General features: G+C 48.8%; 7 protein-coding genes across 11 annotated transcripts in view; 1 reads left to right on the top strand and 6 right to left on the bottom strand.

Moving 5' to 3' along the window:
* LOC118092204 (zinc finger protein 282) overlaps positions 1–5235 on the bottom strand; it is a 28665-nt gene extending 23430 nt beyond the window's left edge. For 2 of the 3 annotated variants that reach the window (XM_035130026.2, XM_035130028.2), the window contains exons 1-3: positions 5140–5234; positions 2031–2435; positions 667–793 (exon numbers count right to left, since the gene is read on the bottom strand). In XM_035130026.2, the coding sequence (XP_034985917.1) occupies positions 667–793; positions 2031–2435; positions 5140–5163 (556 nt within the window). In that variant the 5' untranslated portion in view covers positions 5164–5234. Of the gene's footprint in view, positions 1–666; positions 794–2030; positions 2436–5139 lie in introns of all 3 variants that reach the window. The other variant, XM_035130027.2, reaches the window with a different exon arrangement.
* A 2041-nt stretch (positions 5236–7276) lies between these two features.
* On the bottom strand, positions 7277–19513 carry LOC118092244 (zinc finger protein 398). The gene is made up of 8 exons (XM_060281071.1): positions 18024–19513; positions 17470–17864; positions 15363–15489; positions 14371–14478; positions 13477–13599; positions 11576–11677; positions 10634–10803; positions 7277–9926 (listed from the first exon to the last, which is right to left on the bottom strand). The coding sequence occupies exons 2-8, from the start codon at positions 17854–17856 to the stop codon at positions 9114–9116; spliced, it is 1830 nt and encodes a 609-aa protein (XP_060137054.1). The 5' UTR covers positions 17857–17864; positions 18024–19513; the 3' UTR covers positions 7277–9113.
* A 4683-nt stretch (positions 19514–24196) lies between these two features.
* Positions 24197–46272, bottom strand: LOC118091726 (zinc finger protein 777). 3 transcript variants are annotated; one of them, XM_060281045.1, is made up of 8 exons: positions 46227–46272; positions 43953–44058; positions 42339–42728; positions 37376–37502; positions 36145–36258; positions 35280–35396; positions 34193–34306; positions 24197–26372 (listed from the first exon to the last, which is right to left on the bottom strand). In XM_060281045.1, the coding sequence occupies exons 3-8, from the start codon at positions 42711–42713 to the stop codon at positions 25360–25362; spliced, it is 1860 nt and encodes a 619-aa protein (XP_060137028.1). In that variant the 5' UTR covers positions 42714–42728; positions 43953–44058; positions 46227–46272; the 3' UTR covers positions 24197–25359. The 3 variants fall into 3 exon arrangements, with proteins under 3 accessions (XP_060137028.1, XP_060137029.1, XP_034984875.2); XM_060281046.1 differs by lacking the exon at positions 46227–46272 and adding an exon at positions 45950–45978; XM_035128984.2 differs by lacking the exon at positions 24197–26372 and adding an exon at positions 29724–31296.
* A 1984-nt stretch (positions 46273–48256) lies between these two features.
* Positions 48257–69107, bottom strand: LOC132592874 (zinc finger protein 777-like). The gene is made up of 6 exons (XM_060281044.1): positions 68858–69107; positions 61637–62029; positions 58682–58808; positions 55603–55716; positions 53677–53931; positions 48257–49718 (listed from the first exon to the last, which is right to left on the bottom strand). The coding sequence occupies exons 1-6, from the start codon at positions 68882–68884 to the stop codon at positions 48568–48570; spliced, it is 2067 nt and encodes a 688-aa protein (XP_060137027.1). The 5' UTR covers positions 68885–69107; the 3' UTR covers positions 48257–48567.
* Positions 69108–75106: 5999 nt separating this feature from the next.
* LOC118091727 (zinc finger protein 777) lies at positions 75107–106550 on the bottom strand. Its single transcript, XM_035128985.2, has 14 exons — positions 106416–106550; positions 100693–101091; positions 99014–99140; positions 97329–97433; positions 95799–95912; positions 93822–94737; positions 92444–92495; positions 91864–91990; positions 86299–86606; positions 84842–85234; positions 82887–83013; positions 81350–81445; positions 79689–79802; positions 75107–77052 (listed from the first exon to the last, which is right to left on the bottom strand). The coding sequence occupies exons 1-14, from the start codon at positions 106437–106439 to the stop codon at positions 76121–76123; spliced, it is 3834 nt and encodes a 1277-aa protein (XP_034984876.2). The 5' UTR covers positions 106440–106550; the 3' UTR covers positions 75107–76120.
* A 3049-nt stretch (positions 106551–109599) lies between these two features.
* LOC118092191 (tigger transposable element-derived protein 3-like) lies at positions 109600–113362 on the top strand. The gene is made up of 2 exons (XM_035130007.2): positions 109600–109689; positions 111006–113362. The coding sequence occupies exons 1-2, from the start codon at positions 109650–109652 to the stop codon at positions 112973–112975; spliced, it is 2010 nt and encodes a 669-aa protein (XP_034985898.1). The 5' UTR covers positions 109600–109649; the 3' UTR covers positions 112976–113362.
* Positions 113363–113683: 321 nt separating this feature from the next.
* LOC118092060 (gastrula zinc finger protein XlCGF57.1-like) lies at positions 113684–137351 on the bottom strand. The gene is made up of 4 exons (XM_035129791.2): positions 137175–137351; positions 128301–128421; positions 122193–122306; positions 113684–120039 (listed from the first exon to the last, which is right to left on the bottom strand). The coding sequence occupies exons 1-4, from the start codon at positions 137196–137198 to the stop codon at positions 118709–118711; spliced, it is 1590 nt and encodes a 529-aa protein (XP_034985682.2). The 5' UTR covers positions 137199–137351; the 3' UTR covers positions 113684–118708.
* Between the last annotated feature and the right edge of the window lie 2718 nt (positions 137352–140069).

The raw sequence follows: 140069 nt of genomic DNA, 5'->3' as shown, positions 1-140069 counted from the left end.
TCATACTGGCTGGAGCCAATAGGAATTCCAGTCCGAAACATCAGAAGGGTAGCAGGTTGGGGAAGGAAGCTACACACTTTCTAATAGGCTTCGCTGCGATCCAAATCCCTTATCTGTCATGCTGGGGGAAGGGAGGGGAGTGTTGGATGGGGCAGATGTCTCCGCCCCCACCCCCCACCAATGACTCCACTGGCTTCCTCCTTGCTTCATTTGCCAAGAGTGCATACGACCCACCAAAAACTGGGCATCCCAGGGGTGGGAGAAGCTGGATACCAGTGCCACACTGCTGTGACTTGATGCCATGGAGCCCAGCTGCTCTGCCACTTCTCCCCAGCTGTGGATTTCCTGAACCAAGCAAAGGGTTGGACAGCATGGCCTATAAAACTCTCTTTGGAGCTATGAACCCATGGTAATGGCTCAGAAACTAACAAAGGGGTCCAGTGGCAGGTTCTCTGCCTGAGCAGGGGCTTGAACACACTCTTCCATGACAACAAATGCCCTTATTTTCTTTTTTAAATATACACACGTTGCAGATCATCAGAGAGAGGCCTCTCTTATTCACTAAACCACATTAGCTCTCAAGATACTGATAATGATCACCCAAACAAGTAAGAACTTTGAGCCTACATCCCATTATATATCAACTCAGGGTTTCTTAAATCTCACCCAGAGAGACCAACATCTCATAGTTGCTTTTCATGACTGTCTTGTATAACTCTTTCTGCAACTCATCCAGGTCTCCCCATTCCTTCTCGTTGAAATGGACTGAGAGGTCATCGAAGGTCACTGGAACCTGGAACAACAGAAGTTAAAGCTCAGCACCCTCTTGACTCCCAACCCAGCCGGCCTAACTGGTAGGCAAGAAATGTTACTTGATGGTGTTGGAACAATCACTTTCTACATAAAAAGAGGCTGTCCTTTGGTGCACACATGACACTAAGCCAAACATGAATGAGCAGGTGTATCAGTGCACAGAGCAAAAATCACAGCCACTTCCTCTGCTACTGGGAACTAAGTCAGGGTTTGGCTTGATATTACATATGAACCTGAGCTTGTGATTAGTTGTAGCTTAGGTTTGTTCTTGGCCTACCACTTGTGATCTGTCTGTGGGTGCAAACCACAAGCCCATGTTTGCATGTAACATGAAGCCAAAACATGGAGGAATGAAGCAGCATTTCTGTGAACCAGCACACTTACTTGTTCACACTGAGCTTAGCTTTAAGTGCTAACAGGACTATTGTTTTGTCTGAAGCAGACAAAAGCATCTTGTTTTCAAGGCCGCACATTTTGGCCACTGAGATAAAATAAGTTTGTTTCCAAAAGTTCTCAGCATCCTGCAGCCCCACTGAAAACAGTGTGAACTGCCAAGGAGAGCTAAAACATCTGCAAAACATGTCTTATTCAGGAATACAGATGTGGGGAACACTGGGATAGCAACTTTCTGTTTGGTGCTGTGACCCAAGGAAAATGAAGAACCTCTAGCACTCTCACAGAAAGCTCAAGGAGGCAGCCAGGAAGAATTTGGGGGGAGGGGGGCATTAGTAGTGAATCAGAGCCATGCATTCAGTACAAAAAAAACCCCGGCATGCTTACTTTCATTGAGTTTCTGGTCCTCATTGCTGGGGGAAAAGGTGAGGAAGCCATCTGCAAAAAGTCTGAAATGAGCTATGGAGGAGAATTCTGGATAGACTTCAAATAACTACAAGGTTGTTTCATAGTTGGGTTTTAAAATATTTTTCATGGCTCCAAGTTCTTCCTGGCAGCCCAAATAAACTGTTTGCATCTATAGCACTTGAGTAATTTGCATAATTCCATGCAGTAAACATGAATGTTTGCTAGCTCTGGTAGCAGAATGTTTTGTACTTACTTGCATCAAAGCCTTCATTATAAACCTTCAGGTGCCAACCAAGCCTTTGGCTGATTGCCTTTTGTGTATTTTATATTGCCATATTATGTTGTGAACTGCCCTGAGATCAATGGATGAAGGGCGGCATACAAATTTAATAAATGATATTAATAATACTCCTAACCTTGGGCGTTTCTCCCTTCACACCAGGGGGGAATCTCAGGATCCAGAAGTTCCGATTCTTCAGCAGATTCTCCACATTCTCCAGTCTTTTCTGGAGCTGCCTGTACCCCTCAGTTAAGGTCCCCAGTGCAGCCCACTTGCTCTCCAGCTGGTTCTCCATTTCTGTTGAGGTCTTTTGACTGGCCCCCAGCTTCTTCTCTGTTGACCCCACCCTGCCCTCCAAGCGCAGCAAGCGCATGGTGTGGTTGTCCACTGTTTTGTCGATGGCCTGGATGGCAGCCACCGCCGCCCACATGGAAGCCTCTGACGTTTGCACCTGCATCTCCCGCGTGGTGGCCTGCTTGAGGTTCACAAGGGACTGGAAAGCCAGGAGAGACCTTGGCTCTGCATCACACTCCATAGCCTGCTTTGCGGAGACAGAAACCCAAAGTCAGCGGCCATCTTGCGTTTCAGATGACACCTGCTGCATTCAGAAAAACCCTTCCCACCATAGCTGCCAAGTTATCCCTTTTTTAAAGGGATTTTCCCTTATGCTGAATAGGCTTCCTCGCGAGAAAAGGGAAAACTTGGCAGCTATGCTTCCCACCTCCTAACCCCATTCTCTCCTTCTGAAATGTCAGTGGCAGCAACCTATTTCGGTCAGACAGTAGCTTGGGCAAAATGGGTGCAAAAATACTGCCATTTAAGTGGTAATTTTGCAAATACTAAACCAGGCACCCCCAAACTGTGGCCCTCCAGCTGTTTTGGCCTACAACTCCCATGATCCCTAGCTAACAGGACCAGTGGTCAGGGATGATGGGAATTGTAGTCCAAAACATCTGGAGGGCCGAAGTTTGGGGATGCCTGTACTAAACAAGCCCAGTGAAGGGTTGGGAATCGATACATACAACTGGCAGCCTGATGAAGAATCAAGCTGGGCGACTGCTCCGCCCCCACCTTTATTATGGACTTTAGCCAATATGAGACAAGAGACAAAATGCAATTTAATTATCGTGGCTACTGCGTGAGTCACAAGTGAAGCTTCTCCCTTTGTGACCTTTAACTGCATTTGTCTTTGTCCTCACTTCTTATGTGGTGATCAGCAGCAACTGAAGCAATGCAAGAAAGGAACTCTGCCAGAGTCTTTTTCCATGGTTGTTACTGGATGTGGGGAGGGAGAGTTAAAGGAGTGCTGGGAAAGGGCCATAGCTCAGTGGCAGAGAATCTGTTTTGGATGCAAAAGATCCCTGGCAACTCCAGTTAAGGCTAGAGGAGAAACCTGTCCAAAATCTTGGAGAGCCAATGCCAGTCATTGTAAACAATACTGAGCTAGATGGACATACGATCTGACTCCATATAAGGCACCTCCAGGTATTCTTTGTCTGTGCATCAGCTCACACAGGAGCAAGTGCTTCTGCCCTTGATCAGTTCAAATTGCATCACCCATTGAGAAATACTTGCTCATCTCAGTGTGCTTTCGATAGCACCAGAACAATACACTTTTTTCATTCAGGACATGCATATTTTAACAAGCTGGCTTGCATTTTGAGAGATTCACTGAAATATCAAAAGTAGTGTCTTTAGATTGAATTATGGTGCTGGAGGAGACTCTTGAGAGTCCCATGGACTGCAAGAAGATCAAACCTATCCATTCTGAAGGAAATCAGCCCTGAGTGCTCACTGGAAGGACAGATCGTGAAGCTGAGGCTCCAATACTTTGGCCACCTCATGAGAAGAAGAGAAGACTCCCTGGAAAAGACCCCGATGTTGGGAAAGATTGAGGGCACTAGGAGAAGGGGACGACAGAGGACGAGATGGTTGGACAGTGTTCTCGAAGCTACCAACATGAGTTTGACCCAACTGCGGGAGGCAGTGCAAGACAGGAGTGCCTGGCGTGCTCTGGTCCATGGGGTCACGAAGAGTCGGACACGACTAAACGACTAAACAACAACAACAACAACAAAGTGTCTTTAGACAGTGTTCCAAGTCCATTGCTTCCAGGACCCCTACAGGAAAGTTCCTCCCTGGCCAACATCTGTATCTGACCCATTTGCTGCCCATCAGCAAATTGCACTTGGTGAGTGAAACTGTAGCAGGGATGTGCTTTTTACCCTGTGGTACCAGATGGACTTTTGCAATCAGGTGGCATAAAAATATTGAGCGGCTGGAGGGAATAATTTATCCTGCCACATGACGCCTACCCTATACCCTTCAGCATTTGATAATAGGAATGCCAGGGACTGGCCCTGAAAAACAGGGACATGTGGAGGCTCTGGTGCTACCCACCCCACCTCATAAAAACAAACAAACAAATAGCATCCTAGACCTGCGATTTTCCTTTCCTTTTCCTTAATCTGGGACTATTAAGGAATTCCCAATCTGTCCCCCCACCTTTGCCTCCTGCTTGCGGGTGCTGAGAGCTCACTGACTAGGCATTGAAATGCCCTTTTATGTGTGGGGTTTTGGGGAGGGGTGCTATTGTTTATATTTTGATTATATATTTTGTGCTTTTCTATTTTCTATTTTTTGATATTCTGACGTTTACAAGACATCTGAAGGCAGCCCTGTTTAGAGAAGTTTTTAATGACTGATGTTTTAATGTATTTTTAATCTTTTGTTGGAAGCTGCCCAGAGTGGGTTTCCCCAGCCACATGGATGGGGTATTTTTATTATTTTTATTATTATTATTATTATTATTATTATTATTATTATTATTGTATTCTGCGAACCGCCCTGAAACTTCCGGGTATCTGAATATTTTTTTTTTTTAAAAAAAGATAGAAATGTAAAATTCAATAAAAATATTTATTTAAAAAAAAGCGACCTCCGGGTATAGGGTGCTACATAAATTCAATAAACAAATGCGGAGGGTCCTTCCTCGTTTTCACGGGGGCTTCCCTCGTTTCCCTGAGGCGAAAAGGGAGGCCTTGAGGGACTTGGAGGGGGGTGGAAATGAACAAAGCGGGAGGGGCGACCCTCCCCTCTGAGATTTCTGAGGTAAGACCAGGAGAATCTGTGGGGGGCGGGTCAGTCTTTCTCCTTCCCCCTGCTTCCCCCAAGGCCTCGCGTCAGGTGTGTCGCTCCTCCCGCCGCCGCCCCCCCTCCCCACCGTCCGCTCCACCGAGCCTCACCTGGACAGGCGCCCCCCCAGCCATGGCTCCGAAGAGAGACAGACAAGGCGAGCGGCGCTCGGAGGCAGCGGCGGTGGGGAGGAAGCGGCGGAGGCCGAACTGCGCACGCGCACTGCAGCCGCAGCGCCTACCCAGCGGGAAGCCGAGGAGACGGAGTGCGCGCCGGCTACGCATCGCGAGACCGGCAGGCGGCAGCTTCCGCTTCTCCTCAGCGCAGCGCCGCCAGCGCAGCGCCTTCCCTTCTCAGTTTCCGGATGGCGATTTTTTTGCGCGGGAAACCGCCGGATTCCGAGCTACTACAACTCCCGTCATGCCCTGCCGCCGGCCGCGCCGTAGAAGGGATGATGGGAGTTGAAGTGCCGAGCGGCCCCGGGGCGGGCGGCCCCCTGAGAGCGTGGCTGGCTATGGGGGCCATAGCTGCCAAGTTTTCCCTTTTCTCGCGAGGAAGCCTATTCAGCATAAGGGAAAATCCCTTAAAAAAATGGATAACTTGGCAGCTATTATGAGGGCGCTCTTTCTTTCTCCGCCCCACAGAGGTTTTCCCCTGAACTCCGGGCTCGAACTCTTCCGTTCTTATTTATTTAATAAAAATTGCATACAGCTTGTTGTTGAGTCACTTCAGCAGTCATTTTTACTTTTAATTAATTTATTTTTAATTATTTTTAATTTTAATTAAAATTGAGGTGCCCTTCCAGCTGTTGCCGTTGGCTACGGAGTCCCTGTGATGTCACTATCCAATATCTGGCTGCGGCTTGTCAACATCTGCCAAATAGGCTTCCAAAAGTGAATGGCAACCAGTTTGCATCCACAAATATCCATCAGCTTCAAGCTTGCGGCATCCACCTCTGTTCAAATGCCAGCGCCGTCGGCTGCGTTAGAGAGTGGATGATGGGAGTTGAAGTTCCGTGCGGACCCCCTGACGGCGTGGCTGGCTAATGGACGCGCTTTCTTTCTCCGCCCCACAGAAGTTTCCACTGAGGGGAAATTGCCAGCAAAAACTATACCTTGTCATGAATACGCTAGCTCCCAGCTTAGGAATGCAGCCGGCAGCAGACCGCAGTTTGCAACCGACGGGATCAGATTTCTCTCAGAAGGCAGATGCAGACTCCCCCAGATTGTGACTGTTGAAAGGATTGTTTGCCTCTGTGATATTATCTGACTCCTTGTTCTAATTTGGTTCGTGCAATTTTGATTGCATTGTACTACCGTATTTGTGACTCCATCATATATTTTCTGTTTAAGAATTATAAAAAAATATACATGCTACTAATATTATTATTAGCAGCGTGTTGCCTGTCATTGTTTAGTTTGTGTAATTTATAAGCCTGTGGACTCCACTTTTTTGGGTTCCCCAGCAGTCACCACCATGACCAACTAAATGTATCTTAAATATCACAATGGTGTGGCTATTGGGGGGGGATTCCCTACTACAGCTATACAGAACAATGGACCCCCCCACATATCCCAGTGAGTTAAAGTTACTCGAGTTTGTCCCAGGATTTTGCAGTTACTCTTTTATGTATGTTCAACAACAACAACAACAATAATAATAATATTTATACCCGCCCATCTGGCTGGGTTTCTCCAGCCATTCTGGGCAGCTTCCAACAGAATATTAAAAACACGATAAAACATCAAACATTAACAACGTCCCTAAACAGGGCTGCCTTCTAACAAGGCACTCCAAAATGAAAAGGTTACGCACTAGGTTGTTTTTTAAATTTTTATTTTCATACCGGTAACTCCAGCAATGCTTTAAACTCGTGTGTCAGCTCCACAGCAAAGAGGTTACAGGAGATTCCTGCAGTGGAAATTAATCCCAAACCGGGGACAGGGGAACAGCGCCTTTAAGTCCACCCAGAATGTGGCAGAGAAGCTACCTTCCAGTGCCAAAGCAGATGTCGAGATGGCCCCCCAAAGGACTCTCAACCAACATCAACCAGCCCCACCGAGGGTATGGCTTGCTATATGAACTTTACGCTTCTCAGATGGGGAAGGAGCCACCAACGCAGCTTTAAGGGCGGCAAAAGCAATGGTCCCAGAGTCAGTCCTGACCACGGGCCATGGGGACTGGGCTGATAGGAGTTGAAGGTCAACCTGCGGAGGAAGGAACCCGCAGGAAAGCCTTTCATCTGATTATGGTGTAAGGAGCAGGATTCACAACTTCAAGGGGACAGCGGAAGACGCCACAGCCACAAACGGAGCTTAAGGAAGCGAGCCATGTTCCTATTTATAAAAGGCATAAGGAAATCTTCCAGAGGTTGAACGTCCCGTAATATGATCACGGACCGGGGGGCGCAAGGACAACAAGACTACACAAAGAGCACAGCAGCCAACCTGTTTCACCCAAACTGCGGCAAAACATCTCCTTGAACCCCTGCTTTGGAAAGGCAAGAGCGACTGTGGCAAGGGCAGGACCAGAACCTCTGAAGTCCGGGATGGAGAGCGGGATGAAGACCTAAGGAGGGACCCAGAAAACTGGAAAGCGGGCAGGTTAAAGCTGGCACACATCACAGATCCACAGGGGATCACCTTTGCCAGGGTGGCTGCCCCTTTAAGAAGACCCCGATCCACCTCTGTGGGGCAGGGGGCAGTGGCAACCACCTAGTGAGGAGCTCTAGGGCCTCCAGTAGCCCAGAAGCAGCAGGCATGGAGGAAACGGGCTTGCTGGGGGGGGGGGGGAGAACAGAGGAGGCAAAGCGAGCCATCCGTTCTTGGCAGCTGTGGAAGGAAGTGGCATTGCCAAGAGGTTTCCTTGGGGATGATTTGAGGGGGTCATACACACACCCCAAGTGTACTGGGTTCATGCCTGGACCCCATAGGCCACTGGGCATTCAACGTGCCACTCTAGGGGGCTTCAGCAGCTGTCTTCGAGGAGAGGCCCCAGAGCTGGCCGCTGCAAAAGTCACTGAAAAGGCCTTCCCCTCGTTTGGGTATTTTGCGGGGATTTGTGCCTGCGGCCCTGGGGGGGAAGAGAGCGGAGGCTGCGCCAAGGGCCAAACCTTCCACAGAGCTGGATCTGCTGTTATCAACAGGGGTTCACGTCTCAGCGCTGTTGCCTTCCCTACTCATCCCTGGGCGTTCAGCACGTGCCGCCCCCCTGCAAGACGGGCAGAAATCTAGGCAGGCACCGCTCTGCCGGGGGAGTGTCCCTCAGGCGAGCAGAGCCCGAGAGAAAAGAGAAAAGTTTGCAAAAAGGAAAAGGAACCGGGGCTTATTGAGGCCGCAGAAATGGAGGAGGACTGCAGGGGGAAAGTTAACAAGGCCCTCTCCACCCCCCCCTGCCCAACTGCTTCCACTGATGGTGTGTGGCGGGCGAGGGCCACAGCTTTGCCACACCGCAAAATCCTAGCTGGGCCCATCTTGGCCAGGGAGAGAGACACCCCTCCTTCACAACGAGAGGCTTGGCCATCCCAGGAATGCTGCTCCACTTTCTGAGCCACTAGAAGGACTGAGCGGTGCAGCAGACCTGCAGTTTAGGCCCTGGGGAATACGTCCTGGAGGTTTGCACACAAGGGCAGGAAAACGCACAGACGGGAGCCCGAGTGACTACCCCCACCTTACCGGGCTCCGCAAGGCCTCGCGAAGGCTGTTGGAGGCTCCCAGGGGGGGCGGAAGACTTAAACCCCAGCACAGGAAAGCGGGGCAAGGAAACCCAGCAGGGGAAAAGCTTTTTCGGCCCGCTGCCACCTTGCTTGCCAGGCTCGGGGAAAGCCACGCCAAATCTTGAGCGTCCCTTTCTGCTTGCTTCTCTCCCCCCCCCAAGCTTGGCTCTCCGTTTAATGGTCTGTCTTCCTGCCACCTGCACAAAGCCGCAAGCAAAGTTGCGCGGGTCTCGGGGGAGAATGCCCCGTTTTCTCCCAAGAGAGGGATCCCCGACTGCCTTGCTGAGCTCAAAGGACCTGCCAGGAGAATGCTCTCTGTGCCTGTTTGAGGGCTGCCCCCTCAATGATGGCGGGTCGAATTCTCCCGCCTCAGGCCCTCAAGTCCCCTGGGACTCGCCCGGCGGTGTTGCACCTCTTGCAGTGGAACAGGCGGGCCCCGCTGGGCATCAAGGTCCCTTTGTAGGACAGCCACGACCCGCAGGTGTGGCAGCGCCGGCTCTGCATGCGGCTGTGGTTCTCCAGGTGCTCCAGCAGCAGCCCCTGGTGCACGAAGGTCCGGTCGCACTGCGGGCAGCGGAAAGGCCAGTCGTCCGAGTGCATGCGCCGGTGGGCGGCCAGGGCGGCCGGGTCAGTGAAGTAGACGCTGCACTCCAGGCAGGGGGCGGGCGGGCCGGGCGCGGGGGACTGCTGGTTCTGGTCAAAGGCAGCCGGGCCGGACTTGCTGCAGACGGAGCAGGGCAGGGCCCAGTCGGCCGAGTGGACGCGCTCGTGGACGGCCAGCGACTTCTGGCTGGAGAAGCACAGGTTGCACTGGGCGCACGGGAACTGGGCGCCGGGGGCATGCGTCAGAAGGTGCTGTGAGAGCTGGCCCTGGAATGCAAAGCTCCGGTTGCATCCCGTGCACTGGAACTTCCGCTTGCGGCTGTAGGGGTGGTCGGCGGAGGCCGTCCGTGGCGAGCCGTCCGCAGCACACATGTCGCACTGGAAGAGGTTGCCTTCTGCCGCTTTTCGCTTGGGGTCCTCTGTTGCGTTGGGTGGGGCGGCTGACTTCTGGTCGGTTTCCTCCTCCTCCTCTGCGGTCCTGCACGGCGTCCGGCGTCCAGCTGGGGCGAAAAGCAAACCACCTTTATGAAAAGGGGGCTGGGCAGGGGCAAGGAAGTGTCTCCTGAGGCTCACAGGAAGCTGTTAGATCATTGGGTCCATCCTGTCTACACTGGCAGGCAGCAGTTGTCTGGGGTTTCAGACAAGGAGACATTCCCAGCCCTACCTAGAGAGGTCACTGGGGGCTGACCCTGGGACCTCCTGCATGCCAAGTAGAGGCTCTACTGCTGAGCTCCCCTAAAAATAAAGCAAGATTCTAGTCCTCATTGTTCTAAATCAAGGGCTGATTTAACAAGGAGTCAGAGTGTTGCTCCATGTAGCTCTGTATTGTCTACAGTACACTGACTGGCAGCAGCTCTCCAGGGTCCCCCCCCCCACCTTGCCGAGAGATGCCATTGGGCATTGAGCCAGGAACTTCCTTGAATGTTTTCGTTTCTTAATAATAATCTTACTCTTTTTGCAAACTGCTTTGAGGTTTTAACACTTGAAAAGTTGAAATCACAACAGGACTAAAAACAGATTAAAACAAGCACTTGGGAAGGCTTTCCTAAGCAAGAATGTCTTTAGCAGGTGCCAAAAAGGGTACACAGCAAAGGCTGACATCAACAGGCAGGGAGTTCCAGAGTTTAGGTGCCGCCACACTGAAAGATTGAGGGTCTAGCAGGATGTGGGTCTGCCTGAAGAATGCTACGGACTGTTAGTAAACCGCAACATCTCCCCAACAGCACTATTCTATGCCGAAAACTAAAAGGCCATCCTCCTCTCTGCGAGGGGTTGGACTAGATGACCCTCAGAACCCTCCTGACTCTACGGATTCTATGATTCTTCCCAAGCCAGCCCTCACCTGCCGGAACCAAGACCTGCTGAACCTCGATGGGCTGTTCCTCCTCCTCCTCCTCTTCTTCTTCCTCTTCTTCTTCTTCCTCCTCCTGTTTAATCCAGGCAGGAACAAGTGGCCCTGTGGATGAGAGAGGAGACAAAAGTTGGTCATCATTCCCCAGCAATCTTTTCCGCCCCCTGCTGCCCCCCCCCAAGAATCCAACCGTCATTTTACCGACGGGAAAAGGCCAACATGCAGAAAAAGTCCAACAACAGCAGAGGTTGCGGACGAATGTCATCCCACACTGAGCTGCTTTTCTGTTTATCAAATTACTTTAAAACAGGGGTAGGCAACCTAAGGCCCGTGGGCCGGATGCGGCCCGATTGCCTTCTTAATCCGACCCTCGGACGGTCCGGGAATCAGCGTGTTTTTACATAAGTAGAATGTGTCCTTTTATTTAAAATGCACCTCTGCGTTATTTGTGGGGCACAGGAATTCATTCATTCCCCCCCCCCATATAGTCTGGCCCCCACACAAGGTCTGAGGGACGGTGGACCGGCCCCCTGCTGAAAAAGTTTGCCGACCGTTGCAGAAGACCATTTAAAAGCAGAGCCCAATTAACCGTGGTGGAAAGGAGGTGTTCATAACTGCCTGCCTAGGGCTGGCGAAGTACAGTAGGCGTTTAAAAGTCGGGCGCAGAAGGCGCCTGCTGAATCTCTAGTGGCGGGGAGTTCCGCAGGACCAGGCCGACAATGCTCAAGGCTCCATTTCTCAGGGTTGTCAAACGAGCCTCGCCAACCCGAAGAACAGCCAAGGGCGTTGCTGCGGGTGGTCTGTTCTTGGTGCTCATCCCAGGGCCCAGACCCAGGAAGGGCTCCTGCTTCTCTGCCCAAGGGGCCCCAACATTCACCGTTGCCGGGGCTCGCGGGAGACGGAGGCTCTTCCTTGATGTGGATTTCCTCCTGCTCTTCCTTAATCTGCGGCCCCGTCTCGTCTTGAACAATCTGGAGTTCTTTGGGAAACAAAAGGAAATTATACCCCAAATGCTTTTCTCTGTGAATCAAAACTAAACTAAGCCCCCCCCCTTTTTTGGTATGGAATTTGGGGGAGCCTCTGACCCAAAGTGCTGCTCAGAACCAGGGTGGATAAAAAATCAAAGATTTTAAAAAAATCGGATTTTTTAAATTCAAATTGGATTTTTAAAATAAAATGCTTTTGGAGGAAAGATCTTTCTAAAGGTAGTTTTCTACTTAAGTTACATTATAGTACAAAGGCTATTCATCAGGAAATAAGGATTTGTCCTAAGTTTTTCATGTATGCTAAAACTCAATCTAAGGTGGGTTTTTGAAAAGAAATTGTTTAACTACATCGGTTAAGAAACATGGATACATATGCTATAATGTTGTTGTTTTAGTTGAATAAATTGTTTAAATTGTTATTAAGGAAATGATTGTTTTTCTCCTTCCAATAAAGTACAGCAGAAAAATAACTTCAAATGTAAACAGTTAACAGTTAAACCTCACAATAATTTCATAATTATTGGTCTATGTATTTCTAATAGTATAACCAAATCAGTAATTTTTGATATAACTGTAAAAACTACTCTGAAAAGTTGTTATTCCAAAAATGAAACCTTCATCTGGTTGTAAATATTAAGAATACACCAGCAAGAATGAATCTTTCTGTAAAAAAAAAAAAGAGATTTAAATCAAGTCTCACTGACTAGCCAGACTTTTAGGAGACATCTGAAGGCAGCCCTGTTTAGGGAAGCTTTTAATGTTTAATAGATCATTGTATTTTGGTATCTTGTTGGAAGCCGCCCAGAGTGGCTGGGGAAACCCAGCCAAATGGGCGGGGTATAAATATATTATTATTATTATTATTATTATTATTATTATTAAGATTTAAATTGTGATTTAAATCAATTTGATTTAAATCAAATCCACCCTGCTAAGAACCTTTGAAGAGCCTGCTGGATGAGGCCAGCGGCTCATCTTGTCTGGCACCCTGTTCTCACTGTGGCCAGCCAATTGCCTTTGAGAATCCCACAAGCAGGATTCGAACACAAGAGCAACTCTCCCCTCCTGGTGGGAGTTGTAGTTCAACCACATCTGAGGGCACCAGGTTGGTGAAGGCAGAATTGATCACTCGCTTGGTAGATATGGTCACAGGTAAAGGTAAAGGGACCCATGACCATCAGGTCCAGTCGTGACCGACTCTGGGGTTGCGCGCTCATCTCGCATTATTGGCAGAGGGAGCCGGCATATGGCTTCCAGGTCATGTGGCCAGCATGACAAAGCCGCTTCTGGCGAACCAGAGCAGCACATGGAAACGCCGTTTACCTTCCCGCTGTAGCGGTTCCTATTTATCTACTTGCACTTGGACGTGCTTTCGAACTGCTATGTTGGCAGGGGCAGGGACCGAGCAATGGGAGCTCATCCCATCGCGGGGTTTCGAACCGCCAACCTTCTGATCGGCAAGCCCTAGGCTCTGTGGCTTAACCCACAGCACCACCCGCATCCCTTATGGTCACCTGTATCCCTGCACAATTCCTCACTAAACACCTGGTTAGGCTCATCTAAACACAAATGTTTTTAGTTGGCGCTGGAAGGAGCACAGTGAAGGCGCTTGCCTGATATCAATAGGCAGGGAGTTCCAAAGTGTTGGTGCCTCGCAGGTAAATAACACCAGCATTAAAACGTCGACACCCTCAGTTGAAATATGCAGCGGAACTAACCCATGAGAAAAGAACAACAGAGCCATTCAAATAAGGGGCTCGGGGTGTGAGATCAAGGGATCAAGAGGACTCACCCAAGTCGGGGTCGATGGCGAGGTTCATTTCTTGACTCTCTTCTGGGTCGTCAAAGGGCCTCGCCTCTTCCTTGACCTCTTCTCCATCCCAGGAAGAAGCATCTGTTGCAGCGATCGGGGATCCTGAGCCCAGGGAAAAGGAGGCCAGCCATGACCTGTTGCCCCTCACTTAGCACATCTCCCATGCCAAAGAGCATCCCTACACAGGCACTCGCTGTAGCGTCAGGAGGGCAAGACGACCAGAACCGCCACTCAGAGCGGCTGGAACTTGTGTATGTGCTTGCTTTTTTCCTCCTCCAGACCGTTCCCTTTTCCTCGTGTGCTACGTCCCAATTCTGAGATTCCTTAATGGCAGGACAGTGGTACCTCGGTTTAAGAACAGCCCTGTTTACGAACTATTCGGTTTACCAACGTTGCAAAACCGGGAGTAGTGTCCTGGTTTGCGAACTTTACCTCGGTCCAAGAACGTAATCCGAACGGTGGAAGGGCACTGGCGGCGGGAGGCCCCCTTAAGGGAAAGCGCGCCTCGGTTTAAGAACCGTTTCGATTTAAGAACGGACTTCCAGAACAGATTAAGTTTGTAAACCGAGGTACCACTGTACATAAAAAAATACGATGAGTCTTCCGTACTGGATCAGACCCATCTAGGCAAACAACACCCAGGTTGGTGGCCATGACTGCCCCCTGCGGCAGGGAGTTCCACAGTTGCGTGAAGAAGGACTTCCAGTCTTTAGCTTTGGGGAATGCCCCTAGCTGGATATCTCTTTTGTCTTGCCCATGTGTTTTCATCCCCAAACAGTAACATTGCCGTCAGGAAAGTGGAGAGGGCCACTTAAAGGAGAAGGGGCTTGATCCCTCATCCCCACCCCACCCCACCCCACCCCACAAACCTACCTGGATCCACTGGCAGCTCCTCCGCCTCCGAGTCTCCCAGGTCCTCCACACGGGGCTCCTCCCCTCGCTCAATCTGGGACAGGATCCTGGGCTTGGAAATGGCATAGTCTGGCCATGGGAAAAGGAGAGGCAGTCAATCTCATTCAGAACAGGGTGGTGGGGCTTGCACAAGGAGCAGAAATACCAGGGGGGAGGATCGGGGGGCGGGAAGAGGATCGGGGGGGTGGGGCGGAATGCACATTAATTGGAATATAGAAGCAGCATGCCCCAAAGCAGGTGTGGCACAGATTTGATTAGTTTTATTATATTCCTATGCCACTTTTATAGGACGTGGGTGGCGCTGTGGTCTAAACCACAGAGCCTAGGGCTTGCCGATCAGAAGGTCAGCGGTTCGAATCCCTGCGACGGGGTGAGCTCCCGTTGCTTGGTCCCAGCTCCTGCCAACCTAGCAGTTCGAAAGCACGTCAAAATGCAAGTAGATAAATAGGAACCGCTACAGCGGGAAGGTAAACGGCGTTTCCATGTGCTGCTCTGGTTCTCCAGAAGTGGCTTTGTCATGCTGGCCACATGACCTGGAAGTTGTACGCCGGCTCCCTCGGCCAATGACGCGAGATGAGCGCCGCAACCCCAGAGTCGTCTGCGACTGGACCTAATGGTCAGGGGTCCCTTTACCTTTACGCCACTTTTAATCCAAACATGTACTTCCTTTTAAATGTTGCTTTCCTTTGTTCTTGTTCTTACTGCGCACTTTGCAGTTCCGTTCTGCATTTTCATGCCGTGAACCGAGACCTTGCGATGAAGGACGGTACGCAAATTTGATAATCATTGGAAAAATAGAATGGCCTTCAAAGCGGCTTACAAGCAACAGGAAGCGATAACACAAACGCACATAACACAACAGCACAAAGACGCCGTAAATCGTTTGGGAAATTTAAGAGGGGAAGAGAGGCGCCGTCCGTTCAGAAATCCCGCCTGGGTGCCAAAGCTCTTACCCAGCGACACCAGCATCTCGTAGTTGCTCCGCATGACCCCTTTGTACAGCTCCTTCTGCCCCTCGTCCAGGTTGGCCCACTCCTGAGCGTCAAAATGGACAGAGATGTCGCCGAAGGTCACCGGCACCTGGGGTGGAAAGCATCCCAAAGGTCAGAGCGCCCGTCTCCATCCGTCGCGTCCAGAGATCTTTCCCCCTCCACCCACTTTGGATGCTCAGTGAACTGTTATCTTCCACCCTTGAACAGGGGCATAGGAAGGGGGGTGCAGCCCGCCCCAGGTGTCATCCCTGAGGGGGTGACAAAATAGCACCCCGCCGGGGGGGGGGGGATTACCGCAGGGCTGGCCTGCAGCGTGCCTAAGCCAAGCGACTCTCCTGAAACGGCAGCGTGGGGCTTGCATCCGCCAGACAGACTCCGTGGGTCACTTGCCCCGGAGCGGCTTGCTATGCCCCTGCCCTCGAAGAGCTCTTCATTCAAGGAAACAAACCGCAGCTCAGGACCAGGGGGTCTCAGCAACTCTTCCAAAGAGGTCTTGCCCCAAGGAAGCAGCTGCGAAAACTGAAGCCTTTCCATCGCTCTCTAAGGCTCCTTGCCCAGTTCTTTCCCCCCCGCAACCTAAAGGTCGGTTGTCTTGGCGCTCTTTGCTCCACCCTCTTCATACCTCTTCTGGTTCTGGAAGACAGGAGAGAGGCAAGCTGGTCGCAGCAGCAGCAGGGGGAGACTCCCTGCCTTCTCCCACAGGCTGCCAACACACAGCTTCCGAGTTCGGACTGCCACAGCCTCTTCCTGCTCACCAAGCTCCCAACACTTCCTCCTCCTCCTCCCAGTCTGCTCCCTCCTTTCCCTCTGGCCACCGGCTCTGAGCTTTCATCCCCTGGGGGCTCCCTTGGGGGTTCCCTGCATCCAGCCAGTGCATGACAGGTCAGGACTCTGCCCCATTTCAAACAGCAGCGCTAGAATACCAAAAGCTAAAAACAAAGAAGGGATCATTGTTAAAAAGTAAATTAAAGTCCGATGGAACGTTTGAAAATCCATCGCAACACAGATGGTAAATAAGGCGTGGCATTATGAAAGCCCTTTTCTTCCAAAGCAGAACGTTCCCAAAGGCCTGTCGGAATAAAGCTGCCTTCACTTGCAGGCGGGAAGGAGAACAAGGGGGGACTCCAGAGGTCCTCTAGTCCAACCACCTGCAAGGCACGAATCACAGCTAAAGAAATCCTGGCAGATGGGCAGCCAACCTCTGTTTAAAAAATCTTATGTTGTGTTGGAGGGGATGCCAGGAAACTGGGAATTATGTTCACGTGTGGTGGGGGTGTACAATTTTTCTGGCAAAGGGTGTTAAAGGAGAAAACAGAAATCACTAGGTTAAAGCTGACTGAAAGTCCAGAGGCGGCATTATTATCAATTTACGATGGGGTGGAAGGTTCACAGGCTGTGAAGGACTTGCTCACAAATTTATTGACAGCTGTATGAGCTATTAAAGCTAGAAAGTGGAAGGGGCAAGCAGAATATAAAATGGAAGATTGGTATAAAGAGGTGTGGGATACAGCTATTAACGATAAATTAAGATGCGCCATTAAGGCAAGACGGGGAATGTGTACGGTAGGAGAAATTATTTTGAAGAGATACGGAGGGTGTTTGTAGAATTTATACTGTTAAAACAGAAAGGGGTCAAACCATCGCAAGAGATGTTGAAATTTTGGGACGTTGGATAGTTACAACGGAATGGTCTCGGCGGTGGGTGCACATTTTTATTCTTATTGATTTATGATTATTAATTTGTCCAAAAATAAATAAAAATAAACCTCCCGTGAAGGGCAGTCCATCACCTCCTGATGGAGTCCATTCCTCTTCCCGTCAGAAAGTTCTTCTTGACGTTTATTTTGGAATCTCTAGGCCCAACCTACCTCACAGGGCTGTTGTGAGGATAAGAGGGGGTTTTGTCACGTAAGCCTCCTTGAACTCCGTGGAGGAAAGTTGGGATGCGAAAGTAATGAAGAAGAAGAAGAATCGCAGCGAAAGAGTCTCTGTATAAAAGCCTCCAAGGAAGGAGCGTTCAACACATATATTCTTGTAGTGCAAATTAACCTGGCTGGGACAATGTTACCTGAGGGATTTCTCCTTTAGCGCCCGGAGGAAGCCTCAGGATCCAGAAGTTCCGGTTCTTCAGCAGGTTCTCCAAGTTGTCCAGTCTCCTCTGGAGTAGGCTGTTCTCCTGGATCAGGGTCCCGAGCGCAGACAGCTTGCTCTCCAGCTCCTGCCCCATCTCCGCCACCACCCTCTCGCAGCCAACCCACTTCTGCTCCGCAGCCACCATCCTCCTCTCCAGGCCCTGAAGTCGGGCGCCATGAGAAGGAAGCGCCGTGTCCTCCACGGCAGACCACGAAGACGCCTCCGGGACGAGCTCCTTCCTATCCCCGTTAAACGTGGCCTTACAGGGCGCCGCAGGGCGCGACGGCAGCCGGCGGCAGGATTCTGAAACCTCAAACTCCATGGCTTGCTCTGCAAGGGTGGAGGAAATGGAATCAGAAAACTGTAGAGTTGGAAGGGACCGCAAAGGTCATCCAGCCCAACCCCGTGTGATTTCAGCGCTGGACAAGAATTGAGCCTCCAACATTATCGGAGAGGCATTATAAGGAATGCCTTTCGGAGGTCGCTTACCGGAAGCTGTGAAATTTCACCGCTGGGGACAGGGTCCTGCGTAAGAGTCGCTTGCCAGGTTTCGATCCCCCTTATCAGAACCAAAACGCCAAAGCTGGAGAGACGTGTGCCGCGTTGGAGATGCCCTTCGCCCTAGGAAAGGGGGCTTTGGGGGAAAGCTTGCAAGCTGCCAAGAGGGAAGAAAGCCAAAAGCTTAGGTGGCACCCTCCCTTAACAAAGGTGTACCCCAAACAAAGGTGTCTTGTCTCTCCCTCCCCCTTTCAAGCCAGGGCAGGGCAAGGCTCTTGCTGCACCCCCAGAAGCATCTTTCGAAAGCAGCAGAGCCCTCAGCGCCTTCGCTGCACCCCCCAAAATAAACAGCAGGAATCTTCCCTGCCTCTCTTCTGCTTTATCCTAAGGCAGGGGGTCAGCAAACTTTTCCAGCAGGGGGCCGGTCCACTGTCCCTCAGACCTTGTGGGGGGCCGGACTATATTGGGGGGGGGGGAATGAACGGATTCCTATGCCCCACAAATAACCCAGAGACGCATTTTAAATAAAAGCACGCATTCTACGCATGTAAAAACACGCTGATTCCCAGACTGTCCACGGGCTGGATTTAGAAGGCGATTGGGCAGGATCCGGCCCCCCAGGTCTCAGGTTGCCTATCCATGTCCTAGGCATCCGCAAGGGACCCCCAAAGTGCTTTGCTGCACCCCAAGGCACACTGAAATGCAACTGCCTAGCCCTTCTGCACCCCAAGGCACCCTGAAAAGCAGATGATCAGCCCTTCTGCACCCCAAGGCACCCAGAAAAGCAGATGATCAGCCCTTCTGCACCCCAAGGCACCCTGAAAAGCAGATGATCAGCCCTTCTGCACCCCAAGGCACCCTGAAAAGCAGATGATCAGCCCTTCTGCACCCCAAGGCACCCTGAAAAGCAGATGATCAGCCCTTCTGCACCCCAAGGCACCCTGAAAAGCAGATGATCAGCCCTTCTGCACCCCAAGGCACCCTGAAAAGCAGATGATCAGCCCTTCTGCACCCCAAGGCACCCTGAAAAGCAGATGATCAGCCCTTCTGCACCCCAAGGCACCCTGAAAAGCAAATGATCAGCCCTTCTGCACCCCAAGGCACCCTGAAAAGCAGATGATCAGCCCTTCTGCACCCCAAGGCACCCTGAAAAGCAGATGAACAGCCCTTCTGCACCCCAAAAAGCAAATGATCAGCCCTTCTGCACCCCAAGGCACCCTAAAATGCAACTGGCCGGCCTCTCTGCGCTCACCCCGCATCCCTTTGCAATACCCTCAGCCCGCCCCCAGTCGCTTCTCTCCCGCTTTTGTCACCCGCGTAGAGCCCCACACTTGCCTTGAGTCCGTGGGGCCGGAACTGCGCATGCTCGCGAGGACCAGGCCTGGGCGAGGAAGCCCAGTGAGCGACTCCGCACCGCCACCTGCGGGCCAGGAGGAGAAGCGCAGGGAGCCGGCCGCCGGAGGTCTACGCAAGCTTCCCGCTTCAGCGGATTGGCGAACAGGGTGGAAGTATTTGCATAGACACGCCCCCTTCCATGTACCCCCCCCCCGCGGAGATCCCTGCTCTATCGGGAGCTGTCGAACTACAACTCCCATCATTCCTTTCCATGGGCCGCGTTTGCTGGGGCTGAACGTTGCTTATCTACGGTTGCATTTATTTGTTGCATTTAGTAGCCTGCGTGGTTTGTGGCATTTAATGACATACGTGGTTCTTTCCCCCCCCTCGCTCCTCATTTGATCGCACAACAACCCCGCGAGGTAGGTTAGGCTGACGAGGCGGGGATTGGCCCGGGATCATCCAGCGAGCTTCAATGGTCAGAAAGTCCTCGATCCCTTATGCATTAGACAGGGAAACACTTTTGCCCAAAACACACCTCTCCCACTAATTATTGCGTAACTGCGGCTTAAGACTCAGGCTTAACCCTCTCATGGTACGGTAGAGATGGAAGGGGTCCCAAGGGTCATCTAGTCCAACCCCCTGCACTCACAGATAAAGATCCCCTGACATATGGCCATTCAACCTCTCCTTAACAGCCTCCACCGCTGTTTTCGAGGGCCCACCACTTTCTGAGTTGGTCTGTTAAAGGGCTCTTGCCGTCAGAACGATCTTCCTCAAGCTGGGTCAGAATCTCCTTTCCTGGTACTGTATTTGATTCGGCTGGTTTGCGTCCTGCCCTGTGGAGCAGCAGAAAGCAAGCTTGCCTCCATCTTCCATAAAACATCCCTAAAGACTCCTGCAGATGTCTATCACGTCACCTGTCAGCCCTCATCTCCACTGGAGTCAAGAGATGTGTAACTCCATTCACACATATTTCATTCAGTTGGTTAGTGTGGTGCTGATAGCGCCAAGGTTGCTGGTCGGATCCGTGTATGGGGCAGCTGCATATTCCTGCATTGCAGGGAATTGGATTAGATGATCCTCAGGGTCCCTTCCAACTCTACGATTCTGTGATTTTTTCCTCCCTTGATCTGTAAGTTCCTTGGGGCAGAGACTGGACTTTTTTTTTTTTTGCTTCCGTAAAAGCACTATTGTAACAGACCGATGATGCAAAGCACAAGTCAATGTGTGCATGAGGCCGTAGTTGCAGGTCCCAGTCGACCGGAACCAATTGTTGCAAACACATTTCTGCTCCTGCATGCAGAGAGACGGCCAAGTTCAGTAAGGGGACTGCAGCCAACGAACGCTTCTGCCGTAATAAGTGTGCTTGTCCTCAAGGTACCAGAAGACCCAGTTGCATTTGAGCATGAAGATGAGCCCTGTGGCTGGATGGCACCCCAAAGGCCTGTCGAGCTCTGGCAGCAGCCCACCAGGAAGGCCTGTCAGAGCAGGGCTACTACCGTAGTAGAGCTGCCCCGCTAAAAGCCCTTGTCAGAATCAAACAGCATAGAAGAGAGATCCACTAGGTAAGTTGAGCAGGCTGCTCTCTGCTAGCAAATCCGGCTCCTCATAAATGCTGCTGCCTGAAGAGGGATGTGGGCTGTCACTCATCCAGATGGACAGGACCACTTCCTGCCCTCTCCACCTGCCTCCACATCTGCACCTGTGTTCCTGAGAAGCGTCCGGGTTATAGTTTCGTTGAATGAAACAAGTCAAGGTGGTGTGACTTTCTATGGCTTTGCCTTAAAGCAGTAGGGGGAGACCAGGCAGGCAGGCACTGGCCTTTCTTGTGCTTACTCTGGCAGCCGACTGCCCGGCACCAAAGGGGAGCCCTTTCACCATGCAGGTACGGCGGCGCCCGCTGCTGCCTCCCAAGGTGACTAAGGTGCTGGCCTCACATTCACCTTTGGCCATAAGGCTGGGGGCACCCTCTTCCCAGGCTCCTGTGGGTCAGGGCGAGGCGGCACCTCTGTTTAGGGCAGGGGAGGCAGCTCAGAGACCAGGGGCGGCAGCAGAGGCTGCCCGGAGGACTCCAAAGGAGAGGGGAGAGGAGGCAGGAGGCTGAGGGAACACTGCACAAGGGAGGGTGTCTGAAAAAGGGTGAGATGCTGCCAGCTCCACAGGCAAGGGGTGACCTAACTGCTCCTGAGCCCCACAGGAGTGCCGCAGAAAGGTAGTTGGTCAAGGGAGCCGTAAGGTACTACACTTGGGCAAAAAAATTGAAAGGCACAAATACAGGATGGGAGACACCTGGCTTGAAAGCAGTAAATGTGAAAAGGATCTAGGAGTCTTGGTAGACCACAAACTTGACATGAGTCAACAGTGTGATGCAGCAGCTCAAAAAGCCAAAGCAATTCTGGGCTGCATCAATAGGAGTATAGCATCTAGATCAAGGGAAGTAATAGTACCACTGTATTCTGCTCTGGTCAGACCTCACCTGGAGTACTGTGTCCAGTTCTGGGCACCACAGTTCAAGAAGGATACTGACAAGCTGGAACGTGTCCAGAGGAGGGCAACCAAAATGGTCAAAGGCCTGGATACGATGCCTTATGAGGAACGGCTTAGGGAGCTGGGTATGTTTAGCCTGGAGAAGAGAAGGTTAAGGGGTGATATGATAGCCATGTTCAAATATATAAAAGGATGTCATATGGAGGAGGGAGAAAGGTTGTTTTCTGCTGCTCCAGAGAAGCGGACGCAGAGCAATGGATTCAAACTACAAGAAAGAAGATTCCACCTAAACATTAGGAAGAACTTCCTGACAGTAAGAGCTGTTCGACAGTGGAATTTGCTGCCAAGGAGTGTGGTGGAGTCTCCTTCTTTGGAGGTCTTTAAGCAGAGGCTTGACAGGCATATGTCAAGAATGCTTTGATGGTGTTTCCTGCTTGGCAGGGGGTTGGACTGGATGGCCCTTGTGGTCTCTTCCAACTCTATGATTCTATGGTTCTAGATATGTGGAATACGCAGCTTTGTTTCCACTCCCTATGACCCAAAAAGGTTGAAAACTTCTGCCTTAAAGTACTGTCTGCACACTTTCTAGGACTTGGTAAAATAGGATCATAGAATTGTAACGTTGGAAGGGACCCCGAGGACCATCTAGTTCAACCCCCTGCAATGCAGAAATGTTTGCCCAACATGGGGCTCGAACCCACAACCCTGACATTGAGAGTCTCCTGCTCTACAGACAGGCATTCAGTTAAGGTTTATTCAGAGTTAGACCCATTGAAATCAATGAGCATGACTAAGTTAGGTCCACTAATTTCAGTGGTTCCACTCGGAGCAGAACTCAGTTGAATGCCACCCTCATTAATTGGGGTGTCCTTGGCGGTGGTGCAAACTTCCCCACTGCCAGAGCCCATAACAGTGTGAGCGGAAGACAGTATGGCTGGTGATACTGCAAGACAGCCCCTCCACCCCTTTGGGAAAACTCGACGAGTTTTCAGTCTCATGCTGAGGATGATACAAACACTGCAGGGTGTACAGATCGCAGAAGTGCAAAACATAGAATTGGGCTCAGAATTCTCCTCCTTCTTTAAAAGAGTCTTGTCCCTGTGGCTGCAAATATATCCTTGGAACTTTGTGATCTAGCAAAATCTAAAAAAAACGGAGCGCTAGTGAAATAAGATTGCCAGTGGTTATTGCCAGGTTATCACAGGGATGATGATAATGATGATATTTATACCCCACCCATCCTGCTGGGTTTCTCCAGCCACTCTGGGCGGCTCCCAACAGATTAAAAACAGAATAAAACATCAAATATTAAAAACTTCCCTAAACAGGGCTGCCGTCAGATGTCTTCTAGAAGTCAGATAGTTGTTTATTTCCTTAACATATGGAGGGAGGGCGTTCCACAGGGCAGGCACCACTACCAAGAAGGCCCTCTGCCTGGTTACCTGTAACCTCGCTTCTCGCAGGGAGGGAACCGCCAGAAGGCCCTCAACGCTGGACCTCAGTATCCAGGCTGGATGATGGGGGTGGAGACGCTCCTTCAGGTATACTGGACCGAGGCCGTTTAGGGCTTTCAAGGTCAGCACCAACACTTTGAATTGTGCTCGGAAACGTACTGGGAGCCAACGAAGGTCTTTCAAGACCGGTGTTATATGGTCTCGGCGGCCACTCCTAATCCCCAGTCTAGCGGCCGCATTCTGGATAGAGGTTCAAGGTTCCAAGCTGGAGAGATCTGCCTGCCCTAAGCGGCTGCGCTCGGCACATGAAGGGCGCATGGACGCAAAACTTGTAACTCCAGTGTCCTTGGCGACACCAATGGGCCCCTTTGTTTGGATCCCAAGGGCAAAAGTGAAAGGCCAAAATAATAAAAGGGGCTATTTGGGGGCCACTCAGTCCCTGATTTTTACCACCCACAACTCCACACCCCCATCAAACCCAATCAACGCATATTCAGTGCCTTGCACGGTGCAAAGCCTGGTGATGGAAAGTTTTGAGAGGAGGGAGGTGCATGCTCAGGTACTGGGTTTGAAACAGCACGGACTGTGCACACAAATCTTTTCGCCAACCTGGTACCCTCTAGCTGCTATGGACTACAACTACCAAGCTGGGGCCGATGTGAATTGTAGTTCCATGCGCCTGGAAAGTGCCATAGGTTGGCCAAGGCTGTCTCTACCTATACAGAATGGAATTATTTCAGGGCTTCCTTGCAAGAGCGGGGGAGCGGGGGGCTGTTAAAAGACCAGAAGAGCAGGAGAAGTTCTTTCTCACATGGGCTCCTAATACATTTAAAACAAGAAAATGTGGAACAGAGGAGGAGAGAGAAAAATCACATGGCGCTCCCGTTTGCATTTCCAGTATCTTTCACCCCAGGTAAGCCTTTACAGCAGGATTACAAAAATCAGGAAATATATATATATATATATATATATATATATATATCCAAAAGCACAACACAGAATGTCCAGCCCCTAAAGGACAAAAGTTTGGGTTTTTAAAGAAACAAAAATCTATCAATGCAGGAAAAGTATTTCAGAAAAGAACGGAAGTTCCACAGTCCCAACTGCCACGCGTTGTAGGAGGTGTCATTAAAGTCCCATTGGGTGAGGTTTTAGGCAAGGTGGGGTCCTATCCTTTCCAGACTACCAAAATGCTTGGTTCCAACTCTGCAGCAAGGCATCAAGGGAGAACAGCTGAACAAGAGCCCCGTGGCCCAGCCTGCATGGCGAACCTCTTGCACATCTGGAAAAGAGACGAAGGAGCTTCGCTTCGCTGGGCTTGTGTGTGGCTTCAGAGGTCACCTGGCCATTCCAGCTGCGGTTAAGAGTTTGAAACCCCCCCAACAATCTTTTAAACGCAGTGAGACACAAACCGAGTCCTGTTCTCCACTGTTCCAGGCTTACGTAACCAGGCTGACTTATTCACCATTTTAATATTTTACAGCAAATTTCCCCCAGATCTTAATCCCCCCTCCCTCTTTTGGACACGACCACCTGCCAGGGCCTAGTTTGGGTTTGCCAAACTTGGATCTCCAGCTGCTTTTTTGGACTGGTTCCCACCATCCCTGACCACTGGGGCCCTGCTAGCTAGGGATGATGGGAGTTGTAGTCCAAAAGCAGCTATTGCCTCGGAAACAAAAAGAAAAGATGGCATTAGCAGCCACCTTTAAGACTTCTTAATACTTACATTCATTCGTAACTTCCTTCTCCCCTTCTAAGCACATGTTAGCACCACAATGACCAAAGTCCTCATCAGGGAAACTCCACCCTGATGTGATTTACCATTTACATTGAAGACGCAGAGGAGCTGCTGTCCTGCAAAGCCCCCCTTGCTATGCCAGCTCAGGCCCTGCAACGCACCCTCCGCTGCCAAGGCTTGCAGGGGAGCCGAGGTCCAGCGAGGGATCTCTTGAGCAAGCTGGCGGCATCGAGGGCGCTTCTCCCCACGCCCCTTCTGAAGGCGGGAGAGCGGAAGATCGGCCTTGTGAACGGCGCAGGAGGTAGGTACATCAGTGTTTCGAGAGGAGGGCGGGGGAGGCAGCCGAGCCTCCTGCCGCAGCCTCCGCCGCTGCCGCCACCTGCGCCGGGGCGCAGCAGTGGAGCAGCAGCCGCTGCTGGGAGGAGAAGGCCTTGGGGCACTGGCTGCAGCGGTAGGGCTTCTCCCCGGTGTGGGTGCGGATGTGCTTCTGCAGGTGGTGCTTCTGCATGAAGCCCTTCAGGCAGACGTGGCACTGGTGCGGCCTCTCGCGGGTGTGGGTGCGCTGGTGCTTGGCCAGGTGGTGGCGCCGGATGAAGCTCTTGCCGCAGGCCGCGCAGCGGAAGGGGCGCTCGCCGGTGTGCGTGCGGTAGTGGTTGGTCAGCTTGCTCTTGTCCGTGAAGCTCTTCTCGCACGAGGGGCACTGGTAGGGCCGAGCGCCCGTGTGGCTCATCTGGTGGCGCAGGAGGTGGTCGGAGCGCCCGAAGCGGCGCGGGCAGAAGCGGCACGCCAGCCGGTCCTGCCCGCCCAGCTCGCCTCCTGCCTCCAGGTGGCTGCTCTGGTGGATCAGAAGGTTCACCTGTAACCGGAAGCGCTGCTGGCACCAGGGGCACACCCAGGCCTTCTCCCCGGGTGGGGCAGGGAGAGGAGGAAGGGACTTGGTGCTCCCTGCCTCTCCTTGGCAGCCCAGCCCAGGCCTCGGGAGGCTCCCATTGCCCGAGGGCGACAGCGGGAGGCATCCCGGAGAGGGGGCGAGGCTGCAGCGGCTGCGCCGGTGGTCCTCCAAGACTCCTGGGAACCCGTAGCTCTTCCCGCAGTCTGGACACGGGTGAGACTTGGCTTCGCCGCTGTGTTTCGGCCACTCGGCCAGGGCAAGTCCAACGGGGCTGAACCCCTTGGGCTCCCCCGGGAGGCTCCCCAGCCACACAGCTGGGCGAGGGGGGCTCTTCTCCCCGAAGGCGCTCTCCCCAGACGTCTCGGGCACCCACGGCTCAAGGACTCGGGGATCTCGCTTGGCTTCAATCGACGCCTTGTCCGTCGGAAGGTCTGCAAGGGAAGGGGAGTGTGGAAGACAAAAATGGAAGACGTTGAAAATCTGGAATGCCTACCAAACAAAGATGTGCTTTCCTCCCAAGCCCACGTTCCCGGGGTGTTCGCATTCCTGTCTCAGCGATGTCTGCACTGGATTGGCCCGTACACAGAATGGAAGATGGCAGGATTCCCAAGGATGTTCTCTACGGGGGGCTGCCTTTTGGCACCAGGCCCACTAGCAGACTAAAGATGTCCGTATACATGGCATGAAGGCTGGAAACATCAACCCTGCTACGTGGGAATCCCTTGCAAACGACCCCAGTGTTTGGAGACAAGATGGTCAGTTTGTGCATCCAGAGCAGTGACCAGAGGAGGAATGACCACTGGGAGGAGCACAGAGACAAAAAAACGCCCTGACGCATCCGCAGCAGCACAACTGGACGCCTTCACCTGCCCCAGCTGCAACAAAACATGTCTCTCCCGCATCGGTCTCTGCAGCCACGGCAGGTGATGCTACCTTCCAACAGCTTTCACCCCCAAAAAGAGCAGTCCTCCATTGTCTCCCGAGACAGATGGATGCCAGCCACCCCCACCGGCTCCGATCCACATGCAGCAGCCTTTCCCACAGCCTGGTAACCCCAACCCCCCCCCCAATGTTTTGGACTCAAACGCCCCTCTGATGCAGTATCCTATACCCTTGAGGGCTGGGCCTGGTGGGAGTTGGGAGTCCAAAACATCAGGACAGCTGCATACAGAGGGCCTGCAAGGCACGCAGTGTCCAGAAGGGAGCACCACTTGGAGACTAGTCTTCAGAAGCATGCCTCTCTCTGGCTATTAAGAACATAGGGAGAGTCCTGCAGGATCCGGCCAGTGGTCCATCTAGTCCAGCATCCTCTTCTCACAGGGGCCAACCAGATGCCCATTATGGGAAACCCGCAAGCAGGATCTGAGCACACGAGCAGCCCTCTCTCCCCTCCTGTGGTTTCCAACTACTAGCATTCACAAGCATTGCTGCCTCTGAATGTGGAGGCAGAGCAGAGCCATCCGATAGCCCTCTCCTCCTCCATGAATTTGTCCAATCCTCTTTTAAAGCCATCTAGGTCGGTGGCCCTCACTGCCTCCTGTGGCAGGGAGTTCCATAGATTTAACTGTACTGCCTGAAGAAGTACTTCCTTTTATCTGTCCAGATCATTGCAAGGTATGTCCTGATACTAAGAGATATTTTTTTATACAGTGACCGCAAAAACTGCTGTTAAAATGCATCATCATTTTATTATTTATACCCCGCCCATCTGGCTGGGTTTCCCCAGCCACTCTAAGCGGCTTCCAGAAAAAAAAAGCCAAACATAAAAAAACTTCCCGATACAGGGCTGCCTGTATGCATGACTAATGCCCGAGTTCTTAGCAATTTATTCTGCTATATACATACAACAAGCAGGGATTTGAGAACCTATAGCCTTGCCCCACCCCAGCCCTACCTAAAACCTGACATTTTGCCCCGGTGAAATCTGTGCCTGGCTAGCAGAGAGACTAGGGTTGGATGGGGTGAAATCTGTGCCTGGCTAGCAGAGAGAGACTAGGGTTGGAATGGGGGAAGCGTGCAAATGTTTCGGAATCAAGAGCCTCGCTAACCACTCAAATTACATCGCGGCAACAATTTGCAGGCTTCATTCAGACTGCAAAATGTGAGGCTCCAGAAAGCCTGTTGACACTGGTGAAGTTTTTCAATGCCATTCCCTCTGGGATACGGGGAAGAAACATGCTTCCCCCCACTCTTCCTTCTCTTTCTTAAAAGTTTGAAGCAGGATATTGAAACCTCTGGTGGCCGTGCAGACACTTTCCTTTCACTCCCCAAGCCTGACACACACGCATGTGAAAAGGATCGAGGGGGTCTTAGGAGACCGCAAGATTCTCATGTGTCAGCAGCGTGATGCAGGAGCAAAAACAGCTAATGTTATTAGTCTAAGATGCATCAACAGAAGAAGTCAAGTGTCTCAGCCAAGGGAAGTGAGAATAGTTGCTCTGCTGTGCCTGAATCGGACCAAACCTAAAGTCCTGTGTCCTGTTCTGGGTACGACAATTTATGGATATTGATAAGCTGCATGTGCAGAGGAGGGTGACCTAGAGGAAACCAAGCCTCATGAATTAGGGGTGTTCAGCCTGGATAAGAGAAGACTTGCAAGGTGACACCTTCAAGTATCTGAAGGGCTGCTCAAATGGAAGGTGTAGCAAGCTCGTTTTCTATCGCTCCAGAGGGCAGGACCTGAATCAACAGATTCAAATGACAAGGAAGGATATTCCGACTCAACATTAGGAATAACTTTTCTGGTGGTAAGAGCCGTTTGACAATAGAATGGACTCCTTCAGAAGGTGGTAGGCTCTTGAAACAAGAGGGTGGATGGCCATCCGTCAGATTCTTTAGCTGCGAATCCTGCACTGCAGGGGGTTGGCCAAGATGACCCTCCTTTGTGCGAGGCTGAACCCACTGAAATCCCCCATTAACAAAAACCCAGTGTCAAAATCTAGCCAGGACGGTTCCTTGCCCGGAGGAGTTCATGGTCTGGTTTTCAAAGAGGAGCATTTCCCAATGCAAGTTATCAGAAATAGCTGGAGAAATCCATGGAAATGCTGAGCTGAGGAAAGGGCTGTCTGGGAGACAAGAGTGTCGTTAAGCCTTTCCCTTTGCCTTACCTTTAGACTGGAGAGGGCCTCGCCACATTTAATTACAAAGAAAGATGTGTTTGACTCTGCACAGTCTGGATCGATATTGGTTATTAGCAATAGTAATTTCCCTTCTGTCTCAAATTACAGCAGCCACTCTGGAGACAAGCCCCTTAATGTTTCAGACTGAAGTAGACCCTCTGGATGTGAGCATAATCTGCACCGCAAAATATTTTCCAAGTCTGTTTTGATGCCATGTGAGTGACTTGCATACAAGACTTGCATACATAGGTACGTGTCTTGGAAGACAACTTTCTGCTTGGAAACTGCTTTAAAGGTTTTCAAGAAAGTTTGCAAAATAAAAAAATTAAAAGCTGAAATCATTAGGTGCAATTCCCAGCGCCTTAGGGGGCAGCTGGGTATATCCTCCCTGGCTCTGGTCCCACAGGCCTGAACATGTGTAGGGGGAGCCTGCTCCAGGGTGGGGCTTCCTTCTCCCAGGGTCTAGAAGATGGTGCGAGAACCCCAATGTGGGTGGATGGTGGCAGGAGAAGCGAGGGTCTCACAGCACAGATAACAGGGCCAGGGAATACACACTCGCTCATTGCTGCTATCGCCCCACAATGTCATGAAACACACGTAGTGCCCAGAAGTTTCCGTTTCCCCCAGGGGGAAAAAAAACATTCACTAACCAGAACGCTAAGCTAATTTCTTTTTCCACATTTCTAGTTTATTTGTAAGTTTCCACAGACCAAAAGAAAGAAAGAAAGAAAGAAAGAAAGAAAGAAAGAAAGAAAGAAAGAAAGAAAGAAAAAGAAAAATCCAGGGGGAAAAAAGGTATACAAAAGTGTTCAGTTTTGAGAAATCGGTGTTTACAGAAAAGGTGAAAGGGTGCGCCGTCTCTGGGCCAACAGTCGTCTGTCTTGAGTTATTTTGAAGTGAAAATGTCCCTCTGGCAACTGGGGAGTGGGGGCACGGTGGGGAGGAGATAGTGGGAAAGGGGCAGCTACAGTATGGTACACTCTGAACGAGACAGAAAAGACAATCCCAGAAGCATTTTTTGTTACTACCAACGCCACTGTTTTTTTCTTCAGCAACTCTGAACAATCTCTAGTCACCCTTAAAAATTAAAATAAAATAAAAAGGTCCTATCGAGTACCCGAGAGTCTACAGGATCCTAAACTCCAGGCAAGGAGAGAGGTCGCAGAGAAGCTCCCTCGCAGCCCTGGGGGCCCAATTTCTGAGGTAACAGTCTATTTCTCCACCCCCCCTCCCTGCCCTTCTTCCCACCCCTCCCTGGGGGAGGGAGGGAAGCCCTGCAGAGCCGTAGCCCCGGTGACGGTGGGAGGGGGCTGCTAGATGAAGATGGCGTCCAGCAGGGCCTCCCGGACGGCCGTCCCCATCAGCCGGTTCTGTTCCCGCAGGTGGATCTTCTGGTGCTGCAGCAAATGCTGCTTCTGGGTGAAGCTCTTCTCGCACTCCCCGCACCGGTAGGGCCTCTCCCCGGTGTGGATGCGCTGGTGCCGCACCAGATCCGAGGGGTGGCTGAAGTTCTTGCCGCAGTACAGGCAGGCCAGGGAGCTGCCGCTGCCGCCGCCCCGCCCCGAGTGCAGCCGCTGGTGGGTGACCAGGCTCTTCTTCTGCGAGAAACTCTCTGGGCAGCGGTTGCACTTGTAGGGCCTCTCCCGCCCGTGGCCCTTCGGGTGCTGCCGGTAGGACGACTTGAGGTTGAAGGTCTTCACGCACTTGGCGCTGCCGTAGGGCTTCTCCCCGGACGGACCCCTGGGGAGGGCTTTCAGGTTGTGGCTCTGCTTGAAGGTCTCCTCGCAGGCCACCGACGTGTAGGCGCCGCCCCCGGTGTGGATGCGCTGGTGGAGGGTGAACTGCTGCTTGTAGGTGAAGCTCTTCTCGCACTGCGGCCGGTAGCCTCCGCCCGCCGCATGGCTCTGCTGGTGGATCAGCAAGCTCTTGTGCAGCCGGAAGCTTTTCCCGCACTCGGGGCACACAAACAGTTTCTCCCCTGGCCTCTCGCGCTGGAACCCCGCCATGGGGCTGTGGCCGCTGCCACCGCTAAAGCTGCCCTCTCCGGGAAGGGCCTCGTCTGCCTGGCTCTCCGGGTGCCTCCGCTGGTGCATCAGGGCGCTGTAGCGGCTCCCGAGGGGGGCAGCCCCTGGGTGGGGGCCGTGGAGGACGGCGTCTTCGGTGCACTGCAGCCCCAAGCTCTCGCACAGCGCTTTCTGGGCCTGCAGGACCTCTGCTTTGAAGGCCAGCCCGTCATCTGGTGGGTTGAAAGAAAACAGCGTTGGTGCAATGCTTCTTCTCCAAAGCAGCAAACACGCGCAACATCCGTTTCTAGAAACTGAGCCAGAAACCTAAAACACTCTGCCCAGCTACCTTCTGCCTGTTGAGAGGGAGGATGCTTAAAGGACCGTGTAACCCTTCTGGTTCCGCTGAAGGTCAGGGGCAGGACCCAGAGTGGCTCTGCAGGAACCTGCTTTGCTCAGCCGTCAGCGCACTCCTGCCTGACCACTGCACAAGGCGGCCGTGGCCAGCGTGGCCTCTCTGCCCTGCACTACTCCACGGAGACAGAGAGTCCCTTTTCCATCAGGCAACATGTACAAAGAGCAACATGATTGGTGCAGCCTGATTGGGCATTTGCGCAGGATATTAAAAGTCTTATTGGCACTTATTTTAAACTAAGAACCCGGGTCTGTAAGCTGACAAGCCCCATTATGCCTTGCTCTACATTCTACCCAAAAACCTTAGAATCACAGAACTGTAGAGTTGGAAGGGACCCCAAAGAGTCATCTAGTCCAACCCCCTGCGGTGTCCATTAGCTGTTCTCCATTGCTCACGTCAACCCTGCCTGGGAAGTCCTCTCTGCTCTGGAGAGCCACAGGAGGCCTGCTCTCACCCGTCCACACTTTCAGCTCCAAGTCCCTGGACTCCTTTGTCTAGCAGGCTACAGACTATAGGGCTTGAGCTTATAAAATGTGCTTCTATAGTGTGTGCTGAAAAGGATCTTTTTGACCCTTGCTCAGTTTACACACTGCAGATTCCCACCCACCCCTGAAATTACTATATTCTTAAGTCAAAGGACAAGCAAGCACTTGCCTTCTCCTGCCCCCCCCCCAAATACCCTACAAGAAAGCCACGTTCTGGGTACATTTATACAAGCGACTGACAGTTTGAAAGAGCAAAGGAAAGCATGGAAACGTGATCAGCGCTCGCCCCCACCTAGGAGCAAATGGCCACCAGGTGAGAGCAGGAGACAAGTCAGAAAGGGGGACAGGCAGTAGCTGTGTTCTTACATGAAGGGCTCGTGCTCATTCTCTCTCTTTCTCTCCCTCTTTCAGCGTCTCCTCTCAGCCTCGCCAGCCAGCCAGCTCTGCTCATCCTTCCAGCAGCCCATTTCTTTGTCCAGGTGGGCTCTAAACCAGCCTCTCCCCCTCTCCACGTTCAGAGCCTCAGTGCCCCTCCAAGTCTCCTTGCCATTCTCGGGTGAGGGGGGCAGAGGGGCACTCAATGCCAGCCCCAGAATGACCCAGGGCTGGCAACGCGCGTGCTTGGATTGCCTCCACTACACAAAAATGGCTCCTGAAAGCAGGTCTTGGCTCTCCTTCGTCCTTTGCTAGTCAAAGAGGACAAGCACATTTGCCCTCCTCAAGGCTGCTGGATCAGTAGACTGAAGGCAGCACACAGGTGGCCAAGATGAGACCATCCGAACCCTTCTGAGATGTTGTTGCATTGTGTTTTTCTTTTAATGGTACCGGCGCATTCTGGTTCTTTGTACTTTTATTGCTCTGTCATGAATGAAAGCTACCATGAGGGCCCAGAATACCACGATTACGCAGGGATTACGCTTTAACAGGAGCAGACCATTTGCTTGCACACCATACAAGAAGTGGTGGAGGGTAGGAGACCACACTGGTGATGTGGAGAGGGGCAACATCACAGCTAGCAGGGGCGTTGGCTAAATATCACTGTGGATATTGCAAGTGTGATTCGTTGCATAAAAGAGAAGGGGTGGGGAGGAAGCACTCAGAATATTTTAGCCAGCAATACAGAAGACACAAGTTCATCCTGAACATTACAACAGAATTCACAGAAAGGGGACTTGCTGGGTGGGTGGGTGGGTGGGGAAACAGAAGGAGGAAGGCTTTGTACTGGTGGGGCTGAAGAAGCAGAGAAACGTATAGAGTTTTCCTGTACTACCCTCTTCCCTGGCCCTTAGCGTGGTGTGTCTTACATTGTGGAATCATAGCAGTTGGAAGGGACGCCAAGGGTCAGCTAGCCCAACCCCTTGCAACACAGGAATCACAGCTAAGGAATCCCTGGCAGGTGGCCACACAAACTCTGTCTAAAAACCTCCAAAGAAGGAAAGTCCACCACCTTCCAAGGGTGTCTGTCTCACTGCCGAGCAGCTCTTAGCATCAGAAGGTTTGGTTGGAATCTCCTTTGAACCCCCTGGTTTGCGTCCTCCCCTCCAGAGCAGCAAAAAAACCTAGGCTACTACACCTTCAGCCTTATGTTAAGGTCAAGGGTAATTTGACTCAGGGGCTAGGAAGCTCCCCTTGCCTGGGAGGTGGCCCTGAAGCAGCAGCAAGAACAAACACTTTCTGTGAGGCCACAGATTCAGCCCCTGGCATCTCTCGCCCAAGGGCCACGGGAAGCTGCCCAACAGGACAGAGTTCTACCAAGAAGGCAGCTCCTCACATAGAGGTGGGGAGAATAACACGAAGCAGTAGGTGTAGCTCAGTTACATTTTTATCCTGCTGTACACAAAGAGATCCCCTTTTACGCCATAAAACATCATCACAAACAGAGCCCTGAAGCAGAAGGCCCTTTCCCCCACTGTGGGCCAAAGGTACCCGAACACCCCATAAAACACAGCCCCTTCCAGATACAAGAACGGAGCATTAGAGGCGCTTGGCTTGCTCCAAGGTTCTGACTACAACACCATGCATTGCATATGCGGATTCGCTCGACTGTGGCCATTTCGACACAGGGCCCACAGCCGCGGCACTCAATGGGCAGGGGAGAACAATGTTCTGCTTGGACATGTTCCTCAGGCCCAAGCGTAGCAGCTGGAAGGGTTGGCAGCCTGATCTCCTCCCAACCCAAAGCACCTCTGCAACATCTCCGCCCCCAAGTGCGCCAGGTGCAACACTCACCAGCGCGAGGCTTGAGGCGCAGCTCTCCTTCCTCCGTCCCCTCTGGGCCCTCGAGGTTCACCTCCTGCTCCCGCTTCCCTGGAGAGCCAAAGGAGGATCCGGCAGCCCCATAGTCTGTGCCAACGAAAAGAGCAGTTAGGAGGGAGCTCAGCTTTGGGCAGCTTAATTCTCTCTCCCCTCCCCCGACTCGCTTTAGGGCAGCAACATGGGCATCACCTGGCTCTCAGCTGCAGGACTTCAGAAAGCACCTTGGCAGGGTGCACAGATCGTGCCAGGGGGTTGGCACTGCAATCCTGTGTGGTGGCATCAACAGGGTTCCTTGGCAGACCACAGGAAGGCCTTTTTACCCCTCTGTTTTTTATTGTTACTCATTTACGAATCACCTTCTATATGCCTGTCAAGGCAATTTACAGGCGTGTAATAAAATAAGCTAAATATAGTTTTAAAAGCAATACAATGCCCCCTTAAAAAAAGAAGATCTGTTGAAAAACTATCCAAAATGAGCATCTAGGGCTTTTCATCCAGCTGGAAAACTCTGTCGCCTCTTTATTCTGCAGAACCGCATTGAAAGTCAATGTAGTAATGAACCTAAGAGGAGGCCTGCTGGGTTAAAAGGGCCAACTTCCCATCCAGTCCAGCATCCTGTTCTCACAGCAGCCAACCAGACTCCCACCATGGGAAGCTAGCAAGCAGGCGCCAAGCACAAGAGCCCCACTCTGCCCTCCTGTCGTCCACAGCAGCTGGTATCCAGAAGCATTGCTGCCTCCGACTGTGGGGGCAGAGCACAACCATTGGGGTTAGTAGTTCCTCCCCACGATGTTTCAGACCAGCTATTCAAACCGTATTTTAAATTCCAGCTAAATATAGCATTCATGTTTGAGGGGTGGGTGGGTGGGTGGGGAGGGGAAGTTTTCTTAGATCCTGCTGCAAGAGCTGCATCCCTCTAGGCAACTGGTTTTACTTTTCAACATTTTTTTCCATTGTAAAAACTGTGAGGAGAATTCAGTCAATATTCTTTTCCAGGCTGATTTTCTGGAACCCTGAAATACTCTGGACAAAAACTGCCTAGCCTACAGGTTCCACTCACCAACGCTGTGGTCGCTCGGGGCTGCCCTTCCTTCTGCTTTCTCCTGGTCTCCAATGACATGTGGATTTTCTCTCCCTTCCATCTGGCAGGCCAGGCCAGGCCTAAAAACCAAGGCTTCTGTTTGGGGAGACATGAACGAGAGGGCATTTGTTCCGTGAGCCGCTTTGCACCCTGCAACTACTTGCTAAGCCTGTTTCAATTTAACTCGATCACAAACCCTAAGGAGCACAAAGGCAGCCTTTCCTTCCGCTCTGCTGTAACAGGAAGAATGCCAGATGCACAAGGCTTCCCTGTACTGGGCCACCAAGGTGAACCTCAGACATGGGAGTCCTGGAAGACCCTCTTGAAGAGATGGGAAAATCTCCTGCACATTTTGAAGTTAGTGAGCGCGAGGGGAGAATCCCAATTGGAGACGGAAGGGTCGGTTATGACAGCCTCGTACATCCTATAATAATAATAATAATAATAATAATAATAATAATAATAATAATAATAATAATAATTTATTATTTATACCCTGCCCATCTGGCTGGGTTTCCCCGGCCACTCTGGGCGGCTTCCAACAGAAATATTAAAATACACTAATTTCTTAAAGACTAAAAGCTTCCCTAAACAGGGCTGCCTTCAGATGTCCTCTAAAAGCCTGGTAGTTGTTTTTCTCTTTGACATCTGTTGGGAGGGCGTTCCACAGGGTGGGTGCCACTACCGAGAAGGCCCTCTGCCTGGTTCCCTGTAACTTGGCTTCTCGCAGCGAGGGAACCGCCAGAAGGCCCTTGGCACTGGACCTCAGTGTCCGGGCAGACCGATGGAGGTGGAGACGCTCCTATTCATCCACCCAACCCCTTCTGGGATTCCAGCTGCTTACCTGGGCTGGGCTCCGAAGAAATCTCTTTCTCCTTAGCGACCTCCTCTTCCTCTGCACAGGGACGTTCACCTTGCTCAATCCGGGACAGAAGGTCAGGCTTAGCAATTGCATAGTCTGTTGGAGAAAAGAGAAAACACAGCACTCCCTTCAGCCCACTTTCTGTACTGAACAGGATTAAGGGAGATGCTGGCAGCACTACCGTACCCACTGAAAATTCACCGCAGGGAACACTCTAGATTACAGGTGCATCGTAGAAGTTACATGAGCAGGTCCAGAGGTGCAGCAGTGCACAAAGGGAGGGCAAAGTGGGGAGGTGAGGAGAGACGGGGAATGTATCCCTGAACAGGCAGAAATCATGGAAGGAGTGGGGTTCAGCTACTTCCCCACAGTCACCCTCGCTTTGTATTGGCTGTTTCCCAGGTCCTGGACACTGCAGAGCATTCCAGCACACTCTCCACACCATCACACAGCTTATCACTTCCAGAAAATCAAGCAGTAATCCCCAGACATGGTTAACAGCAACTGTGTGTTTACACCAGCCCACCGTTTGGCAGAAAGCTTAAGCAACGTGGATCAGAGCCCCAGAAGAATGCCCAAGCTTAAGCTAGGCTACCTTGAAAAAAGATGCTCTGTGGCACCCTAGAGACACTGGGAAGATAAGAAGAACCTACTGCGTCAGGCCAACGGCCCATCTAGGCCAACATCCTGTTCTTACACTGGCCAATCAGATGCCTGTTGGAAACCCGCAAGCAGGACCTGAATACAAAAGCACTTTCCCCTTCTGCAGTTTTCAGCAACAGGGATTAATACTAATTTTATTATTTACACCCCATGAGGGAGTAGATGGCAAACATTTAGATAATATGTGTGCTAGATATTTTAAAAAACCACTTGAGCCAGCCTCATGACTTGCATCAGCAGCTAAAGGTAAAGGACCCCTGACAGTTAAGTCCAGTCGCGAACGACTCTCGGGTTGCGGCGCTCATCTTGCTTTACAGGCCCAGGCAGTCGGCGTTTGTCCACAGACAGTTTTTCCAGGTCATGTGGCCAGCATGACTAAGCCGCTTCTGGCAAAACCAGAGCAGCGCAAGGAAACGCTGTTTACCTTCCCATCGGAGCAGTACCCATTTATCTACTTGCACTTTTGGGCGTGCTTTTGAACTGCTAGGTTGGCAGGAGGCATCAGCAGCTAGTGAGCTGCTAATAAAAAGACCAAAAACCAGTTCTTTACCCAGTGAGACCAATGACTCGTAGTTGCTCTTCATCATGTTCTTGTAGAGGTCCTTCTGCCATTCATCCAGGTTCCCCCATTCCTGCTCTGAGAAGTAGACGGAGTTGTCCTCAAAGGTCACCGGCACCTGGAATCACAGCAGTCACATACTTAGACCTTCTAGGATGAGTGCCTGGCACTTACCTGGATCCCTCTAAACCCATCACCTTCCGCAGGGCCAGAATATTACTGCTCTGGTCAAGAAAAGCTGAAAGGGTGCACACAGCCTATCAGCAAGCAGACTCACCAGATATTCCTATGCTCCCCAACCAACACTTTGAGATTTGAAGAAAAAAACAGTATAAAGCGAACTCTTATTCTTTATTTAACATACGTATAGAGTTCCCATGAAATGTCTCAGAGTGATTTCACAATACAATAACACCATATAAAAGCAATTTCAAATCCAATCCAGATACGGACAGATAAAGTTTAGCTTTAAAGACGCAATCTAGCAACTTCCAGATTCAATGCAATAGCTCCATTTCCACCGCCTGCCTGTTACTCTGTAAAGCTCTGAGCACAAAGGTGGCACTTCAATATATAATAATTTAGGTACTGCAGGGCCTTTTACCATCTGGCCCAAAGGTGGTGACAGAACTGATGGTAGCTCGCTTTGACTTGTTTGCAAAGCATTTTGAGAATACAGTGGTACCTCGGGTTACGAACACGATCCGTTCCAGGTCGCAGTTCGTAACCCGAAAAGGGCCCGAACCGACGTTTTGCGCATGCACAAAGGCGCACGGCGCTTCTGCGCACGCAGGCGCAGCGAAAATACTTCCGGGTTTGCGAAGTTCGTAACCCGGGTTGTTCGTAACCCGGGTTGTTCGTAACCCGAGGTGTTCGCAACCCGAGGTACGACTGTAAAATCACTTGCATCTGCTGGGACCTGGACTCCACTGTTAAAGCAGATGAATCTCAAGAGTTATCTAGAGCACTGTCTAGTCCTGTTATGTTGGATGAGTTTCAGTTAATAAGGCTCAGGGATGTGGGCAAGGTGCTCGGATCAGTCAGGGCAACCACTTGCACTCTGGATCCTCGCCCCTCTTGGCTGATGAAGACTAGTAGGGAGGGGACAGTTGGCTGGGCCAGGGAGGTGATTAATGCCAGAGGGGGTGGACCCTGCCTGCTCGAAGGAGGCACTGGCAAAACCACTCCTCATTTATGCTGCTGACACAAAGCTCTCTACTCCTTTCCATCTTCAAGTGTGGCAGTCTTGCCTCGGTAATTAAATAGATGAGAGCCTATAAACTGAAGCTCAATCCAGATTAAGACTGAAGCACTGTTGATAGGCAGTTCCCTGGACTGGATGGATGGGAGGGTACCTGCTCTTAATGGGTTACACACCCTCTGGAGGAGCAGGTATGCAGCTTGGGGTTACTTCTGGATTCGCTGCTGTTGCTTGAGGCTCAGGTTGCCTCCGTGGCAGGGAGCACCTTCCATCAGCTGCACCCCAATCTGAACAGGTATAGCCTAACTTGCCTATGCTCTGGTAGCCTCTAGGATAGACTACTGCAACACGTTCTATGCGGAACTGCCTCTGAAGACGGTTCAGAAACTTCAGCTGGTATGAAATTCAGCGGCCAGGTTGTTCGCCGGGGACAAGACTGTGTGAACATATATAACACCAATCCTGATCCAACTGCACTGGCTACCAATTAGTTTCTGGGCCCAATTCAAAAGTGCTGGTTGACCTATAAAGTCTTAAGAAGCTGAGGACCACATTACCGCAAGTTCTGCCTCTCCCCATATGAACCGACCCAGACCTGCAAGAGGTCTGGACGGTGGCAATTCGAGGAAGGGCCTTATCTGCAGTGGCTCCATTCCTCTTCTCCAAGGCCTTTTAAACTGCATGTCGAGGGGGGGGGTGTACTGTTTTTGTTTGTTACTATGGTATGCATTTTTGTGTTTTTACATTGTAAACTGCCCTGTGATCCTAAGATGAAGGGAAGAAACAACAACAGGAGCCCCCCTCCCCAAATACAAGCCAAGGGGGAGCAGAGTCTGAAAGTGGGTTTCACAGCTGGGTCTATCTCTCGTCATCACCCTCTGCCCTATGTAGTACACATGGAACCTAGCTATCCTGAGTAGAACCTAAATTACCAGACTGTACTTTTCAGACAAAGTTTCTAGTCCTCATGGTTGTGGACATACACTTGGTGATAATCAAGTAGCATTGGCAAAAGGCTCAGGTCTCCACAGGGCAGGTATGTCATGACCTACCGGCTGGCCCCGCATTGCTCCTTGACAAACATTTCAAAGTTCTACAAAAAACCAAATTCAAAGCACAACCTAGAAGCAAATTTTGCACCATTGATACCGAGAGCAACTGGGAAGAAACCTACCAAAAGCAGATCCCCCCAAATTCAAAGCCTGATCCACCAGGCCTTCAAGAAGGAAACGGAACATTTCCAGTAACAGCATCTATCTCAGGTCGGGCAATGATCCTATCTAATGAAGTATCATTGTTTCAGGTAGCAAACCATGGCCTGTACTGTAGTGGATTATAAGAGGAACGGCTGACCAGTAACATGAGGTATCCAATGAGGGCAACTTCATTCCTGCATTCTGCCCAGAGCCACTGAAAGTTGTGCCCCCAGTGCAATTGAAGCAATAGAGCTTAAAGCCTTTGCTACTTGCTTTGAGAGATCTGGCTGGTTAGTCTTAATCAGTCTGTTAAGTCTTAATCAATGTGAAAGTCACTTTGGGGGCAGCTCAACTTCATCAGTGCCTCCAAACCCATCATTTCCCTCGAAAGGAAACTGCACTGTACTGACACCTTTCCCATGCATAGGTATTTTTTTCTTTTTTTAAACCATTGGTTTATATTTTAAAAAAAATCAATATGTTGTTTTCCCAGTATAAATGTAGGTGGAAAGCAATCTTGAGTTTCCTGAGTATAAAAGGAGTATCTTTTATCTATCTCACTAGACCAGTCCATAGAGTCCCAAGTGTGGATGGTGGACTCTGAAGACCACCTTGCCTATTAGCTCATGGAATAAAACTACCTATACCACTGAACTGCAAAGTCGCCCTCAGATTCAGGCAACCTTGAAGCTCAGATTTGTTTAGTGGGTTTCTCTGACAAAGCATTTTGCCAAATGTAACAATACTATTCTTCTGCTGAACCTCCATTTTTTACTTTTCCAATATTTTGCAATATATTAGCTGTCTTGCAGCCACAAATAAAAAGGCAGCATATCTTTAAATGGTACCATCTCATTCTTTCCATCAAAGGTTGTTAAGAATGCCCATGAAAGTCGTTTGTCAACTACTTCACCACGTTCCAAGAATACTTCAAACTCTTTAATTTTCTTTCAACCCCCATCACATATGGATACACATACCTAATCCTGAACAATCTTTCCTCCAACATTTGCATTGACGCTTCTGGGGTGCAAGGTACCAAAAATATTATGCATTTTTAGACATTCTCATATATCTTTGCAGTCTTAAATGGCTTTTTATTCCAAAAGGGCTTTCCATTTTTTGCTGAGATATCCCTGCACCCAGATCTGTCTCCCAGATCCCCAAAACTGGTTTCCACTTATATTCACCTTTTCAAGTATTGTATATACAGTGGTACCTCGGTTTATGAACACAATTGGTTCCGGAAGTCTGTTCATAAACTGAAGCGTTCATAAACTGAAGCGAACTTTCCCATTGAAAGTAATGGAAAGTGGATTAATCCGTTCCAAACAGTCCGCGGAGTACTTAAACTGAAGCGTTCATAAACTGAAGCAAACTTTCCCATTGAAAGTAATGGAAAATGAATTAATCCGTTCCAGATGGGTCCGCGGCGTTCATAAACCGAAAATTCATAAACCGAGGTGTTCATAAACCGAGGTTCCACTGTATTGCTGTATATATTGCAGCAATATTGCTTCATGAAGATTGAGGATAAGATATTCATAAAGGTCATCTGGCATTATAGCACCTTACCCTAGAAGTTTAGGTGGGAAGGGGGCATGTCCAGAGGCAGGCATCGGCCTTTTATCCTCTTTGGTGAGCTACTGCAATTACTTAAGCACTCTCCACGCTATTGAACAGATCTCACAACGGTTCTCTGGGGTACCTGAGAATCCCAATAGGCACAGCTGGACCACACTACTCTATTTGTCCATGGAAGTTAGGGGGAAAGGACAATAAGAAAATATGTGTCCATAATTTCCAGAGCTTGGGGGACCCACTAGCTGAACAGAAAACAAGTTTCTCCATTAGTTTAGAAGAGTAAATAAAGCATTTCTCAACTATTCCAATAATGTCAGTCCAACAGCATCTAAGCACGCAAGATGTGCTAAGGAAACACTCAAACTGTGTTGTGTCTTCCCCCCCCCAAAAAAAAGCCCTCCACAAATCTGCCCACCTAACACTCAACAGTAATGGAGTTTTGCCAGAAGTTATCTAGAATAAGGTAAATTAAAAACAAGAACTCAAAACGGCAATCTAAAAAATAATGCAAGGATCGAAGCCGCAATGCAGTGAGAATCAAGGCCTAGCAAACGTCAATGCTCTGTTGTCACACAATGGCAAGCTTTAAAAATAAATAGAGACGCCTTACTAACCTCCCTGTGGCGGGCATAACTATAATCTTGTGCAAATTTTGACACTGTTCACTTCTCTCTGGTGAGAATTCCTCCATCCTTTCACAGCCTTCAAGCACAGTTCACCATCTCCACCAAAGTCAAGTATAGTTCTTATCGTAACCGAGTTTTCAAGACTTTGGGCTCATGAACTGGTTGTTTGTGGCACACCGACAGCCCGAAAGAGTTAACCTTTCTACTTAACAAAAGTTTTGCTGGATGATGATCTGGAAGGCAGCCCTTAATAACAACACATCTCCATGTCTGAGGAGCTTTTCACAATGCTGCATAATGCTGTAAAAAGGGGGGGAACAGAGAGAGTGTCCCCAAAGTATCCTTACCTTGGGGGTTTCCCCTTTGGAGCCTGGAGGGAGCCTCAGGATCCAGAAGTTCTGATTCTTCAGCAGGTTCTCCATGTTCTCTAGCCTCCTCTGCAGCAGCCCGTACTCCTGGATCAGCGTCCCCAGAGCAGTCAACTTGCACTCCATCTGGTTGCCAAAGTCCACCACGGCATTCTCACAGTCCACGTATTTCTTTTCGTTGGTCACCATCCGCCGCTCCAGGTTCAGCAGCCGTGTGGCGTGAGAATCCACCTTCCTCTCCACGGCTTGGATTGCAGCCACCACCGTCCACAGAGAGAGCTCAGCCATGTTCTGCTTGGCATCTCGGACAAAATTCTGTTCGGGCTGCGAAGGCACAGGCTGCCGGGGCTCCATGTTGAAACACTGAAGCTGGTTACAAAAGGAGAGAACAACGATCAATATACTCCATCTATTTTGGCTTGCTGTCTGCTCCGCCCCAAAAGCACAAGCAAGTTAGGAATGCAGGAAGCTGCATTATACAGAGAGAGCCCATACAGGTCCATCTAGCTCAGGATCACCTTCAACGACCAGCAGAGTTTCAGGCAGCAGTCTCTCCTTGCCCTACCTGCAGATGCTGAGGGTTGAACTGCAACCTTCTGCATGAAAATCAGATGCTTGGTCACTGAGCTACAAGTTCCTGTGGGATACTAAAATCTTATATCAGTATTACAGGTTTTACATTTGAGTTTGTGCTTATAAGTCACCTCAAGCCTCAAAAGTGCATCTTAGTGCTGAATTAATGCAGGCTTCGCCAAACTGGATGCTGACTGGGGCAGATAGGAGTTGTAGTCCAACACATATGGAGAGCACCAGGTTGGCAAATGCTTCATTTGTGGAATCCTTAGCACTGGTTCTCACGTACACACTCACCGGCCTGTACATAACTAACTACATTTTACACCAGGATGCTTTTAGTGCCCACTAGGAATTTAGTTTTCTTTACATTCTAATTTTTTTATTTATGTGCCGCTTTATCACAGCGGTTTACAACAGTAAAAAAAAAGGAATAAAACTATACAGTGGTGCCTCGCTAGACGAATTTAATTCGTTCCACGGGTCTTTTCTTATAACGAAAAAATTCGTCTAGCGAATCCCATAGGAATGCATTGGATTTTTTTGGATTTTTTTTTGCCCATAGGAACGCATTAATTGAATTTCAATACATTCCTATGGGAAACCGCGATTCGCTAGACGAATTTTTCGTAAAACGCATTCGTCTAGCGAGGCAACCTCCGCTCGAAAAATCCTTTCTTTAAGCGGAAATTTCGTTAAGCAGGACATTCGTTAAGCGAGGCACCACTGTATAAGCATAAAATATTGGAAAGTTAAAAACGGAAAAGTTAAAAACAAAGATCAATAGCCCATTGTGGGGGATGTACTCCTATTTGTCTGCATAGGCCTGGTGAAACAGAAAAGTTTCCAGCAGGCTTTAAAAACTTGGCCCAGAAGGCGCCTGCTTTTTTTAAAGCCATCTGATCTAATTCTCACCTCCTAGACTAGCACACTGATGTAAATGCTGCTATCTTCTGGATTTGCACTTCTGCCGATTTTGCAGAGAAGCAACCCTGTGCAAAGACAGCAAAACTAATTTACCTGGGATACTTGGTAAAAGAGATAATTTCAGTAGGTGCAGATTTCTTCCTTATTCCATGACAGCTGCACCTGCCGCAACTCACTCTTCTATGCAACTTGGCTGCATCTGTGGAAGAAAAGAGACACCAAGGTCCGCTCCATCATTTCAACTCAAGTCATTGGCCATCTCTCGCCCCCATGCACATCCCTGCAGTGGCTATTCCATATGTGACTGTAGAAAATTGTAACATTAACTGTAACATTACCTAAGGATTTGTAACTGCATTACCGTAATTTTTCCCTCCTCCCCCAAATCCCATTTTAAATAGTATTTTGTTTATTAGGATGAATGTATTTGCTGTGAACTTTTTTTGGGGGGGGGACCATTAAGCATATTGGCAGAAAAGTGTTATATAAATTACCGTAATTATTTTAAAGAATTCTAAGCCACTCTTCATCCAAATGGATGGATCGCAAACTAATTCACTTAAGTCAACAAGCAAGCAAATAAATAACTACAAAATCCATGTCTTGCTTTCCATCTGGTCAACCTGGTGCCCTTGATACATTATGAACTAAAACTCTAATCAGCCCCAACCAGAATGATCATATGTACTCTAAAATACTTCAGAGGGCACCAAGATGAGGAAGGCTGTCCTGGGAGAAGACAAATTGTTCAAAGGGGATTCCATCTTGCTAGTTAGACTTAAGGGTGGCTCCTGGTCCAGAAAAAACTCTATATTAGTGACAGTATTCAAATTAAGAGGCTATTTATTCCCAGCCTTGAGATCCTGCCTCTGCATAAGAACTCTGCACTAAGTTGCAGCCTGCCTCAAAAAGGGATGCAAGCTGCAACTCCTCAGGCCTGCACATCTGGGCAGCGTGCAATTCCGCAAGAACAGCCCCAAGAGATGAGTCTCCCATCAAAGCAGAACACTGAGGACATAACCACCCTTTTCTTGTGTCCTTCAGAACCTCCATTATACAAAAAATAAGCACACCCTTCTGGACCTGGAAGCTGCATGGAGAGAGAATCCCTCCTCCACTGCACCTCCCCCCCCCACAAAAAAAGCACACGGACCAAGAGCCTCCCTCCCCCCCTACCATGCAGAAACAAGCAGTCTTTCTAAGTGCAGGCCAGCAGCATTTCTCTCTCTCTCTCTCTCTCTCTCACACACACACACACAGTTTCCCCTCCCAGGGATGATCCTAACCAACCTCCCCCCCCTCCCTTGCCACACAGAAGCAAGCAGTCATCCTACACACACACACAAAGAGAGAGGGGGGGAGGCAGGGGGGAGGAGAGAGAGGGAGGGGGAGAGAGAGAGAGGGAGAGAGGGAGAGAGAGGGAGGGGGAGAGAGGGAGAGGGGAGAGAGAGGGAGGGGGGAGAGAGGGAGAGGGGAGAGAGAGGGAGGGGGGAGAGAGGGAGAGAGAAAACCCTCCAAGGCCAACAACACTAAGCTCTCTCTCTCTCTCTCTCTCTTTCTCATGCACACACACCCCCACCCCCTTCCTTGGCTCCCAACCTTCCTCTCCCTGCAGAAACAGTCATTTTGTTGTAAGCTATATTCTGGCTTACAACCATCTTGCTCACTTACATTGACTTACACACTCAGAAGCCAGTCCCTCTTAGGCCAACAGCACTGAGCTCCCTTTCTCTCTCTCCCTCCCTCCCTCTCTCATGCACCCCCACCCCCTCCCTGGCTCCCAACCTCCCTCCTCCAGTCATCTTGCACACACACTCACACTCTCTCTCCAAGGCCTCCAACGTCGCTCCCTCTCCCCTTGGATGCTCCCCTCCCCCCTCCGAGGAGCCCCGCCCCAGCTGACAAAAAAAAACCAAGGCGGCGCTTCCATATCTTCCCTCAGGGAAAAAGAAAAACACCAGCAGCCTCCCCCCACCCCATATTCACACCCAGCAGCACCCCCCATCTTTCGAGGGGGCCCCTCCCCAGAAGGCCCATTCGGGGGGTGCCTTTCCCTTTCTTCCCTGAGGGGGCGACGAGACCAGCCTCACCTCAGGCGATGGCGGCGGTGCCCCCTCCCTCAACGACCCCCCCTCCGCCGGGGCCTTTTGTCTCCCCTCTCCCTCCCCAGGAGGAAAGGGGGCGGGGCAGCCGAGAGCGGCCCAATCAGGCTCCGTCTGATTGCAAGGGGGGAGGGGAGGGCAAGACGAGGCGGCCTTCTGAGGGGACGCGCGGCGGGGCTGGGGGGGGGATCTGTCGGGGCGGGGGGGCGCCGTTGGAATGAGGGGGTGAGGAAGAGACGGGGAGAGAGGAGGAGGAGGTACCCACCAGAGCCGTCTCACTAACACGGCTGCCGCGCATGCGCGGTTCTGTGTTTTAAAAAAAGTGGGGAAACAGCAGCACGCATGCGCGCGGCGGCCCGGAGGAAGCGGAGTCGGCGCGAGGAGGGCGGGGAAGAGGAGATACGCGGTTTCCTGTGCGCTGGAGGCGCCGCAGCGCCACCTGCGGAGGGAGGAGTTCGTGGCAAGGGGGGCCAATTCGTTTCCTGCTCTCCCGCTGGTTGCTGCTCCCTGGGGCGGGTGGGGTGGGAGGAAGGCCCTCCCCGCTGCTCTATAAAAAGAGGCCAGCTGGATCAGGCCAGCGGCCCATCTAATGCAGCACCCCCGTTCTCACGCTGGCCAAATATCCCCAGGAACCAAAAGCTCTAAATCAGTGTTTCCCAACCTTGGGTCTCCAGCTGTTCTTGGACTACAATTCCCACCATCCCAGACTACTGGTCTTGCTAGCTAGGGATGATGGGAGTTGCAGTCCAAAAAGCAGCTGGAGCCCCAAGGTTGGGGGAAACTGCTCTAACTACACTGCCTCTGGAACTGGAGGTCCCATAAAAGCCTACGAAGAGATAGAGACAGCATCATGACAACAGCCTGTCCAGGCCAGCCCCCTGTTCTCACAGTGGCCAACCAGGTGCCCCGAAGGGAAACCAGCAAGCAGGATCCAAGCACAAGAGCCCACCCTCCCTCCTGTGGCTTCCAGCAACTGAGATTCAGGAGCATTGTTGCCTCCGACTGTGGAGGGAGAGCAGAGCCATCGTAGGTAGTAGTTATCAAGAGCCCTCTCCTCCTCCATGAGTTTTCCCTGTCTGCTTTTAAAGCCATCCAAGTTGGGGGCCTCACTGCCTCCTGTGGGAAGGAGTTCCGCAGCGTAACTATGCACTGTGATGTAAGACCTCCTTCCCAAAATGAGACTCCTGTAGCAGCAGAGGTTCTGGGCAGCTTTTTTGAGTCCACGCTAGTCCCAGTGACCCTGCCCCACGGGCAGCCTCTGGCCTTGCACTGGGTGGCTTTGAAATGGGTCTTCCCTGCCACATCTAGGTCGGTGGCCATTGCTGCCTCCTGTGTCACCCCCACTTGTGATTCCTGGCAGTGACATGCTGCCTCCGACCGCAGAGGCGCAACATAAATCATTGCTAAACCCTGGCAAAGAGAATCTATACATCCTCCTTGTCTCCCATCAACACTCCAGAGGACTAAGGAACTAGAGTTAAGGAAGTATGAAGCCGCCACGAAGCTCCTCACTCCTTTATTTCACCCTCAGGCTCCAGGGAGGAATTGGTTGGCATCCTTTTCAGTATCTGGAACCTCATAGCATCATCCTAGCAGTATATGGTATCTTATAACACCCCAGTTTCTAGCCCTCTTGATCACAAGTTTTAAAATGCCCCTCAATAAAGGCATATGGCCTACAGCAATGGGGCAGAATACGCAGTTTGCATTGCAAAAGCCCCAGGTTCAGTAAGAAGGGGACTTGGGGAGAAAGGTCTGGAAGGAGCCCTGAGAGTTCCTGCAGTCAAAGCAGGAAATACCAGGCTAGAAGGACCCACCATTTGACTCCAGGTAAGGATGCTTCATATGTACCAGGGGGAAGAAAACCAATGGAGGCTTCCTGAAATAACCACAAGCGGTTTCTTCACCCAGCATGTTTCCCCCCTCTCCTGAGTAATTACAAATCCAAACTTTTCTCCCATGGGGGAAACAAATAATATGTCAAATTCTGCCCAGTGTCCAAGAAGACCCAAACTTTGCAACAACAGTGCAAAGTACACACAAGGATGCCGCCCCTCTCCTCCAAATTGCACAACGCATCTTAAGGCAAATGTGGCAAAGCTGGGGGTCCTCCTGTCCCTGCTGAACGGGCACCTTTGGAGCTTTCTCTCCCCAGGTCTAAACATGCTCATACACACACTCAGGACTAGCTCCTCGAGTACCTTCTGTTCATCCGGGCTTTCCCCAGGATACAGAGTTCCCAGACACTCGTGAAACAAACCCAAAACCTGAAGGCATTTGCTTACCAAAGAAAAATCAGACTCCACATTTATTATTAAAAAAAGAGCAGAACAGGGCAGGGAAGGCAGAAGCAAGGCGGAGAGAGTCCAGGGGTGGCAAGTGGCACGGTGCCAACACAGGTATGGTTAGTTTGGTTCTGAGACCCGTTATTTACTTGAAGGACGAGACCATGAGTCTGTGCTCCCAGGGCACGGGGCAGGAGAGGGTGGAGGGGTGCGCTGGGAGGATTCCCCACCCCACCCCCAGCTCCCCACCCCGTCAGTTCCCCGATCCCCGGGTGCCAGGGCTTTAGTGCGATGGGAGAGAGCAAGGGGGCGAAGCAGCCCTCATTCCCCCATGTGTGTCCGCAAGTGGTACTTGAGGGACTGCTTGTAGCGGAAGCACTTGGCGCACTCCGTGCAGGGGTAGGGCCTCTCGCCGGTGTGCGCCCGCTGGTGCTCCAGGAGGTGGTGCTTCTGGGTGAAGTTCTTCCCGCACTCGGTGCAGTGGTAGGGCCGCTCGCCAGTGTGGATGCGCTGGTGCTCCAGCAGGTGGTGCTTGCGGATGAAGCCCTTGCCGCACTCGCCGCAGGCGTGGGGCCGCTCCCGCGTGTGCACCCGGTAGTGGTTGGTCAGCTTGGACTTCTCGCTGAAGGTCTTGTCGCACTGGCTGCACTTGTAGGGCCGCTCGCCCGTGTGAGTCCGCTGGTGCCGCAGGAGGTGCGAGGGGCGGCTGAAGGCCTTGCCGCACTGCGGGCAGATGAAGGACAGCTCGTTCTTGCCGGCGTGGACCCGCTGGTGCATGGCCAGCGAGATCTGCAGCCGGAAGCTCTTGCGGCACTCGCCGCACGAGTACGGCCGCTCGCCCACGTGCGTGATCTGGTGCTTGCTCAGGCTCGACTTGTGGCTGAAGCTGCTCTCGCACTCGCCGCACTTGTAGGGCTTCCCCGGGGGCGGCGGGGGCCTGGGCTGTGGCTTGAGGCTGCGCTTGTCGGGGTAGGCCTGGCCCCGTCGGGGCGGGGGGGCCACCCCTCGCCGCGCGGTGTGCAGCCGCTGGTGCAGCAGGAACTGCTGCTTGATGCGGAAGCTGAGGTCGCAGGCGTGGCACTCGTAGGGGCCTTCCTTGAGGTGGTTGCGCTGGTGGATTATGTAGTTGATGCGCAGCATGAAGCTCTTGCCGCACTCTGGGCAGATGTACGGCCTCTCTCGCGTCCGGTTCCTCTGCTGGAGGGTGACCGGCCGCGACTCGACGCCACTGTCCCTTTCGCACAGAGGGGCGCAGATGCCCACCGTGGCCCTTGAGGGCTTCACGACCCGCTTCTCTTCCCGCCTCACTTCCACGTTGCAATTCAGCGAGCACGGGGGCTCCGCTCTCGAGGAGAACAGTCCACGCGGCTCCAAGTTAACAGGGTCTTCTTCTTCCTCCTCCTCCTCCTCTTCCTCCTCCTCTTCTTCTTCTTCCTCCTCTTCCTCCTCCATTTTGATCACAATTCCGCCATCTTGGAAGGAAACAAAAGGAAAGGTTAGGGCGTCACTCGATCGGCGGGAGAAACATTTCTTCTTCTTTTTTTGAGAATATTTTTATTAATTGTTTTATAACATAAAAAACACAAAATATCAAAAACACAAAAATACAAAAATACATCAATACAGACAAAACAAAACAAAAACATTTCATCTTCAATCCATTTTTTTAAAAACATTGTCTTTTTGGCTTCCCCAATTCCCCACTAACTGATTTTCTTTTTAGTCACATCTGTAGCAGTTTCTATTTCATCTTTTTTACTTTCATCATATACTCCCTTTAATTCTTCTTATACTCATCTTTCTACTATATACCAATTTTTCCACATTTTAAACTCCTCTTTTCTCCCTATTGCCTTAACTTCTGTATTTCCCTAGATATTCAAACTTTCTAGTTTCAGAAATAATTAAATATATCTTAAATTTCCTCCAATCTTTTTCAACTCTATCACTTGTTTGATCTCGGAGTCTTCCTGTCAATTCTGCCAATTCCATAAAGTCCAGCATTTTCATTTGCCATTCCTGTAAAGAGGGCAGTTCCTCTTTTTTCCAATATTTTGCAATTAAAATCCTCGCAGCTGTGGTGGCATACATAAACAAATTAACATCGTTTTGGGGGATTTCTTCCCCCACTATTCCAAGTAAAAAGGCCTCCGGTTTTTTTCAAAAATGTATTTTTGTATATCTTTTTCATTTCATTATAAATCATTTCCCAGAAGCCTTTTACCTTAGGGCATGTCCACCACATATGATAGAATGAGCCAACTTCCTCTTTACATTTCCAGCATTTGTTATCACTTTTGTGGTACATTTTCGCTAACTTAACCGGCGTCAAGTACCATCTGTACATCATTTTCATTAGATTCTCTTTCAACACAGTACATGCCGTAAACTTCATGCCCTTCTTCCACAATTTTTCCCAATCCGACATCATTACATTATGACCCAAATCCTTGGCCCAATCGATCATAACCGATTTTGTTTGCTCATCTTTCAAATGCCATTCTAACAATAAATTATACATTCTGGACAAGTTCTTGCTATCTGTCTCTATTAACTCTGTTTCTAATTTCGATTTTTCTGATTGGAATCCTATTTTTTTATCTATCTTGGATGCTTCATTTATCTGCACATACTGAAACCAGTCACTTAACCTATCCTTCAATTGTTCATATGGCCTTAACTTAAATTGGTTTTTCACCTCCATCAAGATGTCTTTGTATTTCAGCCTATTCTCATCCATATTTGTCCTTTTAGGTTTCTTCGCCTCAAGCGGCGAAATCCACCTAGGAGTTTTCCTTTCCAACAAATCTTTGTATCTAATCCATACATTGAACAATGATTTCCTGATTATATGGTTTTTGAAACCTTTATGTAACTTTACCTTATCATACCATAAATATGCATGCCACCCAAATGCATTATCATGACCTTCCAGATCTAGCACATCGTCATTGTCTAACAGAAACCATTCCTTCAGCCAGCAAAAAGCTGCAGCTTCAAAGTAAATCTTTAAGTCTGGCAGTGAGAATCCTCCCCTTTCTTTTATATCTGTCAAAAGTTTATATTTGATTCTGGGTTTCTTCCCCTGCCAGACAAATTTAGACAATGTCTTTTGCCACTCTTGAAAACATTTCAACTTATCGACTATCGGAAGGGCCTGAAATAAAAACAACATTCTTGGCAATACATTCATTTTAACCGTTGCTATTCTGCCCATTAAGGACAGTTTCAACCTTGACCATATCTCCAAATCTCTTTTAATTTCATTCCATAACTTCTCATAATTATCTTTGTAGAGATTCAGATTTTTTGCAGTCATATTTACTCCCAGGTATTTCACCTTTTTCACACATTTCAGTCCTGTGCAGTCCTCTACTCTTTGTCTCTCTTGCATCGTCAAATTCTTTTCTAATACTTTAGTTTTCCCTTTATTTAACTTAAAACCTGCCACTTTACCAAACTCTTGAATTATCTGCAATACTCTTACAGCACTGTGTTCAGGGTTCTGCAGAGTTAGTACTAAGTCATCTGCAAAGGCTTTTAGCTTATATTGTTTTGTGCCTACTGTGATTCCTTTAACGCCTTCATCACTCCTTATCATATTCAGTAAGACCTCCAAGACAGAAATAAATAGTAGGGGGGAAAGTGGGCACCCTTGTCTTGTTCCTTTCTCAATTCTTATCTCTTCTGAAACCACATTATTTACAATAATTTTCGCTCTTTGCTCAGAATAAATACCATTAATCCCATTAACAAAGTTTTGACCAACCTCCATTTTTGCAAGGTTTCGTTTCATAAAAGTCCAAGAAATATTATCAAAAGCTTTTTCGGCATCCACAAAAATTAACATTGCTTTGGTGTTTATTTTCATTTCCAGTCTCTCCAAAATGTCTATTATGTTTCTTATATTGTCCTTCATATGCCTCCCAGGCAGAAATCCTGCCTGGTCCTTATGTATCAAATCCTTCAACACCCTTTTCAGTCTCGATGCCAAAATGCTAGCATATATCTTATAGTCCACATTCAATAGTGAGATTGGTCTGTAATTCTTAACCTGAGTCCTATCCACATCTGGTTTTGGTATCAGAGAGATAAAAGCGTCTTTCCATGTCTCTGGTGCCTTGCCCCCCCCTAAAATCTCATTTGCTACCTCCATTAATGGTTGTATCAACCAATTTTTTAGTGTTTTATAGTAATTGGAGGTCAGTCCATCAGGTCCTGGGGCCTTGTCATTTTTCAACTCTTGAATTGCTATTTCAACCTCTTGTCTTGTAATCAACTCATTCAGTAGGTTCTTTTGTTGAACTGGAGTTTTCTGTAATCCATTTTCCTTTATAAATTTCTCTATACCGTCTTTATCTTCTTTTTTCCTTTTATAAAGCTGTTTATAATATTTTGTGAAGCATTTCCTTATCTCTGCAGGGTTCTCAATAGATTTTCCTTCGTCCATAATCTTTATAATTGTATTCTCTTTTTGCCTTTTCTTCAATTGCCAGGCCAACAATTTCCCACATTTATTAGCCGATGGCGGGAGAAACATTTCAGGGTTAAAGTTTCCCCAGGATTTCCTAGAAATGGCCTGCCAGTTTGTTGACAGTCATGAGTCGCTGCAACCCTCACAATGCTAAGAGTTGGAATTTCTTTTCTTTCTTTCTTTTTAAAAAATGGCACCTTTTGCAATCCACATAGACTACCTTGATCAGAGTGGTTATATGGCTTTGGGGAATGGCTGAATTTGCTCTATCAGCAGGGCTGGTGGTGAGGAGAAGAGAAAAGAAAAGAGGTGACCACTCCCCCCCCCCACTCTGGGTACACCACTGATCAAGGGGGAGGGGGGGAAAAGAATTTTGCACTGCAAGATTGTGAGGTGCTGCTCTCTCCCGTCTCAGAGCTATCCTCGTAGTTTGTAAGCTGGTCTGTGACCATAAGAATCAATTCAATTCAATACCCTCGTAGTCATGCACCAACAGGTGGATGGCAAGAGCCAGAATATAAACCAGGAAACCTTTACGCAAACCCTAGCTCAGCCCAAGACTCCCTTGATGGCTCCATGGCCCACTTCACTCAGGGAATTAAAGGGTGCCAGGGCTGCTCTACTGCCAACAGCACAAATGGAAATATCTAAATGCTTGAAATCAGGTAAGGGTCTGACACCTGACTCATGGTATGCGCAGGTATGCGTTAGAAAAACTGACCTATCAATTGCATGCTTCCAGAGGGAAACTGGACCCACTGCTGCTCCGTGCAACCTGGCCGCCAACTCGAAGACCCCCACAATCACATTACTAGAGCGAAATAGTTCATTGGTGATGCTATTTCTCTTAAGGCTCCTTTGGAACACTGGAGCTGTTTGCAGTATTGATCAAGTTGTATTGGGCTAAGCTCATTGATTTCTCGAAAATTGAATAAACCTGTTCTGCAAGCTCTTACCTGTGCATGTGCCGTGCTGGACAGTGACTCTCTTGATTTCCCCAAAGCCCATGTCGTAGTCGCCCACTTCCCCATGGTTGTTCCCTGCAAAGTTCCCCAGAGGTGTGACTGCGCTGTAAGGACTTCTACAGGGGGCTTCTTGATCCAGGCCCTGGAAATCCCCCTCTGAGCTCCCGGACATCTGGTGCTGCTCCAGGTCTTCCGGACAGTCGTCGGAATGGGGCTCCTCTGTTTTGATCACCACCCTGATGCCAGCTGCGGGGGGAAGGATTCAGAAAGGAAGAGGGTTTTTTATTTTATTTTTACAAAAATTGTAAAATCGCAGGAGGATCAGCGAAAGCCTGCAGCAGCAACATTGCAGCGAAGGGGACTGACTCCAGACTAGGTAGCTTATTTATCTCCTGCTTGGACTACTGCAATGCGCTCTATGTGGGGCTACCCTTGAAGGTGACCCAGAAACTACAACTAATCCAGAATCTGGCAGCTAGACTGGTGACTGGGAGCGGCCGCCGAGACCACATAACACTGGTTTTGGTCTTGATTGACCTACGTTGGCTCCCAGTACGTTTCCGAGCACAATTCAAAATGTTGGTGCTGACCTTGAAAGCCCTAAACGTCCTTGGTCCAGTATACCTGAAGGAGTGTCTCCACCCCCATCGTTGTGCCCGGACACTGAGGTCCAGCGCTGAGGGCCTTCTGGCAGTTCCCTCACTACGAGAAGCCAAGTTACAGGGAACCAGACAGAGGGCCTTCTCGGTAGTGGCACCCGCCCTGTGGAACACCCTCCCACCAGATGTCAAAGAGAACAACACCTACCAGACTTTTAGAGGACATCTGAAGGCAGCCCCGTTTAGGGAAGCTTTTAATGTTTAACATATTATTGTATTTTAATGTTCTGGTGGAAGCAGCCCAGAGTGGCTGGGGAAACCCAGCCAGATGGGCGGGGTATAAATAACATCATCTTATTATTATTATTATTATTATTATTATTATTATTATTATTATTATTATATTTATCACTTTTATATCCCACCCTTTTGTCCTAGAAGCTCAAGGTGGCATACACGGTTCTCCCCGCTCCTCAAATAATCCCCACAAGACATGAGAAAACTTGCTATAAAATGGAAAACGAAGGAGGTCCCAACTAAAGAAGAATGGCAACTTAAGTTGATGGAATACAGACAGCTTGCACATTTAACTTATAGAATAAGAGAACAACAAGAATGCACGCTTAAAGAAGACTGGAAAATGTTTAATGAATATATGGGTGAAAATTGTGTTTATTTAAAAACGCTGGTAGCATTAAGATAAATTTACAGAGTAAATGAATTTTGATGTATGTAACAATGGATTACCGAATGGTAACTTTAGTTCATGTAAAATATGCAGGGATGTATGGTATGCAAAATACCACGGAAAGAAGAGAAGGAAAGTCATTGATTTAAGGTTGTTTAAATGAATATTTTGAAATGTAAATTACATATATATGTGAAATAACCTGGCTACAGCGGTACATGCATTGGCAACCTCAAGCCTGGACTGCTGCAATGCCCTTTACATGGGGCTGCCCTTAAAGCTGCAACTGGTGCAAAGTGCAGGAGCTAGGTTGCTCTTAGCATACGAAACCTGCAAGCAGGATTTGAGCACAACAGCACCTCTCCCCTCCTGTGGTTTTCCAGCAACTGGGATTCAGAAGTATCTCTGCCTCCAATTCTGGAGGCACAGCACAGCCATCATGGCTACGATTTACATAAAACTGGTTTTGTGACAGTGGGGTTTGTATGTAAAAAAAGAGAGAAATAAATACTGAAGCAGGACTCAACAGTTCTGTCTGAACTTAAAGCAATGCCTTTTGTTGCAGGAACTCCCCCCCCCCCATCCCATGAGACAGGCCTGCAGCACAAATCGTACAGCCCCGTTGCTCACCTGCAGTAGGATCAGGAAGACTGCCTTGCTCTTCAGAGTCCTGCTCATCTCCAAGACACGAGTCGGTACCAGGCTCTGCCTGGGCCAAAACGCCCGGCTTAGAAATTGCATAGTCTGTTGCAGACAAAGAACAAGAGGGTCACAGGTTTAGGAGACGGTTGGGAGGCAGTTAGTCAGCATTTTAAATGACTGTTTTACATGGTTTTACATAAACCGCTTGCAGATTTCTGTTGATTAAGCGGCATATAAATGCTGACAAATAAATAAACATATACTGATTGCGTTGTGATTTTCAGTTGCTGTGAGCTGCCCCGAGTGATGCATGGGCACTAGAAGGGCAGGATAGAAATTCTGCACATGAACAAGCAAACAAATATAAATATAAGACCAAAGGAGAAGAAAGAGGTGAACGCCTTTCATGAACAGGTCCAAAACACACAGCATCAAAGTGTTGCATGAATAGGCAGCCAATAGAAAGGCATAGATTCAGGTAGGTAGCCGTGTTGGTCTGCTGTAGTCGAAATAAATAAATAAATAAAAACCTAGAAAAAGATTATTTAAAAAACTCTTCCCAAAAGAATTCCTTTAAAATAATCAAGTCCTTTAAAAAAATTATTTTCCTAAAAAAAAGTCTTTAAAAGAATCCTTCCCAAAAAAATGAAAAAATTGTCCAGTAGCACCTTAGAGACCAACTAAGTTTGTTCTGGGTATAAGCTTTCGTGTGCATGCAGACATCTTCAGATACTCTGAAACAGAAGTCACCAGACCCTTATATATAGTGAGAGGGTGGGGAGGGGTATTTCTCAGAAGGGTAGTGGGAATGAGTGATTGGCTAATAGGTATGGTAAACCTGTTGACGACAGTTAATGAAAGGCATGAATCTTATATTTCATTCCCCAACATTTAATTTGATGCAAAGCCACAGTTTCTGCCTGTAAATCATACTCTTTACGCGAAGGGAGGGGGGTGGAGGAAGGGACACATTTTATTTTATAATAGCTTTAAGAAACCAAGTCAGGAAACATTCTTCTGAGGAACAATTGAGGGAGTTGGGCATGCTTAGTCTGGAGGAGAGGAAACTGAGAGGTGACATGATAGCCATCTCCTCCAGTCACCTGAAGGGCTGCCCCATGGAAGATGGAACAAGCTTGTTTTCTGTCTCTACAAAGGGAAGGACCTGAACCAATGGATTCAAGTTACAAGAAAGCAGATTCCAACTAAACACGAGGAATAACTTCTGATAGTAAGAGCTGCTTGACAGTGGAACGGACTTGCTCGGGAGGTTGTGGACACTCTTTCATTGACGGTTTTTAAGCAGAGGTCAGATGGTAATCTGTCTGGGATATTTTAGCTGTGATTCCTGCACTGCAGGGGGCTGAACTAGAGGACTCCCAGGTCCCTTCCAACTCTACAATTCGCTGGTTTTCTAAGGGAGAAGGTTTTGATCTTACTGATTTCATATTTTTTGGGGGGGAGAGAAACACGATGTTGAATGGAAAGTATTCTGCCCCCTCCTGATTATATGGGTGTATGTTTTTAAAGATTGGGTATTTCAAACGCTGAGTATTCTGGGAGATTCTACCTCATTTCAGGGTCTAGGGGAACATCCACACTCGTGATATCTGAGCTACCAGGAGTGTTGTCTTCATACCTCCAAGCCAGAGGCAACCTCTGTTGGTCCCTAATGCAATAGGCATCACCATCACAGGCCCATTCTGCCTGGCCAACCTCCTGCAACCAGCAGCAAAGTGTGGCCTTTCGCCTAAAACAAGCTTTGTGCACCGCAGGAGCAACAGAAGCTGCCATAACAGTCAGGCACTGAAGGCAGAGAGGAAGACCAACAGGATTAAGCTGTGAACATTGTCAGCACAGTCCCCTGAACTATCCCCTGAACTGGCAGCTTTTATATAGGGGGGGAGCACAGGGAGCCAGTGTGGTGTAGTGGTTAAGAGCGGTAGACTCGTAATCTGGGGAACCGGGTTCGCGACTCTGCTCCTCCACATGCAGCTGCTGGGTGACCTTGGGCTAGTCACACTTCTCTGAAGTCTCTCAGCCTCACTCACCTCACAGAGTGTTTGTTGTGGGGGAGGAAGGGAAAGGAGAATGTTAGCTGCTTTGAGACTCCTTCGGGGAGTGATAAAGTGGGATATCAAATCCAAACTCTTCTCTACGTTTCATAGAATCACAAAATCATAGAATTTTAGAGTTGGAAGGCACCCCAAGGGTCATCTAGCCCAACCCACTGCAACACAGGAATCACAGCTAAAGCATCCATGACAGATGACCATTCACCTCTGCTGAACAACCTCTAAGGAAGGAGAGTCCACCACCTACCAAGGAAGACCATTCCACTGTCAAACAGCTCTTCCTCTTGGGGGAATTCACGGCATGTTCCAAAACGCAGGATGCTTTTGATAAGGATCCTTCTTTACTCTTTAGATCAAGGTGTGTATCTCACACGAGTTGCTTCCTGCTTATAACCTCGCTGTCTGAGGCACAACTGCTATACCCTCTCACTTTCAGTCCATGTAATAAACCCGATTTATTCCTCTTGTGAGGGAATGGGCATAAGGTTAAGAGTAAACACATACAGTATTTGTAATGAACACGCATTATAACTCTGGCCAAAGATCTGAAACCTCTTGGCAATGTGTGTAGAAAGACACATGAATGCTGGGTTCAGACAGGAACTTGTAACAACATCGATCGTGATTCCAGGCTGCTTATCTACATGACAAGATCCACCATGCAAATTCCAATTTGGAAGGTGGGGGTGCCCATTCCCCAATCAATCAATCAATCAATCAATCAATCAAAGAATCAGCTGAACAGACAATGGTCCAGAATGCCGGACGTAATGAGAGTGGAAACGGCTTCCAGCAGATTAAGCAAATGATCTGGCTCAAGTAGGGGCAAATGATCTGGCTCAAGAGTGCCCCGTGATTATCTGGCCCCAGGGACAAATGCTGCACAGTCTATGGATATGGCCTGGTACTCAAATTCAGCCCACCCTCGGAAGGATGCATGGAGTTCCCTTTCCAGGCCAGCTGGAGTCCACAACTGCCTTGTGCAACATTACCCAGAGAGATCAGGGATTCGTGGTTCCCCTTCATTAAGTTCTTGTACAGCTCCTTCTGCCACTCCTCCAGCTTCTCCCACTCCTTTTCGTTGAAATAGACGGACACGTCGTCAAACGTCACGGGCACCTGCAACCACAAGAGCTGTCAGTATTCTCCAAGCTTCTCATCTGACCAACATTTCACACCTGCTTTTGTAAGAGCTAGGATCCCAGCTGGAAATCTCTGGCCCAAAATCAATCATTGTGAGTTCTCATATTAAAAATATTATGGAAAATTGCACCAATCTTTTCCCCTTAACATCTGGTTCACAAAGGCCTTGCGTATCATAAGGTAAAGGTAAAGGGACCCCTGACCATTAGGTCCAGTCGTGACCGACTCTGGGGTTGCGCGCTCATCTCGCATTATTGGCCGAGGGAGCCGGCGTATAGCTTCCAGGTCATGTGGCCAGCATGACAAAGCCGCTTCTGGCAAACCAGAGCAGCACATGGAAACACCGTTTACCTTCCCGCTGTAGCGGTTCCTATTTATCTACTTGCATTTTGATGTGCTTTCGAACTGCTAGGTTGGCAGGAGCTGGGACCGAGCAACGGGAGCTCACCCCATCACAGGGATTCGAACCGCCGACCTTCTGATCAGCAAGCTCTAGGCTCAGTGGTTTAACCACATAGTTTCAGATAAATCGACCCATTTGATATGTGTTTTGCAAGGCGCTGCTAAGCCAATGGACTATGTCAGGCATAGGCAACCTTCAGCCCTCCAGATGTTTTCGCCTACAACTCCCATGATCCCTAGCTAACAGGACCAGTGGTCAGGGATGATGGGAACTGTAGTCCAAAACATCTGGAGGGCTGAAGGTTGCCTATGCCTGGACTATATGGTGTAGGTGTGTTAAAAAACAAATGCATGGATTGTAGGTTCCCTCCTAATTTGCTTCTATTTGGCACTGATCACATGCGAATAGTAGCTCTCTTTGCTTCTACGAAAATAATGCTCCCGTTCTTTTGACTGATCTTGGATTGGACATTTTTATTTTCTGGACTAACATCTAAACATGCATGCATATCTTCACCATGACTGTGTGGTGAACTAACTACTAGATCACCATGGTTGTCCTCCTAAGCATCAAATGAGTGAGCACCCCCCCAACTCTCCCGGTCCCTCACCTCCTAGTCCTTATTCAAAACACCCCCAACAGCTCAATCCTATGCAATAAGTTCCCATGAACTCAGTATCACTTATTCCCAAGGAATGCACAAGATGTTGTGAACTGCAATTCCCATCAGCCCCAGCCACATAGGCAATAGCCAGGAATGATGGGAGTTGTAGTCCATCAACACCCCTGCCTTAGAAGAACTCTCCTCCCTCTGTCAGCTTTGCCACCAAACAAAAGACATAGATTGAGCGGAACCGATTTCACCATGGCTAATTATTTCAAACTGCAGAAAATGGATGTCTGAATTGTGCAGAAATCTAGACTCCATCTCTATGTAAATTATAGCTTCTTCTGGACAGCTGTCTTGCTTCATCTTCTTTAAATAAAAAAGAAGAAATTTAGATTCCCTCTTGTGAGCCCTCTATTTCTGCAAACCTTTCCTCTCAACGTGAGCTAAATGAATGCAACCAAGATGAAACAAAATAAAGGCTCAGGAGTTTTTTTTTAATCTTTCGAACTCAACACTGACTTGCCCTGCCCAGGGCCATCAGACAGGACCTTGTTTTCCCAAGTCCCAGTTTTCCCTAGATCAGATCAAAGGTCCATCTACTCAAAGATCCTGTTTTCCAACCATGGTCAACCAAAGAAAGCCTGAAGGCAATAACTTGATTCTGCTGTTGCTCCCCACTAACTGGCACTCAGTGATAGACTGCTTCTGCACATGGAGGTTCCATAAAGCTTGCTTGACCATACAGTCCTGCACATGCCTACTCAGAAGTTGGCTTCAATGAGTCCATATGATTTGCAGCCTCACAGAATTGTCATCCACCATGCATTTGTTTAATTTCCTTTTAAAGCTTCGCAATGATAACAATAATAATTTATTATTTATACCCCACCCATCTGGCTGGGTTTCCTCAGCCACTCTGGACAGCTTCCAACAGAATGTTAAATACACGATAAAACATCAAACATCAAAAACTTCCGCAAAGAGGGCTGCCTTCAGATGTCTTCTAAAAGTCAGATAGTTGTTTATTTGCTTGACATCTGATGGGAGGGCGGGCACCACTACCGAGAAGGCCCTCTGCCTAGTTCCCTGTAACTTTGCTTCTCGCAGTGAGGGAACCGCCAGAAGGCCCTAGGAGCTGGACCTCAGTTTCTGGGCAGAACGATGGGGGTGGAGACGCTCCTTTAGGCATACAGGGCCAAGGCTGTTTAGGGCTCTAGAGGTCAGCACCAACCCTTTGAATTGTGCTGGGAAATGTAAAGGTAAAGGTAAAGGGACCCCTGACCATTAGGTCCAGTCGTGACCGGCTCTGGGGTTGCGCGCTCATCTCGCATTATTGGCCAAGGGAGCCAGCGTATAGCTTCCAGGTCATGTGGCCAGCATGACAAAGCCGCTTCTGGCAAACCAGAGCAGCACGTGGAAACGCCGTTTACTTTCCCGCTGTAGCGGTTCCTATTTATCTACTTGCATTTTGACGTGCTTTCGAACTGCTAGGTTGGCAGGAGCTGGGACCAAGCAACGGGAGCTCACCCCGTCACAGGGATTCGAACCGCCGACCTTCTGATCAGCAAGCCCTAGGGCTCAGTGGTTTAACCACAGCGCCACCTGGGAAATGTACTGGGAGCCAATGTAGGTCTTTCAAGACCAGTGTGACATGGTCTCGGCAGCCACTCCCAGTCCCCAGTCTAGCTGCTGCATCCTGAGTAGTTATTTTCATGCTCAGGTTTGCATGCTCAGATCACGGATCTAGGTGGAAGATACACCATTATTGTGCAGCCCCAAAGAGGCCCTTACCTTGGGGGTTTCTCCCTTGGAGCCCGGGGGGAACCTGAGGATCCAGAAATTACGGTTCTTCAGGAGGTTCTCCATGTTCTCCAGCCTCCTTTGCAGCAGCCCGTACTCCTGGATCAGAGTCCCCAAAGCAGCCCACTTGCTCTCCAGTTGGTTCCCGATTTCCACAGCTGTTTTCTCACAGTCTATTATCTTTTTCTCCGCCATCCCCGTCCTGCCCTCCAAATCCAGCAGCCGCGTGGCGTGAGACTCCACCTTCTTCTCCATCGCTTGGAACGACGCCACCAAGGTGAGAGAGATCTCGGCGGTCTGCGTTTCTCTTTCAGACATTTGGTCGGGGTCGGTGGGGAGCCGCAGAGGAAACAGTCGCAGAGGCTCCCGGTCCAGTTCTGCTGCCTGGTTGAAGGAAAAGGCAGGCATTAGGGGAAACGGCCACAGCAAACTGGCTGAGCAACGGGTTTGCATGTAGGAGGTCCCAGGCTCAATTGCAGGCATCTCTCCAGCAAGGGCTAGCAAAAAATCTCTTTCTGAAAACCTGGAGAAGCACTGACAGTCCGTGTGTAGAGCAACGGTGGTAGTCCTAAAATAAAAAAATTCCTTCAGTAGCACCTTAAAGACCAACTAAGTTTATATTTTGGTATGAGCTTTCGTGTGCATGCACACTTCTTCAGATACCTATGCTATAGCGGGAAGGTAAACGGCGTTTCCATGTGCTGCATGCACACGAAAGCTCATACCAAAATATAAACTTAGTTGGTCTTTAAGGTGCTACTGAAGGAATTTTTTTATTTTGCTTCGACTCAGACCAACACGGCTACCTACCTGTAACTGGTGGTAGACCTGTTGGTCTCGAGACATTGTTGGACTCCCAGCTCCCATCTGCTCCAGCAGCCAATATGACCAAGTCAGGGATGATGGGAGTTGTAGTCCAGTAACATCTAGAGGCACACAGGTTCTCCAAGACTGGTGAAGGTGATAATGAGCCGGATGGACCATTGGCCTGATCAAGGATAAGCATCTTCCAATGCTCACTGTCCTGCAATGAAAATATGAATGCACTGCTCCGCACTTGAGAACATAAGAAGAGCCTGCAGGATGAGGCCAATGGCCCATCTAGTCCAGCATCCTGTTCTTGCAGTGGCCAGCCAGATGGCAGCAGGAAGGGAGGAGAACTCTCCCCACCTGTGGTCTCCAGCCACAAGAATTCGGAAGCATGGCTGCCTCTGCCTGTGGATGCAGAACACAGCCATCATGGCTAGTAGCCGTTGACAGCTCTCTCCCCATCCATGGATTTGTCTAATCCTCTTTTAAAGGCATCCATGTTGGTGGCTATTACCGTCTTCTGCGGGAGCAAGTTCCATCGTTTAACTATGCATTGCATGAAGGAGGACTTTCGTTCATCTATCCTAGATCTTTCAACATTCAGCTTCACTGGGATGCCCACAAGTTCTACAGGCATGAAGGATAAAAACTTTTCTCCATCCACTTTCTAGATGTCATGCATCATTTTATAAATTTCTATCATGTTGCTTCTCACTTTTTCTCTAAAGAGTCCCAAACGCTGCAACCTTCCTCCACAGGGGAGTCATTCCATCCCCTTGATCATTTTGGTTACCCAGCATTAACTCGGTGTGGGTCATGGTTGTTGTTGTTTTTACTAGCATGTTTCTTACAACTATTTTTATATCACCAAAGGAGCCTGCCAAGGGCATAACATATTACATATGATGTGATTGTTGCTGAGCAGTTGTTGTTTCACTACTTTCTTTGCACCTCACTTTCTAAAGCAGTTTACTCCCATGTCCCTTTTTCTGTTATTCGTCTGGCTTCTTCAGTGGCGAATGGGGCTGCACTGCTAACCCCATTCACCTGGGAGGAAACCCTATTCAATTCAATGGGTCTGAGTACAAATGAGAAGACATTGTTAGGATGGATGCTTCCACTGTCTCTGAATACCCGTGTTAGAAACTCAGATATATAAGCTAGTTGCTAAATGGCTCCTTAAACCAAGGTTACAGTCGCCAAAACGGAATACCTAGTTGCCATTCGGGGCTCAAAAGCCGTATTTTTCAATGTGACTTTTGGGTTCCCGAAATCCATTCCAATTGCGCCGATAAAATACAATGGATAGAATTCTACAGGATGTGTTGCTAGTGTGTGAAAACAGTCAAGATCCAAGGATCCCCAGGCACGCACCGCCAGTTGGTGGAGATGTCAAGCACCATACTGGCTCCCAGGCATCTCCACTTGGTCGCAAAGCGGCTGATAGCCAGGTGCAAAATGCGCCTGGTGAATTTCGAACGCTGCTGGATACCACTTGCTGGGAATTGAAAGTGCCATAGCATTGGGTTCCTGCCCCTGGGTTTCCCTTTGGAGCACCAGGCTGGCCACTGTGAGAACAAAATGCTGAGCTAGATGAGCCGGGCTTTTCTCAGCTTGCGCTGTAGGCTGATAGTGCTGTTCTTGGCTTTGTGGCCTACCAAGCCCCAAAGGAGAGCAGTGGCTATCCATATTCCCTTGCACTGACTCATGGGAAGATAGGCAGCCTTGAAAAAGGGAAGTCTTAGCCAATGGTCTCTGCCCAGGAGGACAGAAATAATTGCTCGTTGTCCTCATTTCCAGAGGAGCAGCCTTCAAATCCTCCTGACCTCACTTTTTTATAATCCCACCACTACCACCAAGTATATATGTACTTGCAGGTCAGGATAAGACTTCTGACGAAGCAGACTCTGGTCCGCAAAAGATTATGCCACAATAAGTTTGAGGTGCCACTCTCAAAGACTTTTTGCTGTTGTTGCAGCCCACATTTTCCCTTTACAGTGGACTCTCTAGGGTGCTTGAAACTACAACTGGCTGGGGAGGGGTGTGTGTGTTCCAGTCCTGTGAACCAGCAAGAAGAAACCTGTGATTCTCCAATGCTGTTGAAGTTAACCTTGTTTTGTTTCATTGTGCCCAGCCTTGGGGTTGCTTGTCGCTTGTCAATGAAGGCGAGCCTAACACTGTTTTAAACAAAGGAAGCCCCGTCATCCCTAACCATTGGCCATTTGGATGGCTGATGGCATCTGGAAGATCCAACCACACCTTGGGGGGGGCAAAAGGTTCCCCACCCCCCACATCTTGCTAAGGTCGCTAATCCAAAAGAGCAAGTCCCACTGGCAGCAATGAGGCTTACTTCAGAGGAGACACCTGTAAGATAGCGCAGCAAGAAGGTGAACTGGGTGCTCCCCGTTCAAGCCCCCGCTCTCAATTTGCTAGGCAAGTAGCCACAACAGAACCAGATCCCTGAGATAGCAAACGGGGCACACCCAGAGAAATATCCACCACTAAAAGGCCAGGGCAAACAGTTTTCATTCTCATTAGCAGCTCCCCTTGTTGGGTAAACATGCAAGCAATTGTGTGCAAATGGGCATTGCACAGGAGCTGTTATTTTAATGGGCTGGGATCTTGTTGGGGGGGGCAGTTGTTGCTGTTAATTTTTTATATATCTTTATTTTGGCTCTTACGATTCATGTGGAAATTGTTCAGTTTGGTTGTGTGCTTTCTGATCTTCTGTTTATTGTTCATGGCTACTTTTGCAGTTACCTAAGGTTTTTTTTTTTATGTTGCAAGCCGCCTTGGGCATGGTTTTATCTTAGGAAAGGTGGCTTACAAATAGCATGATGGAATGATTATTTGGAATTTCTTGGATCTGTGGGCTAACCAACAGGCAGGGCAAGTGCATTGCCCATTGACCTGCACACACACATTTGCAGCAACACCTGCCTATACGAGAGGAAGGGCATAACTACATGAGGCAAGTGTTTTCAAAGCAGGTGCCCTCCAGATGTTTTGGACAAAAACTCCCATCATCAGCTCTCCCGTATGATGCTGGGGCTGATGGACATTGTATTCCACAAACATCTGGAGAGCATCTGGTTGGGTAAGGCTAGGATAAAGATCACCTTGCACCATTAGCTCAAAGCTCCAGTTTGTCTAGCATCCTGGCTGACAGCCAAATGCCCTTCAGTCCTCACACACAGCGCATGGCAACAGGGCATGGCCCTTCCCTGTTGTTTATCCCCAGAATCTAGCAATCAGAGATACTGTATACTGCCTTTGAACTGTGAGGCTCCATCAGAGTGGCATGGTCAGTAGAGCATGAGACTCTTAATCTCATGGGTCATGGGTTCAGTTCAAGCCCCCCGTTGGGCAAAAGATTCCTGCACTGCAGGGGGCTGGACTAGATGACACTCACAGGCCCTTCCAACTCTACAATTCTATGATTCCACTTGGCTCCTGTGCTTAGGCCAGAGGAAGGAGAGCTACAGCAGGAGTGTAGGCTACCTGGCTTGGTTCTGTTAAAAGAAAGATCTGGAACAGAACTGAGCTAGCAAAATGCCCATGCTGCTCGTATTGATTTGTGTTTTAGAACTGATTTTGTGCGTGCAAGTTATTCAAATTGATGGTTTTAGAATTTTTCATAGAGCTGCTTTTTGCAGAAAGGCAGCTGAGAAACACAGCATACAAATAAATAAAAATGGCTCAACTTTGTGCATGTGTGTGTGTGTGTGTGTGTGGAGAGAGAGAGAGAGAGAGAGAGAGAGAGAGAGAGAGAGAGAGAGAGAGAGAAAGTACCTTCCTGTAATTCAACATCTCACTGAACTTCTAACAGACACAAAAGCTTTAATGACACTCATCTAGACCTGATGTCTTCGGATTTGGAGGGCACCAGGTTGGTGGGGGGGAAGCCAATTTATGTTGGCATGGATGCTTCCGAAACCAGGGCAGTTGAAATTTAAGTTTGGCTCCCTAAATTTGGAAGTAAGGATTGTGGGTCCTAGAAAAAAAAACCACAGAAGCATATGCTCTCAGTTACCACAAGTGACACATATGTATCTTAATATGCGGGCAACATGTATTTTAGAAGATACTCTGTATATATCAAAGACAGGGTGGTTGTTTAAAATAAAATTAAAAACCCAGTAGGGAGTAACAAAAAAAGAGAAAGTGCCCAGTTGTTTCCTGAGACATTCAATATCTGCAAAGCTAAGCGCAACCTTCTGCCTGGTGGGGCAGCCCCATTTGCACTAGAGACATGAGCCGACTTAACCACCAAGAATCTCCAGCTGGTGAAAAGCCCTAATAACTGCCTGACAAAGAACAAAACCATGGCAGAAGCCAGCTTGAGTCAGTCTCTCTTCCTTCTACCTCCAGTCGGGCTGGTGGCTCTTCAGAGAGGCTTTAGTTTGCTGCAGTTTCCCCCACCAACTCTCAAAACCCCACTTCCTGGCTAACACCTTAGCGCTTCCTGTGTGTGCTCTACCCAGGGGAGCTCTAAATTAAGAAGCAAAATGTCTATGCACTGCTTTGCGTAAGGCCTCAATCATAATCCCACTTCACGGGGAGTGAGCTTTGCTGAACTCAGCGGGGCTTGCTTCTGAGTAGACGCAGTTATGACTGCAGCCTTAGCCAAGAACTTTATACTGAACAGGGGGAAATGAGAGAGGCAGGCATCCTATCCCAGCAGCATCCTTGCCTCAGGTGCATCAGAAGAGACAGCCCTTTGGCCACGCCTCCTTCCTCATTACCATTTTTTTAGGAGGGGAGGCTATGCTGAGAGCTTGCTATGCATTTACAAGGCCCTGACCATGGTACTGTTTTTAGGGTCAATTCTACCACAGGGCAAGCTGAATTCAACACATACACACACACACACACACACACACACACACACACACACACACACACACTTCCCAGTTGCTCCAGAGTAGTCCCTTTACCAGGCCTTCACCTGGGATTTCAGACACAGTTTAAGAGCAAGACCCAGAAAACTGGAGATTGTTCGGAGGAGATCTAATTTTGAAATAACAAGGGCGGCTGCTGAGAAACCCCACCAACATTTTCTAATTGAATATCTATCCCAACACAAAGAGGAAGAAGAAATAACATCCTGTTCTCCAAACTGATCTATAGAATGAAGAGCAGGAGCCCCCTTGTTCCTGTCCAAAGACAGATCCGTTTTGGCTTCACCCAAATATTAACAACAACATCCCATCTCTCTCTCTCTCTCTCTCCGCCTGCACTCAAGGCGACTGACAGCTGGTTTAGAAACAAGCAGGATAGGAGACAAAATTCATGTCTGTGACAGGCTCCGGAAGAAAGAAATGAAGGGGGAAAGAGATCAGGGGGTTTCTCACAAACGCTGGTGTGGCCCAAGGCTTTAAATCGACGCCTTGGGTGAAATCTGTATAAGCAAGGAGGGCTGGAGAATTAAATGCTTATGCGTTCTTCTTCGCCCCTCTTCCTAAAAGATCAGCACCACCTCGCTGGAGAGGGGTATTCCCAACAGGAATGGGGGTTAGGGATAAGGGAGAGCAGGCAGGAAGTGGGCCGGTTGCGGGGTGGGGGGGCTAGCCCTCCTCGGAAAGGCAAATGCCCCAAGCCCCAATGATGGCCGAAAACAAAGCCTGATGTAAACAAACCTCTCTTTCTTCCCTCCCTCCCCCCCCCTCATTCTACTGCACAGGCCACAAACGACCAGCTGGTTGTGCCATTTGCATGGGAGCAATAAGGTTAAGGGAAGGAAGGCGGGGTGTAATCTGCCAAACTGTGGCAGGAGAAGCCTAGGGGAAATCGGAAAGTGGGGACACACACACACACACACACACACACACACACACACACACACAGAGGGGGACCACCCCATCCCTTTTTGCTTAGATTTCAAGAGCAAAGACAGAGGCGAGCCTGCCCCCCCCCCAGTACAGACAGGCTGGAAGGACTGCAGCAAACAGCTGTCTGGGCCGGCTTTTGACAGGCCCACCGGGTGGGAAAGTGGTGGTGGTGGTGGGGGAACCCCAAACTCAGCACCACCACCCGTCCCCCCCAAAAAAGCTGCTAACTGGGGGAGGGGGAGGCACAAGCTATTTCCCCCACCCCCCAGAAAAGACACATTTCCCTTCCCCCACCACCCCCACTGTACAGAGTTCACCCCTCTCCCTACCAAACGCAGCTTTCATAGACTCGCAAAGACCCCCCCCGAAAAAGACACACATTTTTCATCCCCCCCCACAGTACAAATTATCCCTCTCCCTACAAACGCAGCTGCCCCCCCAAAGAACCCCCAACCCCCGAAGCCAAGTGTGTGAATGTCCCCCCTCCTCCTGGGAAGGAGCTAGGAGGATCGGGTCCCCCCCTGACACCCCCCTCCGGGCAGGACAGGGTTAACCTCCCCCTCCCTCTCACCTGTGCGGGCGGCGCCCCCCCCTCCATGGCCCTTTGTTGCCCCCCCTCAGACGGGGCTCGGCGCCGCAACGAGGTTCCAGCCGGGCGGGGAGGGCGCGGGGCGGGCTGGCTGCTGGGTCCGCCCGCCGCCCGGCGGAGGAGGAGGAGGCGGAGGCCGGACGGAGCGAGGGAAGGAAGGAAGGAGGGAGGGAGGGAAGGAGGCGGCCGCCGCCGAGCGCAGCTCCTCACGCAGCCACAGTCCCAGCGCCGCTCTGCGCTAGGGGGCGCGCATGCGCACACAAGCCGGGGCGCGCAGGCGCACAAGGGCGGCGCGCTCCTCGGCTCGCGGCGGCGGCGGCGACGACGACGCCCGACGCGCGGCTCCTGCTGCTGCTGCGTCTCTTGTCGCCGCCGGCGCCACAGGGGTATAGAGGCGCTCCCCGTGCCGCGCGCCAGCTACGCCCAAGAACTTCCGGCTCCCGTTCGGCGCCCTCTGCAGGGAGGGGAAATAACTACACACAAACACACATAGGGGGCGACGACGGCATCTAGTTATTTATTCGTCCATCCGTTCGTTTGTTCGCTTTTCTTAAACAGCTTGGAGGGTTATTTCCCCCTAGGGCATGCGGATTTCATGAAATTAAATTAATGGAATGAATAGCCCCCCCCCGGCAGCTGCATCCAGCAAATCTAAGGCGGCCGTGCTGATTTTTTTAAATTTTTTGCACGTGGATTATTATTATTATTATTTCATTTACATCCGTCGGCTGCGTCCAGCGGATCTAAGGCGGTTTTTCTGCCTTTTTTATTTTTATTTATTTATTGCATTTATATGCCGCCTGCCATGCCAATTTTTATTTTATTTTATTTTATTTTTTGCTTGCTTACTGCATTCATAAAGGTAAAGGTAAAGGGACCCCTGACCATTAGGTCCAGTCGTGACCGACTCTGGGGTTGCGCGCTCATCTCGCATTATTGGCCGAGGGAGCCGGCGTTTGTCCGAAGACAGCTTCCAGGTCATGTGGCCAGCATGACAAAGCTGCTTCTGGCGAACCAGAGCAGCACATGGAAACGCCGTTTACCTTCCCGCTGTAGCGGTTCCTATTTATCTACTTGCATTTTGACGTGCTTTCGAACTGCTAGGTTGGCAGGAGCTGGGACCAAGCAACGGGAGCTCACCCCATCACAGGGATTCGAACCGCCGACCTTCTGATCAGCAAGCCCTAGGCTCAGTGGTTTAACCACAGCGCCACCTGGGTCCCTTACTGCATTCATATCCCACCCTTATTACTCCGAGGAGCTTAAAAGGTGGCGTGGGGGGGTGGTCCTCTTCTCCTCCTCCGCTTTTTCATTTTACCCTCACTAACAACAACCCTGTGATGTAGGTTAAGGCTGAGAGAAGCCAGTGAGACAGCTCCCCTCCCCACCCCCCGCAAGGCCACGCACCCAGTGAGCCTAGTGCGGGGGGGATTCGAACCCGGATCTCTCCCAGGCGCTAGTCCGACGCTGACCATTGCACTACCGTACCTCTGGAGACTACTACAAGTTTGGGGGAGGAGGGGGCGTCCCCCGCCTTGCTTGGAGGGGTTGCATGCATGCATGCCAGTGTGGCACAGTGGTGAGATGTGGGTTCGAATTCCCCACTCAGCTCCCTGCCTTTCAGCCGGGCCCACCTCCCAGGGTTGGTGCGATGATTAAAAAAGGGGAGGAGCAGGAGAACCACGTGATCCATGTTCAGCACCTTGGAAGAAAAAGTGGCATACAAATGTAATAAATAAAGGAAGCTACAGAGCTGCAGCCTTGCGGAAATTGTTGCTCCGTTTATTTATTTTTATCATTAAGTGCGCTGCAACGTGTGTGTTCCAGGCTCCCTGAAGGCGCCTCCCCCTTATGTTGCGAAACGCTCCGAGAGCTACGGATGAAGGGTGATATTCAAATTTAATAATAATAATTATAATTAATTAATTATACCTCTTTATTTTGTTTACCCCATGCTATCCTGGCTCCAGGTTCTGTTCTCCGAAGAAAAGGGACAAAGATATGGGACTCAATATGCTCGCCTCCGCCCCCACTCCATTTATGGCTGCCCCCCTCTTAAGTCTTGATTTACTTCGTTTAGCCCCCACCACAGAAGGACAGATCGTGAAGCTGAGGCTCCAATACTTTGGCCACCTCATGAGAAGAGAAGACTCCCTGGAAAAGACCCTGATGTTGGGAAAGATTGAGGGCACTAGGAGAAGGGGACGACAGAGGACGAGATGGCTGGACAGTGTTCTCGAAGCTACGAACATGAGTTTGACCAAACTGCGGGAGGCAGTGCAAGACAGGAGTGCCTGGCGTGCTATGGTCCATGGGGTCACGAAGAGTCGGACACGACTAAACGACTAAACAACAACACATACACTCACGGTCAATTGAAAGCCGGAAGTGTAACTTCTACTCCCGCGGAGTCCTTCATCCATCCTCTTGGTGCTGAGCGAAATTCCGCGTGACCAGAGTCGACGGATTGCGCAAGGGATGGCGGGGGGGGGGAGTCTTTTACGCGCAGCGACCCCTACAGGGTGGAGGGGCAACACGTCGCTGTTATTGTTCCTAGAAGCATAGAATGTGTAGGTATCCCGAGGGTCATCTAGTCCAACCCCCTGCAATGCGGGAATCCCAATTATAAAGCCCTATACAGCTTATCTGAAAGAACTCTCCTACAAATCTACCCAAGATCTGAGATCTCTGGGGAAGGCCCTTCAGTGGCTTCTCCAAGACAACTTTGGAACTCCCTGCCACAAGAAACCAGGCTGCCTCCCTACATGTCCTTCTGACAGCAGGTGAAGACCTTATTCCAACAGGCTTTTAGGAACAGACTGTTTTAAGGAAAAAGCAGGCACTGCAATGTTTTTATTGGGGTGTGTTTGTTTGTTTGTGTGTGTGTGTGTGTGTAGTGTGTATAAACAATAGATAGTGTTTTAATTCTATGAGTGTTTAATAACTTTTCTATGTCTTTCCTAGATATAATATATAATATGATGTGTGTGTAATTTAACTGCCTTTAACGTAAGGGCTGGTGCCATGCTGTTTTTATTGTAACTATATGTATGTTCTTGATATATCGTTTATATTCATAAATATATATAGTTTAAATTCTATTAATGTCTAGTTGTTTTTCAACGATTTCCCCCCTATGCTTTTAGCAGTTCCTATTCTATCTGTAAGCCTCCTTGTGTTCCTTTCACAGAAAAAGGTAATCATATAATGCTTATACAGGCAAGCATATAATGATAATATCATTTATAAATACGTAGTTTATATATTAACAGTAAATCGTAATATCATTTCTTATATTATTGTAATAATATTAACAATATAACTATAAGATAACATAAAATATAGACAGGAGGCCTCTAACTTACAGGACACAAAAGTTGGATAAGCCACAAGCTGCAACCCCCTTGAATAAAGCCTGGGACCTCTGGTTGCCTCTGGCTCTAGAGGCATATTATTGTGTTCCTTTGCCAATGGTTTAGGAACTTAAACCACTGAAACTGAGCCACTTTTTACTGCCTGTTTTCTGAGTCCACAATGTGATGCAGCAGCAAAAAAGGCAAATGCTATTCTAGGCTGCATCAACAGAAGTATAATGTCCAGATCAAGGGACTATTCTGCCTTGGTCAGGACACACCTGGAATACTGTGTCCAGTTCTGGGCACCACATTTTAAGAAGGATGTTGACAAACTGGAAGGTGTGCAGAGGAGGGAGATGAAGATGATCAAGGGTCTGGAAACTAAGCCTTTTGAGGAACGCTTGACGGAGCTGGGTATGTTTAGCCTGGAAAAAAGGAGACTGAGAGGAGAGACGAGAGCCATCTTCCAATATCTCAAAGGATGTCCCATGAAAGAGGGAGCATGCTTGTCATCTCCTGCTCTGGAGGGTAGGACTCGAACCCATGGCTTCAAGTTACAAGAAAGGAGATTCCAACTAAACATCAGGAAGAAATTTATGACAGTAGCTGTTCAACTGCGGAACGGGCTCCCTCGGGAGGTGGTGGGCTCTCCTTCCTTGGAGGCTTTTCAGCAGAGGTTGGATGACCTACCTGTCATGGATGCTTTAGTTGAGATTCCTGCATTGCAGGGGGTTGGACTAGATGACCCTTGTGGACCCCTTCCAATTCTGTGATGAGGGGTGAATCAGACTTTGAGGGGTGAATCAGACTTTGGGTAGCTGATACCACTGGACTGAAGTCATCCATTTGTGAGATTAATGGAAAGTGCTCCAGAAGGTCATAACCACAGCCCAAAAGATTATCGGTCATCCTCTCCCATCTCTGGAAGAACTATACAGTTCCCGTTGCCTTAAAAAAGCAAATAATATTTTACAGGATTCATCTCATCCTGGATATAGTCTTTTTGCACCGTTGCCTTTGGGCAAGAGATACAGAACAATTAAATAAAAAAACGAATAGATTAAAAAACACTTTCTATCCAAGAGCTATAACCATCTTAAATGCTGTAACTAAATAATATGATCTTGGGGAGTTGTGATTCGGGGGGGACGGGCTGTAATTGCGTTTTTGTTTTGTTTTATGGGATGGCACTAAATTTCGTTGTACTATGTACGACGACAATAAAGTATTTATCTTTCTTTCTTATCTTATTTTGAAGCAGTGCAGAGTTTTGCATTTCGTTGGGTTATTATTTTCCCTGAGAGGGTCATTCAAACAGCTATTCTGAATAATGATACCTATAGGGTAGGGGGCACTGGGGATGAGCTGGTGGAACCAAGGGGGCGGAGGGCCAAATAGGTTTGGAAATCACTTAAGAAGCATGACCAAAGTCTATTCTATTCTAGTCATACAATAATGATGGAGGAATGGGAGGCCCTGTGGAAATGTAATATGAAATTTACGATGTCATATACAATCAAGGAAAACATGTATAAAATGATGTACCGGTGGCACCTAACGCCTTCCAAGTTATCTAAAATGTACCAAAATATTGCAGATGTATGTTGGAGGTGTGGGGAGGCAAGAGGAGATTTGATTCATATGTGGTGGGGATGTCGTAAGATAAAAGAATTTTGGAACAAAATATACGAGGAAATGAAAAAGATTTTTAAAATTACTTTTGTAAAAAAACCGGAGGCATTTCTCCTTGGAATTGTGGGGAAAGATCTACCAAGAGAGATCTTTCTATATGCTACAGTGGCAGCTCGATTGTTGATAGCCAACTGAAAAGGGGATAAAACCCCCTCAATAGGAGAGTGGCAAGTAAAGCTCCTACAATTTTTGGAAATGGCTCATCTAACGGAAAATTTAAGGGGAACCTCAAAACAACTATTTACTGAAAAATGGGAAAAATTTAGGAACTATTTACAAGAAAGCGATAGCAACGATGGAATTCTTCATGGCAGTCATGGAATGATGATTGGTCTGTAATAAGATCTAGATAAATGGGTATGATTAGATATAATATGTACAAGAGAGAAAAATAAGAATATGATGAGTAAGGTCTGTACATTGGAAACCTAAAGTAGACACACAGCGGATGGTGACGGGAAGTCAACGGTATTATAATTATTTTATTTTGCAATTGTGATGCAATAATAGTACAATTGTTTAATTTAATATATGTTCAATAAAGTATTATTTTTTTAAAAAAAAGGGAAATCACTTAAGAAGTGGGGGGGCCCCTCCCTGATCAGCTCATGAAACGCTAGCAAGGGGGGTGGGCGGTCTCCAGAGAGAGGCATCTCCCTGCCCTTGCCGGCGCCAGAAGGGCTTGTGGGTGGCACTTGAGGCTGCGGCGTCCCCCCACTGAGTCTCCTCTTATTGAACAAGGATGTCATTGAGTCAGCCGGAAAGTTCCGGGGAGGAAGGCAGTTCTCACAAAAGAGCTGTTTATTCTGAGATGAGCTCAGCCGCCCACAACAAACAGGGTGACAAGAGTCCCAGATTCTGCAGGGCGTTAAGGAGAGAGCCCAAGGTCTAACTGGGGCGAAAGGAGCCAGATTCTGCATCAAGGAGAGCCGAGTTCACCATTGCAGAGTTGGAAGGGACGCTCCGAGGGCTATCTAGTCCAACCCGCTGCAAGGCAGCTAAATTATGCAGACAAAAGCACATGTGTTAAGTCAGTCAAATAGCCATGTGCTACTAGGTGCTGCTGCCACCTGCTCGCCAACCCCACCAATCCCTTTGCCAACCCCCGTTCCCCCACACTTTATCCACCCCCTCCCCCACCCCCACCCTGCTCGCCCAAACCTCCCCTCCTATCCTGCTCCCTTCGCAGTCTTGCCCCATTGCTCTCTGAAGTGGATCCCACCCTCCTTTAAGCAGGTCGCCTGGGCTGCCCCACAACTCACTTCCCTAGCTGCCATTCTGCTATGCTGCAGTGGTTGGTGCTGCCACCTATTGGTGACTAGGGGAACTGCAGTGTGACAGCAGACTTATCATTTTGTTGTATCGCCGTTTGTAGAATTTATTCTGCTTCTGCCAGGACAGGAATAGCTCAAATAACACTTAAGGGCATTGCAGCAGCAATCGAAGGATTCATTTGTAAATAAGCCAGGCGATGCCACCGAAGACTCAACCAGGGACCTTCCGCAACAAAAGCCAGAAGCTCTACCGCTGAGCAACGACCTGTGTTACGTTTGTCTCAAGTTGCTAGTCATTATGAATTTAAAAATTAAATTAAAAGTGGGGCATTACCTCCAACAACGAAACAAACCTCCCCAGCAGCTTCGTTAACTACGATCCGCTACATTTATGGGGCACTGAAAAATACGGGTTTTTGCTGCGAAACGACGGCAAAACTTTGGCACAAGTTTAGAGGGGCTCCCAGATTTGGGGGTTCGTTGTTAAGGGAGCTTTCCCCAGCCCCCTTTGCAGCTGCAGAGTTGGGAGAAAGATCAAGGATTCAGAACCGAGTCCCACAAAAGGCACCACCCCTCTAAGGAACTCGTTTGAAGCAAGACACTGAGACGGCTGTCAAGCGGGTTGGGAAACAACACTTTACCATCAAGACTTAGCAAATGAAACAAGGAGGACCAGTTTCGTTTTCTCGGCCTTGGCCAACGTCGAGAAAGTCGGGAGAAATCTCTCTCCCCCCCCCTTTGAAGAAACAAAACCGGTAACAGGAACCTCTCCAAGCCGCAGGCTTTGTTTTCCGTCTCCAGCTCTGGCGACCCCAGCGGTACAGTCCAAGTTGTCCATGGCCACAACTGCTTCCTCAGCCCACGTCCCACCGATGCTTCTTAGTCCTAGCACCAAGCGCCCCGGCAGTGCCCAAAGAGGGTGTTTAAGGGGGGAACCGCTCCTGCCTGAGGTGGGGGGCACTGCCAGCCTCCGCCCGCATCTTCACCCTGCCCCACTGGCTCCGGAGAGGCCTCTGCCCCGAATGGCCCTCCAGCCAGGGATCTCCGCCTTCGTGGAGCCTTTGGTGCCCGACAAGGTGCTGCTTGCGAGTGAAGCTCTTCTGGCACAGTGGGCACTGGTAGGGCCTCTCGCCAGTGTGCAGGCGCCCGTGCGTGGCGAGGTGCTCCTTCCGGATGAAGGTTTTCCCGCACTCGCCGCAGGCGTACGGCCGCTCGCCCGTGTGGATCATCTGGTGGCGCAGGAAGTTGGAGTGGTGGTTGAAGCTGCGCCCGCACTCGCCGCAGATGTAGGAGCCCCCCTTCCCCTCCAGGCCCCCCGCGGCCGCCGCGTGGGTCCGCTGGTGCAGGCGGAGGTTGATCTTCAGGCGGAAGCTTTTCTTGCACTCGGAGCAAGTGTGAGGCCGCTCGCCCGAGTGCCACAGCCGGTGCTTGCTGAGACTCGCCTGGTGAGGGAAGCAGCGCCCGCACTCGGGGCAGGGGTACGCCTCGCCCCCCGGCTGCAGGCTCGAGGCGGGGCTTCCTCCGGGTTCGGGGGAGGCTCGGGGGTGGGTCCGCTGGTGCAGGGCGCGCTGCTCCTCGTACAGGAAGCTCTTCCCGCAGTCGGCACAGACGTACGGGGCCTCGCCGGGGAGGGCCCCCTCGGGGACGATGATGGTGGTGAAGTCCGCAATGTCGCTCCCGCACACGGCGGGCTCCTCCAGGCCGCCGCCGGACGTCTGCCCGTCCACGCACGCCAGGCCTTCCTCGGGGAAGTGGAAAACAGCCTGGTCCAAGGCCTCTGGCAATGTGCTGTACTGCCCCAGGTCCCCAGGCCTCATCTCTGGCCTGGCAGGCGCCTGAGCGAAGAGGGTGGGATCTGTAGGGAGAGGGAAACCAGATCAGAGCTGGAACGAGTTTGGGAAAATAAAATAATTTTCCACCTAGTCCAACATTCTTTTCTCGCAGTGGCCAACCAGATGCAAGCAGGATTCGAACACAAGAGCCCTGTCTCGTCCTGCGGTTTCCAGCAACTTGGACAAAGTGATCCCGGCTAGTAGCCATTGATAGCATTTTCCTCCTCCGTGAATCTGTCCAGCCCTCTCTTAAAGCCATCCAAGTTGGTGGTCCTTGCTGCATCCTGCGGGAGGGAGTTCCACAGTTTAACAATGCACTTTTTATCTGCCACAATTCTTCCAACAGCCGGCTTCATTGAATGTCCAGGAGATCTAGTCTTATGAGAGATGGGAATATCAAGGGCTGTTGCACAGAAGAGGGAGCAAACGTGTTTTCTCCTGCTCTGGAGGGTAGGACTCGAACCCATGGCTTCAAGTTTCAAGAAAGGAGATTTTGACTAAACATCAGGATAGACTTCCTGACAGTAAGAGCTGTTTGACAGTGGAACAGTCTCCCTTGGGATGGGGGTGGGCTCTCCTTCCTTTGAGATTTTAAGCAGAACTTGGATGACCACCTGTCATGGATGCTTTGGCTGAGATTTCTGCATTGCAGGGGGTTGGACTAGATGACCCTTGGTGTGCCTTCCAACTCTACAATTTTATGATTCTATGCTCTATCCATTTTCTCCATGCCACGTATAATTTCATAAGGATCCACCATGTCACCTCTTACTGGAGAGGGCTCTTGTGTTCGAATCCTGCTTGCAAGTTTCCCAGTAGAGGGATCTGTTTGGCCACAGAGAGAACAGGATGCCGGGACTAAAGACGAGCTGGTAAAATCGGCAATGATACACTGGACATAATATTGAAATGTGTGCACAGGAGAGATTGTGGAAAAAAGATTTAAAATTTACATCATGTTATCCACTGAAAGAAAATTGTATGAAAATGATACAGAGGTGGTATCTGACGCCTAGTAAACTAGCAAAATTGTATATATCAGAGACAGATTCCTGTTGGAAATGGAAGGAAAAAGAGAGTACATTCTACCTACCATATGTGGTAGACGTGTAAATTAGCGAAAGACTAATGAAATGAGAAATAAATGTTGAAAAAATCTTTCATTGAAAAAATCTTTCATTAAAAACCCCCAGAAAAACTAGCTAAGATGTATAGAATGAGCAGTAAATCATGCTGGAAATGTAAGGATAAAGATGGTGAATTTTATCATATGTGGTGGACATGCGAAAAAGTAAAAATATTTTGGGAAATGATATATAATGAACTGAAAAAGATCTTTAAGTATACCTTTCCCAAAAAAACCTGAAGCCTTTCTATTGGGATTAATAGGAGAGGAGACTGCAAAAGGAGATAAAAAATTATTTATGTATGCTACAACCGCGGCTAGGACTTTATTAGCCCCAAAAATGGAAAATACAGGAGTTACCGACTATTGAGGAGTGGCAGACGAAGATGATTGACTAGGCTGAGTTAGCGAAGTTGACCTGTGGGATCCGGAACCAGGGAGAGGCAAAGTTCCAAAAGGAGTGGAGTAAATTTGTGGACTGAAATAAATCCTATGAATTGGCTTTAAATAGTAGGACTAAAAGAAACTGCGAGATCGGAGCGGGAAAGAAAACCGAATGATGGGAGGAAGTCAAAGCTCGGCAGAGCAAAACGAACTAAAACAGAAGATAAAACAGAACAGAAGATAAAATGCAAAAAATTATGTTTTGTGTTTGTTGTTGTAGTTGTTATTTGTTGTTTTTGTTTGATGTTGTTAAATTGGAAATTTAATAAAAATTATCTTTAAACAAAAAACAAAAAAAACCCAGAAGCCTTTTCACTAGGAATAATCAGTGTATAAGTACCAAAAGACGAGATAAATTTATTCATGGCGCCTCGGGTGATTTATGCCCAGAGACCAGGAAGAAAAAAACCTTTAAGAAGGAATAGGGAAAACAGGTGGAATATCTGAAAAACTATTGTAAACAGCTTAAAACGTTAGCAGGGTTAAAATAATCGGAGCAGAAACGGAAAAAGTAGAGTAGAAAATGGCCTAAAAAGAATGAGGAGGAATCAGAATATGCAGCAGGGAAAAAAATGAAAAAATGAAATTAACCATAGATGGGGGGGGAAGGGAAGTCGTTATATGAATTCATAATTGGTGCAAATGCTGTTAAATTGTTAAGTTGAAAATTGTGTGTGTGTGTGTGTGTGTGTGTGTGTGTACTTCCTGGCCAGAGTACCCCGGTCCAATTCTAACAGCTGAATGCACTTTGCAGCTGCTGTCTCTTAAAAAAAATGTTTAATTAATTTTCCAATATTTACTCAATATTACCACAGTTTTGCCAACTGTACAGATTCCCATTAATATCAAAATAATTCCAATCAATCCCAAATTTATGCAATTTAATCAAAGTGGTTTCCTGCGCTCCTTGATCAATGTTTTTTTTTGTCCAGTTCTTATATTGCTGTGGTTCATATTTTTATTAGCATCTATGTGCTACTGCTGTCTCTAGCCGGCTGATGCCCTGAGCCTGCACAGGAGGTGGGATCAGCCACAGGGACATTCTGCCGAGAGGGGAAAAGGTGGGTCTGGATCCCATTCGGAACTCACCTGGGCTTTCGTCCGGGGGCGCCCCCCTTTCTCCCGAATCCCACTCGCCCACCACCGAAGGGACAATTTCCCGCTGGACAAGAGAGACGGTGTCATTTGTGGGTGCAGGGAATTCTGCGCGCCAAGAAGGAAAAGGGCATTAATTGATTTCCCATCCCCATTAGTCGTTTTTTTTGCTCAAAGCAACTTACATTTCAAACAAATTTTTTTAAAAAAGAATATAAACTACAATCCTGCTTAAAAACAGATTAAACATCCCATACACACACACAAAAAGACAACAGATAATTAAAAGCCAATGACCTGATGAAAATGGAATGTTTTCGCCTGCAGCCTAAAGATATGTAATGATGGCGCCAGGTGAGACTCCCTGGGAGAGCATTTCACAAACGGGGAGCTACCACTGAAAAGGCCCCGTTCTCGTGTTGCCACTCCCCGGACCTCTCGTTTGAGCGATCACATGAAGGAGGGCCTCAGATGACAATGAACTTTATCCCAGGATAAATCTTCTGTCAACGGCAGACCACACTAGTAAGGTGACAGATTATTTTATATCAAAATCTTCAATTCCAAGCAAGGGAAAGCAAAATGCTCCGCTAAGACTCACGCTAATAAGATGCAGCAAGAGTTGGGAACCTTTGTCAGTTCATGGCCTGCATTTCCTTCTGGTCAACTATGCCAATGAATCTTTATTGAATTTCAAAATTTCTTTTAACAAATTAGCATCAGATTTAGTACCAGATTTAATACATAATTCAAAAGTCAACTTCCCACCATTCTAACCTGCGTTCGACTTCCAAAATGTTCAGAAACCAAAAGTGCGGCTTCTGATTGGCTGCAGGAAGCTCCTGCTGCAGCCAATTGGAAGCCCTGTCGGACGTTCGGCTTCCCCCCAAAAGATCGAAAACCGGAACACTCACTTCCGGTTTTTTATCGTTCGGGAGCTGAAACGTTCGGCAACTAAGCCGTTCAAGATCCGAGATACGACTGTATACTATCTTTTCCATCTGCTGCTTGTGATTTAGTCCTGCTCGCAATTCCATTTAACATATAACATTCCAAATTGTCCAAAAAGGGAATTTAATCTTCTGGACAACTATTCCAGGGTCGCATGGCAGCGGTGGGCGGGGCCAGAGGCAAAAATGGGTGGAGTCAGAATTCAAGGACACCTTTTGGGCAGACAGAAAGACAGAAGGGTTGGGAGGGAATCTGGCCAAGGGAGAGACTTGGGGGCCAGAGAGAGAGGCCTGGGGGCCGTTATGGAAAGGCATGTAGACTTGTGTGGCACATATTGCTGCCTCTTGACACCATTTGAGTTGGGAAAGAGGAAGCCGGCAGCTCGCCAGTTTGGGATCAATGAATACACACACATTCTTTATTACAGTCCAAAGACCCACAAAAAAACAATTTTGAAAGCAAGATGCAGCAGGAATACAAACAATGCACGGCAGTCACTATATTTTATCCAGAGCATGTTGGTTTCTAATTCTTATTACCTCCAAAAGAAATTTTGCCACAGCCAGGGCAATATCATTTGTCTTATCTTCAAGAAGATACTTGAGGTTGGAGGCTTCAGAACCCCCAGGTAAATTTACCAAGAAGGGTTTAATTTATTGGTTCCATGATTTCCCCCCCCCCCCTTCCCAACTCTCTTAACCCACCTGGGCCGATGCTCCTGGGAGCCTCTTCATCCTCAGCTGCCTGCTCCGGCCCATGTTCAATCCGGGTCAGCAGGTCAGGTTTGGCAATTGCGTAATCTGAGGAGGAAGGGAAGAAAGTTTCTAGCCCTCATGTTTACTGACAAAAACCTGGCAACATCCAAGCGAGGCTCCAAAGGACTTGCCATGACCCTAGCAAGGGCTTGTGTTGACTACTAGCCGTAATGGCACTGCTCTGCTGCCACAGTCTGTGGGGAACCTGCAAGCAGGATTCGAACACAAGAGCCTCTCGCCTCCTGCGGTTCCCAGCAACTGATATTCAGAAGGATTGCTGCCTACGGCCGTGCAGGCATAGCATAGCCAATCATGGATAGGAACAATCAATAGCCTGCGCCTCTTCCATGAATTTGTCAAATCCTTTTCTACAGCCCTCCCAAGTTGGTGGCCATCACTGCCTCCTGTGGCAGGGAGTTCCACAGTTTAACGCAGCTCTATCTCTCTTTTAAATCAGAACCAGTGAAGGCAGTGAAGGTCCTGTGTGAGTGCCTGGAGGCGGCTGGAGGATGGATGGCAGCTAATGGATTGAGGTTGAATCCTGACAAGACAGAAGTACTGTTTGTGGGGGACAGGAGGCGGGCAGGTGTGGAGGACTCCCTGGTCCTGAATGGGGTAACTGTGTCCCTGAAGGACCAGGTGCGCAGCCTGGGAGTCATTTTGGACTCACAGCTGTCCATGGAGGCACAGGTCAATTTTGTGTCCAGGGCAGCTGTCTGCCAGCTCCACCTGGTACGCAAGATGAGACCCTCCCTGTCTGTGCATTGTCTCCCCAGGGTGGTGCATGCTCTGGTTTTCTCCCGCTTGGACTACTGCAATGCGCTCTACGTGGGGCTACCCTTGAAGGTGACTTGGAAACTACAACTAATCCAGAATGCGGCAGCTAGACTGGTGACTGGGAGCGGCCGCTGAGACCACATAACACTGGTCCTGAAAGACCTACATTGGCTCCCAGTACGTTTCCGAGCACAATTCAAAGTGTTGGTGCTGACCTTTAAAGCCCTAAATGGCCTCGGCCCAGTAGACCTGAAGGAGCGTCTCCACCCCCATCATTCTGCCCGGACACTGAGGTCCAGTGCCGAGGGCCTTCTGGCGGTTCCCTCACTGCGAGAAGCAAAGTTACAGTGAACCAGGCAGAGGGCCTTCTCGGTGGTGGCTCCCGCCCTGTGGAACACCCTCCCATCAGATGTCAAAGAGGAAAAACAGCTACCTGACATTTAGAAGACATCTGAAGGCAGGCCTGTTTAGGGAAGTTTTTAATGTGTGACATTTTAATGTATTTTTAATCTTTGTTGGAAGCTGCCCAGAGTGGCTGGGGAGACCCAGCCAGATGGGTAAGGTACAAATATATTATTATTATTATTATTATTATTATTATTATTATTATTATTATTATTAACAACTAGGTGCTGCGTTAATAAGGATTTCTTTCGGAATGCCCTGAATCTCCCGACAACCGGCTTGATTGCTTTAGGGTTCTCTTTACCCAGCGAGACCAGAGACTCGTAGTTCCCTTTCATGACGTTTTTGTAGAGCTCCCTCTGGTCTCCGTCCAAGTTCCCCCACTCTTCCTCCGAGAAGCAGACAGAGACCTCATCAAAGGTCACCGGCACCTGGGAGGGCATGTAAAACAAATGAATGAATGAATGGTTTTGTTTTTTTCATTACACCTGTGACAACACCATTACTTTGAAATACAGTATTTATTTCACAACAACAATTTTATTTATATGCTGCCTACCTGACTGGGTTTCCGTGGGCAGCTTCCAAGCAAAATATGAAAAGCATCAAACATCAAAAAACCTCCCCTTTCTTGCATTCCTATCAGGGGTGGTACGTGAATCATAGAATCATAGAATCCTAGAGTTGGAAAAGACCACAAGGGCCATCCAGTCCAACCCCCTGCCAAGCAGGAAACACCATCAAAGCATTCTTGGCATATGCCTGTCAAGCCTCTGCTTAAAGACCTCCAAAGAAGGAGACTCCACCACACTCCTTGGTAGCAAACTCCACTGCCGAACAGCTCTTACTGTCAGGAAGTTCTTCCTAATGTTTAGGTGGAATCTTCTTTCTTGAAGTTTGAATCCATTGCTCCGTGCCCGCTTCTCTGGAGCAGCAGAAAACAATCTTTCTCCCTCCTCCATATGACATCCTTTTCTATATTTGTGCCTCTCCTGCTCCTCACTGAATCCCCGCAACACCCCTGTGAAGTAGGATGGGCCGAGAGTGAGTGGCTGGCCCAAGGTCACACCCAGCCAGTTTCATGGCCCAGTGCAGATTTGCACCCCCATCTCCTAGGACTCCCTCGGAAGGTTGGATGGTCACCTGTCACAGATCCTTTAGTTGAGATTCCAGCATTGCAGGGGGTTGGACTAGAGGACCCTTGGGGTCCCTTCTAACTCTACAATTCAAGGTGCTGCCCAAACACCCTGAACAATATTATTATTATTTACTAAATTTGCATACCACGCTTCATCTGTAGAGCTCAGGGCGGATCGCAACGTAAAAATACAAGATAAAAGCACAAAATGCCCCATAAAAACAAGGACAAGAACACAAAGCAATAACCTCTCCTCCCACAAACAGAGTTAAAAGGCCCATTCAAAAGTACTGGTTTTGACCGATAAAGCCTTAAACGGCTCAGGACCGCAATACCTCAAAGGCTGCCTCTTTCCATATGAACCTACCCGGACCCTGAGATCATCTTTTGAGGCCCTCCTTCGTGTGCCCCCTCCTTGAGAGGTTCGGAGGGCGGCAACATGAGAACGGGGCCTTCTTTGCTGTGGCTCCCCATCTGTGGAATGCTCTCCCCAGGGAAGTTTGCCTGGCGTCTTCATTATATACCTTTAGGCACAGGCAAAGACGTTCCTTTTTAACCAGGCCTTTGGTTTATCTGATGGACATCCTATGCCCTTTTAAAATGTGTTTTTTTGTGGGGGGAGGGGACTATTGGGCTGTTGTTTTTATTTTTATTATGTATTTTGTGGTTTTATACCTTGATTTTATTCTGTGAACCCCAGGTATAGGGCGGTATATAAATTTAATAAACAAAACAAATGCTAACCAGCCATGGCCTGGTTGAAAGAGGAAGGAAGGTGCCAGGTGAGCCTCCCTCAGAAGAGCATTCTCCAAACGGGGGCCACTGCAGAAAAGGCCCTGTTCTTGTGCTGCCACCCTCCGGACCTCTCAGGGAGAGAGGATGTAGAGAAGGGGCCTCAGATGACAATTGCAGGGTCCAGGTCGGTTCAAATAGAGCAGGTTAACTCAAGCCACACTGGATCTCTTGTGCTAACCCAATAAGGCAAAGGACTGTTGACTTGGGGAACTCCCCGCAGCAGGAAAGTGTTGCAGTCATCCCTGCAGGCCAAGCAAAGGCCTCTGGATATATATAGCTCTTCCTCTGGATAAAGATCTACCTCTGTGCGTATCCCCCCTGCTTACCTTGGGGGTTTCCCCCCTGGATCCCGGGGGGAGGCGGAGGATCCAGAAGTTGCGGTTCTTGAGCAGGTTCTCCATGTTCTCCAGCCTCCTCTGGAGCTGCCCGTATTCCTGGATGAGGGTCCCCAGCGCATCCAGGTGGTGGCTGAACTCCGCCATGGCTTTCTCCGTCCCGGAGAGCTTCTTCTCGGCCTGCCCCGCCCTCCGCTCCAGCGTCAGCAGCCGCCCTGCGTGGACGTCCACCTTCCTCTCCACCGCTTGCATGGCGGCCACCACCGTCCAGAGGGAGATCTCCGCGGCTTGCGGGTGGGCGGTACTGCCGCAGCTCCGCTTGGGGAGGAAACAAGGGTGCACCGGGGTCGGCTGCAGGGGTCCCCTGCCCCACTCTAAGCCCTGCTGGCAAGGACAGGAAGGAAAGATGCTCAGAGGCAGGGGCAGAATCAGTTACGAAAAGGGCAACAAGGGTGTCAGAAGTGTTCTTCATCTTCTTAAACTTTTTCCTCTCTTTTAAATCTTTTTCTATTCCCTTTTCTCTATCTCTTCCTTTCCCTTTTTCACCTTTAAATTACTGCTTTGTTTTGGACAAAAGAAAATACATTTCATAATAATCTTAGTATTTTTCTTTACAAACCCTAATTTAAAATAAGAAGAAGAAGAGTTCAGGCTTTTAAGAATTTGAATATTTAAAGGGCTGTCTCGTGGAAGAAGGAGCAAGCTTATTTTCTTCTGCTTTGTGCAGGGGACCTAGACCAGTGGAGCCAAATCCAAATCTTTAAGGTCCCACAGGTGGCTTTTCAGCAGTCTAGGCCGGCCTATCCAGACATGTGCAATGTTGACAGTGCCTATAATCTACTCTTTAGCTTCTTGCTGGTTTTCATTATCATTCGTTTGAATGTTTCAAAGAGCTGTTTTTTAAACTGTCATTCACTGAAATGTCAATGTTTTATTGCTCCTGTGAACATTTTTGAGGTTTAAATTACCAATCGAGTGGAATATAAATCTTGCGAAATAAATACTGCAAATAAAAACCAGCTGTTAGTTTATGTTGCTACTACACTTATGAATGAGAGCCCATTTCTAATTGAAAGAAAACGAGTGCCCCCCAAAAGGAGCCCCCACTCGCACACTCAGCCCATGCCAAGGAGCCGCCAGCAGCAGCCACCCGGCGCTTTGTGCATGCTCCGCAGAAAGCGCAAAACAACCCCCAGAAACGGAGAGAGGGGTGGTGGCAACGCAGGGAAGACCTCCCTCTCCCGGATCATTCCCCCAAACGCGCGCGCCTCTGGGATCGTGCAGAGCGCGCGCCCCTGCCCCTTGCAATCCAGGAATGGAGGAGGGCGGGGCGCGGGATTTCCCCGCAAACCTTGAGCCCCGGAGCCTTTTTTTTCCCCCTCTCCCCCCCCTCCATCCCGCAATCCGCTTATTTGAAAGGAAAATTAACCCCTTCCTCCCCGCCCTACCTGCGCAGGAGGATCCCATTCAGCAGCCATCGCGCCCCTGGGGAGGCAAGCAGGCAGCAGGTGGGTCGGATCCGTCCGGAGAAGCCGCCGGAAAGGAGGAAGGAAGGAGGGAGGGAGGGAAGGAAGGAAGGAGGGAGCCCCGGAATCAGAAGGTGGAGGAAGGCGGAGAGGGGTCCGCCGTCCGCTGGGGGCAGAAGGGAAGAGGAGGAGCCGCGCACCCGCAGCAAAGGCAGGCGAGATGAAGCCAGGCGGCGCCCGGCCGCCTCCATCCATCCTCCTGCGGGAGGCAGCGCAGACGCAGTCCCCACCTGGGTCGGGGAGGGGGGGGAAATCAGCCAGCCCCAGTGGGCCCGGCAGGCGGAAGCACTCTGCACATGCTCGGAAGGGGTGCACCCTTGCTTTCCCAGTAGAATGGGAACCCCAAGGGTCATCTGTTCGCCTAGTCCGGGGTCAGCAGCGGGGCGTTTTCACCCCCCACCTTTTACACCTGAGGATTTGAACCCTGTTCTCCCAGGTCCTGGGTTCAAGAGGGAGAAGACGACCTGAGGGGTTTCTCCTTGAAATAGTTTCCTAGCAAGCATTCTGTCTCTCACTAAGAAGAGGACTTGTGATTTCTGTCTCCCCCCCCCTAAGTCCCTTTATTTTTTTATTCATAGAATCATAGAATTGTAGAGTTGGAAAGGACCCCAAGGATCATTTAGCCCTTTCTTCCCTTGTTCTGGACACTAGACTTCTGCTGATGTGGCTTAGAATAGCATTCGCTTTTTTTGCTGCTGCATCACACGGATGGCTCATGTTAAGCGTGTCCACCAAGACCCCCTAGATCCTTTTCACTTGTCATGCTGGTTCTTCCTACCTAAGCCCAAAAACTGACATTTGTCCCTGTTGAAATTCATTTTATTTTGGCGTCATCTATTAAGATCACGATTCTGTTTTCCGTGGCCTTGTTGTTGTTTTGTCGTGTCTGACTCTTCGTGAACCCGTGAACCAAACCAGCGTTTCTCAACCGCTGTGCCACTAGTGTGCCGCGAGACGCTGGCTGGTGTGCCGCGACGTGCGGCGACGAGAAGGGCGATTTGCATTGTCATACTTCACTGACCCGCCGGAAAGCAATATTTCTCCTCCTCTTTCCCAAAGCTCAGTGCAAACGAGCCTGGCGGCCGCCAATACACAACACTGACCCGCCGGAAAGCAATATTTGGCAAGTGTTTCTTACAGTCATAATTATAATATAGGGCAGCACAGAGTTAAATTTTTTAACTTTTTTAATGGTGGTGTGCCTCGTGATTTTTTTCACGGAACAAGTGTGCCGTGGCCCAAAAAAGGTTGAGAAACACTGAACCAAACCACGCCAGGCACTCCTGTCTTCCACTGCCTCCTGCAGTTTGGTCAGACTCATGTTGGTAAGCTTCCGTGGCCTTAGCTACTCCCATTCAGTGTTACAGTCATACCTCGGTTTAAGTACGCCTCAGTTTGAGTATTTTCAGTTTAAGTACTCCGCGGACCCGTCTGGAACGGATTAATCCACTTTCCATTACACTCAATGGGAAAGTTTGCTTCAGTTTAAGTACGCTTCAGGTTAAGTACAGACTTCCGGAACCAATTGTTCTAGTTACAGGTGGGTAGCCGTGTTGGTCTGAGTCGAAGCAAAATAAAAAATTCCTTCAGTAGCACCTTAAAGACCAACTAAGTTTTTATTTTGGTATGAGCCATGTTGAGTCTGGTGGTTGTATTATTGTGGGTGAGGAGTTGTTTAAGATTGGGTGGCTGTCTGTAGGCAATGAAAGGTCTTCTTCCCAGAGCTCCCAGACTCAACATGGACACTGGTACCAGAGCCTGCAATAAACCCAGATGCCAACTTTGCCGCCGCATACACTCTGACAACACCATTACTGGCCCCAACAACATCCAACATACCATCTCAGGACTATTTAATTGCTCATCTTCTAACATTGTGTATGCCATCAAATGCCAACAGTGCCCTTCAGCTCTCTATATTGGACAAACAGGCCAAACCCTACACCAAAGGATAAATGGACATAAATCTGACATCAGGAATCGCAAGACAGAGAAACCAGTAGGAGAACACTTCAATCTCCCAGGACATTCTATACAAGATCTCAAAGCAGCTGTTTTATTACAGAAAAATTTCAGAAACAGACTGGAAAGGGAAGTTTCTGAATTGGAACTCATTACCAAGCTTAAAACCATGGAGCCACCTGGGATGAACAAAGACATAGAATTCTTATCTCATTATGCATGATCAAGCTTTCTTTAGAGCCTCAGCCCTTGCTTTTCTCCGCAGGACCTATTGCAGTCATCAGCAGTCCTTAACAGCCATCAACAGGTTTACCACTCCTATCAGCCCATCACCCATTCCCACCCACCCCCACCACCCTCTGAATATACATAAGGGACTGGCTCTTCTGTTTCAATGTATCTGAAGAAGTGTGCATGCACACGAAAGCTCATACCAAAATAAAAACTTAGTTGGTCTTTAAGGTGCTACTGAAGGAACCAATTGTGTTTGTAAACCGAGGTACCACTGTATTTGCAAACTGGGTGAGCATCCCCTCAGTTCCTTCCTCCCAAGTTGTTAACTTCCTGCAAAGTCAGAATCGCAGCCCACAAATCCTTGGCAGGTGGCCATCCAACCTCTGCTTAAAAACCTCCAAGGAAAGTTCACCACCTTCCGAGGGAGTCTGCTCAACAGCTCTTACCATCTTCCTGGTGTCTGGTCCTCCTCCTCTGGTCCTCCTCCTCCCTTGTCACTTGAATCTGTTGGTTTGGGTCCTCCCCTCTGGAGCAGCAGGAAACAAGCTTCCTCCATCTTCCATGGGACAGGCCTTCAGGTATTCGGCTATCATGTCACCTCTCGGACTTGCTTCCTCCAAGCTGGACATACCCAAAACTTGTGGCTTCGCTCCATGTCCTGCCCACACAGAGGCGGGAAGAAAATCCACAGGAATCCTGCAAATGCCAGCCATCCAGCTCACCGGCATCTTCTGATCCCCTCCCTCAGGTTAGGACCATCCCAAAGCTGAGCACACCCTATTCTTTGAGACAGATTCTGGTCAGTCCTGGTGCATGGTTCCAGGTGGGTCAGATCCTGCCTCATCAGTTCAGATCTGATGCGAACACGTCACTGTAAACAGGGAAATGCCCCACTCCAAAGAGGAGCATTGCAGGGGAAACTTAGTAAATGGAGGGCAACTGGCGGCAGTGTTTGTACTTGATCCCCAAAGGGGGGGGGGCTATTTCTGCAAATGCTGCCCTTAAAAGACTGTTGGATTTTTTGAATAGTCAAGTTACTTTAGAGCCGGTCTAATGTAAATAGGTTTCTGTTAATTGCTCACAGGCGTGGGCTCTGCTTCTTGTATATACCCTGTTTCTCCGAAAATAAGCCGTAGCCATAAAATAAGCCGTAGCAGGAGTTTTAAGCATTCAAGGAATATAAGCCACACCGCGAAAATAAGACATAGTAATAGGCGCAGCAGCAATGCTAGCTGCGGCAGGAGAAGGAGGATATAATAAGACATCCCCTGAAAATAAGTCATAGTGGGGTTTTTTTGAGAAAAAATAAATATAAGACAGTGTCTTATTTTCGGAGAAACACGGTAAGGCTCTGCCAGAAAGCCTTCTGCATCTCTTAGCTAGATCTTTCAGTTTGATTCATCTCGTAGTAGATCACTCTCTCAGTTGTTCTCAGTTTAAGAGATTCCTTAGTTGAATCTTAGTATGATTGCTTAGTTATAATGCTAGTTTGCTGTTAATTCTCGGGTAGTTTAATGGGAGTTATGTGGGAGTTTGTGGGAGGTTTGGAATGGGTTGAAGGTTGGAATGTTGCTAAGAGAGAAAGCATTTATCTTTAGTTTAGTCTCTTTAGAGTCAGTTTGTATTTCAGTTAAAGAAACCCAACCGTTTATATTTTCATCTGCATACTTTTACAAGTGTGCAGCTAGTAAGGGGTTTCATATAAGGGAGATAATTCCCTATGCTCTGGGTGGTGTTTTCTTAGCCAGATCAACTTCTGACTGCGTATACTCTGCGTGAAGCGTACTTTAAAGGGCCGCTGGAAACTGGGATATATGATTTAGGTTAAACAAGTTTCAATACCCAGTTTTCTCCAATATTATTCTTATCATATATATTATTATCCAATAAAGACATCATGCCAGCCCAGTGGTTCCCAAGGTGCTGCTTGGGGACTAGGATTATGTGGGGGGGGGGGGAACACTAAGAGACCGGGGGGGCACCGGAAGTGTAAATGACTAGCAGGCTTTGAAAAGCTGGTATCATTGGATCCAGTTCATCAATTTTGTTGACTTAATTAAACAAAATAGTTGTAATTGAATGTGATCAAATGTGCAATTGTTACCGTTCTGAATTTTGCTGCGTTACCTTCCTTAGTGGGCCGTGCAAACGGCTATTCGGAATAATGCTTTTTACAGGGTGCCAGGCACAGGGGGCCAGTTCATCCAACCAAGGGGGCCGTGGCAACCTGGTGCCCTCCAGATGTTTTGGACTACAGCTCCCATCAGCCCCCGCCAGAAGGTCAGGGACATGTCATGCCTTTCTGAGATGCATCTTCTTACATTCTTATTCTTTGTGTTACAAATACACTTAATTGGAGCCTGCTTGCCCCCGCTGCTCACAAATGAAATCCTCACTCCTCTTGTATGTCAAAGATGCTGCTTTAGTGTTGTTAACTTTTTTGCAGGGTTGTTGTTGTTCTTCTTTTGGCCTTTTTGGCAGGAACTAGGGCTGGGCGATATCTGGTTTTCAACCGCGATATATCACCAGCTACACATTGTGATATACTGATACATATTGCACAACGTCTGAAATAAGGATGGAGCTCTGTAGAGGCCTTGGCTGGCTTCACGGTTTCCCCCACATTCTGATTTTTGCATAGCACACAAACACACATCATGATTCGCGATATATTGCCAGGTCAAAAATTATGAAGCCGATATCATGAAACGGTCTTCAAACTGGTTTTAGACGATATAGGTAAAAGGTAAAGGACCCCTGGACGGTTAAGTCCAGCCAAAGGCGACTATGGGGTTATGGCGCTTACTTTGCTTTCAGGCCAAGGGAGCTGGCGTTGGTCCACAGGCAGATTTCCGGCTCGTGTGCCCAGAAGGACTAAACCACTTCTGGTGCAACAGGACACCATGACGGAAACCAGAGCGCAAGGAAACGCCATTTACCTTCCCGCTGGAGCGGTACCTATTTATCTACTTGCACCGGTGTGCTTTCGAACTGCTAGATTGGCAGGAGCTGGGACAGAGCAACAGGAGCTCACCCCGTCGCAGGTATTCGAAGTGCCAACCTGCTGATCGGCAAGCCCAAGAGGCTCAGTGGTTTAGACCACAGCCCAAGCTGTTTGCATTTGCATTATTTTGCATTTGTACCATCGTATTTGGACTGTTTATTCTTGGGAGCCTTTTTGGTTGAAAGGCAGGATATAAATAAACGGGAACGTAAGCTAACCTAGCCTGGACAATAGGGCCGTCTCTAGGCCCGGGCTGGGTGGCACGATGCGCCAGGGCGCCTGGCCACCAGGGGCGCCGAAGGGGCACCGAACGGCTGGTGTCCGGCTGAGCTCGGCAGCCAGGAGCTCCATGCGAGGCGGCAAAAGCAACGGCAGTAGCAGCGAGTTGCAGAACCAGCAGGAGTCTCGCTGGTTCTGCAAGAAGAGGAGAGGACCTTGACGAAGAGGCTCCAGCAGCTCCCCGCAGTAGCGAAGGTTGAGTGAGTTGCCTTCTCCTCGGGCAGCGGGTCATCTAGTCCAACCCCCTGCAATGCAGGAATCTTTTGCTCCGCATGGGGCTCGAACCCACGACCCCGAGATTAAGAGCCTCATGCTCCGCCAACGGGGCTCTGTCAATAGCACAGTGGGGACCTCCTGTTGCGCTCCATCAAGGAGGCGGGCAGGAGGGAAGGGGGGGCGCCCAAGGGATCCCTGCACCACGGCGCCAGATAGGCTTAAGACGGCCCTGCTGGACAAGGCTTTCATGTGTGATGGACTTCCACAGTGCTAGCGTGATGTTAAAGGGCATCCCAGTTACCTGGTAGGAGACCAGCCTACTCTTAACTTGGCCTCCCGCCTCAGGCCCTATTTGAGGCCTCCTACGCATACCAGGACCTTGGAATCCATGCTCTCTCTGCAGCCTCGCTGCCGGCACTTGGAACTGCTGACACGAGAACCTCCGAGGATAAAATTCACCTGCGCCTGACCTGCTTTGGCAAGGCTTCATTTCCCGCAGTTACCCAGAGACGAGAGGGGCTTCGGAAGAGAGACACACTGTATTGACATATTTTGCAAAAGAAGGTGTTACAAAAAACCCCAAGAAAACGCAGCCACGGACAAAACACCCGACGTCACACGGAGAAATAGCTGGCTTGTTACAGTCACCTCAGCTGACATTTAGCTTAACGACACTGGAATTCATATACATATATATATATATAATTCAACCAATATTTACAAAGATGCCTTCTGTAAAAAATATAATAATAATAATAATAATAATAATAATAATAATAATAATAATAATATAACAGCAATATAACAGCAAGACAACAGGGGACGGCAGTTCTCCAGATACCTTTGGGGTGAGAGAGGGAGAACTAGGGGACAGTTATGGGATAGACGGCAAGTCCTGCGGGAACTTCATACGGCAAAACAACAGTACATGAGCTCTTGGCGTTGGGTTATAACAACCAGAATCCTGGTCGAAGCGGCTCTTGACTTGTACAAACAGCCTTGGAGTGTGACCAAATGCAGTTTGAGAAATTAAAACAAAGACAACCTCAAAAACCCACACACCTTTACTGACAACAATTAACTGGGAAAGGATGCTTTCGACTGAGCTTCATGGAGGTGCTTAACGGGGCAGGGTGCCCAATGGGGAGTAGGTTAGGGGGGCAGGCAGGAAGCTCCCCCCTAGACTATTTGATGAACTGAGGCCTGGCCTCCGACTGGTCCACCTTCCCGGTTCTGGAAACTCATCGTGTGGTGTGTGCGTGAGAGAGAGAGAAAGAGAGAGAGAGGGAAAGAACACAAACATCAGCCTCAAGGAGGGCTCACACAGTGACAAGACGGAAGAACGCCTTTGAGATTCTGGGTCCCTGTACGTGTGGGCAAGGAGAGAGAAGCAGTGAATACTTGGTTAGAGGCTGCCTCATCATCACAGGAAAAACCGCAGAGAGTCAGTTCTCCACGAATGACGGCAGCACGGCAGGAAAGACTGCCCAAGTGCCGTTATCTGTGACCCACCCAGGCAGAAGCAGGGCTCAGAGTACGATGTCCCGGCCTTGCGCTCACCCCCGGCACAGCGCAGGAAGGGTAAGCGATGCTCTGATGGTCCACGAGAGGGAGCCCCTCCGCCATATCCCAGCATGCCCTGGGACACTTGGGGGGCAAACCAGGAGGGAGGGGGGCAGCTGTTCTTCAGCATGCAGGGCTCGGCCGATGCCAGCCAGAAGCAGAGGGCTTTGGGGAGGGGGGCAGTCGCTAGGGCTGCTCTTGCTTCAAGCCCACCAGGCCGGCCTGCGCCCCCAGCCCCAGGTGGTGTGCCGTGGGGTTGCGGGTGTGGATTTTCTGGTGGCAGTTCAGGGACTCCTTGTAGCGGAAGTTCTTCCCGCAGGTGGCGCACTGGTAGGGCGTCTCCCCGGTGTGGACGCGCCAGTGCTTGAGGAGGTGGTCCCGGCGGATGAAGCTCTTCCCACACTCGGTGCACTGGTAGGGCCTCTCGCCCGTGTGGATGCGCTGGTGCCGGACGGCCTTGGAGAGGTCCCGGAAGTCCTTGCCGCAGTAGGTGCACGTCAGCGGCCCGTCGCCCTTCCCCGTGTGCAGCTTCTGGTGGAGAAGCAGGCTCACCTCCAGCTTGAAGCTCTCCTTGCACTGTGTGCAGGTGTAGGGGCGCTCTACCATGTGGTTCCCGGGGCGCTTCCCGGCGCCGGGCTTGAGGGCGGGGCTCCTCTGGGGCTCAGGGCGTTTTGGGGGCTTGGGGCGCGCCGGCGTCGGGGCCCTCTGGAGAGGTAAGGGGCTCGGCTTCAGCTTCAGGTCCCCTCCTCCTCCTCCTCCGGGGTCCATCGTGGGATAGCTCCCTCCTCCGTCGTGGGTCTTCTGGTGAGCGGTGAAGAGCTGCTTGTCCAGGAAGCCCTCCCCACACTCGCAGCAGATGTAGGGCCCAGTGTGGGCCTCTACCGCCAATGCAGAGGAGGGGTCCTCTTTCCTCGACTCAGCCACGCAGCGAGCTGACCGCCTCAGGCTGCTCCCTGGGGCCTTCCTTGCAGGCGCCACCGAAATGGGGTGGCTCTCGCAAAGCAGTTCCTCGCCCGGGCCCTGGAAGACTTCCGTCCACTTCCTTGGGAACATGCCGGGGAGCTCCAAGCTTTCAGGGTCTTCTTCCAGAAGCTGCGGAGCACCTGGCCAAAGGGGGGAAGGGGGAAAGAGGCAGGTTGGTGGCACATGAAATCAGACAGCTGTCCGCTCGGTTGAATCAACGAACATACAGGTAGGTAACATTAAAATCACAGATCACGCTCCAGTAGAAGTTACCCTTGAAATGGGAGAAGGAACCCAGATCACCCCTTCATGGTCCTTCAGTCCCATCCTAACCACAAATAAACAAATTAGAGAGAGTATCACAAAAACTCTCCAAAAACTACTTCAAAGAAAACGAGGCAGACAATATAACCCCCCTCTTATGGGACGCAATGAGAGCATGCCTTAAAAAACAAACCTCCTCAAAATTTAGCAAAATGAAATCAGGCATCTCCCACTGAAAATGTTTCTGATTCATCAAGAGCTTTTGGAGGATTAATTTGATTTGATGCTTGGACATTTGGTCTGTATTTTTACGATTTTACAATTTGATGATGTTTCAAACTGCAAGTGGGGGGGTTGTTTTGTTTATTATCATGTTATGTCGTTTTGTGATTTATAGTGTAAACCACCCTGTGATCTTCAGATGAAGGGGGATATAATTAATAATAATAATAATAATAAAAAGATAGTGCAGCATGAAGGTGCTAACGGTCAAGGGCACTTCCAAAGGAATGCACATGTTAGAGGGTTAACTCTTTATTGTCAAAGAAACCGGCTCCTATGAGAAATGGCAAGCTCTCTGTCAATCACCCCTAGCCTTGCCAATAATAATAACAATTTATAATTATAATAATAATTATTATTATATTATATATAATAATAATTTATTATTTAATTTATTTATGTTATTATTTATGCCCCGCCCATACAGCTGGGTTTCCCCAGCCACTCTGGGCGGCTCCCAACAGATTAAAAACAGCAGACAGCTCCAAATAAGTCAAGCAGATAAGCCCAAGTCCCGTTCCACTAGTCAAGGATTCTGGGCTCTGCACGGCCCTCTCCTCCCCTGGCCATGTTCTCCTTCCCCTCCCACTTCCTCCCAGCCTTGTGCAGGAGGGAGAGGATCCCCCCCCCCACACCTTAGGCCGCTCCAACTTACTCATGGTGGGATCTCCAGGGATCTCGCTCTCCTCCAAGTCGCCCATGCTTTTGACCAGGGACATTTCCTCCGGCTCCATCCAGGAGTTGTCGTTGAGGGCGGAAATCGGAGAGCCTGTTTCGGAGAGGAGGGAAGAAGGTACAGCAGCCATTCACCACCGGTGACACATTTAGGATAGACCTGCAAAAGGCCACCCGACCCGAGATGATGCAAGCACAAGCTACACTGTCCACCCCCTCCTCTCTAGCACTGATGTTCAGACTCCTCCTCTCGGCCTCCTTCATTGATTCAAAGGTTGTGTGTATTCAGCAATTCCATACAAGCACAGGACCATTTTGCTCTGAGCGTAGAATGCCATCATTTGAGAATTTCCACTTTCTTTGGGACAGGGAAGCATGAGGAGGAAAACACCCAGAAAGTTCCTAGTCCTAATGGCTGTAAAAAGTGACTTGAAGGTGTGTGGCCAGCAGAACATCTTGGTGTAAACTGCTCTTTTGGTAGATTTAATATAATTTGGTATGTCTTCTGATTTGCAAGTAAACAGATACTTATTTCTGTACAGTTAGCTGATGAGAAGTAACGGGATATTCTTACAATACTTGGAACCAAAGGGGCTGTTGGTTGTGTGGGAGGGAGGGATTTAGTTTTCATTCAGTTAGCTAGTTCATTTGTTAGAGTGGTCCTGTGTTTGGTTGCTGAACGAGAAGCATAACAGTGCAATGCAACTGTATAGACATACTTTATTCAACGGAGGACTTCCCCTGCTTATGTATTTACTTGTTCTTGAAAACCAAATAAAAATTACTTCAAAAGAAAAGAAGAAAAGTGTGTGGCCAGTTTGTGGTGGAGATACGAAAGCAGGAGTGTGCGGTGAGGGCAAAGGAACACCTGCTTTATCTGTGCAACTGAGCTGGGTGGCAGAATTCAACTTCAGAATTCAAGGAACGTAACTCTCACAAAGCCAACACCATGTGGAAAGAGCAACGGCTCTGAAGTATCGTTGTCAAGGTTTTCAGAGCTTTCCGCTGTTTGCCTCAAGCTGTATAGTGCCCCCTTCAGCATCAGTACGTTTCCGAGCACAATTCAAAGTGTTGGTGCTGACCTTTAAAGCCCTAAACAGCCTCGGTCCAGTATACCTGAAGGAGCGTCTCCACCTCCATCTCTCTGCCCGGACACTGAGATCCACTGCCGAGGGCCTTCTGGCGGTTCCCTCGCTACGAGAAGTCAAGTTACAGGGAACCAGGCAGAGGGCCTTCTCGGTAGTGGCACCCTCCCTGTGGAACGCCCTCCCACCAGATGTCAAAAAGAAAAACAACTACCAGACTTTTAGAGGACATCTGAAGGCAGCCCTGTTTAGGGAAGCTTTTAATCTTTAAGAAATTAGTGTATTTTAATGCTTCTGTTGGAAGCCGCCCAGAGTGGCTGGGGAAACCCAGCCAGATGGGCGGGGTATAAATAATAAATTATTATCTCAGCTGCTCTCCCTACACAGCACAGAGGGGGCTGGGGGTTGCCAACTCTGCGACTCACCCAGGGTGGTCTCCTTCAGAGCTTCTCTTTCCTCGACATCCCCCCGACCGGCGACATCTGCTTGCTCGATCCGAGAGAGCAGGTCAGGTTTGGAGATGGCAGCGTCTGTGCGTGGCGGGGGAGAAAACCTATTAGCAGCATCAAGCCTCTCATTTGCTCCAGAGCCCTCCTTTTATTTAAATTTCCCTTGGGAACGACTCAGGGGAAAGTTGGTGGTGCTCTGGGACTCCCATGAACATACGCAACGACTGGTGTGTAGACTTGGAAGGAATCCTAAAGGTCATCTAGTCCACCCCCCTGTAATGCGGGAATGAAAACTAAAGAATCCCTGACAGATGGCCATCCAACCTCTGTTTGGAAACCTCCAAGGAAGGAGAGTCCACCACCTTCTAAGGGAGTCCATTCCACTATGGAATAGCTTTCACTGTCAGAAAGCTTTCCTGGTGTTTAGTCGGAATCTCCTTTCTTGTTTTTTAAATCCATTAGTTCAGGTCCTACCCCCCGGAGCAGCAGAAAACAAGCTGCGTCTTCCATGTGAAAGTCCTTCAAACTTGGCATGAGTCAACAGTGTGATGCAGCAGCTAAAAAAGCCAATGCAATTCTGGGCTGCATCAATAGGAGTATAGCATCTAGATCAAGGGAAGTAATAGTACCACTGTATTCTGCTCTGGTCAGACCTCACCTGGAGTACTGTGTCCAGTTCTGGGCACCACAGTTCAAGAAGGATACTGACAAGCTGGAACGTGTCCAGAAGAGGGCAACCAAAATGGTCAAAGGCCTGGAAACGATGCCTTAAGAGGAACAGCTTAGGGAGCTGGGTATGTTTAGCCTGGAGAAGAGAAGGTTAAGGGGTGATATGATAGCCATGTTCAAATATATGAAAGGATGTCATATAGAGGAGGGAGAAAGGTTGTTTTCTGCTGCTCCAGAGAAGCGGACACGGAGCAATGGATTCAAACTACAAGAAAGAAGATTCCACCTAAACATTAGGAAGAACTTCCTGACAGTAAGAGCTGTTCGGCAGTGGAATTTGCTACCAAGGAGTGTGGTGGAGTTTCCTTCTTTGGAGGTCTTTAAGCAGAGGCTTGACAGGCATATGTCAAGAATGCTTTGATGGTGTTTCCTGCTCGGCAGGGGGTTGGACTGGATGGCCCTTGTGGTCTCTTCCAACTCTACGATTCTATATTTGGAGATGGCTATCATGTCACTTCTCAGTTTCCTCTTATCCAGGCTAAACATATCAACTCCCTCAATTGCTCTCCATAAGGCTTGGTTTCTAGATCGCCCTCCTCTGCACATGTTCCAATGACCATCCTATCTGAAGGAATTTCCTGCCAGGACAGACTAGCCAATGACCAGCTGAGCTCTGGGCATTCTTGTGCTGCACACAGCTTGGGTCACCTGCAGACCTGATAAGGATCCCTTTTGCTGGGTCCATATAACTCCTGCCTGAAACCCTGGAGAGCTGCCAGAACAGGCAATACTGCGCAAGATGAACCCATGGCCTGAATCAGCACCTAGCAGCTTCCTGTATCTGATCTGCACCCGCATCACCCTGAAGCCTGGTCAGATGTCGGCTGAGAACTGATGCTATGTCCACTTAGCAAGTCCTTGGGCCATTGTGGATGAAGGCTCAGGTGCACACAGAGCTCTGCTTGGCCACGCCATGTGGACCCTTTCCTTACCCATAGAGACAACGGCCTTGTAGTTGCACTTCATGATGTGCCGGTAGAGGTCCTTCTGCCCTTCATCCAAGCTGCGCCACTCTTGCTCGGAGAAACTGCAGGAGGCTTCGTCAAACAGCAAAGGGACCTGCAACAGCGTCAAAGAGAGGGAGAAGTCACTTCCTCTTAGGTAGAGCAGCTGCCTTGCATGCAAAAACACCCCGGGTTCAGTCTTTGGCATCTCCGGGTAGGGCTGGGGGGAGACTCATGCCTGAAACCATAGAGAGCCGCTGCTTGTCAGTGTAGACAGTACTGAGCTAGATAGACCAACGGACTGACTTGGTATAAGGCAGCTTCCTGTGTTTCTAATCCTCTGCCAGGTCCCCTGATGTAAATCTCAGAACCTGGTCATATATTTAGCTTCCAACCATTTTTACACATTTTATGGGCAACTGAAATTACAGATAACCTTTCCCCAAACACCCCTGACTCCCTCCTTCCTTCCTGAAGGAGCGTCTCCACCTCCATCGCTCTGCCCAGTGTGGTGTAGTGGTTAAGAGCGGCAGACTCGTAATCTGGGGAACCGGGTTCGCGTCTCCGCTCCTCCACATGCAGCAGAGTGGGTGACCTTGGGCTAGTCACACTTCTCTGAAGTCTCTCAGCCCCACCCACCTCACAGGGTGTCTGTTGTAGGGGAGGAGGGGAAAGGAGAATGTTAGCTGCTTTGAGACTCCTTCGGGTAGTGATAAAGCGGGATATCAAATCCAAACTCTTCTTCTTCTTCTTCTTCTTCTTCTTCTTCTTCTTCTTCTTCTTCTTCTTCTTCTTCTTCTTCTTCTTCTTCTTCTTCTTCTTCTTCCCTTCCCTTCCCTTCCCTTCCCTTCCCTTCCCTTCCCTTCCCTTCCCTTCCCTTCCCTTCCCTTCCCTTCCCTTCCCTTCCCGCCTTCCTTCCTTCCTTCCTTCCTTCCTTCCTTCCTTCCTTCCTTCCTTCCTTCCTTCCTTCCTTCCTTCCTTCCTTCCTTCCTTCCTTTGTCTTCTTCCAAGTCCGCTGGTGTCAATTCTACCGACTCTTTGATGCCAGTTGAAAACAGGTTTTTTTTTCTTCTTCTCAGAAGCTGTTAATTGATTATTTGAGTTCAAACTTCTCGTGTTGCTGCTTTTACTGCCATTTTGCACCTGCAAGGAACTGCGTTAACCCAGGAAGCGATACTGTAAGGAGAAACCCTATTTTAAAACAAAACATACAAACACCTGGTCCAGCATCCTGTTCTCACTGTGGCCAACCAGGTTCCTGTGGGAAACCTGCAAGCAGGATCTGAGCAACTCTCTCTTCCTGTGGTTTCTAGCAACTGGTCTTCAGAAGCATTGCTGCCTCAAATTGTGGTGCCGCCTCCTCTATAAATCTGTCTTTTAAAGCAATCCAAGTTGGAACCATCACTGCCTCCTACAGGAGGGAGTCCCACAGTTTAAATATGTGCTGTGTGAATGACATTCTTTTTTTATCTGTCCTGAATCTTCCCACATTCAGCTTCACTGAATGCCCAAGAGTTCCGGTGTTTCGAGAGAGGGAGAAAACTACCCCATCCTACAGATAGCAAGGCTTGCTAGAAAATACTGCAAAGCAGTAATTTGTGAAAATGAGAAATCCCCCCTCTCTTATATGGCCAGGCAGAGCCCCTATCCCCTCCCACTCTGCTTACCTTGGGGGTTTCCCCCCTGGATCCTGGGGGCAGGCGGAGGATCCAGAAGTTGCGGTTCTTGAGCAGGTTCTCCATGTTCTCCAGCCTCCTCTGGAGCTGCCCATACTCTTGAATGAGGGTCCCCAGGGCAGCCCACTTGCTCTCCAGCTGGTTCCCAAATTCGACAGCGGTCTTTTCACAGCCGTCCAGCTTCGTCTCAGCCATCCCCATCCTCCCCTCCAGGCTCATGAGCTGCGCTGCGTAAGAGTCCACTTTGCTCTCCACCGCTTGGATTTCAGCCACGACCGTCAGGGAGAGCTCAGCCGCTTCAGGGAGCACGTCCCCCATGGGCGTCTGCTCAGGGGCGCCGAGGGGCTGGGCAGCAGCCATGGGCTGGGCCTCCACCTCCCACTGAAGAGCCTATTGGAGAGGGGAGACATGCAAACAACATTACATTCCTGGGTGGCCTGGAACAGAGCAATGTTCTGCAGCCACTGTCTCTGGCCGTTCCTCTTGAGGAAGGATGTCTAGGAACAGTTAGCCGAAATTTAAAAGGAAGAAGGAGCAGGTAAGTTCTGTGCCATAAAAAGGTCAGAAAGTGTACGTATTTGCATATTCTGCATACTTCCACTCCTGCTGGACATTCAGCAGGGACCTGCTGGCCACTGACCCCCCCACCTGAGTCCAGGAAGGCTTTCCCTGCCCACCTTTGGCATCTAGTTGCCTCCGGTTCATCAACTTCATTTTATCCCAAAAGCATGAGTATTGGGAACTTGGGAGAATTAATTCTGTACCAGATGCCAAATAGTCAAAATGCCAGCAGTCACTGAGCAACAAAACAACCAATGAACTGTGTACTGCAGGCGGAGATCAATGGAGAGGGATCTTTATGAGAGAAAAACCATGGCTGCTATTACGTGGTCCAAGCAGTACACTCTGTGCTATACATGGAAACAAGAAATGACCTGGGTGCTCTTCCAGGTGGCTTACAAGTTTCAGAGCTGCTGATCACTGCTCCATCTCTAATAAATTCTTCACTCATCAGTTATGCTGCATTTCTCTGCTTAAACAGCAGCCCTTCTCTAACCATGTGATATTCTTAACCGTACAATTATTAATAATATTTACTTCTCCGTATCTTTAGCATTTGTATGATGCTTGGTTCAGGCTTACTGTACCTGTTTCTTTTCTACAATCAGCACTTGCTTTTTGTTGATCATTCAAGCACAAGTCCTTTCTATCAGCCACCAACCGGAATGCTTCATTAAGCTGGCCTTGAAGCTACCTATTGCAACTCCAGGAGGAAACCTTTGAAGCTGCAGCGAGCCTGGAACAGCTCTGTGCATTAGAAAAGGCAGCACGAAAAGGACAAACAGTGCTGAGGTTCATCGTGGAGGGGAATAAGAGACAGAACGTTCTGCACCCAGATACCATGCACCTCCTCAAGGATTTTGGAGAACATTTGCGGACATCTTGCTTCCAAGATGTACAAGGTTCAAAGGAAGGCAAAAGCAACAGAGATGAAGGGATGACTTCCATGTGTGGATTTTGCAAGACAAGGTGCCTCCCTTTAGAAAGACCATGGAAACTAATGGAAACCTACAAGACTTTTATTGCAGCACCGATCATTTAGGACACAGCAGCTCAGCTTGCCGTGTGATAGCTGAATTTGCACATCATCAGCTCATAAACCCCCTTCCAAAAGGGAGTGTAACACAGCGTTCAGGCGATCTGTGGAACTCTGTACTTCAGGATGAGAGGTTTGTCAAGAGTACAAATGCATCTGTAAGTGCAGACACCTCTTTTTCCAAGAGCAGAAGCCCCAGCAACTCCTTTGTTTGAAGCTCTCATGGAAAGCTGGGACAGGAATTCAATGGGATTGCTTTAGGAGGGAATCCCATCTAATGAAGGTGACTCACCAACCCACAAGCTGACTTCAATTTTGGGCCAAGCCTTTGATGTCTCCTCTTCTGCCCTTGCCCCCACCCCCATGAATCCCCATGGTCCAATGAGGTATATTAAGTTTACAAAGGGCACATAGGGAGGATCAATTTGCAGATATGGAAGATTAATGACCCTGCCAGAATGAGTCATGGTTTACTTGTATACAGACTAGACTTAGTGCCCTCCAGGGTTGTTGTTGTTGTTGTTGTTGTTGTTGTTGTTGTTGTTTTGGGGGGACTAGCCTTTTCACTATCACTGGCCCACTGGCCATGCTGCCTGCAGCTGGTGAGAATTGACAATTCAAAGCTTGAGAAAAGCTTGGCTTTAATCCCCACAACAGCCCTGCGTGGTAGGTTAGGCTGAGGGGGAGGGACTTGTCCCCAAGGTCACACTCAGTGAGCTTCATGGTCAAGTGGGGATTCGAACCCTGGTCTCTTCCCAGGTCCTAGTTCGACACTTAAACCACAGCACAACACTGACTCTCTTAAGTTTGGATGGTTTATACATGATTTGTGGTGGGTTCTGTTGCCGTTGTTTATGCTGCAAGCTGCCTTGGAGACCTTAAATCAAAGGCAGGCAAAAAATGTTTTAATAAAACAATAAAATAAGTATCTGTGTCAAATTACTGAGGTGTGCTCTCTTGCTTAAGCGCAAAGGAAGGACCTTGTGGGACCACCTTGTCCCAGCAAGTGAGAAACTGCAAAGGAAAAAAGGAGGCCCCACCAACAACAGGACGCGAGCAAGTCACTAGGGCAAGAGGGTCCATTGCACAAGCAATTCCTGAAATGTTTTTGGAAAATGAGCAGCATTTTATTTTTTTTAAAAAAGAAGTTTTATAAGAATTCTACAGGACAGTGTCCTCTCTGGGTGGATTACAAAACTAAAAATACAATCCAGAAATACAGATTTCACAGCAAAGCAGCAATCACCGCAAATATAAAAAGTATGTATTCAACCCAGCATAAAATAGTCAAACCATTTAAAACCAACAGATTCTAAAACAACAAAGACCATCCTAACTAGAAGCCAACTGGGTCCTCCAGGCTTTTTTTTGAAGGGTATCTCTGATTATGCATCCATCCATCTTCTGTGGAAGGAGACCCATGGTCTAGGGACCACCACCAAGAAGGCCCTAGTTAGGGGCAGACAAGCGGGGCCTCCAAAGCTGATCTTGAGATACGGGCTGGTTCACGTGGGTGAAGATGGCGTATGAATTTCTAGGATCAGAACACACACCCCTCCCCCCAACAAAAAGATTACGGGGGAAGACTTGACAGGCTTTCTTCCGTGATATTCTCCTTTATGAACGTGCCCAGGCTTTGAGATCTTTGGCGGGAGGCCCTTTTCTCAGTACTGGAAAAGGGCCTTCTCAGTGGCTGCTCCTTCTCAGTGGCTTCTCCTTCCTAAAGAAGGAAGACTGGTTCCTTTCCCTTCACCAGCAGGTGAAGACTGTTTTATTCCAACCGGCTTCTGGGAACTGTTGTTGTTGTTGTTGTTGTTGTTGTTGTTGTTGTTGTTGTTGTTTTAAACAAGGAAATGGCTTTTAATAGCACTGTACTTTTTTATTATTTGTACTTTTATATATTGTACAAATTATATATTGCTTTTCTATTAATTACTTTTAAATTACAGTCATACCTTGGAAGTCGAACAGAATCTGTTCCAGAAGTCTGTTTGACTTCCACAACATTCAAAAACCTAAGCGCAGCTTCCAATTGGCTGCAGGAAGCTCCTGCAGAAATCGGAAGCCGCGGAAGCCCCGTCAGGTGTTTGGCTTCCAAAAATAGTTCACAAACCAGAACAGTCACTTCCAGGTTTGCAGCATTCAGAAGCCAAAACGTTCGAGAACTAAGCTGTTCGAAAACCAAGAGACGACTGTATTATCTTTTATATGTTTTTCACTGTTTTTAAATTTCTGTGTTGTTCTGGTCTGGGGAAAAGGAGGGGTATAAATAAATATAACAGCAACATCACTTTAAACAATGCAGTCCAAATCTCTGCTGCCAAAAAAAACCCCTATAATTAAGGAACATGAAACCATTTCCAGAGACCTTGACTGTGGGCAAGACTTGGGACTGAACCACCTGTGTAGACTTGCAGCACTATGCCTCACTCCTTTATGCTAGGAGCAAAGGAACACATCATTTATTCCTCGATGACAGCATCACCACATCTTTAGGCTCTAGGGCATGGATTGAAGGCACATGATGCTGCAACCTTGCAGATGCGAAACAGAGCCGGCTCTAAGCACTGCCTGAATGGGAGATTATCTGGGAGCTCTCTGTTATGCCTCGATGAACTTGTGGAAGAAATGTTAAGAATCAAAATATACCCCCTGTAACTCATTCATCTTCTTCCTTGGTTATTTCTTAAGACGCTGCTATTATAAGGTCTTAGCTGAAAATTAACTAGCATCACAACTATCTGTCCTTAAAAACTGCCCCCAAATAGCCCCTCTCCCTCCTTTGTGGGGGGGCAGGCAGGCTGCATAATACACACAGCATCCCTTCCATGCTAAATTGGGCTACGTGCTCCTGCCTCTCTTTGCCCTGAAAGCCTCTCTCCAAAAGGCAGCAGAGGCCAGAAACAATTTGGGGATGGGTTAAGGCAGGGGAAGAGATGGGAGGAATTAACTGCCTCAGCCCTAGGAATGAAAGACACTTCCTCCATGGAGGAGTCCCTTTCAGATCTGGGGCACCTTTTTTCCTACGCAGGAGATGAAAAGTTAGCCTCCTTTGCTGCTGTCCCCATCAACACCCCCCCCCCCCGCCCAAAATAAACTAAACATCCGTTTTGGGGCCTAATCCTTAGCTTCAGGAGGTAGTTGTAACATCTGTTTGTTTTCCTCCCTCTCCAGCATCATCATCATCTGGCAGCGTTTGCTTCTCCCTTCTCAGATCTGCCCCCCCCCCAAAATGAACCCCCATAAAAAACTCCCCCACATCCATTTTGGGGGCTGATCCGTAGCTTCAGGAGGTAGCTTTGACATGTATTTGTTTCCCTCTCTCTCCAGCATCACCAGCATCTCTTGACAGCCTTTACTTCTCCCCTCTCAGATCCTCCCCAAATGAACCTCCTTTTTTATTTTAAAAAAACTGCACCTCACAACCGTTTTGGGGCCTGTTTGCATCTCTCTCCCGGAGCCTCACCCTCATTTCCGGGCAGCCTTTGCCCCTTCCCTCCCAGATCCCCCCCCCCCAAAAAAACCCTCCATCTCACGCCTGTTTTGGAAGCCTAAGCTGCAGGTCCAGGAGTTGCTTCTGACATGTGTATGTTTTCATCTCTCTTTCTGAACATCACCATCATCTCCTGGCAGCCTTTGCCCCTTCCCTCCCAAAAAAGATCACCCCCCCGCCCAAAGATCAACCCCCACAAAAGCCCCCCCACCCTTTTGGGGGCATGACCTGCATCTTCTGCGGGCGGTTTTGACATGTACGTGTCTCTCTCTTCCCCTCCCCCAAAGGCTTCCGCATCCTCAGCCCCATCCCCTGACAGCACTTTTCCTCTCTCCGCCCTCCCCACCCCACAAAAAACACCCCCCTCCACTGGACCCACAACTGCAGCAGCCACAAGAGCCCCCATCGCCTCCAGCCAAGGGGGAGGGCTCCTAAGGAAGGGGTCCCTCCGCAGGCCCTCCCCACGGCATCCATTCCCCCCCCTTCACCACCCATGACAACCTCCCTCAGCAGCAGACTCCATTTTGGGAGCCCCCCCCCACCTTCATCTCTCTCCCCCCCCCCCGCCCAACCGTCCCTTCTTTCTCGCCAGCCCCTCTTCCCGCCCCCCCCCGCCCCACTCACCTGGGCGGGGCTCCACTCGGCCATGGCCCGGCGCTGTCGTCGCCGCTGCTGAGGGGCGAGGAGGGCCGGGCGCCGCCGCGGGAGAGCGAGAGGGAGGAGCGCGGCGGGCGAGATGGACAGCGGCGCCGGGGAAGCTCCAGGAAGCGGAGCGAGCGCTGAGAGAGAGAGAGAGAGAGGAGAGAGCGCCGCCGAGGGGCGGAGGAGAAGGCAGCTGCCGCAGCGACACCTATCGGCCGGAGGCCGTGGACGCCACTGCGGGGAGGAGGGAGGCGGGAGAAGAGGCCTCTGGTTGTATTGTTATCGCCATTAGAATAATATGGGATACAGGATATGTATAATATACGATACAGGATATATATATAATAGGATACAGTGCCGGATTTACGTATAATAATAATAATAATAATAATAATAATAATAATAATAATTTATTTATACCCCACCCATCTGGCCGGGTTCCCCCAGCCACTCTGGGCGGCTTCCAACAAAACACTAAAATACAGAAATCCATCAAACATTAAAAGCTTCCCTAAACAGGGCTGCCTTGAGATGCCTTCTAAAGGTCTGGTAATTGTTGTTCTCTTTGACCTCTAGTGGGAGGGCATTCCACAGGGTGGGTGCCACTACCGAGAAGGCCCTCTGCCTGGTTCCCTGTAATTTGCTTTCTCGCAGCGAGGGAACCGCCAGAAGGCCCTCGGCGCTGGATCTCAGTGTCCGGGCAGAACTGTGGGGGTGGAGACGCTCCTTCAGGTATACTGGACTGAGGCCGTTTAGGGCTTTAAAGGTCAACACCAACACTTTTAATTGTGCTCGGAAACGTACTGGGAGCCAAGGTAGGTCTTTCAGGACCGGTGTTATGTGGTCTCGTATAAACTAAACAAGCTACAGCTCAGGGCCCCACTCTCTTGGGGGCCCAAAAAATAATAATTAAAGGAGAAAAAAACTTAATGTACATTTCCAAAATATAAGATAAAAAGCAAATTAAATAAAACCTGCATACAGCAACAGTGTTTGTGTGTTGTGTAGGCTTCTATGATGGAAGCCTGCTAGCCTGTTCCCTAAAATATTTACTGGTTTGCTCCTTTTTATATATAGAGTGCCTTACGTACATTCTGCATGGACTGGTCACATCATGGCAACATGGGCAAATGGCTTGAGATACCTATGAGGTCCATAAATTGTTGTTGTTGTTGTTTAGTCGTTTAGTCGTGTCCGACTCTTCGTGAGCCCATGGACCAGAGCACGCCAGGCACTCCTGTCTTCTACTGCCTCCCGGAATTTTGACAAATTCATGTTGGTAGCTTCGAGAACACCGTCCAACCATCTCATCCTCTGTCGTCCCCTTCTTGTTTTTTTGGATGTTGAGCTTCAGACCATATTTTATGCTCTCCTCTTTTTACCCTCATAAAAAAAATTCAATTTTGAATATACAGTAGTAGCTGTGGAAACCCAGCCAGATGAGCGGGGTATAAATAATAAATTTATTATTGTTATTATTATTGGTACAAGCGTGCAATTGTTCTTTATGAAATGTATTAGTCGCTTTTTGCCATGGCAATTATTGCTTATTATTACTATCACTATTGCTATTACTATTATTATTATATTAGCATGCAGGAATGAACATACAATTATTATTTATTAAATGTATCTGACACTTTTTTGCCATAGCAACTAGCCCTTATTATTACTATCACTATCACGATTATTATATTTTAAATATAGGAGCAAACATACAATTATTATTTATTAAATGTATTAGTTGCCTTTTTGCAATGGCAACTCAAAGCGATTTACCAAAAGGAAAAATACATATGTACATATGTACATCAAAACAACAATAATTATAACCTGTGCATATTGTTATTTTGGGTATATTTCAATGTAATATATACGTATTTTGGCTGGTGCTATTTTTTTTTAAAAAAAATATTGTATTGGTATGCATATATTGTTACATGCAGCTCTGGATTAAAGGCTGTGTGGTTGGTTTGCTCACAACCTTGAGACTAAGAGTCTCATGAAGACTTTGAAAAGCTGATATCACTGGATCAAGCTAAATGGCTTTAATTGGGTTTTGAATAAATGTGCAATTAATTGTCACCGTTCTGAATTTCATCGTGCTGTTATCTTCCTTAGCATTCTAGATTAGCGTTATCTTCCTTAGCGTTCTAGCATTCTTCCTTAGCGGGCTGTGCAAACCGCTATTACGAATGATGCTTTTTTTAATATAGCATAGGGGGCAACTGGGCCTGAGTTTATGGAACCAAGGTGGCAGTAGCTGGAAAAAGTTTGGGAACCACTGGTGTAAATAAGGACCTGACTTGATATAAAGGAGCTTCCTATGTCCCAATTTAAATTGGCTCATTATTCTTTATCAGTAGCAGCTTCAGACAGGGCTAGGAATGTTCCCGCATCCTGAAATCTTGTAGAGCTGCTGCCATTCAGTGTTGACAGTACTGAGCTAGATGGACTCGTGGAGATGATAACCTTGGTTCTAAAGTTCCTAACAGATTTCCTTTGTGCCCACTCTCTTGCTGCAGCCTGTGAAAGAGGCAGGTGGGTCGTGGTGGGGTGGCCTCCCCTACATTTAAAGCCCTGGCTTTGAGAAATGCAAATAGGCTTGCTTTTGCAGCCCTAGCAATTTGCCTGTGGGGAGGAGAGGTTCCCATCCTAGTCCTCTAGTCCTCTTCCAGCACCCTCCTGTCCCAGTCTGTGGGGATGCTGCGTCAGGAAAGGCTGACTAGCTCTTGCTGGGGATATCGCTGTTGGTTTTTGCAATGAACCATTGTTCTCTCTCTCTCTCTCCTCTAGCTTCATTGCTGCCCATTGGAGGGATCCCTTGTCCAATCCAGGCCAAGAAGAAATCCTAAACAGAAAGGCACAGCACCAATTGGAGAGTCGAACATAGAGCAGGCAGAGAGGATGGGGCTGGCGGCGGAGAGGTGGTGGGGGGAGAAGCTGAGCAGCATCCCATGAGCAGCAGCAAACAGGCCTCTACCCTCACCTGCCCTGTGACTTTTTGGTGGAGCGGGAGCAGCCTTGCCCTCTCCTTCCTCTCCAGGAGATGCTCGGACTCTGGTCCTTCCAGCATCCTCCATCCTCAGCCTTTCTCTCCTCCCTGCATCCTCTGTTGGTACCAGCACTAGTTCTGAAGCCTCTGGTTGCTGCAAGGATACTCAAAGCAGCGGCGGTGGGAGGCAGCCAAGGGCTTCCATTTCGGTTTGGCAAAGGATGGCTCAAAAAGACCAGGTTCCACTGGATACAGATTCAGGTAAGGTTGGCTCAGAGGAAGTCTCGGAGAGCTGCATGCGGAGAGCTTGAGGGATTCATTTGAGATGGGGGCGGGTTGGTGGCCAGAAGCTGTTTTCACAGCTGCAGGGGGGGGAAGGGAGAGAGTACCCTTGGGCATGTGCAGAGTGATTTCCACGCACCTCCTTGGAAACAACAACTCGGCAGACACATGCATGGGGTTGAGGAGAGAGTTTCTGTGTGGTTCCTCAGGAGGAGGAGGAGGATTCTTTCAATGCACCTCACCACAAAAATGTTCAGTGCAAATGAAAATTGCTTTTGCCCTGTCCCATCAGCCACGAATTGGGGTGGGGGAACCTGACAGCATTTATGCTGCCTTGCAAATGGGCAGAAATGTTTGCTAGCCCTGTCACTCAACTATGCAGCATGCAACCTTGACTTAGGGTCCTGGTGGAAGAAAGGAATAGGGGGAGCACCAAATCCCACCAGAGTAGGGCTGGCTTAAAGGTTCAAATGTGGGTCCAGCAAGGAATACTCCATATACTCATGGATTTCTGTATTTTAATGTTTTGTTGGAAGCCGCCCAGAGTGGCTGGGGGAACCCGGCCAGATGGGCGGGGTATAAGTAATAAATTATTATTATTATTATTATTATTATTATTATTATTATTATTATTATTATTATTATTACTTGCCCCATGCCTACAAGCCAGGATATCTCTGCTCTGCCTCCAAAGTTGGAGACAGCAATGCTTCTGAATACCAGTTGCTGGAAACTGCAGGAGGGGAGAGTTGTTATTGTGCTCGAATCCTGCTTGGTTTCTCATACTGGGCATCTGGTTGGCCACTGTGAGAACAGGATTCTGGACTAGGTGTGCCACTGGCCTGATCCTGCAGACTCTCCTTGTTTTCTTCTCCTTCTTCTCAAGAGGGAATTCTTCTCCACAGGTGAATTTAGTGTGGCCATGAAGCTGTTCAATGCTCACCTTGTTTTGCAGCGTCCCAATGATGCCCTTCTTATCCAGGTCCCATCCCACACTTTCCCCCAATTAAACAGGATTTTGCCTATCTGCAGATAATCTGAAAAGCAGAAATAACATGAGTACTCTATCTGAAAGGCTGCAGGATGTTGGCCTGATCCAGCCACCGGGCTCTTCTTGGCAGTGCCCAGCCTGATCAAAGGACCCCCATGGTAGTTAGGCCTGATGGGAGTTGTAGTCCCAAACATCTGGAGGGCAACTGGTGAAGGGTGGTCTGTTAGATAGAAGAACATATAGAAGTCCATTGCACTTCCTTTGGTCACTCAGTTAACCTTCTCTGCACTTTTTTCTTTTCCAGGATTGGACCAGCATCCAAAAAGAGTGAAGGAGGAAGAGGAACTGGAGATGTATCCAAAGAGGCCGGAGGTCTCACCTGGAAAAGGTGGAGAGAACGGACTCAGCCCTCCTGCACTTGGGCAAAACCACTTGGAAACAGGGCAGCCTGACTCCAGAGCAGGCAGTGAGGAGGGTCTGGTGATGGACCGCAGAGTGGGATGTGGCCCCAGTGCACCTGCCTTTGGGATCTGCAGAGCCCCGATGGGAGAGATGCCCCACTGGTGCTTGGAATGTGGGAAGAACTTTGCCCAAAAGGCAGAGTTAGAAAAGCACGGTCTGAACCACACCAGGCAATGCTCATACATCTGCGGGGACTGTGGAAGGAGCTTGATGGAGCATGTTGCTCTCGCCACTGGTCAGGGAGCCTGCCTGGCAGGGAATGCCAGCAACCACACCTGCTATAGGAAGAGGGTTTCACCTCTGTCGAGCGAGACTGTCGTGCAGAGGAAAGAGCGGAAGGAGCTCTCCCTGCAAGAGAAGGTCCGGGTGCTGGAGATGCTGGAAGGGCCCAAGGTCTCCCAGAGCGAACTGGCCAAGAGGTTTGGGGTCTCCCAGCCCCAGATCTGCCGCATCATCAAGAACAAAGAGCGCATCCTGGCCGAGTGGTGCAAGAACGGCAACCCAGGGCGCAAGCGCAAGCTAGAGGAGAAGACCGTGGCTGGTGAGGTGGCCCTTCTGCAGTGGTTTGAGCACAGGTGTGTGTCCAGCACCCCTGCCGATGGGTTGCATTTGCAAGAGAAGGCTGGAGATCTCTCCAAGATGTTCAGGAGGAATTCAGAGCTGGAGGCAGGCCTGGGTTGGTTGCGTGGTTTCAAAGCAAAGCAGAAAGCGGCGCATGGAAGACCTCTGGAGGAGAAAGAGAACAGCGAGGAGCTGGAGGATGAGGGCTGGGAAAGCAACGTCCTGCCCTACATCCTAAACAAATACGATTCCCGTGACATCTACGCCTGCGGGGAGGCCGGCATCCTGTTTCGAGCTACCCCAGAAGGCCTAGCTTGGGACGGTGGAGAGGGAGCCAAGGACCAGCTCACTGTCTTGCTCTGCACCAATCTGGATGCTTCAGACAAGAGGGACGTCCTGGTCGTCGGCAAGGCACGAAGGCCATTTGGCTTCCAAGGGGTAGGCAGCGAGGGCCTGTTGCCTGTCACCTACAGAGCTGATAGCAAGGCATGGATGACAGCCACCATCTTCACTGAGTGGCTCCAGAAATTCAACGAGGACATGAAGCGAACAGAGAGGAGCGTGGTGCTGTTTTTGGTCCCATGTGCGGTGCACCCTGACACTGAGCTCTCTCATACCAAGATGGTTTTCATGCCTCCTGGCTCTTCCCGGGTCCATCCTCTTGAGCATGGGCTGGTCCAGAACTTCAAATGCCATTACCGGAGGAGGATGCTTCTCCGCCTCCTTGCCGTGCTCGACGGCAGATCCGCGGTTCCTGCAAGCGAGCTCTCAAAGCACCTGACTCTTTTGGACGCTGTTCATATGATAGTCCAAGCCTGGTTAGATGTCTGTCCACAGACCATCACAAGCTGTTTCCAAGCTGCGGGCTTCGGCTTGGCTCTCCGCATCCCAGCTCCTCCCATGGACGTGGTCCAAGCCTTGGGGTTCAAGGACCGGCAGCAATTTGAACAGTTTGTGCTGGTCGATGAGGAGCTGGAGTGTTTTGGAGACCAGGAGGGTGCTGAAATGCTCCAAGGGGTTCAAGAACCAGCTTGTGCAACTGCAGAGGAAGAGAAGGCGGATAACTTGCCCTGCCCCTCCAAGGCAGATGTCATGGAGAGTCTGGCCACACTGAGGCGCTATTTTGAGTGCCACTCGGTATCCTCAACCGCCTTCCAGACCTTCTACAAGCTGGAGGATGTGGTGCATGGAATGTCTCTGGCTAATATGCAAGTATTAAGGGCAAAAGGCTTGAACAAAGAAGGACTCTGAGCCGCAACATCAAATCTAGCTCTCTGTGAATCTCCTGTGTGGCTCTCTGAATCCACACAGTCATTTGGGGCATTGACTAATTAAAAAATAATCATCTGTACAACAGCCTTTGCCAAGTTTGTGCCCATGGGGGGAGGTTGCTGCAGTGTGATCAGGTGGGTTTGGGCTTGGGCTTGGGAAGTAATGCTGGGAATGGTTTTTGGAAATCCCTTCCCCTAAGATAGCATAAAAGTGAGAATCTATGCATTGCTTGCATGGCTGTGAATTTCTTCAAGATATCTAGGATGGGAAATGTCTGGGGCTCTGGAACAGGTTTTTCTCTGTCCCCCAATCCAACTTAATTAACCTTTAAAGTGCTGGAAGGCTCTTTAATTGTTCCTGAAAAGTGGTTACTCTTTTAACTGAGCCAGTTCATTGACCTAGTTTTGGAAGATTTATTCATTTAGTTCATTACCAAAAATGTTATACTGCTAGATTGCGGTAAAATCTATAGACACTTTCCAAGAACTATTCTTTTATTACCAATTAAAAACATTAAAATTAAGAGTAAAAAGAAGTGAAAGCATGGCAACATCCAAGATGTCTTCCACACCATCGGGGAAAGGGCCTTTGGTCCTCCTGGTGTTGTTGGGCTTCATGATCCCTGATCTTCCTCATTATGTTGGTTGGGGCCAATGGGACCCTGGAGCTCCACATTTGGAGGGCAGCAGGCTCCACCTCCCTGTGCTAAACCTTGTGATGTAGGAATACCACCTGTCTTTTAAAAGGGCTGGAAGAGATGCTCACTGACCTTTTTGTCAACAGTTTGGAAATATACAATAAAACAGATACTGTGACTGGGCTTAGAGTCTGTGCATTATGTCATCAGAAAGAATCTGCAGCGGTTTTATGCCACCAGGGACAGCTCCTGTCCTGTATATTCATCGCATTATTCTGAATGGTTCAGCCCAAGTTGTTGCATCTGAGAAATGGTGGTACCTTTAAAAGAAACTTCCTCAATTAAACTCAGCCGAGAAAGCCAGGCTCCTCCCATCAGTTCATCCAGCAACTACCATTTATTTTCAGAACCTTCTCTCCATCATTAGTGGTTTCAGAATTGCGTGTGTATCTCCTTTCCCTGATCCTTAGGTTATAATAAACTACTGTAGTATTTTAAACAGAAATCCACTTGAACCCTTTTGGCATATAAATATAGTAAATGAGTAAGAGTGCACACAGTTGCCAGGCAGGCTGGTCCTCAAGGCTCAAGATCTGAGTTCAAGTGCTACCTTTGTCACATAATTCCTCATGTGGTCTTTGAGCTTTCAGTCTTGTGTGTGAAAAAAAAGACCACTCTGCTCTGCCTTGGTCACACCCCACCTGAAGACCTGTGTCCAGTTCTGGGCACTACAGTTTAAGGAGAATATTGACAAGCTGGAAGGTGTGCAGAGGAGGGCAACTAAGGTGATGAAGGGTCTTGCAACCAAGCCTTACGAGGAACAGTTGAAGGAGTTGGGGATGTTTAGCCTGGAGAAGAGCAGACAAGAGAGGTGTTATGTAAGCCACCTTAAAAATCTGAAGGGCTGTCACATGGAAGATGGAGTAAGCTTGTTTTCTGCTGTTCCAGAAGGTAGGGCCCAAACTGATGGATTAAAATGACAAGAAAGGAGATTCTATCTGAACATTCGGAATAACTTTCTGACAGTGAGAGCCACTTGACGGTGAAATGAACTGCCTCAGAAGGTGGCGGGACTCTTGTCTATTGGAGGTTTTTAAACAGAGTTTGGAGGGCCACCTGTCAGGGATTCTCTAGCTGTGATACCGGCACTGCAGGGGGTTGGACTAGATGACCCCCTGGGTCCTTTCCGACTCAACAATTCTATGAATCTATGACAATCCATGATAAAAAATTGTTTTAAGTGTGATACAGGCAACCATTCACAGTATAGAGTAAGCTTTATAATAAATAGGTAATATGGATGATGGAGAAATTTGCCTAGCAGAACTTGGGCAGAATTAATTTGAATACTTTTGCAAGAAGCAAGTACTGTACGACTAAGGGAGACCTTCTGTAACCCCAACTTTGTTAAGGAGGAAGTTAATCATTTCATTTACAGCTTTATTAGAATAGATTAAGAGAGTTATAATAACTAATAGTTTACACTTCAGTTCTCTTGGCCACTGATGTGGATAATGAGGAAGAATCCCAAAGTGTTCCTCTCCAGATGACTTCAGCTGGGCTGGTGCTGCTCTGACAATTGCTATTTCATTCACATAAGTGGGAGACAGTGGGAAGGGGGGGTCACAAGAGGCAGGGATTGCAAGGTGTGATCCTGCAGATATCCCCCCACTGATGGGATTTGTACTAAAAACAGCTGGAAGGCTCCAGATTGGTCCGAAATAAGCAGTATTGTCAACCAGAACCAAACCAGCCTTTTAAGTGCACTTGAGAAAAGGAATTATCATCCTCCCCTTGTTACCATGTGTGTTCTGTGTACAACAAATTGAAATCCCCAATGAAGTGGGGATTAATTCACCCTGGTAAATCAAGAAGGGAAAAGCACACAGAAATTAGTAATTCACAAAAATTACTATCCTGTTTTATACATATCTATGCAAGTTCACTTGGGGGAAACAGATGATCACATTTTAATAATAATAAAAAAAACCCAACAACCCCAAAACAGGCTATAATCCCATAGAAACACAAAGTCCCCATAGAACTCAGTGGGGTTTGCCTCTGTATAAACATGCACAGGATTTCACTGCAAACCCTTTTGATTTGCAAAAAGGTCACCCCACAGCAAGTATTGTGCAAACTTGGGTTTAATTTGTGTCCAGCAATCTTGCCAATTCCAACCCAATAATTCTTTGGATAACGCAGACCACAGCCAGCTGAGATATTTGATCACAACTCCACAGCAAAGCAGCTGCGGGATGGGTTTTATATGTTCACATATTAAAAATGCAGGAATGTCCCTCTTCGACAAGCATGCAAATGATCAACTCCCAAATGGAACTTTAAAAGCTAATCAACTACAGTGTCTTTTTTAAAGGGAGAGATTTTTTTAAAGCTATCAAACAACCTATTTAACTACTGGAATTTTAAGAACATTTGGAGAGCCTACAATGTTGAAAACCAGATATTTCCCAACCCTAATCACTGCCGAACCATTGCATTTCAAAGAACCTGTGTTCTCCTACCATCAATTTTCAGTCCTGATCTGTGGCAATGTTTTGGTTTTAGAATGAAATAGGAGAGCAAAGCTGTCCAGTGTCGACTGGCAATGCACCAGAGACATGTCTCCCTTTCATTGGTTGTTTCCTCCTTGCCCTTTTCTTTCAAGCAGCCTCTCTGCCACTTCATTCTGTTTGCTTCCTATTCACTTGTATACTATTCCTGTGGTGGCTCTTAATCAATCAGTTCCTGTTCCCCTGCAAGGGAGCAGGGGTTTAGTTACTGGTTTTCTATTTTGCAGCCAGAGCAATTCTTCATTAATGCTTTCAATGTTATTTGTTAAAATAGCGAAGTAAAACATACATTAATAAGCAACTGCAGTGCCTGAAAAGAGGAAACCAGTAATTTAAGCCCATACTCATCCTACCTCACAAAGCAGGGTTAGAGAATGGTGCTGAGAACACCAAGGTCGCAGGTTCGATCCCCAAATGGGACAGCTGCATATGCCTGCATTGCAGGGGGTTAGACTAGATGATACTCAGGGTCTCTTCAACTCTAAAATTCTATCATTCAAGCAGCCTTGCAAATATAATAATAATAATAATAATAATAATAATAATAATAATAATAATAATAATTTATTATGTGTACCCCGCCCATCTGGCTGAGTCTCCCCAGCCACTCTGGGTGGCTCCCAATCGACTATTAAAACTATACAGCATTAAATACTGGTATTAAAAACTTCCCTAAACAGGGCTGCCTTCAGTTGTCTTTTTAAAAATAAGATAGCTGCTTATTTCCTTGACATCTGGTGAGAGGGCATTCCACAGGGCGGGTGCCACTACCGAGAAGGCCCTCTGTCTGGTTCCCTGTAACTTCACTTCTCGCAATGAGGGAACCGCCAGAAGGCCCTTGGCGCTGGATCTCAGTGTCCGGCTGAATGGTGGGGGTGGAGACGCTCATTCAGGTCTACTGGACCGAGGCTATTTAGGGCTTTAAAGGTCAACACCAACACTTTGAATTGTGCTCGGAAACGTCCTGGGAGCCAATGTAGATCTCTCAGGACCAGTGTTATGCGGTCCCGGCGGCCACTCCCAGTCACCAGTCTAGCTGCTGCATTCTGGATTAATTGCAGTTTCCGGGTCACCTTCAAAGGTAGCCCCACATAGAGCGCATAAATAAGCCTACACGAGCTAGTAGCCTGATTACCACTTGGGTGGGTAGCTCAGCTGGATGTAGAATCCTTCAGCAACCTGCCACAATTCTGTACTCATTCACCAGCCTGGCTGCACATTAAGTCGTAATCCCATGTACTCACCTAGAGACAACTCTCACAGGCAAGGGCTTAAATACAAGGCTGAATTGAGGACTTGCTTCCAAGGAAACATTATTTAGGCAGCTGCCCATGGGAGCTGGCATTGCCAAATTTCTCAAGGAGAATACACTGCTATGCTAAAGTGTTGGACGGGTCACCCGCCTTAATTCCGCATCCTGCTGATTCAGCAGTGTTAAAGGGCTCTGCCGTGGAAGCAACCTTTATCACTGGGGTACCAACTTGAATAATATATGGGGGGCAGGTAACCCCCGCCCCACATAACCAATCACATGATGCAGCACACACACACACACCATTTGAATGCCAATATTCATCAACTTCGTAGGGGCCAGGCCCCCGCAAATATTGTACTGGGGGGAGGCAAAGGGACCTTGGTCCCTAGGAGTTGGCTCCTCTGCTCCCCTGCCTGTCCCTTGCAGCTGGCAAGTGAGCAGCACGCTGCTTCTGAATGATGGGGAAGGGTCATAGCTCAGCGACAGCGTGTCTCAGGGTCATTTTCTGACTGCTTGAAACCCTGGTGCACTGCTGGCAGACAATATTGAGTCAGGTGGTCTGACTCTGTATAAGACAGCTTCCTTTACTCCTACTGAGCTCCCAACCTTAGCTATAAAATCTATCCAATAAGTGTTTGGGAGATCCATTTTAAAGCACCATTTCGCCTAGCGACTGTAGCCACATCCTACGGGAGTGAATTCCTGTTCCTACTGCCAGCTCCACGGACAAATCCAACTCTGACAGGTTCAGCAGGAGAGTTTTATTTCTCTCTCTCTCTCTGTCCTGGGCACTTTCCCATGTAGGACAGCTACTCAGAAGCCTTTGCAACAAGGACTCAAGGAATGCTGCATACTGCTGCCCCACTAGATCTAGAGCTACAAAGAGTTCAAAGTTATTGCAGTTCCCTTGAATCCACAGGATAAGGAATCGAAGCAATCCCTTCGCTGAGGACAACTGATACAGGCTTGCAAGTTACACAGAAATCTTCCATGAACTAGACACTCAAAATAAGGGGGTAAGGGTGGAAGATAAGAAATATAACTGCTTTTGTTGCAGGACCTATTTCAGCTCAAGCTAGAAACATGCTTTGCCCCCTTGTTCTCCACCTCCCCCAACCTCATCGTATGGGCCAGAGGAAGATTTCTCTGTAGCTTCCACACGCTAGTTGCTCCAAAGAAAGCCTTTGCTCACAAAGGCATCCTTAAAATGCATCACCAGGTTTCCTCCCAATGCAAACTGGTTCCCCTCATGTGTGGCTCCTCCGGTGCATGGTGAGGTATTTCGCCTGGGTGAACTTCCTGCCGCAATCGGAGCATGCAAAGGCCCGTTTCCCAGTTGCCGGGCCAGGCTGGGGTGCAGAGGGAGGCTTCTTGCTCGCGCCCGTCCCTCTGCAGACGGACTTAAACTCTGGCAGGGTCTTTGGGGGCTGAACGGGAAGAGGAGGGCCTTCCCCAGGGCTGGCTCCGCTCGGAAGGAGTCCACATTTCGCCAGCTTCTCCTCGTGCGTCCTCAGGTGGGTCTGCATGATCTCCTCATCCCGGAAGCGCTTCTCGCACCTGGGGCACGGGTAGGGCTTCTCCTTCACCTCGCGGGCCCTCTTGAGGGCCAGCGCCTTGGCGTCGCCCGCCTGCAGGAGGTGCTGCTCCCCGCGGTGGACCCTCTGGTGGCTCTTGAGGTGCTGCAGCTGGCTGCAGGTCTTGCCGCACAGCAGGCAGCGGTAGGGGCGCTCGCCGGTGTGCATCCGGTTGTGGATGGTCAGGGTGGCCTGGTTGCGGAAGGTCTTCCCGCACTCCGCGCAGGCGTAGGGCCTCTCCCCGGTGTGCACCCGAAGGTGGCTGATGAGCGGCTGCTTCTGCGAGTAGCGCTTCCCGCACGTGGTGCACGAGAAGGGCTTCTCGCCGGTGTGGACGCGCTGGTGGCTCTCCACGTGGTGCTTCTGGCTGAAGCGCTTCCCGCACTGCTGGCAGGAGAAGGGCCGCTCCCCGACGTGCACCTTCATGTGGGCCACCAGGATCTGCTTGAGCCGGAAGCTGCGCCCGCACTCCGGGCAGGAGAAGGGCCGCTCGCCTGAGTGGGTCCCATGGTGCTTGCGCAAGTCCTGCTTCTTGTTGAAGCTCTTTCCGCACTGGGCGCAGGTGTGGGGCTTCCTGGGGCCCGGGGCGGACCCAAGATGGCGCAGGAGCTGGAGCTTGGCCGTCAGGCACTTCCGCGCCTTGGGGCTGGCGTCGCTGGCCGCGGGGTCCTCCTTCTTGCGCAAGTGGGTCTTGATGTGCCGCTTCAGGTCCCCCCGCGAGGGGAAGCCCTTGGGGCACAGGTGGCACCTGAAGGGCCGCTCCCCGGTGTGCGTCCGGATGTGGATGACCATCGCCACGTTGCTCAGGAAGCTCTTGCCGCACTCGGGGCACTCGGGGGGCTTTGTCTTCAGCGTCGACTTCGGGGGACCCTCGTCCTGTGCGCTCGTCGCCCGGGTCACCGGCTTCTCCGTTCTGGAAGGGTGGACCACCTTCTTCCTCTTGTGCCGCCGGACATGGACTGCCCCTCTGCCTTCGTCCTCGTCTTCCATCCTGATCCCATCTCCTGCAGGGAAGAAAGGGAAAGGGAGAGTTTCGCCATCACCGACTCAGGGAGAAACCCCACGCTCAGTCCCCGAGAAGAACTTCGTTTGATCTTACTGCAAAAAAAGCTTTAATAAAATTGTGTTTTAAAAAAAGAACTGGCTACTGGAACAGAAAAAACACCCTGGTAGTGTTTTTTACGCAAAACACTAGAAGCGATAGCTCTGAAAAAACTAAAGATGAGTAGTAATTGGGCAGTATATAGAGAGCTGCTAACCGGAGTAGAACATCAGGTGAAATTGCAAGATTTTGAAGAGATAAGGGATATATTAACTGATTGGCTAGTTTCACCAACTAAATGATATGTTTAAGATAGATAAAAAGAAAGGTTTCGGCTATGAGACCTCAATATTTGAAAAAGATGTTAGAAAATATAAAATTACTGTTGAAAATGTATACAGTAATTACTTTTGGAATGGCATACAAAGGATGAACAGGTAAAATCTGTAATGATACACTGGGCGCGGGATCATTTGGGGGCATAATATTCAGCTTTCAGATTGGGAAAGGTTATGGAAAACTGATTTGAATTTTTGGGCATGTTGTGGTGGCGCCCACCCTGTGGTGAAGACATCTGAAGTATATGTTTTTATTTATGCTGGAAGCCTCCCATATTGTCTTGAGCAACCCAGCCAGATGGGCAGGGTACAAATAAGTATATTATTATTATCATTATCACTAGGATGACTAGACTTGTGCTTCCTCTTCCAGGGGCAGGAGCCATTATGGCCTCCTTGCCTCTGGTCAGCTTGGCAGGCCCCATTTTAACCCTGTGAGGGGGGGAAATAAAAAATCCTCCCTCGGTACCACAGCCTTTGTGGTTTCTCTCTGGCCTTCAGGTTATCTGTATCTCCCTCAGGGACTTAAGGGTTGAGGAATCTAAGGGGATCCGGGATCCTTCTTGTGGAGAGGTCAGACATATTTTTCCTCAGAATAGGCAGGGATGGGGGCAAAATGAGGGACTTAGAAGCGGTCCTCTATCTGAGGTGTTTTCCCGCCTTTTTTTCCTTCAGGAGAGCGTTTCCACGGCAACAGCCTCCAGAAGGCCGCAGCCAAATAAATGCAGAATGGCTAATTCCCTCAGGAGACTTTTTCCCCTATGAGAATTTGAATTTACTTCATTTTTTAAAAAATTATATATGCTGGATCGTAAGGGGGGGGGGAGCCCCAAAGCTTTTTACGCAAAAAGAAGGGCGGTAGGTGGAGGCATTTGGAAACGAGTTTCAGTTCGAAATAATCTGAAATAGACGGAATCGCCTCATGAGTCTGGGAGGAGTTTCGAATGGAGTGGGATTAAGTCTACTGTGCAAAACTACGGGATAACTTGGAGGTAAAAACACCAATCGCTGTTCTTATGGTTATGTTCGTATCCCAAGTTTCCCTCAGGGCGACATCCATGGCCGCCTGACGGCAACGGCAGCCCTGAGAGGTGGGCCAGGAGGGGAGGCGGGGACCGGCTCCATTCCAGCGCCAGGGAGCTGGAGGAGGGGATTTGAACCCGGGTCCCAATCCTGGTCCACATCCCGAGATGCTGCCGGTCAGAGTTTGTGCTATCTGCGAGGCCGGAGCCATGTAGGCCCGACCGCAACACCGGTAGGCCTAAGGACCAGTTATTGGGGGGGACGGGACAAGGAAAGCATAGCTGCCAAGTCCGGATCGTAAAGATCCGGGATCGGCAGCGCGCGCATGACCGGTGGCGCTTCGCCCTTCTATGGGCACCAGAAAATGGCGGTGCCGGCGCCGGAAGTCGCTTCTGCGCATGACCGGAAACACGTGAAAGCGACTTCCGGTGCCGGCGCCGCCATTTTCTGATGCCCGTAGAAGGGCGAAGCGCCACCGGAAGTCGCGTCACGCAACTTCCGGTCATGCGCGGAAACGACTTCCGGCGGCGCCGCCGCCATTTTCTGGTGCCCATAGAAGGGCAAAGCGGCACCAGAAAAATGGCCGCCGGGAAGAAGCGAATTTAAGGGACAATGCCGGGATTTTTCGCCAAGCGGGAGACCGCTGGGAAACGGTGAGAAAAAAGGGGTTTTCCCGGCGGATACGGGATACTTGGCAGCTATGCAAGGAAAGGCCTGTTTGCAAGGACCCCCCCCCCTAAAAAACCCAACTCACCCAGCCAGGGACTCTGGGGCCTCTTCCATTTGGGGGTCTTGAGGGGCTCCTCCATGCAAGGCTCCTCTTGGCGCTCGATTTTGCAGATGATCTCGGGTTTGGCGGACGGGTGCCCTGTCGTGGGAGCAGAGGACAGCATCTTTATTTCCCCTTCATTTCTTGCAAGGATATTGCATCCTTTTCTCCAGGTGGTGCAAAGTGGCCCCCTCGTTCCCCACAACAAGAAGCCTGCGAGGTAGGCCGGGCGGAGAGGTAGCAAATGGCCCAAGGCCGCCCGGCGAGCGTTGCGGACGGGTCGCAATTCGAACCCGGGTCTCGCAGGTCTCACAGAGCAACACACTCTTTTTAAAATTTTTTCATTTTTTATTTGCATTTTCAAAAGCAGGAACAGAGAGCATATTTGACCCCCCCTCCCCCCCATCCCACTTACAACTTCATACCAAATACAGTCATACCTCGGTTTAAGTACGCTTCGTAGAATCATAGAAGCGTAGAGTTGGAAGAGACCACAAGGGCCATCCAGTCCAACCCCCTGCCGAGCAGGAAACACCATCAAAGCATTCTTGACATATGCCTGTCAAGCCTCTGCTTAAAGACCCCCAAAGAAGGAGACTCCACCACACTCCTTGGTAGCAAATTCCACTGCCGAACAGCTCTTACTGTCAGGAAGTTCTTCCTAATGTTTAGGTGGAATCTTCTTTCTTGAAGTTTGAATCCATTGCTCCGTGTCCGCTTCTCTGGAGCAGCAGAAAACAACCTTTCTCCCTCCTCCATATGACATCCTTTTATATATTTGAACATGGCTATCATATCACCCCTTAACCTTCTCTTCTCCAGGCTAAACATACCCAGCTCCCTAAGCCGTTCCTCATAAGGCACCGTTTCCAGGCCTTTGACTATTTTGGTTGCCCTCTTCTGGACACGTTCCAGCTTGTCAGTATCCTTCTTGAACTGTGGTGCCCAGAACTGGACACAGTATTCCAGGTGAGGTCTGACCAGAGCAGAATACAGTGGTACTATTACTTCCCTAGATCTAGATGCTATGCTCCTGTTGATACAGCCCAGAATTGCATTGGCTTTTTGAGCTGCTGCATCACACTGTTGACTCATGTCAAGTTTGTGGTCTACCAAGACTCCTAGATCCTTTTCACATGTACTGCTCTCAAGCCAGGTGTCACCCATCCTGTATTTGTGCCTTTCATTTTTTTTTTTTGCCCAAGTGTAGTACTTTACACTTCTCCTTGTTAAAATTCATCTTGTTTGCATTTTGCTTCAGTTTGAGTACTTTCAGTTTAAGTGCTCCGCGGACCCGTCTGGAACAGATTAATCCACTTTCCATTACAGTACTTTCAATGGGAAACAAAATAAAAAAAATTCCTTCCAGCAGCACCTTAAAGACCAACTAAGTTTTTTATTTTGGTATGAGGTTTCATGTGCATGCACACTGAAACAGAAGTCCCCAGACGCTTATATATAGAGAAAGGGTGGGGAGGGGTATCACTCAGAAGGGTGGTGGAAATGGGTGATTGACTGACTGATAGCTGTTGACGACTGTAAACGACTGCAAATGGTCTTGCATGAAAAAGGATGAGATGGCTGAAGATCGCTTTATCATGTATAATGAGATAAGAATCCAACGTCTCTGTTCAAACCAGGTCCCTCCATGGTTTTAAGCTTGGTGATAAGTTGCAATTCAGCAACTTCTCTTTCCAGTCTATTTCTGAAATTTGTTTGTAGTAAGACAGCTACTTTGAGATCTTGTATAGAATGTCCTGGGAGATTGAAGTGTTCTCCTACTGGTTTCTCTGTCTTGTAATTCCTGATGTCAGATTTATGTCCATTTATCCTTTGACGTAGGGTTTGGCCTCTTTGTCCAATATAGAGAGCTGAAGGGCACTGTTGGCATTTGATGGCATACACAATGTTAGAGAATGAGCAATTAAGTAGTCCTGAGATGGGAAAGTTTGCTTCAGGTTAAGTACAGACTTCCGGAAGCAGTTGCATACTTAAACCGAGGTACCACTGTACAGAATATCTGCATATACCATATGACTTCCCTTCCACACTTTTCCTGGTTCCTTTTGCTTTTCTACTACTCCGCGTAATCCACATCTTTTTCATCATCCCATTTGTTATCTATTAAATACCCTATTTCAACTCTGCTGGATTTACATGAGACCTGCTAAGCTACGTCTTTGTCTATACTGGTTCTTGAAATAGTAAATTATCCATTCCTTCTTATATTCCTCATCTTCGTTTTCTCTTATCCTGGACCAGCCAGTTCAGCATATTCAAATATATTACACTGCCATTCTTCCTTAGTGGGTACTATGCTTGTTCTCCACCTTTGTGCCAATAAGGTTCTAGCTGCGGCGGTGGCATATAGTAGTAAACTCTTTTGTTTCTTTGGGACCTCCATTGTTACCATCCCCAAGAGCAAAATCTCAGGTGTTTGGGGGGAAGTTTTTTAAAACTATCTTTTTTAATTCATTATATATAGTTCCCCAATATTCCTTAATTATTTTACAGGACTACCACATTTTTTAAAAAAAGATCCCTCAATTTCATTACACTTCCAACATATATCTTTTTCTTTTTTAGACATTTTCGCCAATCTGATGGGTGTTAAGTACCCTCTGTGGGCCATTTTCATCATATTTTATTTTATTGCATAAAGTACGTATTTATTTTCCACAACCTTCCCCATAATTCATAATCAATATGATGACCCACATCTTGTGCCGGACCAACACTCTAACCACTACACCAGGCGGGCTTGCAGCACCTCCCTTATGGTCGTCCAAGAATGACGACAGGATGTTGCCACTATCCCTTATGCCCGCAGCAGGTGCCTTCGTTCTGCAGGTCGGTCTCTCCTCCAAGCCCCCGCACCATCAAAAACTAGCGCCAATGAAACTCAGAGCAGGGCCTTCATCGTGGCTGCCCCTGATCTGTGGAATTGTATCCCTGTTGGAATATGACATGCACCCCAGGCGGCACTTTTCTGAAACAACTGAAGACATTGTTTCATTTCAACAGGCTTTTCAGGCTGGATGAAAAAGCCGCTGGCTTAGAAGTGCTCATTTTGTACTGTTTCAAAATCTACCTCAGTGGTTAGCGTATTGTATCAGTTTTCAAAGTGATTCGAAACAACGACAACTATTTCTAGCTCTTCTGAATGACATAGTGATAAATTGCCTCGAGATGCATGCGGAAATAGAGTCATAAAATAAATAAATAGTAATACCTGTTCCGCATTTGTAAGAACTCTTTATTTTTTAGTGTGGTGACACTCTCGAACTCCCTGCCTCTTGACGTCAGGTGAGCACCTTCACTGTATTCTTTTCGGCACCTCTGGGTCCGCTTAGCACACTTTGGGAGCACACTGAATTACAGAGATGATTTGTGGCTGGGTGATGGCACTGCCCTTCCCTTCCTCCTGCACCCTCCACAAAGATGCTCCAAAGAGTTGGGGGAACCCCCAGAACAGATTTAGGGGGCACGTAACAGTATTGACAGAATGCCTGGTTTTCATCATTATTTTAATTGTGTAATGTATTTTATTCTGTTTTACATACTTTGTTCTGTAATGGCTTTGGCCACGCAAATAAATAATATTCGTATTTATAATATATCAGTCATGGGGGATGTAATCCACTGGGAGCAGTCAAATACAACATTCCTTGTTTTGCTAGAGTGGGCGTGCAAAGGGATGTTTGGTCCAGCCAGTCAAAACTTCCTGTTCCTCCTGGCCTGGAGCATCCTTCCTTGCATGTGACTAGTGGGTAGGCGTGACCTTTTCAGACCTGGTAAAAGGACAAGGCATGCTGCCACTCTCTCTCTTTTCCATCTTCTTTTCGTCCTGCAAACTTCCTGGAATGAACTGCTGGCTGCCCGCCAAGCAGTCCCCCAGGTCATCTTCCTTATGGGATAAACCTGTTAGTATAAATTTGTAACTTTAAGCCTTAAGTCTGCCTTCAGGGATCACACGGTGCTCTGCCTGATCATGAGTAAATTTTCCTTTTGTTACTTATAAATATAATTGTGGTGTCCTTATTCTTTTAGGAGGGATTCAAGGGCGTCTTACCAGGAAAATATTAGAACACAATGAGGACAAGCCTGATTGAATTGCATATTGTCTTAAGAAACTCACATGAGTTTGCAACTAGTTTTCTGCTTTGTAAATGGGAATGCACTCTGCTAAGTAAAGAAACTTTCTAACGCAAGTTAGAAAAGATAGTAATATATCCTCTCCTGCCACCCTGAACATTCCCACAAATCATACTAGCAACCTAAGGTTATAAATAAGAGCATCCCTCTAGCATTACTTTCTAGATACCAGGATGCTTATCAGTTACAGTGGTGCCTCGCTAGACGAAATTAATTCGTTCCAGGACTCGTTCCAGAAAATTTCGTATAGCGAGGCACCGTTTCCCATAGGAATGCATTAAAAGTCAATTAATGCGTTCCTATGGGCTCCGGGGGAACTGGTGGCGGCGGCGGCGCTTGCTCTCTTGGCTCGGGGAAGGCAGGCAGGCACTTCCCCGAGCCAAGAGAGCAAGCACCGTTGCTGCCAACGACAGAGCCGGATCGGACGAAGCTTCAGAAGCTTCGTCGGATCCGGCTCTGTCGGGAGGGGTGGGGGAAAGGCGAAGGAACGGTCCTGCGCCTTTCCCCCACCGCCGCCAAGCCAGTGCCAGAGCCGAAGTGTGGCGCTGCGGCCGGGGGCTTTTCGCACTTTGCCTCCCCCTTGGCTCAGGGAAGGCAAATGGCAAAAAGCCCCCTGCAGCGCCTGCCTCCCCCGACACTGAACGCAACTTCGGAGACCCGAAGTTGCGCTCTGTGCCGGGGGTGCGGGGCGAGAGGCGGTGGGGGGGGGACACCTTCTCCCGCCGCCGCCTCCCACCTGCCTCCCCCGACACTCGGCTTTCTCGGGGAACGCAAGCGGGTGGGCTAGGTGTCCCCCGCTTACGTTCCTTGAGAAAGTCGCAGCACAAAGCCGGCATGGGGTGCAGCCTCGGAAGCCTCCGAAACTGCACCCCATGCCGTCTGCAGCGGGGGGTTTCCGTCGTTTGCCTCCCCCTTGGGGGAACGCAAGTGGCGAAAACCCCCCGCTGCTAACTGCCTTTGGCTGGGGTCTGGTGGCGATAGCGGCAAGAAGGGGTCCGGAAGAAGGCAAAGGAAGATCAGCTGAGAGGCGGTGACAGCTGTCAGTGCTTCTCAGCTGGTCTTCCTTTGCCTTCTTCCTGTGCTGCAGCTCGTTCCCCTTTGCTAGACGAATGCCCCTTTAGGTTTTGCAATTGGAGGTTTTTATGGCCACACTTCGCAAGATGAAGCGGTGGCCATAAAAAAACTCATTGTCTTGCGAGGCAACCTCCGATCGCAAAACCTATTTGTATAGCGGAAAATTCATCTTACAGGGCATTCTTCTAGCGAGGCACCACTGTATTGTATACCATGCCAGGACTCCTACAGAAGGCTATCCAGCAGCCTCCTCCTGGATGGACTGTCAAGTGAGGGAACCAGCTGTATTCACAGCATCTGGGGACATGTTCAAGGGAAACCATACTGTCCCCTGGACTAGGACCTGGGAGATAAGGGTTCAAATCCCCACTCAGCCAGTAAGTTCCCACCCAGGATGACCTAGGACCAGTCACTGCCTCTCAGCCTAACCTACCTCTCAGCATTGTTGTGGGATATAAATTCAATGAAAAAAAAACGGCAAATGGGGAGGGTTGCTGTTGTTGCAATCTGGTCCTGCATGCAGGTTTTCCACTGAGGCATTTGGCTCGGCCACCATGAGAACTGGATGGCAGACAAGATGCGCTCTCTTTGGCCTCATCTGGCAGCCAGGCTCTTCTGATGCTCTTCTGCAGGCACCAAGCGGGTGAAACGCTGGTCTAAAGTCAAACGAAAAGTTTCAGACTGGCGCTTGGGCTACAGTTTGCACGTTGCAAAATCTTACATCAGCCCCCACGTCGGTTCAACGAAGAGATCCTTTCTCCCCTGCAAACCCTGACATCTCTAAGCCAGGATCGTTTATCTGCTGCCTCCAGACTCTGAGGAACATCAAAGGACACCCAAGCAGGGAATGAGGGAGATCCTTACCCAGAGAGGTGACCGCTTCATAGTTGTCCACCATCACGGCCCGGTAGAGGTCCTTCTGCCACTCTGCTAGCTCCGCCCACTCCACCGAGGAGAAATAGATGGCCACGTCTTCAAACATCACCTGCGGCAATGAGAAAGGGAACCTGGAATGGAGTTCTGGACAGCCCCCTCTGCTAGTGGGTGTGATGATGACAGCCCTCACAGGCCTCATCCTGCATTGCAGGGGATTGAGCTGGATGACTCTTGGGGTCCCTTCCAACTCTGCAATTCTATGATTCCAGCTCTTTTGAATTGAGAACTCTCTCTGTGTTTCCTGGGAAGGGGCCAGTCAAGAGAGGAGGATGGAAGATGGATGGCCTGGAAAGAAGGAAAGGCATCCATAGACAAGAGGTTAGCAAAACAGAGCCACAGAGTATGGCCGGAGGTGCACATTTTGACTACGGGGGTTGGACGAGATGAGCTTTAGGATCCCTTCCAACTCTACACATCTGTGAGCTGCTCCTATTACAGACCCTCCCTTGAAGCCTTACACCTTCTTTCCCAAGAAAGCACTTGCAATTCAAACCTGTAACTGGTTAAGAGATCAGAACCATTAACTCTACCCTAAAACAAAACATGGCTTGCAATTAGTCTAAGCATCCAACTCCACAGGACACCAAATCCTTAAAAACCGGTTTCTCTGTTGTCAAGAAGTCCTGATGGTTTCCATTTTGTTTCATTTGCTTATTTATTTGTATACTGCCCTTCAGCCAAAGATGACAGGGGAGTTCACAACACTAAAATACAAAATAAGAAAACAAAATGTATAATAAAAGCAAAAACCAAAAAAGGAATCCCCCTCCTAATTTGTTGTCAAATTAAATATCCAATTCCCTTTCCATTTTTTGAAAGCCTTCCTTTCAAATAGCAGAACTAGAGGATGGAGACATTGACAATGCTTCATGATGTGCCACGGATGATTCTGGAAGCAGAATCCCAGTCAAGTATTTCTATCCTCCCACATCTCCAGCAAGGGTCCACAAAACCCTCTCCAGCACTTCCACATTTCTGACACTGATCTGATCAACAGTACACCTTCCAAATTTAAAGGCATTAGCTGCCATCAACAGAGAAACTGCTTTACTTCAAAACAAAATTCCTTCCAGTAGCACCTTAGAGACCAACTAAGTCTGTCAGAATTGATGCTTTTGAATTATGGTGCTGGAGGAGACTCTTGAGAGTCCCATGGACTGCAAGAAGATCAAACCTATCCATTCTTAAGGAAATCAGCCCTGAGTGCTCACTGGAAGGACATATCGTGAAGCTGAGGCTCCAATACTTTGGCCACCTCATGAGAAGAAGAGAAGACTCCCTGGAAAAGACCCTGATGTTGGGAAAGATGGAGGGCACTAGGAGAAGGGGACGACAGAGGACGAGATGGTTGGACAGTGTTCTTGAAGCTACGAACATGAGTTTGACCAAACTGCAGGAGGCAGTGCAAGACAGGAGTGCCTGGCGTTCTCTGGTCCATGGGGTCACGAAGAGTCGGACCCGACTAAACAACAAAGTCTGTCATTGGTATGAGCTTTTGTGTGCATGCACACTTCTTCAGATACCTGAATATATTTTTTTAAAAAAATATTTTGTTTCGACTACGGCAGACCAACATGGCTACCTACCTGTTTTACTTCAAGTCAGCAGACAGAATATTATCTACCAAGGAAAGGAAAGGATGGAGCTCTCTCCATAATCTCTCCTCCAATCTCATGCATGCACAAAACCTTCTGTAATTAAAGTCCTCCATTTTCTCCAGCGGACATATTACGGTCGACTTTTAAAAATGGAGTTTGGTGCCACTTTAACCATTCAGGAAGGGCTTCCATATTTATAGGCTCTCCCTGGGGATATCATGCTGCTGCAATTGTTGAACATCCAGCTAACACTTGGACTGCAACCATTTATAAAAGGGGGGAGCTCTCCTACACCCCCCCCCGCCACCGCATATATGATCACATATTCTCAATAAGCTGTGCTTTTTGCCAGATGGCATAATTACCTAGTTCCCCATTCCAATTAAATTGCTCGTGGTGGCTTAGACGATTGTCAGGAGGTTGCAGGGCTTCGTTTTAATCTATATTTGCCCCAGATTTTTATAGCCAGATGCAGGATGGGGTGTCATTGTTCCAGACTGCTTTTATTATTAGTCCAAGGCATTATTAGAAAAGACATAACGACAATGCAAAATTTATCTGTTCAAGCTGCAGTCAATAATAATAATAATAATAATAATAATAATAATAATAATAATCCACCTGCGTGCTATCCTGGGTGTCAAAAGGCAGTATATAACTGTTTCCATATGCAAACTCATTCTATTTGCATGATCAAGAACAGCAATGCACTGGGGTGCTCAGATCTCCCAATCCACCAGTATTGTTCTAGAAGCACCAGTTGCTGTTTGCTTCCATATAGTCCTCACCTATTGAACACTGATCCAGTCTGGTGTAGTAGTTAAAAGAGTGTTGGACTGGGACCTGGGTTCAAATCCCCATTTAGCCATGAAGCTCACTGGGTGACCTTGGGCCAGTCACTCACACGCAACCTAACCTACCCCTCAGGGTTGTTGTGGGGATATGTTGTAAAGCAGGGGTAGGCAACCTAAGGCCCATGGGCTGGATGCGGCCCAATCACCTTCTCAATCCGGCCCACGGATGGTCTGGGAATCAGCGTGTTTTTATATGAGCAGGTGTCCTTTTATTTAAGGGAGGCTTTTAATGTTTAATAGATTACTGTGTTTTATTTTTCTGTTGGAAGCCGCCAGAGTGGCTGGGGAAACCCAGCCAGATGGGCGGGATATAAATAAATTATTATTATTATTATTATTATTATTATTATTATTATTATTATTATAAAATGCATCTCTGGGTTATTTGTGGGGCATAGGAATTGGTTCATTCCCCCCCCAAAAAAATATAATCCGGCATAGGAATTGGTTCATTTCCCCCCCCAAAAATATAATCCGGTCCACTACATGGTGGACCGTGGACCGGCCCACGGCTAAAAAGGTTGCTGACCCCTGTTGTAAAGCATGAGACTCAGGGTTGTGGGTTCGAGCCCCCATTTGAGCAAAAGATTCTTGCATTGCAGGGGGTAGGGCTAGATGACCACCGTGGTCCCTTCCAAGTCTACTCTTCTAGGATTCTATAGGGAGGGGGAAGAACCACGTAAACCACCTTGAGCTCCTTGGAGGAAAAGGTGGGATATAAATTGAAAGGCTGGCCAAACACATTTCACACCATGAGGATGTGGAATTGGTGCCTCACACAAGTGAAGGGGATGTATTTTTTAAGGATTCCCATGTGGGGGTGAGGTGGGGACAAAACCTGCACACCCCTGCAGCAACTATCACACCAGAGACAAAATTCTTGCCCCGGTATATATATATATATATATATATATATATATATATATATATATATATATAGTGGAACATAAAAATAAAGGGAACATAAAAATCCCCTCTCAGAATAGTTATAAACTATAGAAGCTTTGGTGCTCTTGCGCTTGAACTCTGCTTGCTCATTCCCCATTCAGAAATTATTTCGCTACAATGGTGGAAAGCGCCTCTCTTGCAGAAGGCATATGAAGACTCAGAAATAAAAAGGTTTTTTTTTAATTAAGAAAATAAATCAGGTATACAGATGTATGACAGAAAATGAAAGGCGCAGGACAAAAATGGCTGGAAGTATGTAATCACTTAGGGTGGGTGGAGGGGAGGGTGGTGGGATGCTGAGGTGTGTATTTTGATTTGATTTGATGTTATTAGAGGAGACTTTATTCTATCTTTTTTTCCTTTTCTTTTTTGTGCGTGTAGTTATTGCAATTATAACTGAAAAATTGTCTTTTATGTTTTGCTCTTGTTTTGTTTCCATTTCTATTCCATCTTTATTTTTGTTTGTTTGTGTTCATATGAGTTGTAATTCTTTTATTTAATCCTTATCTTTTTGTTTGTGTTTATATGATTTGTAATGTTTGAAAATAAACAAAGAATATTTTTATATATATAAAAAAGAACTCTGCTTGCTCATTTCCCACACGCATCTTTTCTTATGTTCTTGAAATACTATAACTCAACAAGCTTCAAGACAGAAAAGGAAGAAAGGGTTCTCCATGCACCTGGGCTCAGGTAGCAATGCCAGTCGCGGAAAACTGCAGGAGAGACTGCTCTTGTGCTCGGGTCCTATTGGGGCTTCTGTTTGGCCGCTGCGAGAACAGGATGCTGGACTAGAGATATGTGACTGGCCTGATCCAGCAGGCTCTCCTTATGTTCCTATGTAAAGGAGACCCTCCCTGCCTGAGATCTGAGGGTTGCTGCCAGTCAGGGAACACTGTGCCAGATGGTTCTATAGTCTGGTGAGATACAAGGTGGCTTCCTGCGTTACTTAACAGCTTGCCGCCTTCCTTTTCAAGCAGCTGCTTCCATTTCAGGGGCAGAGGATCCACTCAAAACAACAATAGCGCGCTGGTGTTCGGGGAAGATGGGGAAGTGTGCTTCTTTCCCACAGCTTGAGGGGTCAGCGCTCATCTAGAATGAAGTTGCACTGTCATCGGGGGCAGCTGCCGAATGGCATCTCTGTCATCAGGGACAACCCACCGAAACTCAACCCATCTCTGGGCAGCGTGTGATCTGAACCGCAGGTCGTGGGTTTGCTTGGGCAAAGTCTTAGATGCGCTTTCTTACAGTGGTCTGAGCAGCAGTTGTGTAGGACAGGAAGGTGCCTCGAGGAAGACTAAGAAGAATAAGGGCTTCCTGTTTCAGGAACACCCACTGAGGTTTGTGTGTTTGCTTTTATAAACACTTTTATTACATTTTTTGAAAGAACAAAGAACAAGCTTAACAAAACGTAACATGAAGGTCGAAAACGGTCCCAGTGAGTTCCAGGGGAGCATTTAGGTACATAGCATGGTGGATTGTAACATTTTCACTCTAGTAAGTCTCTCCAAAGATGTCATAGAATCATTGAATTGTAGAGTTCGAAGGTACCCCCCGAGGGTCATCTAGTCCAACCCCCTGCAAATCATAAATCACAGCTAAAGAATTCACAACAGATGGGAACCTAACCTATGTTTCAAAACCTTCAATGAAGAAGAGCCCACCACCTTCGGAGGAAGTCAGTTCCACTGTTGAAAAGCTCTTGTTTTCAGAAAGTTCTTCCTGATATATTAGTTGGAATCTCCTTTCTTATAACTGAAAGGCACTGGTTCGAGTCCTACCCTCCAGAACAAGCTTTGTTCCATCTTCCATGGGACAACCCTTCAGATATTTGAAGATGCCTATCATATCTTCTCTCATTCTTCTCTTCTCCAGGCTAAACATCCCCAACTCCCTCAATCGTTCCTCATAAGGCTTGGCTTCCAAACCCTAGATCATATTTGAGATGCTTTATCATCTTAATAACAAAGTGATATGATATGATAATAATGTTCTTATTTCTTACATTCTGTTCTCCAGTACCTCTAATGTGACCCATATTAACATTTTTGTTCAGACCTAAGTCTGTTCTCACTTCTTCATTACCCCTGTTTCCTTACTGGCATTTAAAATGGCTGCATTGCTTAGGCATAGGTAAACCCTCCGTCGAAGAAAACTCTCTTGGAGCCAAAGGGAAGGAACATGGTCATCTACTACCTGGTGTCAGGCTGCTATGGCAAGCCAGTCATCCTTAGCACGACTAACTCAACATCAGATCTGCTCCTGATATATGGAGAATTATTGTGTATGTATATCATCGCTGTTCCCAACCATCCTGTAGCAGTGAGTTCCAAGGGGCAAATGTGCAAGATGCACAAAATCAGCTTGCCACTCCGCATTTTTCACCATCCTGTCTGTTACATCTTTCTCCCCATCCCAGCACACAAATAAATAATATGTTGGCCAACTTTCTGCTTCTACCTTTAAACACGCCTGCTGAAAACTTTTATTCCTCCAGGCCCATGCAGGCAATTAAGAATACGTATAATAATAATAATAATAATAATAATAATAATAATAATAATAATTTATTTGTACCCCGCCCATCTGGCTGAGTCTCCCCAGCCACTCTGGGTGGCTTCCAATCGAACATTAAAACAATACAGCATTAAATATTAAAAACTTCCCTAAAAAGGGCTGCCTTCAAATGTCTTTTAAAAATAGGATAGCTGCTTATTTCCTTGACATCTGTTGGAAGGGCGTTCCACAGGGCGGGTGCCACTACCAAGAAGGCCCTCTGTCTGGTTCCCTGTAACCTCACTTCTCGCAATGAGGGAACCACCAGAAGGCCATCGGTGCTGGATCTCAGGCTGAATGATGGAGACGCTCCTTCAAGTATACAGGACCGAGGCCATTTAGGGCTTTAAAGGTCAGCACCAACACTTTGAATTGTGCTTGGAAATGCACTGGGAGCCAATGTAGGCCTTTCAAGACCGGTGTTATGTGGTCTTGGCGGCCGCTCCCAGTCACCAGTCTAGCTGCCGCATTCTGGATTAATTGCAGTTTCCTTCAAAGGTAGCCCCACTACCAAATCAGGTAGTTAACTGATGCCTGATTTTCACTTTTATATGAAATGAAATGAAATTGTTTATTACGGTTATAAACCAGCTCCAACAGCACATTCACAAAAAATAGAATCTGGATTTATAAACAATATACAGCAAACCGCTTAAGACTTAAAATTGAATTAAACAAACATAAGAAAACCTAAAAGTTTAAAATTTGAGATACCATACAGAATGACCCTGTCACCCTGGAGGCTCCCTTTGACTATTTTCCCCACAGACAGGCTAACTTGGTCTGGGAGGATAGACTGTGTCTGCAAATCTGCGTGCAGAATCTGGCGACTGACCAGGTCGTCTTTTGATCTTTTCCTAAAAGGAGGGCATTCAATTTAGACTTCTCTGGAAGGTCAGCAAGCCTCTCCAGTAGGGAAGCAATGGTGTCTCTGCGTGCCTCATCGTAGAAGGGGCAACTAAAGAATAAATGTTCGGGGCTTCCTATTTCCCCTAGTGGGCAGGTACACAGTCTCTGGTCGTATGGGACTTTTCCGAAGGATCCTTCCAGAACTGGCGATGGTAACGCCGAGCTTCGGGCAAGAGTAAAGGCCCTTCTTGCGTTTCTGGATTCGAGATAATAGAGGTATGCAGCCGGGGCAGCAACGTATCTCTCATTTTCTGCGATTATGAAGTCAGGGGACCTCAGGCTGTCCTGCTGTCTCTCAGAATCTATAATTCTTTCTTTGACCTCGGATCTTGCTTGACCCAGGCCCAGATTTAAAAGGGCTTGGGGAGCAAAGCCCAGTTTCTGGAGGGTGTTCAGGACTGCTACCAGCCATCCAGACTGAAACTGATCGCAAAGGATCAGAGGAGCTATGCCTCGGGGCCGCAATTTCAAGGTGAGCCATTGATAGATAGATATTAAGCTAATATAAGCCTCGACTCTCATTAGCCCTGTTTCTAATCTAACCCATGCGTTTGGAACACATCTGGGGACTTGTAGGAGGGCTCTGAGGAGTTTGGACTGAACTCTCTCAAGGGGAATGAAGGAAGAGGATGGTGGGCCCATGAACGATCCGTAGAGGAGCTGGGCCAACGTTTTGGCCCTGTACAGTTTTAGGGCTGTGGGGACATAAGAGCCCCCTTTGTTTCTAAAGAATTTCAGAATGCAGTTTGCGGATCTTTCCCCAGCACTCCCAGTAGAATTTATATGGATTTTGTTGGCTCCCGAAGCCTGGACTGCCATTCCCAAACACTTATAGTTCGACACTTGTTGTAATTTGTGGCCTTGTGAGTTCCCAGTTTCTGATCTTTGGTTTTTCCCCGAAGGCAAGAATCTTTGTCTTCTGGTAATTTGTTGTGAGGCGTTCTGTTTCACAGTAGACTGCCAGTTCTATTAGAGCTCTTCTTAGCCCTATGGGGGATCTGGAGAGAACTACTGCATCGTCGGCGTATAGCAAAACCGAGATATGCCGGATTGCTATCTTTGGAGGGTGGAATTCTAGGTTACTAAGAGTGTTCACCAGGTTATTTATATAAAAATTAAATAGTGAAGGGGCCAAAAGGCACCCTTGCCTGACTCCCTTGTATGTTTTAATGGGCTCTTTCACTTTTATATGGTTTCTTTGCACACACTACTGTGAACCACTTTGATTTTATTTTAATGAAATAGCAGCATTCAAATATTTTAATAAATAAACAAACCTACTGCCCTCCAGATGCTTTGCACTACAACTCCCAGCAGCCCCGAGCCACCACAGGCGTGCTCCCATCAGCTGCACCACCATGTGGGCAGGGGCTGATGGGATTTGTAGTCCAAAACATCTGGAGAAGGAAAGCACTAATAGAAAGCAAGACCAACCCATTCCAGAAGCCAGACATGTCTTGGGGGGGGGGGGGCTGCCTTCCTGAATAGCCTCACTGAAAATGCGGGATCCCTAAGCTCCCCTCGCCGCCCTCTGGACCTACCTTCGCGGAGCAGGTGTGTGGACGGTGGGGGAAGAACCATTCCCAGTTCATCAAAAAGACGAAACCCCCCAATTTAAAGCCCCTCTTTATTGCTATTTAGATTTAGGGGCTTGTTGCCTCGTTAAGCTTTAGGGTTGGGGGCGCAGAGGGATCCTTTCCTGCCTCCCAAGCCCACTGGGAAAGAGGGTGGCGCCACTCTGCACGTGCTCAGAGGCGCCCTTGCGGCAGCGCCTGGGCTCTTATCCATTCGAAGAAGCGGGTGGAGTTTGAGACTCTGCTCTCTCCCTGCACTAAAGGAAGACTAAAGGCGAGCGCCGCCCCCTCCCCGGAACAGACATCTCCCGCTGTGGCTGTGGCTGTTGCTGCTGCCGCAAGGCCTGGCGTCTGCCCCCTTACCTGTGCATGAGCCCCCAAGGCCATGGCGGGGTGCAGGACAAAGGCAGAATGCAGATTGCAGCAGGAGGAGGCGCCGCGGACACCTCTGCCGCCGCCGCTGCTTCTTGCTAGGGCTGGGAGGATTAAAGGCGCCCCGGACGCCTGTCCAGACCAGAGCAGGCGATGCGGGATGCTGCAATCTCCAGGAGGAGGAGGAGGAGGAGGAAGAAGAAGAGGAGCAGCAGCTCTCGGCCTTCCAGCCTCGCTTCCCGGAGCATCCTGGGAAATGGAGTCCGGCCTGGGGAGCGGGCCATGGGAAAAGGCAACGCTGCGAAAGCGTGGTCTCTTCTTTTTTGGAGGGGGTTTGTCAGAGTCTCACAGCCCCTTTCCTTGCCCATTGCAGCAGCCGTGAAAGGACTCAGGAATCTAGGAAGATGCTTAACACGATAAGTCTGGCTCCACCAAGCTCACTACTGCCGGCACAGGCAAGCAGCAGCAGCAACTCTCCGGGGTTTCAGGCAGGAAGCCTCTCCCAGATCTACCTGGGATTAAAACCTGGGACTTTCTGGGTGTCAAGCAGATGCTCTGCCACCAAGCTGTGGTCCTGTACCAGGAATCTAGGAAGCTGCCTTATTTAATTTATACATTTATTGCATTTATATGCCACCTTTTCCTTCAAGGACCACAAGGCAGCATGTATATGGTTTTCCCTCCTTATTTAATCCTCACAACTACCCTGTGAGATACGTAGGTTAGGAAGAAACGACTGGCAGTGAGCTTCAGGTCCGAATGCACATTTGATCCCTGGTTTCCCAGGTCCTAGTCCAACACTTTAGCCACCAGGGCCGGCTCTAGGGGTAGGCTGGGTGGCGTGGGGTGCCAGGGCGCCAGGTCGGCAGGGGGGCGCTGCATGGCGAAGCTGCGCGGAAACCACGCTGTGTGCTGCGCCCGCCCACCAGCCGTGGGAAGAAATGGGGCGGGGGCGCCGGAGCGATCCGCGCACCACGGCGCCCGACCCGCTTAAGACGGCCCTGCTAGCCACTGCACAACACTGCCTCTTATACCAAGTCAGACCATTGGCCCATCAAGCTCAGTACTGACTACACTGTCTGGCAGCGGCTGTCCAGGATTTCAGGCAGAGGGGTCTCCTAGACCTAGGTGGAGATGCCATCGGGTCTTGAACCAGGGACCTTCTGCATGCTCCTTAGGGTGCATGTTTTCTTGTAGGCATTACTTCCAGTTTGCTGCTGCTGTGAATGGGCATCGTGTTTATCTCAAGGTTTCCTCTGAGTTGGCGGGGTGTGGGTGTGTGTCACACCTTTTACAACAGCCTTCCAGATATTTGAGACTATGGCCCATCAGCCCCAGCTAGCATGGATTTGGGGTTCCACAGGGTTCAATTTGCTCCCCCATACTGAGTTAACTTCTGTACAAAAGCTCCAAGTTTGGGAGCAAGATGATGCACAACTCTGCTTCTCCTGCACAGCTCCAGCAGGTGTGGCGCTGGATCGGTGCCTGGCCTCTGTAATTGACTGGGTGGGGGCCAGTAAACGGAACCTCAAGCCGGATTAGGCTGAGACATTCTTCCTGGGAAGGTACTTAGCCCAGATGAGTGGAATACATCTTGTTCTGGATGATGGGATTACTCTCCGCTGGAAGGAGGAGCAAGTGAGCAGGCTGGGGGTATTATTGGGTCCAACATTGTCATTGCAGCACAAGTTGCACCACAGAACTCAAGAAGAGCCAGCTGGAGAAGGTCAGTAGTCTGTCTAGTGTAGTGTCCTGTTCTTACAGTGGCCAGCCAGATGCCCATTATGGAAAACCAGCAAGCAGGATTTGAGCACAAGATCAATTCTCCCCTCCTCCTGCAGTTTCCAGCAACAGGTATTCAGAAGTGAAGTGACCAAAACTGCACACAGCATTCCAAACGTGGTCACACACCAAATATAAGGACTTCAAGATAATGGTAGTTTTAGTCTCAATTACTTTCCTAATGCCTTTTTAATGGCCACTGCAAACTGTTACTTCTAGCTGTTTAGCTGGTAGCCCAGTTGCACCCCTATCTTAAGCCTGGCTTAAGTTGTGCTACGGTAATCTCCAGGCTGGACTACTGCAATGCACTGTGCATGTGGCTGCCTTTGAAGATGGTTCAGAAACCAGGGCATGGCGCAGATTGTTAATCAGGGTGTGAACACACAATATTGGCTCTGTCCCAGTGGGCAATTTGTATCTGGACCCAATTCAAAGTGCTGGTTTTGTCCTGCCTTCTCCTATATAAACCTGGCTGGACCCAGAGATCCTCATCCAAGTCCCTTCTCTTTATGCTGCTTCCAAGAGAGGTCTGGAGGGTAGCGACAAGAGAACGGGCCTTATTTTCTTGATGTTCCCCCTCTGTGGAATGCCCTCCTGACAGAGGGCCACTTGGCATCAACCTGCTCATCTTTTCAAATCCAGGCAGATACGTTTTTGTTTACTGAAGAGAGACAACAATGGGAGGCTTTTATTCTAATTTTTTAATGCAATTTTTTTTGGGGGGGGTATTTTTATTCTCACTGCAAATTGCTTTTGGTGTACATTAAAAACAGAAGTATAAAATGTAGGTAATTGCCAGTTTATTAACAAGAGTAACATTATGTATTGCCCAATTATGGAAGGAAAAAATAATTCCACCTTTAAGAGTGGGCACAGAATTAATTCCAACTTGGTAACTAGTGCAATTTCCTATATCAGGGATGTAGCAAAAATAACCAACAATATGACAGATTTACAGAAAGATTGTGCTCCCTCAATCAGATCTGGCTGACTCCCACTCTGCCATTCCGATTTGGAATGGCTTTTATAAAAAGGTGTGTCTGGCACCCACTTTGAAGTCTTTCTGGTGCCAATTTATCACAAAGCAGCACACAAGGCCGAATC

This window comes from Zootoca vivipara, chromosome 12, assembly GCF_963506605.1.
Source record: "Zootoca vivipara chromosome 12, rZooViv1.1, whole genome shotgun sequence".
NCBI classification, from domain to species: Eukaryota; Metazoa; Chordata; class Lepidosauria; order Squamata; family Lacertidae; genus Zootoca; species Zootoca vivipara.
This window is presented reverse-complemented; position numbering and strand designations above follow the sequence as displayed.

Bases quoted from the DNA above. Each gene is read 5' to 3' on its own strand.
- LOC118092244 (XM_060281071.1), bottom strand. From the start codon at position 17,856: ATGGAGTTTGAGGTTTCAGAATCCTGCCGCCGGCTGCCGTCGCGCCCT. The intron at 13,600-14,370 runs GTAGGTTTGTGG...CCCTGGGCTCAG, and splicing joins GGAGCTGCCAGTGGATCCAG to GATCCCCGATCGCTGCAACA. The intron at 11,678-13,476 runs GTGAGTCCTCTT...TGTTTCCCAAAG, and splicing joins CGCCATCGACCCCGACTTGG to AACTCCAGATTGTTCAAGAC.
- LOC118091726 (XM_060281045.1), bottom strand. From the start codon at position 42,713: ATGGAGCCCCGGCAGCCTGTGCCTTCGCAGCCCGAACAGAATTTTGTC. The intron at 36,259-37,375 runs GTAAAGAACTGG...TTTCTCCAACAG, and splicing joins CGAGTCATTGGTCTCACTGG to ACTATGCAATTGCTAAGCCT. The intron at 34,307-35,279 runs GTGAGTGGAACC...TCGTTGGCACAG, and splicing joins CCCGAGCGACCACAGCGTTG to ACTATGGGGCTGCCGGATCC.
- LOC132592874 (XM_060281044.1), bottom strand. From the start codon at position 68,884: ATGGAGGGGGGGGCGCCGCCCGCACAG. The intron at 62,030-68,857 runs GTGAGAGGGAGG...TCCTTCAACCAG, and splicing joins GGGGGGCGCCGCCCGCACAG to GCAGCAGAACTGGACCGGGA. The intron at 58,809-61,636 runs GTAAGGGCCTCT...TTGTGGTTGCAG, and splicing joins CCAAGGGAGAAACCCCCAAG to GTGCCCGTGACGTTTGACGA.
- LOC118091727 (XM_035128985.2), bottom strand. From the start codon at position 106,439: ATGGCCGAGTGGAGCCCCGCCCAG. The intron at 99,141-100,692 runs GTAAGCAGAGTG...ACGCTGTTGCAG, and splicing joins CCAGGGGGGAAACCCCCAAG to GTCCCTTTGCTGTTTGACGA. The intron at 85,235-86,298 runs GTAGGGCGGGGA...TGTCCTTGCCAG, and splicing joins AATGGGATCCTCCTGCGCAG to CAGGGCTTAGAGTGGGGCAG.
- LOC118092191 (XM_035130007.2), top strand. From the start codon at position 109,650: ATGGCTCAAAAAGACCAGGTTCCACTGGATACAGATTCAG. The intron at 109,690-111,005 runs GTAAGGTTGGCT...TTTCTTTTCCAG, and splicing joins TCCACTGGATACAGATTCAG to GATTGGACCAGCATCCAAAA.
- LOC118092060 (XM_035129791.2), bottom strand. From the start codon at position 137,198: ATGGCCTTGGGGGCTCATGCACAG. The intron at 122,307-128,300 runs GTAAGGATCTCC...CTCCCACGACAG, and splicing joins TGAAGCGGTCACCTCTCTGG to GGCACCCGTCCGCCAAACCC. The intron at 120,040-122,192 runs GTGAGTTGGGTT...TCTTCCCTGCAG, and splicing joins GCCCCAGAGTCCCTGGCTGG to GAGATGGGATCAGGATGGAA.